At 37.3% G+C, this 121,896-nt stretch overlaps 1 protein-coding gene across 2 annotated transcripts; it reads left to right on the top strand.

Annotated features, from left to right (window-relative positions):
• Positions 1–44,458: 44,458 nt before the first annotated feature.
• Positions 44,459–115,535, top strand: LRP12 (LDL receptor related protein 12). Of its 2 annotated transcripts, XM_036072597.2 has the most exons (7): positions 44,459–44,875; positions 75,810–75,866; positions 94,543–94,678; positions 103,446–103,648; positions 105,446–106,550; positions 108,087–108,219; positions 113,255–115,535. In XM_036072597.2, the coding sequence occupies exons 1-7, from the start codon at positions 44,797–44,799 to the stop codon at positions 114,119–114,121; spliced, it is 2,580 nt and encodes an 859-aa protein (XP_035928490.2). In that variant the 5' UTR covers positions 44,459–44,796; the 3' UTR covers positions 114,122–115,535. The 2 variants fall into 2 exon arrangements, with proteins under 2 accessions (XP_035928490.2, XP_077928224.1); XM_078072098.1 differs by lacking the exon at positions 75,810–75,866.
• Positions 115,536–121,896: the final 6,361 nt, after the last annotated feature.

The raw sequence follows: 121,896 nt of genomic DNA on the forward strand, positions 1-121,896 counted from the left end.
CACCCTCCCCCGCACAGACTTTTTTTAAAAGACAAAGAAAACATTGTTTTGGTGACCATAGTGACAAAAGTTCCAGTTCAGAAAAACATAGCTATTTCTCCTTTTCAGTCATCTCAGTAGAAAGTGCCCGTCCCAATTGATAACATAGAGAGAATATGTGTGTGACACAAAACCAGGGTGATATTTCTATTATACTTGAAAGTTTCGAGTTTTGGCCATATCCTAAGGAAACCGTCTTGTTCTTTCAGGCACCTGCCTACATATGTGGCAGATTCCATTAGGTCATCTTTCATTTCTCATGAGGTTATGAAGGACATAATAGTTTGTACAGTCTTTGAGCATAAAAATACTACTGAGTAAAACAGAACTGCATCCACTGATGAACTAGTAAATGTTTAACAAGCAACTGGATGTAGGGGGAGGAGCGGTGTGATCTGTAGCACTTGCGTGGTGTAAATACCCCCACCCTGGCCAATTTGAAACTGTGTCTAATAACTGACTTGCAAAACTCCTGAAAAATTAACAGTTGGCTCTTATGAGCCCAGACGAGCATCTCTAGCCCACCACTGGCTATATCATTTCACAAAATTACCCACACACAAGTGTATGGGATACAGACTAAATTAGTTAAATTCACATTCAAAAGATATGCTCTGTGCAACATAACATGGAAGAGGAGAAAAGAAAAATAACTTCTCGCTTTGAGGTATATACATATGTATGGCAAGGAGTTGTCACTGTAGACTATGGGTTAAATAATTCTCAGAATAATCCTTTTGTCACCTCACAAAGGTGATAACTAATGCCTCCGGCTACCATGTGTGTAGTTATCTGGGACCCAGAGTGGACAAAACTAAGTAAGTAGCTTCCCTAACAGAATTTTCTCTTAACAAGATCTGTTTCTGTCCAGGTGTGATATACTTTACACGTCTACCTTATAAGATGAGGACTATTTTAATTCACAGAGGTGTAATTTACATTACCTAAACACCCAACAGTTGTTTGGGTTTTTTTTTTTTTTTTAATTCTCAATAGAAGAGCAAAAAAGTGAACATACTAGTTATAAATGCTAAGAAAAAGCTGAAAGGAGCTGTTACTTCTACTTGGTTTTGACAGGACTATCGGGAGATAAGAAAACACTTCTTACCCTTTTGCAGGTTGCCCAGTTTCTCAGTCTGTTCTTCAAATAAGGTGATCTGGGTTCAAAGAATAGAAACAGAAACTATTCCCTAAATTCAGCAATACTTGGTAACCCTATATTTATTGATCTGGTAGTGATCATTTTGACAAATGGTTCTCAAAATTTAAAGCTCATAAGAATCACCTATGGTGGTTTATTAAAAATTTTCCATTGTATCATCACAGAAATTCTGATTCAGTAGTAAGTTTGAGATGAGAATGGAATTTTACACAAGTACCTGTTGCGTGCCAATTCCAGGTGCCAATTCTGTGTGCTCGTCTAGACACAAGGGATAGAACCATGGGTGAAACAAAATCTTTACCCTTACAGAGCTGACATTCTAGACAGGGAGACAGAAAATAAACAAATAAATATATGATATAATGTCAGGCAATGAAGTGATACTAAAGAAAAATAAACTTTCTAAGTAGGTATGGAGTACTGAATGATATTTATTTTAAATGGAAGTGTCTTCATTGTTTATTATAAATGTAACACATGTAAAGAAAAAACAGTAAAACACCATATGTGTAAAACAGAAAGTGAAAGTCCGTTGAGAGATAAAAATGACTAAATTGTGCCCTTTTTTTTGTGCTGCTTTTTAAGAAGAAAATGACAGGAAATATTTGAACACAATCATACAGAGATCCTAAGATTCATTTGTTCATTTAACAAATATTTATTGAACATCTATTAAATGCCAGGCTCAGTTCTAGGAGCAAGGGACAAAGCAGTGAGGGAGACAAAGAGGCTGCTGTCTCACGGTTTAGTCTTTTTAGTGGTATAGAAATGCAAGTATGAAATAAATAATATAATTTCAGATTGCAATAAATGCTATCAGGAAAGATTAAGCAGGGATGAAATAATGTGCAAGTTTTGGTCTAAGGGGTGGTGAGGTAACAATGGAACCAAGAGTGAAAAGATTTTCAAAATGAAGACTTACCTACCTTATAAGATGAGGAATATTTGAAATTCTTGCAGCTTTGCAAGAAGATTGGATAATGGAACTTACAAACCTAAACACCCAACAGTGTCAGCTGCCCTTGGTTTTCTCACTTCAGTAGAAGGTCTTGTCCTTGGGAGTTGATGAAAAACGGTAAAGACACCTGGGGGACCTGGGTTGAAAGGAAAGTTTTGAAGGGCTACAGTGGAAAAGTTGACTGAGAATCAAGACAGGAATAAAGAGATCGCTGAAAAGCACAAAAGTTCTGGAAAACATCTCCAACCCAGACTTTGGTCCAAGCTCCGCCCCCTCTCTCTGAATTATTCCTATCTGATCTCATAGCCACTCCATCCCATCCTCCACCCGACAGCTGGATGATGTGTCTTAGTGTGGGTCTTTTTTCACCCATCTGGCTGATATCTCCCTGGGCTCCTCCAATTTGGAAACCCATGGCCATCAGCTCTAGGGAAATTTTTTAAAATAATTCTCTGATAGTTGCCTCCCTTCCATTTAATAACCTATTTTCACTATGAAATATAACATCAATTAAAAACGATAAGTTTATGATGTAACATATATTTTATAAGTAACTATCTCTGTGTCCACTACTTAGGTGAAGAACTAGAACACCAGCAACATGTTAGAAGCCTGGGAAGACTAATCAGATAGGTCGGTCAGGGAAGGCTTCTCTGAGAGATGACATTGGATGAGAGATCTGATTTAAACTTGAAGATCTGGGAGGGATGGCATTCCAGACAAAAAGAATAGTATGGGTAAGGTCTCTTAAATAGGAAAAAACCTTGACGTGTTCCAAGAACCACAAGAAAGCGCGTAAGACTAGAGCAGAGTGAATGAGAAGTGTGGGTGAAGATAAAGTCAGACATGGGCACAGGGAGATCATGGGGCATCATGAACCATGACAGGGAATTTAGATTTTACTTTAAAAATAATGGAAACTATTAGAAGATTCTGAGTAGGAGATTATCTGATCTGATACACCTTTTAAAATTATCATTCAAGTCATTATGTGGGAAATTGACAGAAGATACAATGGGGGAGCAAGGAGACCAGTCAGGAAGCTATTTCAATAATCTAGACTACTGGTGGCTAGGAGTGAGTGTTATGGACGAAAAGTGATTCGATCCTAGATATCTTATAAGATAAACCAGTAGGATTTGCTGGTGGTTTGGCTATGGGTTTGTGAAAAAAAGAGAAAGGTCAAGATGACTCTAAGATTTTGAGCCGGTGTAATTAAATGCTTAGTGGTGCCATTGACTTGAATCGGGGCACCCTGGGGAAGGAGCATATTTAAGAGAAGACATAGATAGAAAAGTTAAGGTTGAAGTGTGTATTAGATATTCAACTGGAGATGTTGAAGAGGCAATCAAATATTAAAGATTGGCATTCAGGGGCAAGATCAAAGGGACTCAATAGTGAAAACATTCACCTAGGAAGTGAGAATAGATTGAGACAGCAGGGAAACAAGCCCTTTGGTTCTCCACAGTTTATAAATAAGGAAAAGAGGGGGAAACAAAGAAAAATAAACCAGTGCAGTAGGAGAAAAACCAAGTCAGCACATTGTCTCTGAAAACAGTGAGGGAAGATTTGCAAGACTGAGAAAGTGATCAACCAGGGTGAAAGGCTGCTGGGAGGATAAGAATTGACCATTGGCTTTGACGAGACTGAGGTTGTTAGTAACGTTAGTAATCCTAAAAAGATCGGTTTCTTAGAGTAGTGACTGATTAAAGTTGTCTAGGGAAAGAGTGAGAAGAGAAAGCATACAGAGTTTTTCAAGGGGTTCCACTAAAAAGGGGAGCAGAGAGGGATACAGATCAGTAGCTACTTGGGAATAAGGGGTCTAGAGATTATTGTAAGTCTTGAGATAAAACAACATGCTTGTATAGTGAAAGGCATGGTCCAATAGAGCTTATTGATGCAGGAGATTGCAGGGATAATTGTGAGGCACAGTCCTGTGGGGGGGGGGGATTGGTTAGAAGGGACAAGACCCAGTATACAAGTGGAAGAACTGCCTTACATGGAAACAAGGATAGTTCATCCATCGGTAGCAGGAGGAAAGGCCCAGGGATATAGATTTTTCATGACCCTATGTAATTCTGATGTGCGTGGGCCCCAACCACATTTGGAAAAATACTAATTTAGATAAGCACTTCTCATACAAGGAAGGAAAGAAAATAGATTCATTCATGTATCAACATGAGATGAGGAGGGGGAAGGAAATGTGAAGAGAGCAAAAGGACTCCACAAAGGCCTGCTCCACTTTAGGGCAACCTGGACTCTTGGCATCACCCCTAAAATGGAGACGTAACTCAGAAGCAGGAAGGGGTACAATGAAGTTTTACTCTCACCACTCAAATTCAGTAGCACACTCCAGTCCTCTACCCGTCATCACCTGCTCCTAAAACAGTGCCAGATCCCTTCCCATTTGCTCCAGACCAGCAATGCTTAACATTTTTGTGGTCACTGGCTGAACTGAAGATCTAATAAAAGTTTTGAACCTTCTCCCCAGAAAAAAGTTACACAGTCACTAGAGCTTTTTGTTTGCAAGCCACAGACCATTTTGATTAAGCAAAAATAATTTATGAAAGCATAGGAGGGAGTTACAGATACAAAGGAGAAGCTGATAAATTGACTTAAAAAATAGGAATCAGGCAATTCTAAAGGGTCCCCGTTGTAAGAATTGCTTGGGACACCTCTGCTAGAATGGATAAACTCAAGATGATTTCAGTCTTGTATTACCTGGTTCGTGATTTAAATTCCAAAAGTGACTATTTAATTAGCTTAACATGGATCATATGCCTAAACCTGGGCTGGAGATGTATGGGCACCTTTATTAATAGCCTACCAGAGTATATCCAATGAGGAAGAATTTATATTCCAAAAACCAATCAGGGTGATGCTATTATTAAAAATATGTGGAATGCAGCATACTAGAGTACAAAAAAAAAATCTAATGTTTCAACCACACATAAATACAAAATTTTACATATAATTTTAAAAGATTCACAGACCCTCTCAAATCCATATATGTATCTTCTGGGATTCTTGCATCCACCGAGTAAAGAACCCTTAGTATATTGGGGCACCTGGGTGGCTCAGTCGTTAAGGGTCTGCCTTCAGCTCAGGTCATGGTCCCAGGGTCCTGGGATCGAGCCCTGCATGGGGCTCCCTGCTTAGCAGGGAGTCTGCTTCTCCCTCTCCCACTCTCCCTGCTTGTGTTTTTTTTTGCTCTTGCTAACTCTCTCTCTCTGTAAAATAAATAAATAAAATCTTAAAAAAAAAAAAAGAACCCTTGGTATAAACATAGCTACTGTATATTTTTTGTTATCACCTCACGGAATGCTTAGGTTATTCTGGAAGAAGGAAAGAAAGTAGTGACTTCCCTTTCCCATCTCCTCCCACTCCTCCCAGTTTTAAGAGGTTGCATTGTTTATACCGTCTTGAAGGAGAAAGATCACATTTAACCAGTGGCAAAATGTTATCATAGCCCCATGTGATACAGGAAAAGAGCTCAAGCTCACAAACAAGAGGATCTGGGTTTGAATCTTGTTTGTACGAAGCACAGACCAAGAGAAACTCAACTTGAAACCCTCTTTGAGCTTTAGGTCTTTGTCCTTAAATTTCCCCACTTGCCTCAAAAGGTTTTGTGAGGCTCATTAAATACAGAATACATTTGGTAATCTATAAAGTTATGAACAAGTTTTAGATATAATCTACATATATACATATATATATCAATAGATAGATGATAGATAGATAGATAGATAGATAGATAGATAGATAGATAGATAGATAGATAGATAGAGTACTTCATTGGTGGTCAAGTCTGATCAATAATAGAAATATCTGGAAATATTTTTTTAATCCAAATTCTCAGTTTCCTTCATAGGCCTATAAAATGAACATCTCCAGGGGTGGGGATACATATCCACGCATATATGAAAAGCTTTTCATTTATTCCGAAGTTAGCTAGATTTGGGATCCCACCACATTTCAGATCAGAATTATTCATAGTGCTCTCCTGCGTGCTGATGATTCTGAAAAAAGTCAATATTACTTACTATTTGTGAGACCATCTAGACTTTGGATAAAGAAAGATACTATTAACTTCTTTCACACCATAACATATAGCCAATCATACATAGAGAATCCAACAACCTCGCTGAAGAAGTGCCAGGGTAGCAATAACTTACTTAGAACAAATTCTGCTCTCATTTATATGCTAAGCCATTAAAATACGATTTTACAGCTCGTGATCATTTTACGCACCATCGATTTATGAGTATGGCTGTTTCCACAGTTTCAAAACTTTGCAGAGAATCTATAGCTTCCTGCCGTCTTTTAATATTGGAGATGATGTAATGTATTCCTCAGTTGGGGGGAAATGAGAGAAATTAATAAGAATGTAAAATATAAAATAATGGTGCTGGGCTTAGCCATAACAACATTCTTTAACATCAGATGTGGCTTTATAATGAAGGTACGAGAATTCACTTTTTTCTTCAATCTTCTTTAAGGATAAAGAAATTGCAAAGTATTTAAAAACCAAAGCAGAGGAGACCTTCCATAAATACCTTTAGTTTTCTCAATCTTCTCCAGTCTCAACTGTGCACTGTTTAATGCTAAATCTTAATAATGTCCTCACACTATTTTGCATTTTTTAAAATGTTAACTCTTATAACATAAGCCATAGATAAGCATGACCTGTCATCTTTCTTGTAATGAGCACTAAGTTTTCTTCCTGAGGGTGATGTTCACTTTAGTTCTTTTTTCCTGAGAGAATAAAGGCAGCAAATCTCCACTGAGTACTTTGTCATAAGCTTCCAAACGGTTGCTTCCAGAAAGGAGCACCGATTTCTTCCTTGCTACCATCTACTAAACAGAAGGCCATCTTAGAGATGCCAACATGGAGTCAGGAATACCCTAAGTCAAGATGCTGATCCTTGAATTAATCAATAAAAATATTTCAAGTTTTAACATCTTAAAACTGACTGAAAGCATAAATTAATAAATAAAAATACCTCTTTGCATAACTAGGATACTCCCCCTTATAGATGGAGGTGAAAAAGAAAGCCCACAGTACTGCACCATACAACAATGAAACCTCCTCACCAGAGATTAGAAAGAGTTCATAGATCCCCCCTTCCCTAAATGTTCAAAAATCCCCTGAGACTGCTTTCTGGAATCCAAAGTTGCAACTGATCTACTCTCAAATCACACAGAAGCCAGAACTCCCTTCAGGCTGATAGAAACCCAGCAGTAATGAAGGTTGGGATTCTTCAGAAGTTGGCACAATGCTGCTTTGCCTACATCATAGAAACAGCACATTGGCCCCGGTCTCACTAATTGCTGATGCTGTCTGTCACTGGTACCAGAATTCATAGTCACCACCCGTAGAGACGTAAAGGGCCACTCCTGGTGGTTCTCCCCCTGTTGTTAGACCCTGGCCAGGGTTACCTGGAGGACTTGTTGAAACACAAAATGCTTTCTCAGAGACTTTGATTCAATAGGTCTAGAGTGGGACCTAACAACATGCGTTTCTAACCAGTTTCCAGGTGACCCTAATGCGGCTCTTTCGTGGAAGTCTGTACTTGGAGAAGCCTCGTCCCAAGATAGTCTGAAGAAATTTTCCATTTGTTTCTGCTGTTGCTTCTCTAGGGACATAAACCCTTGCTGGTCCATCCCAAAGCAAGAGAGCTGGGCTGAGCCACCACCATAGTGGAGACTCCTGGCCGAACTGCACTAGTTCTTCTTGGAGTGAGGGAGGAAATCCCTTCTCTGGCCTGACTTCCCTGCAAGGCAGTTCTCAGAATCAGCCACTCAGACACCTTCCCAGGACCCAAGTCTGTTACCTGGATGTAGGTATAGAGAGGTTCTGTTGTCTACTGTCTCACAGACCCTAGAAAACTCATGGTTCTTTAACCATCAGTCTTGTCACCCAAGCCAATCCTCTGTGGTTAAGTCTTTCTACCTTGTATAGTAATTATTCTCATGTTCTCATTTACATTTTTATGCCTACTCTGCCACTGGCCTTCCTCAGGACCAGTGAGGCTGCCTCAATAAGTTTTTGTAACAATGACTTTTGTGGCTTCTCAGTCCCTTCTCTCCTAGAAGATCCCTGGGCTCCTAATGCAGGTTAGCTCACTCTTGTCATAGCAACCTTCAGGCTCCCTGTTTGAGATGCCAAAAAGAGACACATATGACTAAGGGCTCTTAATAGATTTTATCAATTTGGGTGATAAACTCTATTTAATAATACAGCACATTTTTTTGTGAAGACACGTGTGCACCTGCACACACACAGGAAAAAAGAAATTATAGATTTTATAGTAGAACAAAGAAAAAACATGCACAGTTTTCCTTTGTAATGAGATTGCTGTATACCTAGAAGCATTCCATGCAGAATAGTGGATTAAGCATTAAGTTATTCAGCAATCGATAGTTGTTGGTAACATTGTATAATACATCCCAACTCCTAACACTTAGTAGTAAGCATTGTGATGTTGGCACAAATGTGAGCCTCATTACCAAGTAGATAAGTAGACAGGTAAATCTTTTTATGATTGTTGACCTTTATTATTTCAGCATGGTGTTTTATTATATATAGACCCCAAGTGGGCTTGGAAATAAATATTAATAATAACAAAACCCTTCCATTCCGGCCAGCATTTTCTTATTTGATATGTATAGAGTTTTAAATGCATAACAGTGGCAAAATTTGCTCAAGGTTATTCACTACCAGTGTTTACTCTGTTAAGTGCCTTAAGGCATTCTCAGCATAAAGGGTATCATACAAAATAATAGTTTCTATTTCTGTTGTTAATCTAATAGCTAGAACACCTTCTGATATGGTTTAAGGTAAGAATAAATCAATCTTCAGTATTTTTCACAGGTAAAAAGCAATGAAGGGGCAAAAAAAAATTAATAAAATATAAGACTTTTCTATTGCGGATAAAAATCATGCAAGTATTTAATAGTTTAAACATATAAATACAACATAAAAATATCATTAATCATTTTTTTAAATTGCACCTTCATAATTCTTTTCATTTTTTATATATTGAATAGTAAGCTTTGGTTTGTTTTCATTCTTTTGTACAAGTAGTACTCATTTATACATGGGTTTTGCTTTTATGAATTTTTTTCTTCTGTGAAATATAACAAATAGTTATATGCATGAAATAACAACATGGAGTTCAAAGAAGTACTGCAGAGGGAAGATCTATCTAACTATAATTCAGGCCAATGCTGACTATCAGGATAGGGCATTATTCTGCAAGTCAACAGACCCCAAAAGCTTCCCACCTCTCCATTTCTGAGCATTAACCCCCTCTCCTCCAGAGGTAATTACTATCCTGACCTAGAACGTAATCACCTCCCTGCCACCTAAGCTTGCATCCTCTAAACCCTGGAGTTTAGTTTTGCCTCCTTTTTGAGCTTTACAGAGATGGAACTATATGCCACATATTCCTTTGTGTCTGGCTTCTTTCACTTAACATTGTGTTTGCGAGATTCATCCATGATGAGTATGTAGATGTAACTCGTTCTTTTTCATTGGTTTCCATTGCTGTAAAGTATTCCATTGTATAAAGTGACACAATTTATTTATGCATCCTATTGTGGGTGGACATTTGGGTTGTTTAGAGTTTGCAGCCATGAAAGTGTTAAACACTGTAGGTGTTTGGAGCAATATATTTTTCAGGAAATCAACAGCAGAATGCACAACACATCCCAACGCCATGCCCTGAGCGTTGAGAACTGTGAAGCTAGCACAAATGTGAGCATCACTAATAAGGATGTAAATAGACAGATCGTCTTCGTACATAATTCTTGGCACAAACGCGATAGAATTTCTACTGAGTATATACCTGGGTGAGGAATTTCTGAGTCACAGAGCATGTGTCCTAACTTTGCCTAGATTATAACAAAGTGTTGTATTAATAGACATTTTCACCAGCATTAAACAAGTGTTCCTCTTGCTCTTCCTCAAGGTCTCAACTCAAATTTTATCTCTTTGTGCATCTTTTCCTGGCCATTCTAGTTAAAGTAGCTGTCCTATTTAAAGTACTCGACCCTCTTACTCTTTAGACCACTACTCTACTTTCTTCAAGTCTCTTTGCACCATCTGAAATCATCTTACTTGTTTCTATTCTCCTCCACTGGGAAGTAAACTCCATGAGAGAAGGACTTTTATCTTGCCCATGTCTGGCACATAATGTCTGGAACATAATAGACTCTTGATAAATATTTGTTGAGTGAATAGTTGGGAACTTCCTGTATGTCATAAATATTCACTATAATGCCAGTAGAAAAGACTTTACAGAGTATTAACTCTGAATCTCCTCTTTGCAAGGAGCAATGCTTTTTGAATAAGAGTTTCATGCTCCATGTAATATATTTAACAGTCAGTGTTTGGGAAAATAATTATCCATTTAGATTTTTCTGTAGTATGGCCATCATGATGTGTTAAATAATTTTTCCAGTCTCATGAACACAAGTGGACACCAGCATTTCATATCCACTGTGAGAAAACAGGTATCTATAAATCAAGGCTTCTTATTTTTTTTTAAGTACAGTCTATAATAATCAATTGACATGTCTGCTATAAATAATAATGCATGGTTTCTCAAGGAACCTAGCATGTAATTGATTCTCTGATCTGAAGAAGCTATAGGTCTGTGATTTTTTGATATCTATGGAATCCCTCAACCAACTTTATTGTTTTGTTTTTAGCTAGCACTTGGAATAAAGGTTCATGAATCTTTATTGTGCATCTGGCCTCTTTTGAATAGAGAAGTAGTAGTGTGTGACTCTTGAAATATGCTCAGCCCTTATCTTTGCATTTCTACTGTAAGGTCACAGTGACAAAAATCCAGTGAGGTAGCCAACCATGAGCTCCTTTTGTATCCCGAGCCATCCCCAAGTGAATCCAAATACTTGAGGAAGGCAAGGATGTATTAGGCTGTATTATCACAGTAGGCAAAAGAAAAAAAAAAAAAAGCACAATAGCCTATCACAAAAGTCCCAAATTACCAAATTCTAATGTTGCCACATAATAGAAAGGTATATTTATGCTCCAAGTTCTTGACTGGTTCATAGTTTCTTCTTTTTAAGGAGAGCTGACCATATGACCTTACTACCTGGCCACAGTTAATTGGAAAAAGGCTGGGTGCCTGATTGAAGGAAGGCCAGAGCATGAGAAATAGCATGAGACCTCTGCCTGCCCAGCTATTCTACTTGGGAAAGTGACTAACTAAATAAGTCAGATTATTTCTCTTGGAGACTTTAAAGACAGGGCATATGTAGCATTAGATGAAGATGGGGGAAACATCCTGGAATATGAGATTTTAATTACATAACTTGGAAAATATAAATCACAGTTTTATTTCTTCCATAATCCTGCAAATATTAAAATTATTCATGAAGATCGAAAATAAGAACAAATGAAAACTATGAGCATTATCTTGTGCAGAGATCTACTAACCTCTGTTTCAAGACCTTGTGCACCAACTTTTGTCTGGACAATGACACAATTGTCTGTTGAGGGAATAGGTAGAGCAGACAGAAATCCAGAGAAAAGGTAGGGAGCATAAGCCATGAGGCAGTAGAAACTGTAAGGTAGTAGAAACCATGATTAAGCAAAAATGAGGAAGTAGCAAGTAGGAGAGTAGAGAATGCTAGTTGTAAGAGCTAAAGAGATTGTTACTGAGAATAAAAAAGCAGTCATAATGCTGAGCTATTAAGATAAGCAACAATACTGCTAAAGAGACAAAAACTATCACCAGAATCACACTGAATCACAAAAGTTCTTAGTTTTCTGTGAAGCCCGATTGCGTGGCTGTGGTGTTTATTGGTCTTCCTTTCATTAAAAATTCAGTGTGCACAATAATCATTTGAGATGTGAAACAAAAATCTACTACCTCCAATTCCAAGAAGTTTCTGATCTAGTAGATCAAGGGCATGACCTTGGAATCTTCATTTTATATATCTGAGCCTGATATTCCAATGACTCACCCCTTAAGAAACATTAAAATAACCTAAGGTTGTAAACATTCCTTGAAATTGGAAAGAAAAATCTACCTAATATAGATCCCATGTGTGACTTTAATTTTGCAAACATAGCCCAGAGTTGGAGCATCTAAAACACATTGCTGTATTGGTTTTATAATTATCTTCTCATTAAATCTTACTGCTAGAAATGCTACATTTCAAGTATTTCAAGATAAAAGGCCCTTCCCATCTTGATCTCAACGGACTATGCCAAGCTTGTCTTCCTCTGTTCCCTCAAAGAACTCTTGCTCCAGCTGAACTCACTGATTCCCAAATACAGAGCACATTTTTTTCACATCTGAACCCACCCATATCCCCACACACTGTATCCCCCTCTTTGGGAAATAGTGGGGAGGGAGCCCTAGGGTTGGCCTATGTGGAATATTGAGTGAGGACAGTGTTGGGTCTCACAAGACTGAGTTTGGGGTTGGAATGGAAACTAGAACTTCCTGCTGGAGACAGTCCAACAGGTCAAGAGTCAAGACAATAGTCAAGACAATAGTCAAGTCAAAGTCTACTGGTAAATACATTTTAACACCGGAGAGAGCAAGTCCAAAGACCAATGCAGAAGCTGGAGGCAGCAGGCAGAGTCAGAGATAGAAAGGTAGAATAGGCAGAAATAGAGTCCAAGTAAGAAAGTCCTGGGCAGGGGCACCTGGGTGGCTCAGATGGTTAAGCGTCTGCCTTCGACTCAGGTCATGATCCCAGGGTCCTGGGATCGAGCCCCACGTCGGGCTCCTGACTCAGCGGGGAGTCTGCTTCTTCCTCTCCCTCTGCCTCTCCCACTGCTCATGCTCTCTCTCTCTCTCTCTATCTCTGTTTCTCAAATGAATAAATAAAATCTTTAAAAAAAAAAAAAAGAAAGAAAGTCCTGGGCATTCAATAGATGAATGGATAAAGAAGATGTGGTCCATATATACAATGGAATATTACTCAGCCATCAGAAAGGATGAATACCCAACTTTTTCATCAACATGAATGGGACTGGAGGAGATTATGCTAAGTGAAATAAGTCAAGCAGAGAAAGTCAATTATCATATGGTTTCACTTATTTGTGGAACATAAGGAATAGCATGGAGGACATTAGGAGAAGGAAGGGAAAAATGAAGGGGAGGGAATCCGAGGGGGAGATGAACCATGAGAGACTGCGGACTCTGAGAAACAAACTGAGGGTTTTAGAGGGGAGGGGGGTGGGCAGATGGGTTAGTCCAGTGATGGGTATTAAGGAGGGCACGTACTGCATGGAGCACTGGGTGTTATATGCAAACAATGAATCATGAAACACTACATCGAAAACTAACGATGTACTGTATGGTGACTAACAACATAATAAAAAAAAAAGTGAAAAGCGATCTGAACTGTGGAAAAAAAACAACAAAAAAAGAAAGTCCTGGGCAATTTCATGCCAAATGGCACAAACACCACTGGGTAGTTGTGACTTAAATCCATGGATTCATAGGTACACATAAATGGGTGATTCAAGCCAGAATATTTTTTTTACTTTTTTATTGTTATGTTAATCACCATACATTATATCATTAGTTTTTGATGCAGTGTTCCATGATTCATTGTTTGTGTATAACACCCAGTGCTCCATGCAGAACGTGCCCTCTTTAATACCCATCACCAGGCTAACCCATCCTCCCACCCCCTCCCCTCTAGAACCCTCAGTTTGTTTTTCAGAGTCCATCGTCTCTCATGGTTCATCTCCCCTTCCGATGCCCCCCTTCATTCTTCCCCTCCTGCTATCTTCTTTTTTTTTTTCTTAACGTATATTGCATTATTTGTTTCAGAGGTACAGATCTGTGATTCAACAGTCTTGCACAATTCACAGCGCTCACCATAGCACATACTCTCCCCAATGTCTATCACCCAGCCACTCATCCCTCCCACCCCACCCCCCACTCCAGCAACCCTCAGTTTGTTTCCTGAGATTAAGAATTCCTCATATCAGTGAGGTCATATGATACATGTCTTTCTCTGATTGACTTATTTCACTCAGCATAACACCCTCCAGTTCCATCCACGTCGTTGCAAATGGCAAGATCTCATTCCTTTTGATGGCTGCATAATATTAAAAGTCCTTGTGGGCTAACCCATCTCCTAACAGCCTATCTTAATTCTCAGATCCTCGTGGGGCTGGGAGTCTGCCAAGAAGGGCTTTGGCCAGATAGCAGTGCTATTTGTGGACAGAATTTCCTTATGCCATTTGACTGGTAAGTACCACCTACTTGTGAATCGATGTCTCAATACCCTCATCTGCAAAATGAGAATTATAATGTAACTAATCTACAAAGTAGTGAGGATTAAAGAATTAAGAGACAATGGATATGTGCCTGGCACTTAGCAAGCACCCAAAAATTGTTAATTATTATTGACTCCATTGTTGTTGTTGTTGTCTGTCATTATTGCTGTAATTAACTAGTATCTATGTACCATGGATTATCTTTGCATCTTTCTCCTTTATGCTGGATCTCTTTTTTTTTTTTTTTAATTTTTTATTGTTATGTTAATCCCCATACATTACATCATTAGTTTTAGATATAGTGTTCCATGATTCATTGTTTGTGCATAACACCCAGTGCTCCATGCAGAATGTGCCCTCCTCAATACCCATCACCAGGCTAACCCATCCTCCCAACCCCCTCCCCTCTAGAACCCTCAGTTTGTTTTTCAGAGTCCATCGTCTCTCATGGTTCTTCTCCCCCTCCAATTTCCCCCCCTTCATTCTTCCCCTCCTGCTACATTCTTCTTCTTCTTTTTTTCTTTCTTAACATATATTGCATTATTTGTTTCAGAGGTACAGATCTGAGATTCAACAGTCCTGCACAATTCACAGTGCTTACCAGAACACATACCCTCCCCAGTGTCCATCACCCAGTCACCCCATCCCTCCCACCCCACCCCCCACTCCAGCAACCCTCAGTTTGTTTCCTGAGATTAAGAATTCCTCATATCAGTGAGGTCATATGATACATGTCTTTCTCTGTTTGACTTATTTCGCTCAGCATAATACCCTCCAGTTCCATCCACGTCGTTGCAAATGGCAAGATCTTATTCCTTTTGATGGCTGCATAATATTCCATTGTATATATATACCACATCTTCTTTATCCATTCATCTGTTGATGGACATCTTGGCTCTTTCCACAGTTTGGCTATTGTGAACATTGCTGCTATAAACATCGGGGTGCACGTAGCCTTTCGGGTCCCTACTTTTGTATCTTTGGGGTAAATACCCAGTAGTGCAATTGCTGGATCATATGGTAGCTCTATTTTCAACTTTTTGAGGAACCTCCATACTGTTTTCCAGAGTGGCTGCACCAGCTTGCATTCCCACCAACAGTGTAGGAGGGTTCCCCTTTCTCCGCATCCCCGCCAACATCTGTCATTTCCTGACTTGTTAATTTTAGCCATTCTGACTGGTGTGAGGTGGTATCTCATTGAGGTTTTGATTTGGATTTCCCTGATGCCGAGCGATATTGAACACTTTTTCATGTGTCTGTTGGCCGTTTGGATGTCTTCTTTGGAAAAATGTCTGTTCATGTCTTCTGCCCATTTCTTGATTGGATTCTTTGTTCTTTTGGTGTTGAGTTTGATGAGTTCTTTATAGATTTTGGATACTAGCCCTTTATCTGATAGGTCATTTGCAAATATCTTCTCCCATTCTGTCAGTTGTCTTTTGGTTTTGTTGACTGTTTCCTTTGCTTTGCAAAAGCTTTTTATCTTGATGAAGTCCCAATAGTTCATTTTTGCCCTTGCTTCCCTTGCCTTTGGCGATGTTTCTAGGAAGAAGTTGCTGCGGCTGAGGTCGAAGAGGTTGCTGCCTGTGTTCTCCTTTAGGATTTTGATGGACTCCTGTCTCACATTGAGGTCTTTCAACCATTTGGAGTCTATTTTTGTGTGTGGTGTAAGGAAATGGTCCAGTTTCATTCTTCTGCATGTGGCTGTCCAATTTTCCCAACACCATTTGTTGAAGAGACTGTCTTTTTTCCATTCGACATTCTTTCCTGCTTTGTCAAAGATTAGTTGACCATAGAGTTGAGGGTCCATTTCTGGGCTCTCTATTCTGTTCCATTGATCGAGGTGTCTGTTTTTGTGCCAGTACCATACTGTCTTGATGATGACAGCTTTGTAGTAGAGCTGGAAGTCTGGAATTGTGATGCCGCCAGCTTTGCTTTTCTTTTTCAACATTCCTCTGGCTATGCGGGTATGCTGGATCTCTTAATACTGACTTTTTGCCAAGACCATGTCATATGTTGTCTGTTTCCCTCTAGATGCTATATCACAAACTGAACCAGCAATTTCCCTGTCTGATCTTGGTGTTCAATCCACAGTATGGTCTGAATATTTGTGTTCCCCAAAATTTATATGTTGAAATCTTGGTGCCCAATGTGATGGTATTAGAAGGTGGGGCTTTGGGAGGTGAACCCTCATGAATGAAATTAAATCCTTATAAAAGGGAGATGCCCAAGAGAGCTCCCTCACCCCTATCTACCATTTGAGGATGATATAACCCATGTATCTCACAACTATGTGAGAAGTCCACAACCCGGAAGAAGACCCTCACCCAACTCTTGGCATCCCAGTCTCAGAGTATCCAGCCTCCAGAAATGTGAGAAGTAAATTTCTGTTTTCTATAACCTACTAGTGTGCTGTATTTTGTTATAGCAGCCCAAATGGACTAAGACAACCCACTACCCCCTACTTCCTGATAGCATTACCTGTCCCACCAGGTAACAGGTCATTCACACTTATGTCCCCTTCTCCCTTCCCAGACATTTTGAAAGCTTAACTAAAATACTTTCTTTTTCCTAAAACCTTACATTACCCAAAGGGATCTCCCCACTTTCTGGAATGCCTACTGTATGTAGTCTGAAAAATTAAAATCTGCCAATTAATGACTTACCACCCCATGAAATCTTTTTAAAGAGTTTCTTGAATTGTATTTAAATCATGTATTATTATTTAATTAATCACACATCTGCCTTGTGTTCCCAATAAGATAGTACTCTCCTTAATGACAACAACTATATCTTATTCATCTTTGTACACCCCACAGCTAAGCACCATGCTTTGCATAGAGCTTGATAAATATATGTGATTTGATTTGAAATGCTTAAGTTAGAATACCATAAAAGACTATACCATTCCACACTCTGAGGAAGTCATTAAGATTTAAAGAGGCCATTAAGGACTAATCCTATAACTGAGAGAAGAGTAAATTGCTTACTTTTAGGCAAATGTGCTAACTTTCTAGGCCACTAAAGTTCTATTTAAGCAATTTACTATAAGTAAATTACTAAATGGATCCAGGTAGCTCAAAAAGGTTAGTACCTGTCGCTTCCTCTTATGAGGTAAGCTATGTCTTTTCCTTGCTCTCAGCAACTCAGCCAAGTTCATCTACTGCTTATAAGATATTGAAAATTATATTTACACAGAATAACCGATTGGACTGAACTTGCTGGTACCCAGTTGCCACTGACTTGCGGGGATATTAACTTCACTCTTCCCTTCCTCTTACCTTATATTCTAAAATGCTCATATGTAACATGGGAGAACAGAAAAAAGAATTAATTCAATTGCATTCCCTGTTAGGTGATGCTGGAACTGCACTCAGGAATAGGGAGATAGATTTAAAACATTTCTATGGAAACATCATACCTGCTTCATGGAACTGCCATCCTAGTTGAGGGTGAAGGGGTGGGGAGGGGAGTGAGATAGAAAACACATGAGCAATTGCATACAGTGTGGTACATCCTATAACAGTGATGCTTGCAAAGAAAAGTGAGGAGTCCTGCCAGCTTCAGGGGAGAAGTGGGAGCAGCAGATATTTGAGCCCTGCCTTAAGGGGTTACTAGGAGTTCTCCAGGGGAAACAAGAAGACAAAAGGCATCCCAAAAAGAGAAAGGTGCATGAACAAAGAAATGATTTGACCGGGAGATGGCAAGAAACATGGGAATTCAGGGCAGAAAGAGACCTTAGATGTACTTTTTTTTTTTTTTTAAAGATTCTATTTATTTACTTATTTGAGGGACAGCACATGCGCAGCTGCCTGTGCGCAAGGGGGGAGGGTCAGAAGGGGACGGAGAGGGGAGAAGAAGAGGGAAAGAATCCCAGGCACACTCCCTGCTGAGCTTGGAGCCTGTGCAGGGTGGCGGGGGCGGGAGGGATCCCCATCCTGAGATCATGACCTGAGCGGAAACCAAGAGTCTGACACTCAACTGACTGAGTCACCCAGGCATCCCCCTTAGATGTACTTTAAGCTAAGCTCTGAATTTCATAGACAAAAAAACAAAAACAAAAATGAGGCCAAGGGATGCTAGGTGACACATAGTCACACACAATTAAGAATAAAAGCAGATCTTGAACATGCATCTACCCGATGTATGTCAAATATAGTGCTTAGCCTACCTTGATAGATGCATACTTAATAGACGTCCAATGAAAGAAGGAGGATTGGTAAGTGAAGCTTGCCCAACTGGAAGTTTTCCACTCACTCACTCACACACTCACTCACTCAGTCACTCACTCAACAGATGTTTATCAGCATCAACTGTGTGCCGGGTACTCTACTAAGAGGTAGGAAGCTAGGACTGCAACAGTGACCAAGATGGACATAACCAGGATCTCTCCGAAGTAGCAAATGAGGGGAGGTTAATGCACAAGTAAATAGGCAGTTGGAATCAGGTGTCAGGGTTGTGGCAGGAGAAACAGAAGGTGCTATGGAAACACAAAGCGCTTGGGAGAAACCTAGAGGTTGAGAAGAGTTAGCAAGTGTTCCATGATGTGATAATAGCACATGTAAAGGCCCAAAGACAGACAAACAGCTAAAAATTAAGACAGCACAGGATGCATAAGGAAATCTAAAATATTTTGTATTTTAAGGTACATAGAAAGTATGGAAGTATGGTTAACTGCCTTCCTCCCACACCACCCCTTTGCCAATTTCCACTCATCTTGCAAGCTGCAAATGGCATGCTGTTGCCTCCTTTCCCTGACACCCTCCAAACCAGGTCCCCTTAGTGCCATCAGCTTCTCCTCACGGCAGACGGCCATTGCTGATTTACTATCTGGCTTTCCCACCAAACTGTACACTCCCTGAGAGCAGGTACAATCACCTGGCCCACTGCTGCCTCTCCCGTACCTTGTACAGTGTCTTGCACAAATATTTGTCGGGGCGGATGCATGTACATTGTGGTAAACTAAAAAATGTCCTCCAAAGATAACCGAGTCTTAATCCCTGGAACCTGTCAATATTACCTTAGGGGGAAAAGGGGTGTTCACAAATGCAAATCAATGGAAGATCTTGAGGTGGGGAGATTATCCTGGATGATCCACGTGAGCCCTAAATGCAATCACAGACGCCCTTATAAGAGAGGTGCAGAGGGAGATTTGACTACAGACAGAGGAGAAAAAACCATGTGACCATAGAGGTCGAGCTTTGAGTGATGCAGCTACAAGCCAAGGAATACGAACCACCACCAGAATTGGAAGAGGTGAGGAACGGATCTTCCCCTAGAGACTTCAGAGGGAACACAGCCTTGCTGACACCTTGATTTCGGCCCAGTAATAATGACTTTGAACTTCCAGCCTGCAAAACTATGAGAGAATAATTTCTGTTGTTTTAAGCCACCAAGTTTGTGGTAATCTGTTACAGTAGCCAAATACATTAATACAAATATTAATATGTATCTTTTCCCATAAGGATTGTTTTAAGTTTGCCTTTAGCAATTGACCTCTTTGTTTTTTTATATATCACAAAACTTGGACTCTTTCTTTTTTTTTAAGATTTTACTTATTTATTTGAGATAAAGTGAGAGTGAGAGAGAGAGAGCATGAGGGAGAGGGAGAACAGGCTCTCCACTGAGCAGGGAGCCCGACACGGGGCTGCATCCCAGGACCTGGGATCATAACCTGAGCGGAAGGCAGACGCTTAACCGACTGAGCCACCCAGGCGCCCTGTACTCTTTTTTTTAATTAGACCATTTTTTAAATTGAAGCGTTGTTGACACATAATGTTACTTTCATTTCAGGTGTACAACATAGTGATTCAACAACTGTATTTGTTATGCTGTGCTCACCACAAGTGTAGCTACCATCTGTCACCATACAAACGCTCTTACAATATCATTGACTATATTCCCTATGCTGTGTCTTTTATCCCCATGATTTATTCATTCCATAACAGCAATTAATTCCTTTGGATAGATTCCTAGAAGCAGAATTATGGGTCAAAATATATGACCATCTTTTTAGGCTCGACGAAGATTACTAAATTGATCTCTAAAAACAATTTATATAAACACCAATAATGTAAGGGAATGTCTATTCACCATACCCTCTTCATCACTAAATATTTTCATTAATTCTAATGTATGCTTTTTTGATATGCAAAAAAATAGTATTTCAATCTTGTGTTAATTTACATTTCTTTGGTTGCTGATGAAGACAAATATTTTGCCATATTTATCAGCTTTATTTCTTTGGTATGTGTGTGAAGTTAATTTTTTAAGAGAGTTTTGTAGATATTCTTCCTATAGTAAAGGTATTTTGTTTCTTAAGTTTGCTAAAAATACTTTTCTTACTCTATTGTTTGCCAGTTTATTTAGGTTGGATTTACGTTTTTTTTTTTTTTAAAGGAATTTGCAAAACTTTTATCTGAAGGAATAAGACAAAGTCTTTTATTTTTTCCTTGGTGCTTTCTTTTGCTTCTAAACCTAGAAAATTCTCCCTTTCTAGGACCCAGATAAGAAGCTAATTCTACTTTCTTTTAGATTATCTATGGGTTGACTCTAACTCTTCTATCTGCCTGAAGTTCACTTTTGTATATGTTGTGCAGTGAATAATTAAATTGATTGTTTTCACAATCCAACAATGCCAGTTGTTGTACCATTTCCTGAATAACTGCCTTGTTCCTCCACTGCTTTGTAATGCCTCTTTCATTGTTTATTACATTCTTACATATAATGGTATCTGTTTCTGATCTCTACATTGTGTTTCTCTGATCCTACCATCTATTATAATGTCGGTACCATACAGTTTTAAATTCTGCATTTTGAAATTTTTCAAAATGGTAGGTCTCATCCCCATCCATATTACTTTTTTTTTTTGAGGTGTCTCTTTACTTTTTTAATCTTTCAATAACTTTTCAAAAAGTGTTTTAAAATAATTTCATATTCTTTTAACACAAATTTACTCCAGAGCTCTCTCCATGGCAGAAGGTGTAGTCACAGATCCATAAGTGTTTATAAATAGAGCTATTATTAATAATTCTAAAGAATAACTAAAAATAAGGGCCACTTTTCGTCTATTTAGTGTCTGTGTTATTGTAAAGTAGTTTTTTATTCTTCCAGTTAAAAAACAACTATGTCCAGGAATTGTAGCCAATCTTCTTTTAGTGAACAAAATTATTGCTAGCACCCACCCCCCACTCCCCGCCCCCCCACCCCCTGCGTGTACACACACACACACACACACACACACACACACTTGCTAAGCAGCATATTTTAAAAGATTTTAAGATATATGATTCAAAGAGTGGTTCTTCTCAGAGTAAGCTGAACCGACCCACAGTTTTTTTTTTAACTACAATGATTTTTTTTAAAGATTTTATTCTTTGTCAGAGAGAGAGAGAGAGAGAGCACAAGCAGGGGGAGCTGCAGGCAGAGGGAGAGGGAGAAGCAGGCTCCGCCTTGAGCAGGGAGCTTGATGTGGGACTCGATCCCAGGACCCTGGGATCATGACCTGAGCCAAAGGCAGACGCTTAACTGACTGAGCCACCCAGGCATCCCCAGACCCACAGTCTTTTACAGGACTCCAAGTTCCCCAAACTACTGAGGTATACTTGACTTGTGAGCCCTGAAACCACAGGCACTTCAATAAAAATTAGGTCAGTAGTGAGCTTTGACTAGTGTGAGAAACTACTCACTTCCACATATTACTAAACATCTCACTATAACTTTCAAAATATCACTATACAACCTTACTTATTAGAATGAGCTAATCTACTTGGCTCTTCCTTTTCATCTTTTGCCGTACATGAACCAAGCTCATCCTTAGGGATCACCTATTTATGTAGTTAAATGTTATTAATTCTACATCCATTTGTATCTTCTATGAGCAAAGTCCTGGGAATATAAAAATTAGGAAGGCACAGATACAGCCATTAAGAAGCTCAGGCACAGCAAGAGAAGTAGACAAGTGTCAAGTGCATATTTAGATTAGGTTCTTGAATTGTAATGGTGATCTGCTGCTTTTTTTTTTTAATAAAATTTGACTGAAAAAAAAAAAAAGGAGAGAGAGAAGTAGACAAGTAAACAACCACAATGGAAACGCGAGGTAACCCCTCTCTTCCTTCAAATGGAGTCAGCAAAAGTTTTTATCATGAGCATAAGGCAGGGTAGAAACCACAAGAATCCCTTCTCCTAACCCTATTTCACATTCTTTGAAATGACAACTGGCAATTCCTATAACAACATAATAGGATGAAAATTACAACAGTAGACTATGGGAACACAGAGGAGATATTTAAACTGTGCCCTAAAGAATAAGTAGGAGGGCTTTTTTATTTAAAATTTTAAAAATGTTTAAAATAAATAAAAAATAGACACAAAAATTATTTTTAAAAAAGAACGAATAGGAGGGTTTTTTTTAATGTGGAAAAAAGAAGGGAGGCATTTCAGGAAAATGGGACATGAGGATGAGAGAACATGGAATGTTCTGGGAAAAGAAACTGCTTTCCCACAGCAAGTATAGAATTTCAGTCATAGACCTATGTGGACAAGATAAGATACAGTGTAGGGGGTCAAGTCCTAAAAAGTAAGTTGGAGACAGACTGTAAAAAAATCTTCAAATGCATTTGGTCTCCATAAAATAAGGGAGTAAGACAACTTAGTAACCCAGTCTTTTTCCAACAGTGAAAAGTGCCACCACTCCACTGAAACTATTATTGTCAAGGCCACACAGTTACCATGTGGCAGACAAGGATTTTTTTTTTTTTAAGTGTTAAAAGAAATGGGGCTCCTGGATGGCTCAGTTGGAAGAGCATGTCACTCTTGATCTCTAGGTTGTGAGCTCGAGCCCCACTTTGGGTGTAGAGATCACTTAAAAAAAATAACATCTTAAAATAAATAAATAAATAAATAAGTGTTAAAAGAAATAATGTTGGTGGAGCATATGGAAGGTTAATCAAAGAGGATCAAGACTTGTGGCAGCTGTACCAATGGGATTGTTGCCTCAGTCAAAGCAAGAAATGCTGAGGGTCTAAAAGAAGGAATTAGCATTGGTATATTCATTATAGGATTACTTACAACATATAAAGGAGAGAAATCTCTGACTTGGGAAGGAAGAAAAGGAAAGGGGGAGGTGAGGAGAGAGAGAAAGGGAGAGAGGGAGGAAAGAAAGGAGAGAGAGACTATACGTGACTAGAAACTAAGGGTTTGATTTTCAAGAAAATGTCAGAGCAAATTATATAAGGAGAGTAGGTTCAGTTTTTGTAGTTCTTGAATACTATAGCATAAGAACGTCTGGAAGCAGACATTTGGGAATTGCCTTATGACACCAACACTCACACAACTGAGACAATTAAAGCTGATAATTAAGGCTGGCAATCAGGGTTTCTCAGCTCTTGTGGATTTAATAACCCTTAATTTGCAAATGCTTGTGCCAGAAAGACTGCATCTTCAAAAAAATAAAAAAACATGAAAACATAACTAATAAACAAACACCATCGTTAGATTAAATATCAGAGGAAGAATAAAAACCTGAAGAAAACACTCTAATGATTCCGCATATGCTAATAAAGCAATAAGGAAAATGTGCACCAGAATGTTTTGCAGGATGCTTTGGAGGATGATGGGAAGGACTGGGGTTGTGCCAAATCTCACTCCTTCCCCAAACTCTCTAAAGAAGATATGTTGTTCTAGACTAACTCTCTACCCGGATTCCTGAATCCATTTCTTCCCATCTCCTCTGGTAACTTGCTATAAAAGTTATTTCTTCTTCTTCTGGGATTTCAACATCTTACTCTCTTCCTCCATTAAGAGGCCTAGAAAAGCTCAAGTTCCTCTGTTTAAAAATATACACTCTTTGGCTTTTAATTCCCCACTAGCAACTCCTGTCCCCTCTCAGCAAGCTATTCCAAAGAATAGTCTTTCTTCCCTTATTGACTCTTCAGTGAACTGTAGTCAAAATTCTGCTCTTTCTACTCCCCTGACACACTGCTCTGACAAAGGTCACTGTTGACATCCTAACCCACTGCTCTCTTTTTATTCAACGTCTTGAACTCTCTGAATTGCCTGACCATGCTGACATCGCCCTGCTTGGAACAACTCTTCCTTGGTTAACAGAAAATACCTCTCTTGAGTCCCATGCTGCTAATCTTTTCACTCTATCTTGGTGTTTTTTTTTTCCAGATCCCTTTCCTTCCCAGCCCTCTAATGTTGGTAATTGCCAAGGATGACCTCTCTACAGCTTTCCAATATTAACATTCACCTTTGTGATCTTATTAATTCCTGTAGCTTCAACAGATAGATGCCTAGTAACACATATTAGTAACACCCAATCCATACCTCTACATCAGACCTGCCTCCTGCGGTTCAGAGTATTTCCTGCATTGCCTAAGTTACTCACAGACATCTCAAATTCCTCTCCAGTCTGTATGTGTTCCTCTTCTGAACTTTCCCCATCTCAGTGAATGGCCCGGCATCTATCCAGTCATCCAAACCAGGAACCTGGGAATCATCTTAGACTCCTCTCTGTTCTTTATTCTAATCCAGGTCCTGGTGACTCTACCTTTGCAAAATTATTTCTCCAATCTGTCTCCTTCTTTCCATCCTTGTGGCTACTGCCTTGTTCATTTCCATAGAAATAGTATTCTCAGGCTCTCTCTGACTCCCATCTAACACCCCTTTTATCCATCCACCATGTTATTATCAGACTTTTTTTCTCAAGCCAAAGTTTCTGCTCCACACCCCACTTTTGTATACTTTTGTGTCTGCTCACCGACATTCTTTGGCCTGGAGCGTCTTAATCCCTCTTTACTGACAGAGCATTTGCTCACTTTACAGGGACATTTTAAGGAGAACCTTCTCCATGGAGATTTCTTCACATTCCCAACGCCATAAAATTGATGACTTATCTTTCTACTCCCCTTGCATTCTATGCTGACATATGTCATGCCACCCCAAACACTTCACCTGCATCTAAAACTCATCCTATTATATTCTAAGTTCCTCTAACCCTATTTAGCTTCCTTAATGTCAGAACTGGAACTTATTCACCTTTCTACTCTCAGCACAGTCACCATGTGCAGCATATAGTTGACAAGCAAATAAGCTTGCTGAATGAGTGAGTAGCTCTTACACTGTCAGGAGAATAAAAACACTATCATAAAAGGCAGTCAGTCCCTCTTGTCTAAAAATGGTAGTAATATAGCACATTAAAAATTGACTACGTCAACACTCATCCCTACGTCAAAATTTAATTCTGCTTCAAACTACAATCCTAACTATAATAATAATAATAATGAAATATTAAATACCCACTGAATAATATGTTCCAAGGCAGATGGACAGCATGGGTTTTCACGATGGCCTGGAGATTTGCTGTAAAATCCACTAAGACTGTTCCATTAACTGCAATCCCTCTGCTCCTGCTCTCTGCAGAAACTGTGTGCCCCCGCTAACCTTTGAGAGCCCCTCAGGCTGCAGTCGCACACCTGTGTCCTGAACCATCTAGATGCTGCTGGTGAGCACAAAACAAAGCGTAGGAGCAGCACTGTTTTACATCCATGCCCTGTGCTTTCAAAGGCAGCCTTGGTCTGGAGCCAAACTCACATTGGGGTCCTACTGAAGACGTTATCCCGTGCTCACATCCTTGCCTTGTTTCTTTTAACGTTCTCTTCCTTCCTGAATCTAGTCTGACTACCTGAATCTGACCCATCTCTTCCTCTGAACTTTAGCTCTTTCTCGGAGTTAATACCAGGAGGATGTGCACCGCATCCTACAAGCAAAGGAAGACAGCAGGCCAAGTAAGGGGGAATTCACTGAAACTTGGCAGGTATAACAAAACAGAGCCAGCAATGGGGTCGCCAGTGGCAGAGGTCAGAGATGAGGATGACAAAGAGCTACTTGCAGATGCAGTTCAGTCTCAGATCTGGTTCCTTGGGATCAAAGATTACCTGACTCAAGGGGGGAGTTCGCTGGGTAGAGCTTCAGAAGTAGAGATGGGGAGAGTAGCCATGTTAGAATTAGAGGCAAGATATTTCAGGAAGTGGCCTAGCTCCCAGGAACAGGCAGGTGTGGAGTCCTACAGGAAGCCCACTGTCAGACCCCCAAGACTGTGCTTACGGGACACGTACCCTGAACCGTCAAAGGTATTGGTGAAGATCAGCACCTGGAATGTGGGATGTGGTGACTGTTCACACTACTATTAGTATCTCACACTTGACCCCAAAAAGTCATCAGCCACTTTTTCCCCTGATACTTATCTTAATTGGTTCAAAGTTTCACCATCTGAAGAAGCTTTTCATACTCTTCAAACCCTGCAACTTCATTGTGCTCACCTTCCTTATGAAGTTTTAAAAGATGTTGATGGATTACTGTAATTTTTCCTAAGGAATTCCACTGTGAATCTTTGTGCAGAGAATTTTCTGGTACACTCAGCATTTATCCAGTATATTTAAATAATAACTGTTTGATTTTAAAATGTCCTTATTCAAGGGTGACTCTGTTTTGCTTTGTTTTGATGATAAGCTCTGGCACTCTCTCTGGATACACCTTCTCAGTGTCCTCAATGGACCTCTCTTCTTCCACTTGACCTTGAACTCTTAGAATGCCAACGCTGATCCTCCTCACAATCTGAAGAGTTGGGATATGATGTTTTGTCAGAGGCTTAATGAAGTTCTTAAATACTGTTTCTTAAACTGCTAAATATCCAGAATGGATCAATTCCAACCTCTTTCTTACTAACATGCTGATGCAGTAGTAGCTATGCTTTCTTTCCTATAAATATGAATATAAATATACACCAATATAAATATACACCAAAATCACACATAAAATCTATTTTATTAGCATATTTGATAAAACAAAGAGAAACATTTACAGGATGAATAATCTTACTGAAAATAAATGTCCTATCATAAGAACCACGTAAGAAAACAAAATAGCATTTAGAATTTTGTCATACTTACACAAAATACGCGTACATGCATTCTGAAGGAACTTAGAAGAGATCAACAAGAAGAATTTTGTTCACTTTTGTCATATTTGTATTTAGAATTTCAAATAATTGATTCTACACAGACTGCAGGATCAGAGATTTTAAAATACAGTCCATGTTATATACATCGTCACTCAAGAATACTCGATATAAATGTAGCAACACAGAATCCTTCAACTGCATTAATATTTTACCAGACTGATCAATTCCTTTTTTAAAAATTGCTTATAATATTTGGAGAGTTTTAAAACTGAAATCTGAACTCCCATGAGAGTATAAATTTGTTATTTTTCCTTTGTCTCATTTTGTTGTGATTGTTCCATATGACATATGCATGAATGGGTGCAAATGTCTATGGCTGCTGGAAATTGTACATACTGATAATGAGGACTGAGATCAAGTCCTGCCTGAATGATAACTTTTTTTATTGCTGAAGCTTATTGTTGTTAGTAAATAGTACCTATCTCTAAAAAGAAAAATGCTAAGGAGAATTTAATGTTCAGAAATGGATTCTCTTAGGTTCTTAAATTTGGGGTTACAAACTTCATAGCATTGTCTTGATGAAGTCATGATTGCTTGCATTTCAAATGTTGAAAATCACTGACCAAAGTGATTTGCGTGTTAAACACAGAGAAAAGAGAACAAGAAAGATGTGGACTTAAAGGGTTATACTTATTTCACAGATTAAAAAATATCTTTGCAATTACTAGTGGCATTTGTTTCCAAAGAATAATCCAATTTCTGATTTCTGCATGCTTGGTTGGATTCTCTTTTATTACCGTTTCTCAATGGTCCACAGTTACCCTTCATGGTGTGAAATGGTTCTTCCATGTTCTTAGTGTTTCCTCTGCACTCCTTACTTGCATTTGCTTTGCTGAGGTTTTACATATGGTAAATGGTTAGGGTTCTCATCACATAGCTCTCACATCTCCCAAGAGCCCTCAAGAACTCTACTTTTTTAAAAGTAATTTTTATATTACTCCTGTTAAAGCCATGAAATGTGGGCAGAATTTGGTAAATTTTGTAAATTTACCACCTCTGTAAACAGAAACATCATCAATATCTCCAAATCTCACTTTCTTCATCTGTAAGGTGGGAATCATATCAACATCTCCTTTACTTATCTGATGTCCACCAGTACCTAGTTGTTTGAATGGGCACATTACTTAACCTCTCCGTGCCTCTACTTCCTCTTTTACAAAATAAGGGTAGTCATACTACCTACCTCTTAAGGCTGGTTTAAAATTAAATGAGATAATGCACGCCAAATGTATAAAAGAGGTACATGGTAATTGTTCAAAAAATATCAACTCTTGTGATTCCTTGAAAACATCAAATGAATAGAATATAATATGACAGAGTAGAAAGAGGAAGGGCTCCATGGTTCAACAAACTTAAGTTCGAATCATGCCCTTCCATTTATTGGCTGTGATATCTTACATAAGGCACTCCACCTCTCTAAGCATCGGTTACCTCTACTGTAAAATCCAAAATTATGAATATTAACAATAGCATGCATAAAGAGTAGCGTGAGTATTCAAGATGCAGTGGTTATTATGAATTTAAATGAAAGTAATTTGCAAAATATATCATTACTCAAAGAGCATTTATAAGATATTAGTAATATCAGAGATATGTGAAATCCCTGTCTCAATCTTTACCAGAAAGAATGAGAAGGAAGCATGTTCTAAACAAACAGGGGGGTGCCTGGGTGACTCAGTTGGTTAAGTGTCTGACTCTTGATTTCGGTTCAGGTGGTGATCTCAGGGTTCTGAAATTGAGCCCCGGGTCGGGCCCTGTGTTGGGTGTGGAGCCCTCTTAAGATTCTCTCTCTCCCTTCTCCTCCTTCTCTAAATAAATAAATAAATAAATAAAATTTAAAAATAAAGAAACATAAAAAACAACAACAACAACAACAGTGAAACGGAACAAATCTGTGACCATAACAAAATAATGAATGTGTCAGCAAAAGTCACAAAATGAAGAGAAAGGTCATTGAACTCACAGCTATAGTCGTCTGCTTAGTAGGTTTGCCAAATAGCAACTCGTAAGTTATACATAGATTTCTTTCTAAGAAAATCAGACTTAGTCAATGGGTGGCCTTCACCATAATTATAACAAACCTATTCACTACCCAGAGCTAAAAAGGAAAATATATATGTAGCATAACATAATCCCAAAAGTCAGGATGCTAACTTCTGGTTGGCCTAGTCTGACACACTAGGTTAAGATGGAGATTATATAGTGAGATACCCAGTCCTCTTTGCTTATAGAATAGGACCTCACTTTAGAAATGGCACATCAATCAGTGCATGATAGAATTCATGGTGATGTAGGAAAACTGCTCATAATCATTACCATTGTTGCTATTATTAAAATCAAATGCCCAGTATTCATTATCACATGACACTTTCCTAAACAAATTTTATATTTTAAAAACAGGAAGTAGGGAAAGTACAAAAATACATATTGAATAAAAATAAGCATAGAGGATTATTTTGTTCTATTCCATGGGATATATATCTCATTTAATGTTTTATAATATGAAAAGAAATGAGATAAAGTGCTCTATTAGGTAAGTATATCTAGCATATTGGCTAGAATGTCAATGACCACAGCAATTGTGCCCTAACTGGCTCTAACAATTGAAGACCATGTGATGCCTACCTGCTGGGTTACCTTGGTTCCTGATTCTAGAACCAGTCCCATTCCTATGGGACAGTAAAACTCTCTAGTTAAGTAGCTAATTGATCCAGTACTGAGTCAAACTGAATGTGGTATGGGTGTCCTCCTTGCTCCCCATTGCTGCCTCCATACCATTCGCCCTCTCTCCTCCATTCCCTGTCCTTGTCACACTGATTCTCATTTCTTCAGACTATACCACTGTGATGGCTAATTTGGTAAATATGGTTTACCGAGGATGGTTAATTTGGTTAATTCAGACTATACTACTGTGATGCGTCAACTTGGCTAGGCATGGTGTCCAGATATTTGGTCAAACACCAGTCTAGACATTGCTGTGAAGGTTTTTTTTTTTTAAGATAAAATTAACATTTCAAACAGCAAACTTTGAATAAAGTAGATTACTCTTCATAATGTAGGTGGGCCTCATCCAATCAGTTGAAGGCCTTAAGAGCAATGATGAAGTTCCTCCAGAATGAAGGAATTCTGCCTCTGGACTGTCTTTGGACTCAAGCTGCATTATCAGCTCTCCTTGGATCTCCAGCCTGCTAGCCTGCCCTGTAGATAGACTTTCAGACATGCCAGCTCCCATTATCACATGAGCCATGCTTAAAATCTCTCTCTCTCTCCCTCTGTGTGAGAGTGGTGACATAATTATATATATATATATATATATATATATATATATAGAGAGAGAGAGAGAGAGAGAGAGAGTCTGTTATTCTGGAGAACCATGACTAATATGCCTAGCCAGGGGCCCATGACTAGGTCACATGTAATTTTGTTTAAAACCAACCAATTCAGATCCCTATCTTCACTTATCTCAATAATGCACTTCCTTCCTCAATAGAAGGCCTCTTCCTCACTCCCTGCCACAAGATAAGTCAAGAACTCCAATAGGCTGGAAAATGTGTCCTCCCTTAGTTGAGGATCTTGCTTCCTATTTCACTGAGAAAATAGAAGCAACCAGAAGAGAAGTTGCTCAAGCTCCTACTCCCACAACCTACCCACGTATCGGCTATTGGCCCATATGCCCTGCCTTCCTTCCAGTGTACTCCTGTCTGAGAGCAACCCTTCCACTTACCCATTGACCCCATCTCCTCTCACCTACTCCAGAAATTCTCCCCCTCTCTCTTGTCTCATCAAGCTCCCCCCATCCCTTTGGGCTCAGTGGCATACAAGTATGCTGTCACTTTTCCCATCTTAAAAAATAAGTTTAAAAAACGTCTCTAATTCCACATCCCCTTTCACCTCGCATCTCGATTCTCTGTTCCCCTTTACAACAAAGTCCCTCAAGAGAGCTGTCTGCACTCACTGTCTCCCATTCCTCTCTTTCTACTCTTTTTAGATCCACTCCCTTCTGCTTTTCATCCCTACCATTCCTTTGAATCTAATCCTGTCAAGGTCAGCAAAGACCTCCCTGCTCTAATTCTAATGGTCAATGCTCAGTCCTCATTTTACTTGACTTACTAGCAGCTTTTTGTCAGTTCATTGTTTCTCTAACCTGAAACTCTTGGTTTTCAGGATACTGACATCCTCCTGGCCTTCTTCCATTGGCTGCTCCTACTCAATTTCCTGTGGTTGATTCCTCCTCCTTTCCAAAATGAGAAGGACCCCAAGGCCAAGGAGCCCTCTCTTCCTTATTTTTCCTCACTTCCTTGGTAATTTCATTAAGCCTTGGGACCCAGCCCTCTTCACTCTTCCCTCAGATATCCATGTGGCTCATTCTCATCTCTTTTCAGTCTTGGCTCAAATATCACCTTCTCAGTAGGACTTTCACTGTATAAAGTTGAACCTTCCTCTCCCTCACTCCCAGCTCTGAAAATCTGTTGCTTTGCAACCTCAAGAGCTTCCTGGGTGAAATGAGGCCCCTGTACATGGAGGCCAAGGAGAGATCAAAGGGAGAAACAGACTACTCTTGATGGTAGGTGACAAGGGAACTTATATATGAAGTTTATCTTGGGCAGCAGCAAGACAAACAGCTCTCCTCATTCACCCATTAGAATCTTAGAAGTTTATATAGAGGCCTTAACTGGGTTCAGGCATATATTCAATCCAGATGGTCTCAATACACCTTACTCTCTCAAGGCTGTGTTCTTGAAAGGGCTGCTAGTGTGGGAATAGTAGATAGAATGTATATTCCAAGGATGGGGAAGGAGAGGGGGTGAGGAGCCTCTGACTGCCCAGATCCAGCTCTCAGGGCAACCATCATGTCCTCTTGATGACCTCCTCCAACACAATCCTTATATCACCCTTCTTTCCTATTTATTATTCATAACATTTATCATGATGTCAAAGTGCTTGGCAACAGTTAATTCATGATGAACTAGGCTGCTCATCAAAGTGCCCTTCAAATTCTCAGATTCTCCTATTTGCCATGACCTCACAGAGATTTTCACATGTCCCCACTAAAACTTGGCTTGGAGAGCCTCTAAAAGGAAAAATGGCAGAGATTCATCAGATGCAAGATTTATGGTGAGTCAAATTTGGACAAAACTAATCAAGTCTTGGTGTGGGAATGTGAAGTACAATGTATTGAGATGTGTTGTTTTCCTGACAACACTTTTTTAAAAAGCAAATGCTGCTTGCCTAATCAGACCAAGCTACCTGAGATATTCAAGATTTTTCTGCATTTGATTGATTCTCAGTGTTTAAGAATGGGCCATGTGTATTAGTCAAGGTTCTCCAGAGAAAGTGAATTAATAGGATAGCTGGCTAGCTAGCTCACTATTTATTTTAAGCAATTGTCTCATGTGATTGTGGGGGCTGGCAAAATCCAAAATCTGTAAAGCAGGCCAATAGGCTACAAATTCAGGCAAGAACTGTTATCCAAATTCCATAGGGCAGCAGGATGAAAACTCAGGCAGAGTTTCTAATGTTGCAGTCTTGGGGAAAATTCCTTTCTCAAGGAATCTCAGTCTTTCATCTTAAAGCCTTCAACTGATCGGACAAGTCTCTCCAACATTACAGAGGAGAATCTGCTTTATTCCACGTTTACTGATTTAAATATTAATTACATACAAAAAAATACCCTCATGGCAACATCTAGGCTTGTGTTTGACTAAACATTTTGGCACCATAACCTAGCCAAGTTGACATATAACATTAACTATTACACCATGTTAACCTTCAGTTCAAAGCTCCTTCACATGGTAAGATCTCAGTAATGCTGAACTAAGTAATATTAATTCTTAACCAACACAGATTATCCCACTCACTTGAAATTTTGCATGCTATTCCAATTATATTGCTCTTCACTTTTCTCTTTTTGCTGGAAACAAAAGCAAGAGCCATAATTCAAAGTTCTATTATTAAATTCATACATGAGAACAATCAGTATTATTAATGAGGAAGGAAAGGGCAAATTTTCCTCTGTTTCTCCATCCCTATGTGGCTAATAATATCAGTTACATTTGAGAATTGTGAAGGTAAAATCCCTAGACTGGGTTCATCAATTAAATGCGAAAAGTAACCTAATAATGCACAAAAGTGTTCTAAATGAAGTTGAGTCTGCAATGTTAGAAGTGACTAAATGTGTTTTCATGGGACTTGAAGCCCTCTTCTCCTCACAACTGGATCCATGGATCTCCACATACCAGAGTTTCTTAGAAAAAATCTTTTCCTTAAGAGGAACTTAGGGTGTTGGAATACACCATTTGGAACACAACAATTTCATCTTGGAACACACCATTTGTCTACATTGCTTCTATCAGCTCTCACCCTACGCCCTGGTACTAGGAATCTCTGTAAAATACCCCTCTTGAACATCCAGTTTCATTCAATGCTGAGTATATATTTTTAGCCTAACTGGCACCTTAGTTAGGTATCTTTCTGATATTGGAGCCCTGTTTTGCTCTTGTTAGACTTCCCTTCTATTCAGGGCAGGGATGAGACACCTGCCTCTGAACTGAAGATGGATAACCAAGGCCCAAGTTGCCTGCTCAGGATCCACTGCTGGCCTCCTTGTACCAGTTGTGTTCTCTGCACCTGCCGGAATACTCCCACTGCCCCAGCCCTTCCAGCTGAGGCTACTTGTCCAGGATAAGCCCTTCTCTCAGTTGCTGCACCCTTCATATATTATGCTTTTTCCATGAGATTGGGCTTCCCTTTTGGAAGCCAGTCCCTCTTTCCTCCCCCACCTCCACCCAAGTGTGAGGTCTAGTTCTAGGTCCCCATTGCTCCCAGAATACCTGTCCTCTAGCAGAATTCACAGAATATTAATACCCTATACAAATGGGTCTGAGTTTTCCCACCTGTAAAATTAGGAGATTGGCCTAGAAACAACCCTTTCAGCTCTGACAGTCTTATGATTCTATAAATGCCTCTCCTATTTAATGGTCCTTGACAGAACCTCAGAGAAAATAAAATCACACCAGGTCCTGAGTAGATTATTTTTATTCTGACATTTCTATGCCTAGCTCTCTTTTCTGATGATAAGTTTCTCATCTTTGAGTAATGCTTCTATTTCTTAGAGAGTACTTTTCCTTAAATACTATGGTTATTATTCGTTCACCCAATTTATTCTGGTCAGACCATGAAGGGATGTGCTAAAGATTTTCCTTCTGTGATTCTTACACAACACAAATTGAATCTAAATGGAAGACATTGCTAATCTACTGCTTCCGGCCCCTGGGAGCTTGCCACTGAGCTTTCTGGCCAGGACCCACACATGCCTCTGGCACTGGGCCTTTGCTGGTGAGAATATGTATGGGCTGGTCTACTTCCGCCTCTCTTTTGCTAAAGGAATATTTTAACACAATGTGTTTATTAGGAACCTTGTTCCCTGAGGCTCAAGTGTAAATAGAGGATTAAGAGCATAACTAATTTACATGAGATACAAACATATCCATGAAAGCATAACACATTTTAAATGATACACTGAGAAAAAGTTAATCTGGTTTTCCACTGCATATCAGAATAGGCAAATCCTCTTGTCATTCACCTTTGCTTTTAGAAACGAAGTTCAGAACAATAAAATTTCTCACTCACTGAGCTACTCCTTATTTCCAATCAAAGAACTTGAGCAGAGGCTGTTGCAGGAAAAGCAGTATCTGTGCCACACGCATAAACTGAACCTTAAAGAATGATTAATGAGATTGTTTCCCTTTCCCTAGCAACTGAATTAAATTAAAAGCATGATCAAGCTACTTGGCTGTACAAAAGTCAGTCATTAATATTGCTTTTAAAAATTCAACAGGAAACAGCTGATTCAGTGGACATGGATACATGGCCTCTGTAGAGTTGAACTTGTCTGTCCCAAACCACATTTGAAGTTACTCCAATAGCTCTGAGCAACATAGTGACAGGGTAATTGGCATTAAACAAGATAAAGGATATGTGTTCTTTGGCTATTATGTTAGCAACTAAGTACATTGAAATTCTATCAGCCAAAAATATAATTTCCAAAAAGAACATTACTGATATAATAAATGTGTGTGACCTTTAAGTCTTCTAAAGGTTTAGTATGGTTCCAGGAGGAAAAATTAGGCATTCGTGCACAGCCGTATCTTCTACCTCAGGCAAGGACTGCCTTGTGGTAAGAGGTCACCCGAGAGGGGCGTTGGGAAAACTTCCCTGGCCCCAAATCTCTCCCCCATCCACCTACATTCTACCCTGAAATGTCTGCTACAGATGTTTAGTGTTTTCTCCCTTGTACTCCTGGCAGAGAAACCATATTTGGCTTCAAGAAGGATTCGCTTATGAAGGTCTTTCCTGAGAATCATTTCTGACGCAGCAAAAGTGAGGGTCAGAAAGCATGAACATGTCAGGAGCCTGAGGTCAGAGGAAGAAAATGTGAGCAAGGCTGGGAAGGAAGAGGGGAAATAACGAAATAAGGAAATATTGGATGAGGAAGACAACTATGTCCTTCAACATTGTGTCCGAGGCCCATGCTGAACTTGGAAACTCTTAAGTTTAAATTCGAAATGGATAATACCGTGACATAATGGTCTGAGGCAGGGAAAGGCTAAAATGCTTGATGAAGTAAGAAAAGAATATATGGGTCACCAAGACTTCATCTTTGATCTAAATTCAAGGCCTGTGGAAGCCTTCAGATATGTACATTAGACTTTCTTGCAGCCAATTCTATTCATTCCTCTTTACATCTTGACCTTTTATTACTTGCTGTCTTTGGCATTGACACTCTTTGCCTCTCCTTTATTCTTAACACTCTCTGTGCTTGCCTTCTGTGACATGGGGCTTTTCTGCATCTCCTCCTACCCTCTGGCCATTTGTTTTCCCTCTACTACCTCTATTCCCTGAAATACTGATGCTTTTCATATTCTTTACAGGAAAACTTATCCTTTCCAAAAGCAATCCTATCGATGCTAGTAGTTTTCAATCTTGAGCCCATTTTTCTCCTCTGGGATAGATATACAGTATATCCAATTGTGTATTGGGCTTCTCTACCTGAATGTGCTGGCCCAAAGCTATACTCACTTTTTCTTTGTCCTCTTCTCCCCACCTCACACCCTCTCCTGTATTCCCTGTCATGGGAAAAGATGCTACCATCCAGGTACTCAAACTACAAATCTGAGGATCGTAGCTTCTCACCTTCCAAACAACTATTGATTGTGTTAACTACTCTCCATTCCTACTACCAGTGAGCACTCACCAGTCCATCTTATTCCTCACTGCTGTAATATCCTCCTGACTTGTCTCCATATTCCCTCTGCATCCCATTCCAGGCTTCATCCAAAGTGGAACATGACCCCTCTGCTCACAATTCTTTCAAGACTCCCCATCTCCTGCATTTTACAGAATAAAATCTATACATATAGACATGTCATTTAAGACCCTTTATGATATAATTTATGATTATAAGTTTATTTCTTGCCTACCCCCAACACACACACGCACACACACACACACACACACACACACAGAGTTTTATGTCAGCAATACCAAACTACTTACATTCCCATATCACACCCTACTGTCCTCTTCCATTTCTACTTGATATTTTTCAGCCTGCAATGTTTTTCTGTCATCCCTGGCCTAGCTCCTTTTTTATTGTCAATCTCCTACTAATGTTCCCTTCCTCAAGTCAAGTCTTTTCCCTCTGTGAGGACTTCTCTAACTCTCCCCGGTGGTACATCTTCTGTGTGTGTACCTCTCTGTGGCAGGTACCAGGTTTGTGCACTGAGCAGTCCCAGCATCTGAAAAAATGACTGGCACATATTAGGTGCTCAGTAAATATCTGCTTAATGAATGAGTGTTGCTTATATTTATTGGTATATGTTTCCCTACTAGATTATAAGCTCCTTTGTATCTGCAATGACTAGCCTGACAGAATAGAACCTCTCCCATTAGGTGATTGAGTTAGGTAGTGTGAACTTCCACATTTCACAATCCTTAGAATATTTCAAGTATTCAAAAATATGGGGAGTGAATTATTATGAAGATCCCAACAATATTCTAGTTAATTCTTAGAGAATTGATTTTATTTTGCTGAACAATCTACTTCAGCAAATTCATATTCAAATTTGCATATTTGGAGAGAATATTGAAAATAGCAAATGATAAATAATAAAGATAACTTACCTTGGAATTTGGAAGTTGGAAAGTGCTCTTTATACTTACATTTTAAAGATTTTATTTTATCTTATTTTTCTAAGTAATCGCAACACCCAATGTGGGGCTTGAACTCACAACCCTGAGACCAAGAGTCGCAGCTCTATCCACTGAGCGAGCCAGGCACCCCTGTACTTACATTTTAATATGGGAGTGACTGAGGACCCAGAAATTCATGATCTCTTGGACAAATCTTGAATTCATACTGCGAAGGTCTGGCCATCTGGGTTCCCTTCTCTGGCCTCTGATCCTAATTTCACATGGGACACAGATTTCATCACTTAGACTGATGAACTCAGCTTAACTTCACAGATAATAGAATTGGAATCTGCACTCCTGAAGCAAGGTGTTAGCTTACAGCTTTCTGAAGAAGAAGGTTTTGAAAAGCCTTCTTTTCTGAGGGTTTCTGCTGAGCTGGAGAACAAACGTCCTGTTTAATAATTAATAAAATAAGTAGTGCCCAACTTACAGATATTATAAAGCCAGTTGAGGCCATTAACAACCCATTTAACCTGTGGTATACCAGAAATATTAAACATTGGCAATAAGATTGTACAAAACAGGGCTTCGATACCAGAATAATTTTTCAAAACCTCATTGAGTAGTATCTTGGACATGGGCACACAAGGTGATATGGGCTTCATCCTGCAGTGAGGGTTATTGGCTCTTCCTAGGAGACCAAGAATTAATGGTTCACTCCATTTGTGTGTGGGCTCCAACACAAGCAGCTTTCTCTGCAGGCCACCACCTGGGTACTAATGTCACAGAAAGTATTGGTTCTCTCTGTATTACCCTAACAGCTTTGCTTCTCCTTTCCCCCAGGGATCGGTTTCATTCTTCAACTCCCTCATTCATTCACTCAACACACGTTTATTGAGCATCTCCAGAGATGGGCCTTCTTCTAGGAGCTAAGGATACAGTAGGGAACAAAACAGACAAAAGTCCCTGTCTCACTGGACCTTTCTCTTCCCTCCTTTATCCACCTCCCTCAGTGAAGATGGGAGAATCTGAATACGCTAGTTCTACCCTTCAGATTAGCAAATGCACAGCAGTCCATGGGCCATAGATGGCATTAGTGAATTCAAAATACTTCTCCCATCTTCAGAGATTGGTCCATGTCTCAATTCTTAACGTGCTTTTTCTGAGTTAAGGCAGAGTGCCCATGAGGTGGCTTGCCAGAACAGGTTCAAAGTGTGGATTAGACGGAGTCTCCTGAGGGAAGAGGTTAACCACTCTGATGAGGGTCAACAACACTGAGAACAGACTTCCTGGAAGACATCATCCACTGAATAGAGAGAGAGAGGAAGAGAGCGGGAAAGAATAAATGTACGTGGTAGGCAGTCTGGCTCTCTCTGCTTTGCCTGTGTGAGGCCACAGGAAAAAAAAGGGCAAAATGTCCTAAGGAGCCTGATGCCTACATATCCTAGTCCCTGGAGCACTGCAGGTTAGCACTGCTGGGGATCTAATCCAGAGACAGCAAAGTCAGCACAGCCTACTCTGGGACTGTGTCCTCTTTCTCATTCACGGGCCAGCGGAAGCAGCTTCCAGGGAGCTAGTTCTCTAGTTGCTAACTGCCAGGAACTACCCTTAAGTCCCACACTGAAAGGGCTAAAAGTATTTTACGAAATTTTGCACAGATGACAATTTAGAAATTGGGGTCTCCATCTCAGGAGCGTCTGTACTTAAGCAGAGCTAATAATAACCCAGAAAAGAGTTTTGGTGACTGGAGTTAAGTGACCTGGTGACTAGAACCAACTGATGTAATGTTCTGAGGTGCTTAACTTTTTTCATTTCATCGAGTACGAGAATACAATTTTTATATTGAAATGCTTTCGGGCGCTATTTCTTGCATGTCCCCTGCTGTGCAAGGGAGGCAGCGGACTACAGGAAACAAAAGGATTAGACTGTTCTTTTCCATCACAGCTGGTATATATTCAAAATGCAAACCCGCCTGGGTATTTCCAAGGAGAATATTCTTTTCATGATGAAGTTGGAGTAATCTATTCTTTAGTAGAAATGACCTCTGTTTTCATGGCCTGATAACTGAGCAGTTTCATATGATTTGATGTATTCTTTGGGATCAGAAAAATCTGTCATAGATCTTTACTAAAGATTAAGGCAATAAGCAACCTTAGGTTCTCTGATCTTCAAAGGAAACTATAAATAATAACTACAAGGTCACTGAAAAAAATTAGTACCAGCATCAAAAAGCCAGACTTATGCTTCATCTGATACTCACTTGATGTTTTCTAAAATTCAAGGAAATAAAACTTTTAAAAATGACTTTTCTTTTTAAAAAGAAATGCAGAAGAAGTTATGTCTAACTTAAACAAAGTAAAGATAGTATCAGCTACTTCCAGGAAATAAAAGGAAGGCAGAGACTAACTCAAGAGATTTTATTTTAAATTGTATGATAGTAGAGAATAAGCATTTTTTTTGCCATGTCACTTATATGTTTAATAACAGTAGCTGCCATTTATTGAGTACTGACTAAATGCCTGGCATTGTATTAAGTGCTTTACATACAACATGGTAGAATGATTAAGAGTGTGTGCTCTGGAGTTAGACTACCTGAGTTTACATACTGATCATTTACTATCTGGCGATCTCTGAGAACATTACTGAACTTCTCTGTGCTTGTTTACTCATTTGAAAAACAGGGATAATAATAATATCAACATCACAGGATTCTTTGAGGACCAAATGTGTAGCCTTACACTCAATATATAAGCACTCAATATATATTAGCAATTATTATTATTCCATTTAAGGCATGTACATAATTTAATGACACCCCATTTTCCCCCTGATTTTGTAGGTGGAAATAAGAGATATAAAAGGCTAGGTTACTTGACCAAAGTTAACTCAGCGCTGTTAAACTCTTAAGACATATACTTTTAACAACTATAGTCTACTACAAATACACTGGGGGATCGAAAATCCTTTTTGGACTTGCGCAAAGTATAAACAAATAAGTACATACGTCTGAAATTAGGCAATAAAGAGCCATCGGGTTGCCATCACAATTGCCAAATTCACTTCCGGTGGGCTCCTAGGGGATAAGATTCCATTCCATGGGCATTTCCAGTTCACAACCTCAGTTAATCATAGGAAGAACTTAAAAAACACAGGGAAGTACATTTGGAAACCTAGCAGTTAAACAACAACAAAAATGCTCTGAGTATCTCTAAGTACCAACGTCTGTAGTTAATTTCCCCTTCCTTCCCTTTTTCTTGGTGGGGCAACTGTTATATATGTCTACAAGAGGTAGATGTTAGCACTAGAAATTCATGCATGCTCTACGGTTGGGTTTTGCAATTAAAAAGTTGGGTTTATGAGGGCAAAACTAAATCTGTGCAGAATGGGGCTCTTTAATTTAGAGCCAGGATTATGTCTTTGACTACTTGGTACAATGCTGGGTATGCTGTCAGAGCACAGAACATAATAAATAATAACCACAATAAATGTGCTTGGGAACTGGTAGAGAAGTTGCCTAGATTGATGGATCTCATTTGCTATCCTATATTACACAACTCCAATGGAAATTACAATTTGCTTGTAAAGATATCTCATTTATTTAACTTCAAGTTGAAAAATTTTTTCTTTCCCTTTTAATTATATGTGTTTATCAAGTTTGTTTTTCTTTTTTAAACATAATAGTCCTTTGAGGAGTTAAAAGATTTAGCTTTGCTGGCAGCTTGCCAAGCAGAAAAACCACTATCATCAATTTCTTTTCCAATAAAAGATGATGCTCAGAGTGGTAGACTTAAATTCCCAGTCTAACCTCACAGTGTTGATGAGATTTTCAAATGCTACTAAATGGAGCAGGGTCTACACCAGGAAGGAAGGAATTTTTATTGGTGACAAGAGTGAAAATTAAACCATTATATATAGTGATAACCGAACAAGGAGGAAAAGGAAGTTTAAAATCAAAACAAAAGGATTATTTAAGGGCATGTCTCCATAAAATGAAGGATTGTGGCCCTTTTCAGAATATGTCAAGAGAAAAAGAAACGGTCCATGTACTTCTCCACTCCTGAATGCATGTCTTTGAGGAGTTTGAGAACCATTGGGAAAGCAATTAAGAGGCAACTCAAATAGTTGTTTCATTCAATTTGTCTTAAACTTTTTTTAATGGTTGACACAGCCCTTTAAGAATCTCCTGAATCTAAGGAAAGTCCTGCCTATAAAAAAACATGAGCACAAAATTTTAGTACAGTTTCAGGAAGGTTAAGAGACTCCTTGAAGCCTGTCTGTGGATCCAGGGACCCAGATTAAGAACCATATGAGTCTCAGGAGCACGCTTTATGCTCTATGGGGTGCAGGTCAGAACCCTGGCCAAGCCAAGCCAGCAGTCCAACTGCAATAGAACTGTTACCAATACTTACTACTTTATACAATTTTTATAGATTTCTAAGTGCTTTTTTGTATATGAGTTATTTGACATATTAGCCCAGTAGACATTTAGATGCCCGGTTAGATAGATTAGGTAAGAAAAGGGGTAATATTGAATAACTATTGTGCCCCGTGTTGCTTACCAAATGTCGATATTCTATCAGAATTAGATTCTGTACAAATAAAAATATTCCTTCATGAAACATAAATACCTCTGGCTGGTGAACATTGAAGCACTGAGCCTCTAATACCTCAGAATGGGTATTTATTAATTCTTTGCAATGAGAAAGAAAATACTTAGGTTTTGAAGGTATTAAGATAGACACCTAGATCAACATTCTCAAAGTTGTATCTGAGAACCCTGGGGAGGTACATGAGATCCTCCCTTTGCCAATTATGTATCTGTGTAAGTCTGAATTTTCCTCATATACTTCAACCAAAACAACATATTGCAACAGATTGGATGCAGAAGCAGATATGAAAATCCAGCTGTCCTCTATTAAGCCAGACATCAAGGAGATTTACAAAGATGGAAACAATGCCACACTTTTCACCAATTTTTTGTTTTGGAAAACAGAGTTAACTTGTAATGAATATTTTATTTTAAATCAATTTACAAATATTTTAAACTTTTGTTTTAATTTGTAAATGGTAAATACGCCTAGATACGATCTACATAAACCAAAGCTCTTTGGAGTTCTCGCCAAGTAGTGTTTTCAAATGGACCCTAAGACCAGTTTGAGAACTTGATAAGTCCCAGAAGACAGGTCTGGGTGGATAACCAAGTATAAGGGTGGGACGGGTGTGAATGCATCTGTCAAGGGACTGATGACACTGTGTGTCATGTCTTGGGGATAGTGTTCCTTGAATGGTACTAAAGTGGAGAGGGGAAGATGCAGTCTAGGCTCTCTTCATATTGTTTGTGGCCTGTCCTAAACACAGTCATTATGGCAGCACAATTTCTAGAAAGAGATCTGAAGAAACAAGAAAATAGAGTCTAGAACCGTAAAACTAGGTTAAGACAACTGCAGGTTGTTTAATGAAAAACAATAAAGCTGCTCCTTTTTCTCCAGCGAGAACGGAAAACATTTTTTGGAATTTGGTTGTTTTTTGTTTTTTCTTTATGTCAGCTGGTACAAAATTTATTAACTATTGGATTTTCTATTGTTAATAAACTTTTTATCTTTTGAAATATCATTTCCTGGAAAAAAAAAATCTCAAAGGGGACAAATCGGTAGGGGATAGAGGCAAAGCCTAAATGTACCTCCCAAAAGGTATATCTTAAAATTTAACATTTACCCATTATACACTAAGCACTGTACTACAGAGTTAAATGTGATATAGGGGAAACAGTCTTGAATTTGGAATGAGAAAAATGGTTTCAAACCATTTATTTGCTATATCGTTATGGGTAATTTGACCAGAGTCTCATTTTCTTATTTATAAAATGTGGATAATAATGTTTATCTCACAACGTTGTTAGGGATTAAAAAGAGACAACCTATGTCAATGGGACAGCATAGCGCATTGTAGGTCTTCAATGAATAGCCAGGAGAGTGCATGGAAAGGCCAATGATAGATCAGGAAGGGAGATAAGACGTGTAGACAAACACTTTAAAAAACACACGGCGGAAGGTCAGGTGTGCCGGTGTCACTACAAAAGTATTTAGAAAGTGCTACGGAGTGCTAAAGGAAGGAGGAGTCGCACTTGCCGAGATCGGGGGAAGGTGCTTAGGGAAATTAGGAAGTGCAGAAAGACGTCCCCCCGCCTCCTCCAGCCGCGCACGCAGGCCGATTTCCCACAGCCCCTCCGCTCCCCGCCCGCCCCCGGGATGTCAAACTCTCCCGCGGCTTCCACGCCAGAATGGAAGAGCACCGCACTCTAGTCTTTCTGGACTCATGCCTGCCAGGCACCTTGAGCGTGGGTGCCCAGCACCAGAATCTCGGCACGCGTGCACACTGGCCCGGCCGACTACGGCAGCACTAACTGGCACCCACCCACCCCCAGCTCCGTGCCGATTTTAGGCGGAGGCACGCAGGGGTAAGGGAGAGGATCTCCCAAGTTCCTAGCCTCCGTTCACCCACTCTCCCCGCAAGCACAGCCACCCTCAGCCTCCCAACTTGTCCTCACACCACCCGCAGGGGTAACAAGGAGGCCTCGGACTGCAGCGGAGCTCCGCTGCGGGGCCCCGCGCCCCAGCTCTCGGGAACCTCGCTGCCGGCGTTCGCGTGCTCGCTCATCGATTGGCACTGCCTTACTCTTAGGGCTCCAGTCGCGGGGAAACCGGCCCCAAGACTGGGAAAGTCCGGCGGAGCGCGGGGCGGGAACCAAGGCAGGCGGGCCAGGTGATTGCCGAGCGCACGGATGAGCGCGGGTCCCGGCTCGCGCTCCGTCTGGCGGGTGGCGGCGCCGGCTAGCCTGTGCGGTGCGAGGCCGGAGTCGCGCTTCCGCCGCCCCCTCGCCTCGCGCCCGCGTGCGCTCAACCTGCCCCTGCCGCCGGGAAAGCCGTCCCGCGTAGGGCTCTCGCGCCGCCCGGGGTGGGAGCTGGCACGCTGCTGAGGGTGGGCCAGAGGGAGGGAGCGCGGGCGGGCGGGCGGCGGCGGCGGCGGCCCCTCCCCTCCCGCCGCCGCGGAGCGCGCAGGGAGCAGCCGGGGGCTCGGTGGCGGCGGCGTCTGGCCCCAGCTCCTCCTCCTCCTCCATCTCCTCCTCGCTCACTCCATCTGCCGTGGTTATGGCCAGTCGTTGGAGCACAAAAGAGTCTCCGCGGTGGAGGTCTGCGTTGGTCTTGCTTTTCCTCGCCGGAGTGTACGGTGAGTGTCCGCGTCCCTGCGCCCCGCTGACCGAACAAAGCTGGGGCGACCCTGGGCCCCGAGGCCTCCAGGACAGGGGTTCCCCGCGAGAACCGGGGAGAGACCCCCGCCGCCGGCGGGACAAAGACCCGGCGAGGGGTGGATGCCCCGAGAGGTGTCCACACACGAAGATGCTTTCGTCCACTCACCACCTCCAGACCCTTGGGGTTGTCTGAGAGGGGTTTGGGCGTCCCGGCCGGAGGGAGTCCCGGTGGAGCGAGCGGGTGGCGGGCGGACTTACCGACCTGGGCTGGAGGGCCCCTTGCACAATCCACACACACAAAGATGTATGACTGTGTGAGAAGGAAGAGGAGGTCGCCCTCGCCGCTGTCGGGACGGTCCTGCCACCCCCGACCCTTCCGGGGTCAGGAAGTTCTCTCCCCAGTGAAATTCCCACCGTTCCAATCCCCCATCTTCCCCATCCCTGAAAAGGCAGCCCGCTGCTCTCTTCCCACTCCTGCACCTCGGAGGCCGAGGCTCTGTCGATCCCGGGCGTGCTGGATCCTGTCCCTTCCCCAGAAGCAGCACGCGGGAGAAGGCCAGAAAATAGTTTCCAGCCCCACCTCAGTCTCTCCCTTAGGGCGTAGATGTCTGCCCTGACTCCTAGTTCATTTGTCATTTCATCCATCACTGGCCGCTAGTGTTGTCACTGTTGCTTCATTCCAGCCTGTGGATTGCGTTGCATATACTCCTTTGAGGTTAAGAGACGGCTGAAGCCTGTGTGTGAGGACTGAGCTTTATATTATTACATCAGGGTCTGAACTAGAGCTAAATGGAATTAATTAGAGCATTCATTGCTTGAGACTTGAGTTCCACTTCTGACTTAACCGTTCTTAGTTTATCAGTGAAACGCATTGAAAAGGTGTTTCAATGAACACAGTTAAGCTTTACTTTTTAGAATGGTGTTTTGATATCTTCAGAAGGAAATAATTTGAAGTTTACCGTTCTTTGGAGATTTCACTTAGAAAACGTCTAAGTCATTTGCCACAAACACTCATTCCACTAATGGTGTGGTGATGGAGTTAGTCAACACGTCATTCACCAGCAAGTATTACCTCTTTTGAAAGCATTTATCTGTGGAATTGAATGATGATAACTTTAAAAACCTGAGAAATTACAGTAAATGAATTTAATGAACATAAATTAATATTTACTGACAACCAAAAAATAGTTTTTCAGTATGATTCAAAATGTATTACTTGCTGCCTGACCTGATTAACCTATTATTATTTTTGTTTGTTTGGGCTGGAGAAAGGTTTGGTCCACATTCGATGTGATCATTGCCAATGGTATGCTTGTGTGTGATCAGGAAACCTTGTTCATGACTTTTGAGTGTTAGTTGCATCAAGTCCCTGTGATCCCTACTTGCCTGATGACTTGTGGACTTGGGTCTACACCAGAGATCAATAAGCTATTATGTTGTTTATTCTAGCCTGAAGGTGGGTATAGTTCTGCTCTAGGTTTGGTGTAACGGCCCAGAAGAGAGAAGAAAGCAAGAAGGCATCTTTAATCTAGGGTGATTAGAAGTGTCCTGCTTTGTCCTCTGCTCTAGTCAAAATTGAATCTTAGTGATGTCTGATCAGAATGGATAAATAAATGAGCTCTTTAAGCTCTTTCATTAAAACCCGTGTCATTATTGTTTGAACTAAAAGTCTTTTTGCCTCCAGGGATAAGAGGCTGTGAACCCCGTAATTTGTCTTTGTACATTTTTTTGTACTTGCACAAAACGACTTTCTGATAGGTGCTTATCAAAGATTTATCTTTTTGGAATTTGTGTTCAGTGAGGAATTGTTAGTAGGCAAAGAATGAAACTTCTTTTCCAACAATGGGGGACCATGTTATAAAACTAGCAAGTAATTGTGCCAGGGTTGATGTCTCAAGCACAGCAAGTTTCAAAGTATAAGAAAAAAGGAGGTAGTGAGCCAGGCAGAACATTAAACTATGTGAGCAGAGATTAAAGGTACCCTTCACCCTGCAACTGGAGAAATTCTCTTTATAGCTGCACTTTTGTCCTCTTCTGTCTCTGCAGCCAAATGTGGGTTTATATGAGAGAGAAAAGAAAAAGCTATAACAATAATATGGGGGATGTGCTTCTATAACAGCAGTGGGGTTTGTTTTACTTGAATATGCCCTAGTTGTGAGGAGTAATGGATGCATCCTGAGAAATATCCACCACCTTGGACCTTTAGGACAGATATTAACTGTAATTTATGAAACTGTCCCTTATGCACCAAAAAGTGTTTTGGTTTTTTTAAGTGGCTTCCCAAAAATAATTAGAAATCATTGTTAAAACAACTGAGTACTCAGGGGCACCTGGGTGGGTCAGTCATTAAGCTTCAGACTCTTGATTTCAGCTCAGGTTATGATCTCAGGGTCAGGGGATCAAGCCCCACATTGGGCTCTGTGCTTAGGGCAGTCTGCTTGTTCCTCTTCCTCTGCTGCCCCCCCCCCCCCACATTTGGGCATGTGTGTGCATGCGCGCGCTCTCTCTCTCTCTCTCTCTCTCTTTCTCAAATAAATAAAACTAAGAAACAATAACTGAGTGTTCATAGTAACACTTAACATAGACTCAGTGAAAAAACGCAGGTTGGCCAATATTTAGGCAGTTCCGATACTAACTCTTCACAGAATGACTCTTAATCCATTAATGGCAATATTAAATGGCTCCAAGTGTGTCTTGAATCTTTGAAACATTTCAAAGATTCTGTTTATTTTAGTGTGTATTCTCTTCACATGGCGATTTTAGAGGTCTTTGTACGTGACTGTTAAATGTGACCATTTTAGTGGAATAGTGTGACTGTTACACTTCCACATTACTTTTCTGAATGTCAGAGCTTTATTTGAAACACTAAATTGTGATATGAAATATCATTAATATTTTCTAGAAGGGGTTGTTCGAGAACCAATAATTATCTTTCAAGAGCTGCTGTATCTTAGCTGCTGTAACTTAACTATTGAATGTGCCTAAGAGTTAGTAGAAAGTAAAAGTTGACCTCTGCCTTTGGAAGTTTGAAGAGATAAAAACATTAGTGGGAGCAACTGTGAGCTTTGCTGGGCATTGTTGTAGGCCTACTGTAAGAGAAGGTGCTTCTTCAGATCTCACATAGGGATGTCTGGCTTTTGCAAGGGCATGGAGATTTCCAAAACTGTCTCCTAGTCAACGAAGGTGTTGGTTGGCTCATCTCCCAACCCATAATTTGGTAATCATTAACAGTTCCATTGCTTTATCCTTTTCCACTTCTGTTTGTCTCCCAGATCGTTGCTTTCTAACTTTTTTTTTTTTTTTTTACTGAAACCCACCCTTAAAATACATTTTATGTTACTCCCAGTATACAGAACAAAACAAAGATTATGAAATAATACTCTTACTACCTGTGATGCACTCCAACATTTTATATTCTATTTATCCCTCCTTCTCTCACCCTTCCTTTCTTCATTTGCTGGTTGGACTCATTAATTTTGGACCCACTAATAGATTGCAGTTCTTAGTTTGAAAAACACAGCCCCAGATGAGACCTTAAAATGTAATTTGAAATGTTTGTGGTATTTGTATATCATTTTACAATAGCCTTGGAGAATTGCAGATGGTTAGTTTCTGGCCACTTGCTGCCAGAGCATTTGATAGCAGTAAGAACTCTTCCTGGCATAACTGACTGGCCTGTGATAAAATTCTTCTTTAAGCTGGTATTCAGCTAATTATAGTCAAAAGTCTGTGCTATGCACAGTACTGTTCCAGAGGTTGTGGTAACATAAAATACTCCTTTTATTCTTGCATTTTATATCTAATGGGTAAGTCTTTTCCCATGAATTTTTATGGAACATTCAGCAGCATTTTATAAATTTCCAGTTTAAGGAGAGACTAGAAGTTCCAATTTTAGAAAGGTTGTAGAAGTAACTGGAACATGAGAAAAAAATCTAAACCAGATTCCAATTACTTCTAAAAAAGTCAAGCTTGATTACATAAAATATGTTGAATAAAACTGAATTAATTGCTTAACATAAACCCTTCCTTGGGTTTAGAATCTAAATTATATCCATATCCTGGGGACAATATGAAGGTCCATAGCACATTCTATAAAATTCTAAGCAGTTATCAGGCAGAAAGTATTAAATGACCACTTTCAGAGGGCTAGCTATGTTCTAGGAAGAATATGGAGGAGATTTGAATGATGTATGGTAAATGATTTAGAAGGTTCCTAGAAAGCAAAATCTCTGACAAAAACATAAAAGTGATGTCAGGCTGAAAAGTGAGCAGCAGCAGTTAAAGAGAATGGAAAGAAAAGACTGACTTTTGTGGTTAGACAATTTAAAGCTTATCAAGAAATTAAGGGAACAGTGAAACCTTTTTGTGTTTCTGATCTGAGGTGTTTTTGTAGTTGAGGTTTTTTCTTGGTTTTTTTCCCCTTATCTTTTATAAATGTTGTTACAGTTTAAAGAATGAAAGGTAAAAGGGGGGTAAATAAATATAGATGAGATTTATATAGATTTAAGCAAACAGAAAATGTTTTTATTTTAGAATGAGTTTTAGTCTTGTTCTTGCTGCAAGTCTTTATAGGGAAATGAAGGTTGTTCTAAATTTGGGAATTGAAGTTGAGTTAATGGCCTCTAATTTCTAAGGTTACCTTTCCTTCCAGTTTCTTCTCTTTTTCTCCTCCCCCACCCCCACCGTTTTTTGGGGAGGAGTGAGTGATAGATGTACACTACTTATTCTCATTTTCTAAAGCATATTATTAGATCCTATAAATACAAGTTACAATCTATCCGTTCAGATGCACATCATCAGTCTTTTTAACTATATGCAACAGTAGGTGTATATATAGACCTATCTCTATATATTTTAGTTTCAATACTGAATTACCCTAAGGAATTCTCACTGTCTAAGCTATAGAAGTAAGGGAAAGAAACTAACATTTATTAAATTAAGTTTGTACCATTTATTAAATAAAGTTCAGATACTGTGCTTGGTCTTTATTCATTGCCAGTTCATCTTTAGTAGGTCTCATTTGGCAATCCTATAAGGTATTTGTCCCTTTTCTATAGAAGAAAAAAATTGAAGCTCAGAAGGGTTGTGACTTATCTAAGATCAAACCACTAGGAAATAGTAGAGCCAGGATTGCAACATAATCCTCTCTTTGCTCATTCATTCAGTTGGCAAATGTTCATTGAGCACTTGCTTTTATCTGGCACTGTGTGAGTTTCTGCCCTCATAAGGTTGACAGTCTAGTGAGTAAGTTATAATAGGAAACTGATAAGAGGCAGAGATCGTGAATAACAGACGCAGGGTAATGAGAAGACTTCTTTGTAGAGTCATTTGTAAGACCTAAAGGATGGCTAACCATATTATGATTGGGAAAAGAGAGCCTTGCCCTTGGGCACCACATGTGAAAGACCCAGAATCAGGAAAGTGTTGGTAAATTAATAAAACCAGTGTAGCTGGAGCACAACGGTCATGCGGGAGAGTGGTGAGGTGAGCTTAGAACCTTAGGCAGGAACTCAGGGCTTTGGAAACCATGGTAAAGAGTTTGAATTTATTTGAGTGTAGTTATAAAAGAAGCCTAAGTGCACATAATGTGATTTATGGTTTGAAAACAGTAACTTTTGTCTACTGTGTGGAGAATTGTTGTGAAGTAGACAAGAGTAGACATGGGATGATCAGGTTTTGGCTGTGATCCAGGTGAGAGACACAGGACCTTGGACCAAGGTAGTAATAGTGCAGATAGAAGAGTATGGATTGCCTTTTTGATCAGAAAGAAAGGGATGCTTCCTCTCTTGTCACAACAGGGAAGGAAGAAAATATTGGTGCCAGTGTACTTGGGTCTGTTAAAAGTTTCAGGGTGGGAAGATGGAGATTTCCTGAAGTAATATGACATGGGATCAGGTGAGAGTGATGAGGAGGGAGGAGAGGTTTAGGGTGATTTGCTTCTATAATTCAGTAGAGGAGTTTAGACCCTAGGAATTTAAGTTTCTGTTATTTAAGCTAGAAAAGGGAAGGCTAAGAACACTCAATGCAAGAAGGGATACTGTGGTGAACAGCTGTACAACACAGGACAAGGAAGAATGAGGATTTCAGTTATAAGGGGAGAGGCTTAACACGTGTCCTGTGGAGAACTCAGTTCTAAGGTCTGTCATTTTTGTCCATGAAATAAGTATAGAACATAACTTTCTACAGTGTTTTAAGAGTATTTCAGGCAAGAAGCAAAGGGTAGAAGAGAAGATTTAAGGACCTTTTTGCCGAAGTTAGATGCTTTATATTAAGTGGTCAATTAAAGTGCTTTATATCTTAGAAGAGGCAAGGATATATTGGTAGATTAGAAAGTTTCAGAACATTTTGGAAAAAGTAAGTGACCTTTTTACCTTTATTCCCCTGGATTGCATAGTTTATTTACAGAAGATACAACTTTAGAAGATCCCGAAACCTCAAAATAAATGAAGCTGACAGAATAGTTTTCTAGTTGACTCTTAAATATTTGATAACTCACTGCCCTACTAGGATCAGTTTAGTGAAGAAGCGAAATTGTTTTACACTCACATGCATACCACTGAATGAGAGTAACTTGATATCTACCTTTAATTCACTTATTTTCCATTTTTAGAGAAATGGGGAATGGTACTGATCTTTTAATATTGAATTGACTAAATGGAGCACGGTACCATATTTAGTAGTTGGGATTTACTTCTTAAACATGAGTAAGAAAGTAAGTCTTTTCTTATCTGACTTAATTTCATTGATTATTAAAGCGTTATTTAGGTTTTAGGTTAGTAAGTTGGAGAAGAGATGAATCTTTGTATCCGGTATATTCTGAAATAGAATTCAGTTTCTTGAATTAATGCCTGTTCTAGTGACACTAGAACCTTTTACCAAGACTTAGAATACAGAACACCTTTACCAAGAGGTGCCTTGCTTAAATCCTCAGAGTATTAGGGAGGTAAGTATAGCAGAAGCTGAATCTGAGAGCAGTGATTTTGCCTAAGGCTCACATCCCTCTACTGCTGTTCTCTTTGTATAGAGACCCGTCGTTGTTTTTGTCTACATTATTGTAACAGCTCCCAACTAATTTTCACTCTAGTCTTGTCCAGATTCAGTTATATACATAGCAGCAGCCAGAGTGGCTTTTCTAAAGTACAAATATAATTATGTAATTTCCTTGCTTAAAACCCAACACTAGTTCCCTGTTCCTAAAATATAGGCATAACTCACCAGGCCCCTTATGATCTGGCTAGTTTTTCCTTTCTTGTCTCTTGTTATTTCCCTTCACCACCCCCCTACCCTCCACCATTTCTGCTATACTAAACGCATTTCTCTTGTCTCCTGGCCTTTGCACGCTCTGCCTGGCTTTACCTTCCTTTTGTATCACTTTCTTCACTAGGCTAACTCCTGCCTGTCCTTCGGCCTTCCTTTAGATGTTATCTCCTTTGGGCAGTCTTCCTTAAAAGGTGCCCTTCTCAGGAGCATCTCAGACTTCTTATATACAATATTGATATTGGCCTGTTTTACTTCTATTTCCCCATGTAGCAGCACTGTCTAAGATACATAATGTGAGCCTCAAATGTAAGTCATGTACATAGTTTTAAATTTTCTAGTAGCCATATTAAAAAAAGAGAGAGGCAGGTGTCATTAATGTAAATAATTATTTAACTCAATATTGTATATCTAAAATACTATCATTTTGATATGTAATCAATAGAAAATAATTACTGAGATACTCTGCAATGTTTTTCATATTAAGTCTCCAAAATCCAGTGTAAATTTTATACCTATAGCCCATCTTAATTAGACTAACCACATTTCAAATGCTTAATAGCCACTGTGGAAAACAGTATCTATTAAAGTTGAATGTGAACATACCCTGTGATCTGGCAGTTCTACTCCAAGGTGTAAACTCAACAGAAGTGGGAACGTAATGTGTGCCAAAAGATATGTACAAGATTATTCGTAGCATCCTTATTCTTTATAGTCCCAGGTGAAAAACAGCCCCTCTGTCCATCCCCAGTAGAATGAATGGATGAATTGATTATGGTGTATTAGCATAAGGGAAAACCACAGCAGCATTCTTCAAACTTTTAGGTCTCAGGACGCCACAATTAAATTTAAAATGACAGTAAGAAAGCCATTATGTGTGACCATAAATCGCATACATTAAATAAAAATATGTAAAATCACAACCATATTTTCCCAAACAGGCAAAAATTAGTGAGAAGAGTGGCACTGCTATACATTTTTGCAAATTAATGTCTGGCTTAATAGAAGACAACTGATTTCTCATGTCTGTATCTGCAGTCAGTCTGTTGTGACATGTTTTGGTTGAAATATAGGAAGAAATCTTGCCTCACACAGATGTGTTATTGCAAAGGGAGAAGTATTTTAATAGCCTTTTCAGATAAATGTGAATATTCTTTGATGCTTCACCCGAACTTGACACGTAGTCATTTTTTTAAGTTTAGTTGCAACATGGAATCTGAAACCATATCCCAATGAACTTTATTCTGTTAAACTCTGAAAGGGTCTTGGTAATTCCCAGGAATCCACTGACCACATTTTGAGAATAACTTGCATATAAAGTAATGAAAAAGAACCAATTACTGGTACCTGTAGCATAGGTGGATTTCACATGTTGAACAAAAGAAGTCAGACACAAAATTACAAGATACTATATGGTTACAATCTAAGAAGTTAGAATGCAAGGTGAGTTGTTCCCTACTGGTGGGAAGCAGGAGAGGTTGTGATTGAGAGGATTGTTTACCAGGGTAGTTTTTGGGCTGCTGCTCCTATGCTATTTCTTGACCTAAGTGGTAGTTTACACAGATAATGGAGTTTTCTGGTGATTGCTCATTGAACTGTAAACTTTCAATTAGTGCAATTATGTATATATCTCAAAAGTTAAGTAATAAAATTTTTTAAAAATAGAACAGTGTTTGATAATAGTATCTATAGAAGGTTTTCTGATAATTTATATTCTCTCTAGTGTTTGGCTTTTTGTTTCGTTCTTTGATTTTTTTTTCCTTTGGGTTTGATAATTAAAAACAGTTTTAAAACTTTGTACTTCGGAAAATTCCAAACATACTCAAAAGTAGAAAAACTAGTGTAACTAACCTGATATGCCCAATATCCAGATTCAACAAATTATCATTAAATGGCCAGCCTTGTTTTATCTAGACTTGTACTCACTCCCTAAACACAAATGATTTTGAAGCAAATCCCAGACATCTAATTTATTCATATTTTACTATGTATCTTTAAGATGTGGGGACTTAAAAAAAAAAAACAGGTGTGCCTGGGTGGCTCAGATGGTTAAGCGTCTGCCTTCGGCTCAGGTCATGATCCCAGGGTCCTGGGATCGAGCCCCGCATCGGGCTCCCTGCTCTGCAGGAAGCCTGCTTCTCCCTCTCCCACTCCCCCTGCTTGTGTTCCCTCTCTCGCTGTGTCTCTCTCTGTTAAATAAATAAATAAAATCTTTAAAAAAAAAAAAAAACAACTCAATACCATTATCACACTTAAAACATTAACAATTCCTAGTTACCATCAAATATCCAGCTGTGTACATATGGCCCTAGTTGTCATATAAACATGAATTTTTAGACACTTGTTTGGATCAGAAGCCAGATAAGGTCTGTACTCTGCAGTTGTTGATATCTATTAAGTCTTTAATTTAATGGTTCCTTACCCCATCTTTCTTTTTATTTTTTTTAAGTGTGATATTTGCTATAGGTTTCTGTTATTTTTAATCAAATTAGAGATTTTCAATTCCTATATTAATAAGTTTTTGAAAATAGGTATTTAATTTTATCACATAAGTTTTTTCATTTCCAAGATGATCATAAGGCGTTTATGAGGGCCAGAGGTATGCAAGTGAAACATACCTAGCATAATGCCACATAATACCTGAATTCCTTTCTCCATGAATGGAGTAAGTTATATTCATGTGATTCCTAATGTTGAACTATCTTTACATTTACGTAATAGGCCATAACAAGTTGGTAATGATGTATTTTCTTTTAATCTGCTGGAATACGTTTAGTAATTTTTTTTTAGACTTTGTGTTCATAGTTATGAGATCAATACATAGTCCGTCCTAAATTTCTTCCTCCCTCCACTCCTTTTCTTTCTCCTGTAAACTAGCCTCCCCTCTCTTCCTGCCTGATTATCAGATCTAATCCCTAATCTGTTAATATTTTTAGATGTATTTGTAAACTTTTTTGTTTTTGTTGATTTCATTGGTTAGTGTAAAAGATTTTATTATGTTCTGATTATTTCACTTGGCAACCACTGATAAGCTTTATGTCACTAAAGACATTTCATATATGTGGAATCATACAATATGTGATCTTATATGCCTGGCTTCTTTCATCTAGTTTGTTTTCATGATTCATCCATGTTCTACCATGAATCAATACTTCATTCCTTTTTATAGTCAAATAGTATTTCATTGTATGGATAAACCACATTTTGTTTATCTACTCATCAGCTGACAAACATTTGGGTTGTTTCCACTTTTTATGAATAATGCAGCTATGACTGTGTACATGTTTTTGCATGGACATTTTTCAGTTCTCTTGAGTATATGCATAGAGTGGAATTGCTGGGTCTTTTGGTAATTCTACATTTACCTTTCTGAGGAAATGCTATACTGTTTTCCAAATGGCTGTACAATTTTACAGTCCTACCAACAATATGTAAGAGTTCCAGTTTCTCTGCATCTTCACCGATGCTTGTTATTGGCCATCTTTTTATTAGAGGCATCCCTGTAGGTATGAAGTGGTATCTTACTGTGGTTTCTTTGCATTTTTCTAATGAGTAGTGATGTTGAGATTTTTTTTCTCATTATTGACCATTTGTGAATGTCTGTTCAAATCCTTTGCCATTTCTTAATTGGTTGAATTATCTTTTTGTTGTTGAGTTGTAAGAGTTCTTTATATTTGTGGATATTAACCCCTTATCAGACATATGGGAGGATGATACATGAGAACGCACTATTCTGTTCTATTTTGTGCATGTTTGAAATTTTACAGAATAAAGTAAAAAAAAAGGAGGTGTTAAAATACTTCCCCAAATTAATTACATTAAAATTTGCATAGCCATTCTTAACAATTATTTTGATTTCTTAAGTTTTCTTCCCCCTTTCCCTTATCATTTTCTTTGTCCCATATTATTTTTCTTGAAGTCTTTAATTAGTTTGATTTTTTAAATTTTGCTAAAATACATTCTTGAATTGTATTCTCTCTCTCCCTAAGAAATATGTACTGGTTGTAAATATATATTTAGGTATACACAGCTGAAAATGTTTCTTTATTTTGTCTTCACACTTAAATAATGGTTTGGCGAGGGTGGGGGGAGGGCATTCCAGGTTTCAGTATTTTCTGTGCAGAATTCTATCCAGAATTACTTTATTATCTTGTAACTTTAAGTTGCCATTTTGATTCTCATTCCTTTGTTCCTTTGGAAGCTTGTAATAATTTCCTTTTGGAGTTTACAGTTTTCACCAATGTGTTTATATATGTATTTTCAGTCATTATTACTGTTTGGTATTTGGTAGTGATTTTATCTGAACATATCTAGATGTGTGTTGGGAAGATAGTTTTATGCGTATGTTGTATATGTTATGTATATGTATACATACGTATGTACGTGTATTTTAACTCCATTATCCTGTAAGTTCTCTACTTTTAGAACTCCTCTTAAGTGAATATGACATATCTTGGCCTTTTTTATTTCTTAGAGTTTTATATCCCTGTGTTTTTATTCTTGAATTTAAAGATTCTTCGGCTTAATCTTCTAAGTTATAATTGTCTACAATGTAATTGTCTATAATTTAGAATGGTTTGTGATTCTTCATATAGTTTTCTAAGTGGTAATTGTTGTACAAAATATAAAATATTTGTCTTTACAGATAATTTTCCTTTTTTGTAATGACAATTTTGGGGTTTTTTTCAGTTAGCTCTGGAACTGACGTGTCTTTCTCACCTCTCCTGCGAATTCTCTTACTCTCTACCTGCCCTTTCCCCTACTCACACCCCCACCTCTGAGATTATAATAAGAATTGTGGGTCCTTTCCTCAGAAAATAATCCACATAAGCACATTCACAGAGAATTTCGTATATGATATCGTGTTATTCCAGATCTCCTTAAAGTTCATTCATGACCCCTGATAGTGCCATTCTTGAACCAGCTGCATTGGTACTACCTGGAAACTTGTTAGAAATGCAGAATCTCAGGCCCTGCCCCCAGATACTGAATTAGAATCTCCATTTTAACAAGATTCACAGATGATTTCTTTCATATTCAAGTTTGAGAAGCACTGCTGTAAAAGATAAGAAACCTCTGTGAAGTTGTGGTATATGTGATCTATATTGACTGTTTCCCTTTTTAAAAAAATACTATATCTGACACAGCATCAGGGTCACTTTTTAAGAAGTCATATCTCGATCACCCAGATTGTGCATGGGTTATTAAAGTAGAAATATTTTTAAATATTTAAATATATACAATATAGTATCTGAATAGTAAGCTATGCTATATGGAATAGCAAGAGACAAAGTGAGACTGATTTATAGACTCATTTTTCTATCAGTAGCAAACATGTAGCAATTGCTATGTGCTGGGAAGTGTTCTAATCACTGTGTATCTGTGTATATATATGTGTATTCATGTATGCATATACACACACAGTCACTTTCTTCTCATAACAGCCTTATCAGCCTGGATACTATTATACTATCATTTGATAGATAAGGAACCTGAGACACAGAGAAGCTGTGTATTTTAGCCAAGTTCACATATCAGTAAGTGGAAGAGCTAGGATTTGAACCCAGATAGTTTGGCTCTATAATCCATGCTCTTAACCATCATGCTCTACTGCTTCTTTGTAGTTTTATTTAACAGACCTCCCTAAACTCAATGTTGCTTATAGGCAAACTGATTAACTTATGATACATTTGCTCTTTTAAATTCATTACTGGAACTCATCTGCTTGCGGTGCTGATAGATGAGCCACAGATACCAGATCGTTAGTGTTTTCTGAATTAATTTTGGTTTGCTATTAATTGAGATTTCTAAATGGCAAGATGCTGGATTATTAGATTTTATGCCACCTACCCTCAAAGTTTGTTATGAGCCTATTAAATAACTTAAGCAAATACTTTCTACATAAAATGTTCATTTTCTTCCTTCCTCAGTAGATGGACCAAAGAGAGCTTATAGAAATGGTAATTGGATGGCTAATAAAATTAGAAACAAAAATTAATTTTACAAAGAAATCTCAAGTAAATATCACATACTAATTTAGTAAATATGTAAAAATCAACTTTTGTTAAGTGTTCAAAATGTTCAATAGAGACAGAAAAATCAACATGTAGTTAGGGTGCAATGAAACGAGCATTCGTACCTGACTAGTAGAAATGGTAGTCCTTGGCTGATGGATTTATTGGTATTACTTGACATAGATTTTGGGCATTTTTCCATATCACTTTTCCTCATAAACTGTTTCCATAATGTTGAACATTAGATCATCTGCAGTTTTGTTCACATTTATAAATACTGTAATAGACATGCTTTTATAATATTTATCTTAATTTTTTATTATTTTCCTTGTGGTTAAGTCATAAAAGTAGAATACTGGGTCAAAGGTTGGAGTATTTTCAAATCTGTCAAAAATAAAAATAATACCCAGTTTTATTGAGTGCTTACCAATATGCCAGTTATTGCTTTAAATGCTACATATATATTATATGCTATATATATATTATTGAATATATATATATATATCTTATTTTTCTGTGTGAATTATGTTTCAAAGTAAGCAAATAACATTTGTTGAGAAAAATCATTGCAGAATTTCAGGTAATGAATGTATAAAGAATATTCAGGCTATAATCATTAGTAAATGAAACTATTAGACAAACGGTTATATGGGAACTTTACAGTGGAGGAATCAGGTTGCCCTATCTATACCTATTGATTAATCTCAGTCTCATGAAAACTAGGGCAAGCAGTTAGTGTGTGCGTCCTAATGTGATACCTATAAAGCATACAGCACAAGCTCTGAAGTATTCCAGCCAAAAATGTTGAACCTGCGTCAAATCAGCCTTCTACAGCAGAAGTCGGGAACCATGGCCTTCGAGCTAAAACCAGCCTGCCTGTTTTTTGTTTTGTCTTGTTTTGTATTTTCATAATGTTCAAATACAACCAGTCTGGTGCATTTAGTTATTGTGTATGGCTGCTTTCATGCCACAGTGTCAGAGTTGAGTAGTTGCAACAGAGACTGTGTGACCCACAAAGCCTAAAATATTTACTATCTGGCCCTTTTACAGAAAAAGTTTGCCAATCCTTGAGCTAGATGAGCAAAGTTAAGTGACACCAAAAGGAAGTGACACCACAGAACAGCAGCCTCTTAAAGGACAACTGATCTAGTTTCTGAAACCAGTCTGCTGCGGAAAATAAGAGAGTATCACTCTAGATTAAGAGAGACTTAAACACACCAAATGAAACAGTGAGGCTTTGGGTCCTGCTTCAACTGTAAAAAGACATTTGTGAAACAATCAGGAAAATCTGATTACGGCCTGGCTAGATGAAATGATACCAAGAATTATTAATTTTGTTAAAGTAATAGCATTGAAGTTGGGTGAGCGAATATCTGTCTATATTTTTAGAGATGCATACTGAAGATGCATATAGAGGTGAAATGATATGTGGCATGTATTTTAACATACTCCACACAAACATACAAAAGAAAATAAGTAGCAAAGGTAGAAAAGTCAAACTCAGGATTCTGATATCAAAGCTGATATACTTAGCATTGTATGCTAGCTATAGTAGAATTTAGTATTGCCTTCTCTGTTGCTTTTAACTATTACTGACTTATCTTTTTAGAATTCCCTCATCTCTTAGAGTCCTTGTCAATGTATGCACGTCCTTGGTCTTTTCCTGTTCCACTGTATTTAAACATCATTAACAGAGGAATATCTATCAAGGATGAATCTACATCTTCTGGTCTTAGTGGGAGAAGAGACTGGCATTCCATACATCATTCTGCTCCTTAGTAGCTATGAGATTTTAGTCCTGTCACTTAAACACTGAGGCTCAACTTCCTGGGCCATAAAATGGGAATATCAATTACCCCTGGGATTGTTTTAAAATTAAAACAAATTATTATCCAAAATATGACCCATTTATATTTTGGAAAATATAGTGGGGGAGTTAAATGCATAATCTTTATAATAAGACAGGCCTTGGTTTGGGTACAACTTCATAACTGTATCACCTTAAGCGAGTTATTTATTCTTTCTAAAATTTATTGTCTTCCTTTGTAAACTAGAGGTAATACCTCAAATATTTGTTCTGATGAATAAGTAAGTTAAAATTTGTGAAAGTCCATAGTATGGCCACTAATACATATAGGTAGATAAATATTTTTTCTCTTTGTTCACTTGGAGAAACATACCAATATATTAGAGATAGGTATGTGTATGCTGCATAATTTTTTATAGTTATGTGAAAAGGATAATCCTCAACTTCATGTATGATACTTCTATAGGGAAGTGCCACGTTGACAGAATAAACGGCAAGGCACTATATTAAGATTCTGTGAAAGAATAAGTTATGAGATGAGCTTTTGTAGAGTTAAGTAAAGAGCTAGCCATTTGCTCAAAGTAAAAAGAATTCTTTAAACATATTCATTAGATTGTTGAGCTATAAGCTTTTAAGAACCCGGGAGTCACTGATGATCAAAAACGTAAAAGCATCAAGCCTTTGGTTTGGTGTCTCCCCCAACCCCCCCCCTCCGCCCACCAACAAGTTACTAAAGCTAATGCAGAGTAGAGTCCCTTTCAATCTGAAGACTGAAGCTGCTCATGAGCTTTGAACAGTCATTTACCAAATATTTTACATATTGAAGGGCAGTGATAAGGAATAGCTGTCTAAAGAGTGAAAATGAGAAAAAGAAGGAGAGAAGAAAGAGAGATGGGAAGATTTTCTTTGCTCTTAAGACATTCAAAATTTGATGTGGAAGATGCACAGTTAACCCAAAACAAGATGATAAGGACACTGGTGGTAATGTGCTCATAACTCAGTACTGACATGACATACTGTGGGAACATCAGGAAGGATTTTTAACTCATCCTGCGATTGATAGAGATCTGTTTCCTGAGTTGAAGGAGTTAGGCGAGTAACTGGTATTGGTGCACTGTCCTGTTTCAGGGAGAGAGAACATCATGTTCAAAAATATCACAGTTTCAGAAACTGTACTTTGGCAGTATGTCAAAACCAGAATATATATGTATGAGGTAAAAGCAGACAAGGAGTAGTAAAAGTTAAGGGTCAAGAGATAGAGAAGAGCCAGATTACAGTGGGCCCTAGAGGCTCTTACTACATATAAGAAGGTGAACCAGGTACAGTTTTATAAGTTGAAGATTAATATCAGATATTCCTTTAAAAAAGGTCTCTAGTAGCATTGTGAAGAATGGATCAGAGAGCTGTGAGCCCAAAAGTAGGAAGCTGCAAGCTAAGTCATTTATTTATACATTCAGCAAATACAGTTGACCCTTGAATAATAAAGAGGTTAGGGATGCCGGCCCTCCCCCATGCACAGCCAAAAATTCATATATAACCTTTGACTCCCCAAAATATTAACCACTAATAGCCTATTGTTGACTGGAAGCCTTATTGATAACATAATTGATTAACATATTTTACATGTTATATGTATCATGTACTATATTCTTACAATCCAGTAAGCTGGAGAAAAGAAAATGTTATTAAGAAAATCATAAGGAAGAGAAAATACAGATAAAGTACTGTACTGTATTTATCACCCCCCCCCCCCCCCATCCATGTATAGGTGCACCTGGTGCAGTTCAGGAACCTTGAACTGCAACCTGTGTTGTTCAAGAGTCAATTGTATTTATCAAATATCTGCTGTGGATTAAGCACTCTTCTATGTTTCTGTCCTTGTGGAGCTTATTATTTAATGCAGTAAAACAGGAAAGAAATATCAGTAACATGAAGGAAGGAAATAGCAAGATTGGGAAGAATCAAGAAACTTAATATATAGTGCATGAGCAGAAGAAGGGGATGGTAAAGAAGAGATATGGAATGACTTCCAGGTTTTTATGTGGACAACTGGAAGATGCTGGTGTCATTCACCAAGGTAAAGAGTATAGGAAGAGGAGCAGACTGAGGGTAGATAAAAGGAATTCAGTTTCGGACATGAGTCTGAAATACCTAGGTAATATTAAGGTAATACTGAATTCCTCCTATTCAATAGGAAGTTAAAAGACAATTTTTAGCATGGAAATAATAATAGCAGCTCCTTTATAGGGTGATTATGAAGATTAAATGTACTGAAGCATGAAAATGGCTTAGACCATCATCTGACAAATAGTACTTCTCATATTAGTTGTTGCTGCTGTCATTATTTCAGGAGTATGGGCTTTGAGCTAGACAAATCTGCCTACATCCTGGCAATGCCATTTACTAGTTGTGTAGCCTTGTGCAATTCTCTTAGCCTCTTTAATTCTCAGTTTCTCTGCATGTGAAATGGGGATAGTATCTATTTTACGAGGATACTGCAAGGATTAGTAATAGTGTATAAAAAACACCAACCACAGTGACTGGCATAAAGTGAGTGCTCAGTGAATGTTGGGGAGGTGGTGAGTATCAGGTAGAAATTTGAGATTTATCAACATGAAGGACTTAAACCTTTAAACACATATGCTGAAAACAAGGAGTCTCTAGAAAGAGAGAGGATAATATGCCAAAAGACCTGAATGGTTGGCAAGGGAGGTGATTTACTGAGAGTACTGTTTGAGGAAGTTGTTTGGAGGCTTAAAAAGGAATAATGACAGACTCATGTAGTTTTTGAGGGAATTGAAGGTAGAGATAAGGCATTATTAAAAGATTATGCTCCCAACTTTGAGTATCCAGATGAGTTGAAACCATGAGTTTATAGTGACACAGTTCCTCATAGGTATGTGACTTTCTCCAACTACCAGAAAACTGGATTCAGAGTTCACATTTCTGAGGATAAAGTGTGTGATAGGTGGGTCATTGGTAATCCTTGCTTGAGTTTCAGAAGTGTGCTGGGGTAAAAACTAGATTGAGGAAGGGCTTGAGCAAACGATAGGTAAGGAAGCTCCATTAGTGAGTGTAAATTCTTCTTTCAAAAGTTTTGGCTGAGAAAGGAAAGACTAAGATAAGAAATGGGGATGTGCACAACAAGAAAAAGGTTTTCTTTTATGAATAAGGGAGACCTGAATACATATGTCATCAAGAGGAGACAAAGGAACCAGAAGAGAGGAAAGATCTGAAGGGAAGGGAAAGAGGGGGGCTAATGAATGACTCCAGGATCCAGAGTGATTTTAGACACTGTGTCCTCGACTCCTATGATGGAGCCTCTGATAAACTTGAGAATTATCTTCCTGCTCAATGAAGAACCATTCATAATGTCATGTTCTCTGGTCTTCGATATTACCAGAAGTAGAAGTGAAGTACTTACTGTCTCATCTTGCATAAATAATAAAGGTAAGAAAAAGACAAAAATGATGCAAAAAAAAAAAGAAAAAGAAAACATGGAGTTAATATCAAGAAAAACTTAAATTTATAAAAGATACTATGATTTTAACAATTTAGTAATTTCTTTTAAGCGTTGTCAAAAATACACTTTAAAGATCTTAAGTGGTTACTAATTTTTAAATTCTCCTTTTTTATATTTCTACCTCTAAAGGGCTATTTTCCTACAGTCTGACACATTAAAAATCATTTATCTTTGTTGTTATTATCATTGCCAACACTGTTTCTATTTGTTTGCTTTGGTCTGTGGGTAAATAACATAGTGTTATCTGTGAGTCAGCAAGAATAGGAAAGCTGCGGCCATACATTACTCTTCTCACTATTGAATCTCATGTATAAGAACGTTTTTGAAAGTGACCTGTTGCTATAGGAGAGGGTAATATATATGCTTTAGTATTTATATTAAATGATAGTTCTTATACCATTTTGTCAATAATATTAAGAAAAAAGGTATTATTTTATCATTTCTTAATTATAACGTTATAAAGAAAAACTTGAAACTGAGTAGCTATGTAGTTTTATGTTGTGTTAATTTTTGTTAGAAGGTAGTATTCCAGTACTTAATACTCAATCCACGTGAATTAACTTGCAAGAGTAATATATACTGTAATAAGTCAAACAAAGTAATGTATCAGGAACAAAAGCTAATCATCATTTCTGTCCTCCTTTCTGTCTTGGAGATGGGGGTAAGGGGGCAGGGTAACAGTGGTAACAGTTAATTTTGTATCCTTCCATACATTTTTCTACCTGTAACTTGGACTCACAAAATACACCAGAGGTCACAAATTCAAATTCTAACAAAGACCAAGAAAGTAACACAAATGAACTAAGAGGGTGGGATATCAGTGTCAAAATGACAATAGAAAGTCATGGGGCACTTGGTCACCTAAGAAAAAAATGTGTCTTTCTCCTAAAAGAGATGAGCTCAGGGGGGTTGCATGCATGAATACATGTTTTCAAGGGAAGCCAAGATACTTATTGTTCTTAAGTGAAAACTCAATTTTCAATGTTGTACTTAGGTAGATCTTGATTTGAGCGTATCCCTCCCACTTAACTAGCTAAAGAATCTTGCACATTTTACTTAATCTGAGTCAGTTTCCTCATCTATAATGTGGGGATAACAGTATCTATTCTTAGAAAGAAGATTAAAATAATACCTCACAAAAAAAATAATAATACCTCACAAGTTTAGTACAGTGCATGAGGCTTTATAAATGTTGACTGTCTATGATCAGTAGTTGTCTGACTTTAGGAGTGTGGAAAGGGAGTTGACTGCAAAGGGGCCCAGAGAGCTTGTTTGGGTGATGGAAATGTGTGTCTTGATTGTAGTGGTGGCTGCAGAACTGTGCATTTGTTAGAACTCATCAAACCGTATACTTGGAATTAATGAACTTTTTGCATGTAAATTAAACCTCAACAAAGCCAATTTTTAAAAAAAAAATAACTGCCTTTCCTTTCTCTCTGTACTTCAGTTCCATCAGCTATTAAAATAGAGTTGACATCAGAGGTTTCCAGCATGTTTCTCTCTTAGTATCCCTTTGCAACCCCAGTCACAGGTTCCTGCACTGCAGAAGATTTTGCCTGTTGAGAAACAAGAAAGAAAGAACTACCTTTATTTGTCTGTTTCACTTTTCTGTTGTACTAAGCTTACCATGTGGATTTATCTGTTTGGGTACTGTGCCTGGTACACTGAGTAAAGCAGGCCACTAGTCACTTTTCAGAAATGTTATAATGTAATCAACAAGCTAATTACCGACTGTTGAGTAATAAGCTATGAAATTTAATAAACCAAGAAAAAGTTAGAGGCAAAAACAATATATTGGTGTTTCCTTAAATGAGAATGAAATACATAGTAGCACCCAGTGTGTGTGCACATGTGTATAGATTCATCCCAACTCATTCTATGAGGCCAGTATTACCCAAATATGAGAGAAAGAAAACTACTAATTTCCCTTATTTATATAGATGCAGAAGTCCTCTACCAAATACTAGCAAACCAAATCCAGCAATATGTAAGTAGGATTATAAACTATGACCAGATGGGAATCCTTCCCAGGAATGTGAGGTTCAACACAGGAAAATCAATCAGTGTAATACACCATATTGATGGAATAAGGGACAAAAACCACAGGGAAATCTCAATAGACAAAGGAAGACATTTGACAATAGCCAACACCATTTCATAATAAAAGCACTCAATAAGCTAGGAATAGAAGGAAACTTCCTCAGCTTAATAAAGGGCATCTATGAAAAATACACAGCTAACATACTTAATGGTGAAAGACTGAGAGCTTTCTCTCTATGACCAAGAGCAAGACAAGGGTGTCCACTCTCACTTCTTTAATCAGCATTGTAGTAGAGGTTCTAGGCAGGGCAGTTAGGCAAGGAAAAAAGGCATCTTAATTGGAAGAAGAGAATTAAAACTATCTTAGTTTATAGATTTGACATACTTGTACATAAAAAAGTTCTAAGGATTTCACAAAAAGCCTATTAGAGCTAATAAACAAGTTCAGCAAGGTTGCAGGATACAAGGAAAAAAATGTATTACTATATACTAACAATGAACAACTGAAAATCAAGTTAAGAAAATAATTCCGGGGGCGCCTGGGTGGCTCAGTCATTAAGCGTCTGCCTTCAGCTCAGGTCATGGTCCCAGGCTCCTGGGATCGAGCCCTGCATCGGGCTCCCTGCTCCGCGGGAAGCCTGCTTCTCCCTCTCCCCACTCCCCCTGCTTGTGTTCCTTCTCTCGCTGTGTCTCTCTCTGTCAAATAAATAAAATCTTTAAAAAAAAAATAATTCCATTAACAATAGAATGAGAGGCACCTGGCTATCTCAGTTGGTAGAGCATGCAACTCTTGATCTCAGGATTTGAGTTCGAGCCCCATGTTAGGTGTAGAGATTACTTAAAAATAAAATCTTAAAAAAATAGCATGAAAAATAATAAAATATTTAATAAATTTAACAGTGCAAATCTTAAACTCTGAAACTACAAAATATTGTGGCTAGAAATTAAAGATTAAAATGGAAAGACATCCCATATTTATGTATTTGACATAATATTTGTTAAGAATTAGCATTAATACTCCCCAAGTTCATCTATAGATTTAACACAATCCCTATCAAAATCTCAATTCTCTTTGAAGGAATTGACGCTGATCCTAAAATTCATATAGAAATTCAAGGAATCCAGAATAACAAAAACAATCTTAATGAAGAACAAATTTGGAGGAATCATGTTTCCTGATTTCAAAACTTACTGCAAAGTTTCCTGATGAAGACAGCATGATACTTGGTATAGGAATAGACATCGGTGAAATAGAATTGAGAGTCCAGATATAAAAGCTTACATTTATAGTCAGTTGATTTTCAGCAAGAGTGCCAGGGTAATTCAGTAGGGGAAAAGAGTAGTCTTTTCATCAAATTGTGATGAGACAACTGGTTAACCATATGCAAAAGAGTGGAATTTGACCCCTTCCTCAACTGCATACAACACTTAACTCCAAATGGACCAAAGATCAAATATAAGTGCTTAAACTATAAAACTCTTAGAACAAAACATAGGAGTAAATCTTTGTGACCTTGGATTAGAAAATGGATGCTTAGCTATGACAGCAAGGCACAAGCAACAAAATTAGAAATAGGTGAATTGGACTGGTTCAAATAAAAAAAAACAAAACACTGTACTTCAAAGGACACTATCAAGAAAGGGAAAAGTCTACAGAATGGGAGAAAATATTTGCAAATCATATATCTGATAGGAAGTTAATATGCACAATATATAAAGAATTCTTACAACTCAACAAAAACAAAAGACAAATCCAGTCAATTATGAAATAGACATTTCTCCAAAGAATATACAAAAACAGTAAACACACGAAAAGAACTTCAGCATCATTACTCTAAATTAAGGAAATGCAAATCAAAACCACAGTGATACCATGTCATTCCCATAAGGATACCTAAGATAAAAAGACTATAACAAGTGCTGGTGAATATATAAAGATACTGGAACTCTTACACATTGCTGGTGGGAATGTACAGCCATTTGGAAAACAATTTGGCATTTCCTCATAAAGGTAAATGTAGGGTTACCAAAAGACCAAGCAATTCCATTCTGTGTATATACTTGAGAACTGAAAACATATGTCCCCACAAAAACTTGTACACAAATATTTATAGCTGCATTATTCACAAAAAGTGGAAACAACCCAAATGTTTGTCAGCTGATGAGTAGATAAGCAAAATATGGTTTATCCCTACAGTGGAATACTACTTGACCATAAAATGGAGTGCAGTATTGATACATGGTACAATATGGATGAACCATGAAAACGTTAAGTGAAAGAAGCCAGACACATAAGATCACATATTGTATGACCCCATTTATATTAAGTGTCCATAATAAGCAAACCCATAGAGATAGAGCCAGAAACTAGTTGTTGTTAGGGGCTAGAGGAGGACAGAAAGAGGAGTAACTGCTAATAGATACAAGCTTCTTTTTTGGGGTAAGGAGAACAGTCAGGCGTGTGATAATGGTAATGGTTGCACAACTTTTGAACATACTAAAAACCACTTTAAAACAGTGAATTTTATAGTATATGAAGTATAGGTGTATAATCTTTTTTCCTGGAGTTCTGAATCCCTTCAAATTTTCATATTGACTCTTATGAACCACAGGAGTCACAGGTAGGAGCCTTTGAACTCAATATAGTCTTTAGGGTTCCTTTCTAGTATATTTTGTGAGGTCCTACATCAGTGGTTCAAGCTATTTTAGAATAAAGAAAATTATTTCCATTTGTTATGAACAGTGTCACTGAGATTCTCCACAGTAGGATTCATAACTATCTTGCATGTTCTTTAAGGGATTGATTCATTCTCTGAATACTGAGAACTTGTGTTTGTTTGGTATTTGTACTTTGTCTAATAGTTCATTGTTATTATACCCTTATTTGAAGATGCTTCAAACATAAAACCTTACTAACATACTACAGGAAGTCTAAACATACAGAAACATCAAAGTCCCAAATGTCTGTTAAGAATGTGGTTTGAAAATTAGAAAATACATTTTTCTAAAAAGTAATGCTATAAATGATTATTACTCTTATTTTAAGGGGCAGGTAGGTTCGGGCCAGTTCGTATAAGACTATTAAATCCATAAAGAATGGCTGCAATTAAAAAGATTGAAATAATACTTTCAAAATACAAGTAATTAAAGAAAGCAGGAAAATATCCCAGTCTCCCAGGAGTTTCTTAACCTTTTTTTCCACGAAACATCTCATTATAGGTATTTGTTAAGACACTACAGAGCCTCTCTGGAGAAGAATGTACTGAATTTTTCATACACTTTGAAGGTATCTTGGTCTAGCAAACATTTGGGAAAAGTATGTGTATTAGTCTGCTTGGGCTACCATAACAAAACAGCCCAGACTGGGGGGCTTAAACAACACGAATTTATTTTCTCACAGTTCTAGAGGCTAGAAGTCTAAGATCAAGGTGCCATCAGTGTTGGTTTCCGATGAGATTTCTCTTCCTGGCTTTCAGTGTCTTTTTCATCATGTCCTCACATGACCTCTTATCTGCACAGATGGAGAGAGAGATTCCTTATATCTCTTAAGGAAATTAGTCTTATTAGATTAGGTCCCCACTTTATGACTTCTTTTAACTATAATTATTCCCCTTGTCACATTGAGGTTGGGGTTAACATACGAATTCACATAGTTCAGTTTAAAATAGTGTACTATTTTACTTTGACCAGACCAAAAGAAGTAACTATGTTGTAATGGCCTTTTTTTTTTTTTTTAATTAAAAAAAGAAAGAGGGGTGCCTGGCTGGCTCAGTTGGTAGAACATGTGACTCTTGATCTTGGAGTCATGAATTTGAGTCCCACATTAGCAGTAGAGTTTACTTTAAAAAAAAAAAAGATTGGGAACAATCAGAGCTTTAACACCTAAAGATTCAAAAGTAATTTAGAAAAATATTAATATGACTTCACAACATGAAAATCTGGAAAGAAAGATAGTCTAGGGAGGGTATTAAGATCTCAAAAATAATTTCTGGTTATTAAAATTCCAAACAATCCCAAAAGGAATGAATGGTGAAGAAATCTAAAGAAATTAAGTGGTTGCTCAATGACTTCAGACTAATGAACATATTCCCAAGACAGAAAGGATATTTAACCAACAATAGATTATAAATATTACTAATATAGAGAAAACTCAGGATTGAGCAAAAATACCAAGAAAAATAAAATGGTCTTTGAAACATTTATTTGTAGGATAAAGAATTAACAGAAAGGTATATAGAGCTATTGCTTGGGCAGATATTAATACTGGTAATGTTTACGTCTCCTCTATCAACATAAGAAGCCCTTCAAACCAAAAGGATGAGAGTAGCCATTTTTGAAAATCTTCTTGAAGGACACAGGTGCAAAGATTATGGGAGTTCACTGAGGCATTCTAAACAACTTGAAGAGTTCTGATTTAGATACTAAAATAATTCCAAGGAATGAGAGAAGGAAAGAAAGGTCAGAAGAGTGGAAACAAGAGTGGAAACAGGAAACAGGAGTGATTTTCCAAACCAGGGAGTGAGAAGGATGAGAATTTCATAAACCAGCAACTACTGATAGTGCCCTAGGAAGATTATAAATAGAGAATACAATATAGGAGAATATAGAAGAACATATAGGAGAAGAAATAAATCTGTAAGTTATATGGATTTGGTAAGAACAAGGTTAGAGAAACTATTTCCTTTTCTGATTGATAATCAAGCTAGTAGAAATGTTGGAGACAAATGCTTATTAACTTCTATAAGGGTCCAACAAGTTGTCTTATACCCTTTGCACAATTTAGAAAAATTTGGTCTGGATACGAGAACAATGAACTTAGATTCTCCTGAAATGTACCAGCGTTCAGAAAATCTCCAGGAGAAAGCTAGTGCAATAGTAGGGCTCATCTTAATTTGCTTCCCTTTTCTCAGAAACCATAGTCTTATACTGCCTGTTGTCCAGTGTCTGAATTTTTTTCACATGTTTTTTTCCAACTTTTTAAGTTGTTCATAGCAGAATTACTGATCCATTACCAATTACTCTGTCAGGAACAACAGCAGGAGTTCTGTGTGAGAGTTTTTAAATATCACTTTTTGCTACTAAAATGAGTATCTTCTGACTGACTCTTGTTTGTATTTACAAAGGCTTTTGACTTCTGTATGCCATATTTTATATCCTGCGACTTTACTAATTTTTCGTATTGCTTAAAGTATTCTGTTGACTGTTTTCGGTTTTCCAAATAGATATACAATTATATCATCTGCAGATAGATGTGGTTTTACCTCCTTTTTTCCAATTCTTATGTTTATAATTGGTCTAATTGCATTAGCTAATAGTAATAACTATAGTGGGTACCCCTGTCTTCCATTCCTATTTTTAGTAGAAAAGTCTCTAAGGCTCCCCATCTGAATAATAAGCTTGCTAATTTTACTTTGTTTTTGTATGTTTGTTTCTATTTCATGTATTTTTCATTATTTTCTCAATAGATTGTAAACTCTTTGGTTGGACTATGCCTATTACTTATGTACCGAACTACCATTCACTTATTTGAGCAGATATGGACTAAGTATCTCCTATTATGTGTTATGTTCTGTGCTAGTCACTTGTCAGCAAAACAAACCCAAGCTATGTCCCATGACCACATCACACCACCCCGCCAAACCCTGCTGCCAACATTAAGATCTGGTGGGAAATACAGACATTACACAGATAACACAAGTGTGATAAATTTTCAAAAAGCTACAGTATTGGATACTATAGGAGCCTATAACAGAACAATCTAACCTAGTATGGGGAAATCAGGAGATACCTCTCTAAAGAAATAATATTAAAGGAAAGTCTAAAGACAAGAAAGACAGCTGACACACTTGTAAGAGAAATCCAGTGTTTCTGGAAAGAAGAAATAGAGTAGAAAGGTGGATCACGAGAGATGAAGCTTTTGAAGTCGTTAGGAAGAACTGGTGTATGGAGAGTCTGGTAAGCCCTATTAGGATTTTGGACTTTTCCCTTTAGTATAATAGCAAAATAAGAATGATGTTTGCTTTTGTGTGTAGATATGTATTTATGTTTGATAACTGTTCTCACAGCACATAGAAAATGAGATTGTAGGATGCTGAGTACATAAGTTACTTGTAAATGCTGCTCGTTAACTTTTAAACCAATGACTTTCCCACTTACAAACTGTAATCGCTGTGGCAGGTGGGCTTTAATTCTGAAAAGTAAGTACTATTTCTTTTGTAAACAAGAAATATATTAATTCTGAATTCTTTTTAAAAAACAAGGAGCACAGACTTCTTAATGTCTGTGGATTTGAATTTTCAATTCATCCAATTACTAACTTTTTGAAAAAAATTATTAAATTGCTAGAAGTTTTGGTTTTCTTGTCTCTAAAATGAACTGTTGTTATAAGGATGAGCTGAGGGAAGCCTTGTAAACCACTTAGGTTTTGGCTGGCACATATTTATCAAATATTAGTTGTATTTATTAACTATTTAAGAACTTCAGTTCTTAAAGAAAAAGAATAAATACAGAGAATGTTACAAAGTAATAGGGATGCAGACCATAAATTTAGGCATTCTCTTAATGATGACATCCTGATTATTCAGGTGAGTAAACCATATCTTAGGAGAAATAGTTTAATTAAGGTTCATGAGTAAATAAATAGTAGAGTAAGAGATGATTCCAGGGAGTCTGGTCCCAGTGCTCAAACTCACCATCCTATGTGGCTCTTTTCTAAAACAGTATCTCTTTTAGAAGATTCTTTCTCTCTCATTTGATTGCAGTCAAAAACTGAAAACCATCTTGCATTTTGGAAAGAAAAATATTAAATGGGGGAGATCACCTTTGTATTTGGTTAGTGGGACTAAAAAAATTTAAGTCATAATACATTATTTCCTGATTTAGGTGATAATAAAACTGTTTCTTACTTGAAAACTGTTTTTTTAGAAGTTCTAATTAATTTGCTGATCCATTAATTAATTAGCTACTAATGTATAGTTATAGAAGTAATGTTTTATCAGACTGTGTTTTTCCAGTACATGTTACTCCAAAGGGGACTGCTGCGAGAATATCTAGCATGGCTGCATTTGAACACTATAGTTGTAGTAAGGAGATGGTATGTGTACATCCTCATATGTGTGGGGTTTTCTTCTCTTGGGGGCTGGAAAAGGGGCGTTAGGGAGAATGTAATTTGATCTGGGGGAGCAGTCTTCTTATAATATTGAATAATTGTGTTATATAACTGTCATCTTTGTAAAAATACTTTTTAGAATGGTAGTATACATAAATTAAAGTAATTCACTTAACTTCATGTGGTGCTTATTATAAGAAAGGGGATAGTTGTTTGATGTTAACAGAAATTATTGATTTTTTAACTTCTAAATGGGATTTTTTTAAGGTGGAGTAAATGTATGGGGAACTAGCAGTATCATGTTTTATGTTTTTAGGTATTGTTTATCAGTTTTTAAAATACTTAACATTACATTTATGAAATTACAATATTTTATACTGTTTCACACTATATCAGACTACTGTTTATTTAGAATGATGGGGGGGAAAGAATGGTGGGAAATGAACTATCTTCTCAACTATTTTTTTTTTTTTTTTTTTGGTAATGTTAATAAAATTTTTGAAGAAGTCCACACCTGTTGTAACAAATTCAGTCAATGCTGAAGTGTAGAAACCAGGTCTTCCTCTCAAATTCCAGTTCCATAGGTTTTCTTCCACAATTTGCATATACCCTTAGGCTCTTATATATATATATGCAAGTTATATATATATGTCATGTGCTTATATAAAAATATGCATTTAACTATGCATACAGCATTTTAAAGTTAAAATTAGATCTTATTCCTAATCAGATCATATTTTAATGTTACTCTGAAACATGTAACTTAATGTGCAAATCTTTCCAAGTTAGTACATATAGAATTAATTCAGTTTATTGAATATTTTATTATAAGACTATATTAGTTTATTCATTTGCATGCTGATGGAGATTTAGATTAAATTCTTTTTTTTTTATTTTAGAGAATTTTACTAAGCACTATAAGATAGATAGTCTCCATTTTAGAGATGAAATTAAGCCACAAAGAGGTTAGGGAACTTGACCTAAATTGCATAACAAGTTAAGTGGGGGAGCTGGTATTAGAATCCTGGCAATCCAGTCCAGAGTTTAGTCTTAAATACTACATTATGTTACTCTTTTTCTTCTGCCTATCCTTAGTCTATCTACTGAATTTTTTAAAAAAATCAATATATGAAATGTATTTAATATTAAAACATTCATGAAGATAATTTAATATGCTACCTTAAGGATGTTGGAAATCTTAGGGTCACAGATTACACAGCCGTAATTTGTGGTTGTATCTAATATACAAGTAGAAGGTGTAAGCCAATGTTACTCAAATGTTAATGTGCATACAAATCTCTGGGAGTAGGGGAAGCATCTCATTAAAATGTACATTCTGATTCAATAATCTGGCATGGCGTCCTGATGATACCAGTACTGCTGATCTGCTTGTTGAGTAGCAAAACTTTTGGCAGTTTATACTGCCCTGTGGCAAATCTTGTTAGTTGTTTTATTGAATCAGTTTTTACATCATTTTATTTATGCTACCAGTTTTTATAAGTTGTATGTGTTAAGCAAATAGGTGGGGGTTTCTAGTTTCAATTCTTTGTCTGTAGCATTTAACATTGTTGGGAAAAATAAATCGTGGCTTCTGTAGTATTAATGCACAATACTTAAATAACAATAATCAGGTTTATTTATGGACTAAATACAGCTTACACACCTATGTCACCATTTCCACTATCATTTTTAATGGAGGGAAACATTTATTTTCATTTTGAAGGCTATCGCTGTGGTTGAACTAAAAGGTTGTTTTATGGCTATTATTTTCTTCTTTGGTAATAACATATTTTACACAGTTAAAAAAGTGAATACCTGTTCAGTGCTATGTGCCACGCACTGTGTCAGGTGCTTAATTGGCATGATGACGTCATCATCATGACCTCCCTCATTTATTCATTCATTAGCTCTTCGAGCACCTGCTCTGTTCTAGGAATTGTGCATGCAAGGCTGAGCCAAATAAACACAGATTCTGCCTTCCTAGAGCCTAGTGCATTGGGGAGAAGGGTGCTGTACAGTAATCAAGCAATCATGGAAGTGTGATGGCTGTAGAAGACAGTTACTTACTATGCTTGCTATTGTCTCTACTCTTTCAACCATCAAAGAGAATCCTGCCATAGCCCTCTAAGCTTCTCCCACCTAGCTTCCCCCCCCCGCCCCCCCCCCGCCCGCCCCACTGCAAGAATTCTTTCTCTGCCAGCTGGATTCCTGAGCTGTTGTAATGCCAAACCTACCTCATGATTGGAGGGAGACAACTTTACAAGTAAAGATGAGCGGTTTGTACAAAAAAAGAAAGAATACCTGAAGGGACATTGTTCACATTAATTGAAGGAGTAAATATCCTCAGCACTTCAAATGGAAGTTTGAGGTGACCCTTAGTAACTTATTTCAGTTATTTTCATGCTTCCATGTGCCCAACTTTGTGGTAAGAGGTATAGGAAATTGGCGGATACAAAAACAGAGTATAATTCTGTCCCTACTCTTAAGACTATTAGAGTTGTTGATGAGAAGAGGTTGAAAGACTTAGAAGACATGCAAGACATTATTATTTGTTTTAAGTACCAACATGTACAACCCTTAAGCAGTAGCCACATTGTGGAATGATTGAGCACGCTCTTAGTGGAATGCTGTTTTTAAGAAGTATGTGATTCTCAGGGCGCCTTCGTGGCTCAGTTGGTTAAGCATCTGACTCTTGATTTCTGCTCAGGTCATGATCTCAGGGTTGTGAGATCAAACCCCGCCCCGGGCTCTGTGCTAAGTGAGGAGCCTACTTGACACTCTCCCTCCCTCTCCCTCTGCCCCACCCCCTGCTCACACACGCACTCTTTCTCCCTCTAAAAAAAAAAAGTATGAGATTCCCTCTTTTCTAATAATCGTTCCGAATTCTCATTTGAAACAAATTTTTTTCTGATATTAATCAGGTCTATGTATTTGATCTTCATATATATTTCACTGCATTGTTGTGATTTTCAAAATGTTTTATTATCCCTGCTACTACTATAATTTAGGGCTTCATTTTATTGTTTTGAAGGTTATTACAAGACTTTAGTTTCTGAATATTATAAAGTAGCTCTATGTAGTTGTTTTTCTTTTAAAGGTGGAATCTGAAAAACTTTTATAAATTTTATCTTAGAAATTAGTTTATTATTATGTTTAATTTTAGGAAATGGTGCTCTTGCAGAACATTCTGAAAATGTGCATATTTCAGGAGTGTCAACTGGTAAGTCATTTTTTTGTAATGTTTAAATTTCATGCATGACTTATATGGTAAATATTGAAAGCCACCTGGTATCTTACAAAGTGATATTTGGCTATAAAAACTATTACTGCTTTTTGCAGCATGTAATAAGGAATGAGGTAACTGGAACATGGAGAAATTCTCATAAGATAAAATTGATACTTGCGTGCCCATGGATTGATTATACTCTTCCAAACAGACGGCATAATAATTTTTTCAGACAAACATTGAACCAAAAAAAAAGTTAACTCAAGTTGAATTAGTATTTTATTTCCTTACAAAGTTATATGAAATGAAATTTATTAAAATGTAATTTTGAATGCTATTTGTAGTAGTAGAGCCTTAGAAATTAAGCATTTTGCTTGATTTTTTTATTTGAGTACTACTATATATAAAATTGTTGTTCTTGAGTGCACAATTTACATGTTATTAAAAAAACAACCCAACAACATATTTGTATCCATGAAATTCAGAAACTTGTTGAGGTAAATGTATTTTTTCCACTCATCTAAGCCTTTATAAATTAATAATTATGTAAAGGCCTGTAATTATAATTTTCATTCTTAACATGCCTTCCACCGCTTTGTTTCCATTTTTGCTCTATCAACTATAACTACTTAGGGGAGCAAAATCTTTTATTTTTGCATATACTGAAATAGAGTTTCTTACCATTATGTTATTATTTCCCTTTAGTCTTGGTAAGTTTTATGTGGTTAAAAAAAATTACACTTTGTGTATTTATCAATCTACTGATTGATTGATTTCTTCATGCCATCTTGTACTTTGGTTATTTTTTCCTCACATGAAGCAAAACTGAGAGGTTCTTCTATTGTTTTATGCCTGATTTTATATTCAGAAAGTTAATAGACTTAACAAAACTTTTAAGAGTTAGTTTGCACAGCCAAACACATTGACAAGTGTGGTTTTCTGAAAATGGAAGCAAGTGCCTTTGTAGCCCACCTAGACCCTTTCACAGTTTGTCTCACTGTTCTCTTGTCTTCTAGTTGTGTGATTCTACACATCAAGCTAAAATAAGCTTATTTGAAAGAAAACCTTAATTTTCTCCCTTTTTCTATTTTGAATAGCAAATGAGAATTACGATTATTTTTCCACGTTGTCACTATGAAGTAAGATTGTGTACAAACATTTTAACTTACACAATCAAATGATATTGTCTAATTCAGGGATTTCCAAAAATTTCGGTCTAAGGACCGCTTTCAAGCTTTTAAAATACTGAGGACCATGTTAATCTATTTGGGCTTCCATAACAAAATACCATAGGCTGAGTGGCATATATAACAAATATATTTGTTTTCTCATAGTTCAGGAGGCCAGAAGTTCAAGACCAAGGTGCTAGCGGGGTTGGTTTCTGGTGAGATCTCTCTTCCTACCTTGCAAATGGCCACCTTATTGCTGTGTCCTTACGTGGCTTTCATCTGTGTGCAGAGAGGTTCCTGGTGTCTCTTACTCTTCTTGTAAAGTCCTTATGTCCGGGGCGCCTGGGTGGCTCAGTCGTTAAGCGTCTGCCTTCGGCTCAGGTCGTGATCCCGGGGTACTGGGTTCGAGCCCCGCATCGGGCTCCCTGCTCCGCGGGAAGCCTGCTTCTCCCTCTCCCACTTCCCCTGATTGTGTTCCCTCTCTCACTGTGTCTCTCTCTGTCAAATACATACATACATACATACATACAGACAGACCCTATGTCCTATAGGATTCGATCTTACCCTTATGACCTCATTTTAACTTCATTTACATCCTTAGAGGCTCTATTTCCAAATACAGTAACATTGGGCTTCAACAAATTAGTTTGAAGGAAGACCCAATTCAGTCCATAACATGGACTTCAAAGAATTTTTTTTATGTAGGTTATAGCTACTGATATTTACTGTATTTGGAATTAAAACTGAGACATTGTTTTAAAATGTGTTATTTGCAAATTATAGTAATGAATCTATTGCCTGTTTACATCAATAAAATAATTTTATAAAAATGAATTTTCCAAAACCAAAACATCAATTAGAAGAATGCCATTGTTTTATAATTTTGCAGTCTTTAAAGAATGGCTTAAAAGAATATAGCTGGATTCTCACATGTTTCTGCATTCAGTCTTTTGTAATATGTTACTTTGTTTGACATATATGAAGACAATTCAGTCTCACACTGATGCGTAATTGAAAAAAGGAGGAGTATTTTAATAGCCTTTTCAGATAATTGTGAGTATTCTTCTTTGCTACTATACCAAAATTCAATAATTTATAGTTCAAACTTAGTTTGAGTAGAATCTGAAACCATTTTAGTAAACTTTTTGTTCTCTGTTATGTAAAAACCCAGTTGGCCTTTCTTGCCCTTGGGATGGATTTTTTTTTTTACCATGCATCATTTTTTATTTATGCCTCAATAATTTACAAAATAATGGTGCTCTGAGTTATGCAGATTTATATGGAGTATGAGAGTTATGGCAATTTGGGCAGATCTAGTATTAAGTTCGGAATTTTGCTTCAACTCATCAAGATTAGATTCTGCTTCTTAATTTTATATTTGCTTGACAAAAAAAAGAAATTAGACTACAAAACTGCTAAGCTTTGATGTTTGTTGAACATCAAAATTACCATTAAATAGATTCCTATTTGAAAAAAAATTCAGTTTAAAAATTTAGCCTTTACACAAACAATGAATCATGGAACACTACATCAAAAACTAATGATGTAATGTATGGGGATTAACATAACAATAAAAAATTTTTAAAAATTTAGCGTTTAGAATATGTAGAACCCGTTTTTCATATACTAATTCTGTTTATTTTCTTTAATCTTGACTTTCTACTTCTGCACTTCAGACATATATTTAGAAATGTGTATTCACTTAAAGGGTTGCCATAACAAAGCACCATAAATGAGGTGACTTAATAGAGGTTTATTTTCTCACAAGTCTGGAGGCAAAATCTGAGATCAGTGTGTTGATAGAGCTAGTTTCTTCCGAGGTCTCTCTTTGGCTCACAGGTAGCAGTCTTCTCCCTGTTATCTTCACATGGTCTTCCTTGTGTGTCTCTGTGTGCTAATCTCTTCTTATAAGGACACCAGTCATATTGGACCAGTCAGTACTGCCCACCCATATGACCTCATCTTAATTTAATTACCTCTTTCAAGACTTCAGCCCCAAATCCAGTTATATCCTGAGTTACAAGAGGTTAGGACTTTAACATAGGAGTTTTGGGAGTGACACAGTTCAGCCTATAACAAAATGTATATTTTAATTAAATGTTTATGCATCAATAAAATGCTTAATTTCAGAGGTCAGTGATACCTTATTATGGCTTATTGTTTTTCCTGAAGGTTATTCTTATAAAATCTTTCTTCTGTGGAAGGAGAAAAATAATATGAAATCTATTCCAATTATACCATTAAAAAAGTAAACAGTCTCAAAAGGTGCTTTCAGATATACAGACTCATTGTGGTTTTGCTGTAGGATGCAGCTATAGAACATGTCATGCTTGATACAGCATAAGCCCTCTGAATTCTGTGCATCCCCAGTTGAAATGAGACCCCCCTGCGGGCTGGTCTAAATGGAGAACTAGCCTTTGGAAGAATCTCTAAATGTAGGACTCTCTTTCTCTTGAGACCAGCAAGCAACAGAAGTGGCTTCTGCTCCTCACCTGCTCTCTTTTTCCTCTGCTGCTCTCTCTGACGATGCTGTGCTCTTGTCCAGTCATTCTGTGCATTTTGGAAATTGTACTGACAATTTTAGAAATAATTCTAACTTGTCTCCAGTTAGTGTTTCCAGGTAGTTTCCTGTCCAGATCAGGACCGTTTCAGAGTGAAAGGGGACACTATTTGTAATTACTCTGGCACTACAGATAAAACCAGGACTGTCCTGGACCGTGCAGGATAGATAGTCCCCCTCTCTGTAATGAATTAAATTCACTTAGCATGTGTTAAGCACCTGATGTGGGCCTTATGCCAAGAAGGGTGGAAGTAAGCAATGAGTAAAATATTCTTGTCTCAAGGAACTTATTTAATGGAGAAAAGAGACATACGCAAACTGTACCTCTAATGTTGTCTTAATGTGGTAAATCCTATGATGAATAATATGCATATTAAGTAAGATGATGAATTTATAAAAGGCCTATTTACAATAGTGAGTAGTGAATGACAGTATTAATTTTTCTTATTTTATTATGAATAGCACCAATTGAGAATTCATGTAAATTATGGGAATTATTTTTTCTTTTTTTTTTTTTGGACAAATAAATACTATTTTCTTAGCTTGATGTAATATGGGAATTATTTCTGATTGATAATATATTTTTGGTTCTTATGCTTGGGATAATTTATTTCTATTTCTAATCTATTCATTTTTGTCTTCCTCCTCCTCAATCTTTACCAAAAGAGTTAAGTCTTAATCCTTTTGCTGGTTCTTACACTACAGGTTTTGGCATAAGAAAACATAAATTATCAAAAAGTATATATTGGGTGATTTTAAAACAGGGAAAAATTATTGGATAAAATTTTATTTTCTATATGTTTTTTATTTAGAACTTTCCATTGTCCAGAATTTAAAATTTTAAATCTGCTTTCATATCTATGATAAAGGAGAAAAGACAGATGGTATTTTTGTAATTTTGTAAATCTGTGTGTTCTATATGTTTTTTATTTAGAACTTGCCATTGTCCAGAATTTTAAATCTGCTTTCATATATACAATAAAGGAGAAAAGACAAATGGTATTTTTGTAATTTTGTAAATCTGTGTGAATTTTCATGTGAAAATCATGAAATTATATCCTAGAAACTGCCAAGTAATTTAATTGTATATGTTGAGAGAGTAGGAAGGCTATTTTAACATTCTTTTTAAAAAATGTCTAAATCAAATGTCTCATGTTCTTTAAATGTCTAAACTTTTAAAATACCTAAGTTACTGCTCATCTGCTGCATAGAAGGAGACATTTTTTAGGTTAGATTGATTTATAACAAGACGTTTGCATAAATTAAACTAATCTATTTGACTTTTTAAATTTATCTACTTTAAACTGAATTTTACTCTATGATCTGTGATATTTATTTGAATCGACAATTCTAGAAATAATTTGATTATGCCCTCCCTATTACTTCCAAATCAAGATTTTTATTTGTTTCACAAATTTTACTTATTTATTATACAAGGTTCACTAAACATTTAGAAAACTTGGAAAAAGAGCAAAAAGATTAAGAAAGTTACCCATTGGGACGCCTGGGTGGCTCAGATGGTTAACCATCTGCCTTCGGCTCAGGTCATGATCCCAGGGTCCTGGGATCGAGCCCCACATCGGGCTCTGTGCTCAGCAGGGAGCCTGCTTCTCCCCCTCCCTCTGCCTGCCTGTCTGCCTACTTGTGATCTCTCTCTCTCTCTCTGTGTCAGATAAATAAATAAAATCTTTAAAAAAAAAAGAAAGTTACCCATTAACCCTGCATTATTAGTATAATTCATAATAATATTTTAATTTATTTGTCCTTAAAAATAACGGTATATGCATTTAAATTATAACTAATTTTGTCTTCTGCACTTTCTATTTAACATTTTATAGACTACATTTTTTTCATAACCATTATTTTAATGCCTGTATAAAGTTTCCATTCAGTGTCTATGTTCTAGTGTTTTTAAACATATCAATGGGTTGTTTCCAATGGGTTCTGCCTAGTCTCGGTCATGTTACAAGGGACATATTAATATATATCTATCCTTTTTTTATTTCTAAGACTGTTTTTTCACATAGATTTCTAGAAGTGGGAATTACTCTATCAAAAGTCATAAATAATTTAATTTAGAAACCTTTTGACAGATTGCTTTCAAAATGGATTGTACCCATTTACACAGCTATCTGCAGTGAGTGAGAACACTTACCTTGGGTATAATCATGTTTTTCTCATTTAACTTTATCTTACTATGTTTCTATTAAAGTCCCAACCTTTTATTTTCCCCAGATTGTTCAGAAATGTAATTGTTTACTTCTACTTTTGATTCATGGCCTAGAGTTGTGACATTGCAAAGAATAAGAGAATGAGATTGGCTTTCTTTTATAGTTAGGCAGAACTACCCTGAAATTTAAAGATTTTCTGGTTGCTAATAGGAACAGATGTTGGAGCTTGCTGCTTTCTCAAATAGAAAGTTTTTACATATGAGGATTAATATGTTATTCCCAATTCATCAGTGATGCAGCTTCTAGATATTCCTACCTTATAACATCTGTAGCCGAGGTTAGCTTGATCTTGAGTCTACTTTATATTTAACATGGAATTTTTTGTAAGGCAAAGCCACATTTCTGGGAGCAGAGAAAGAGAATATCAAGTTAGGAAGTTTCTTTCTTGATCCTTGTTTATATTAACTGAATTAGCAGAGTATATAAAATAGATTTGAAATAGTTTTTAAGTATTGTTCTCCTTTTGTTTTGTCAGAATTTTTATTCTATTAAAGTCATCATCCGGGCACCTGTGTGGCTCAGTGAGTTAAAGCTTCTGACTCTTGGTTTCAGCTCAGGTTGTGATCTCAGGGTCATGATCTCATGGGTCCTGGGATCATGTCCCAAGTCGGGCTCCCTGCTCAGCTGGAAGTCTGCATGAGATTCTCTCCCTCTGCCCGTCCCTCCACTTGCCCATGCACGCACTCTCTCTCTCTCTAAAATTAATTAAAAAAAAAAAGAAGTCATCAGAGCACCTGGATGGCTCAGTCAGTTAAGCATCTGCCTTCCGCTCAGGCCATGATCCCAGGGTCTTGGGATCGAATTCTGCATCGGGCTTCCTGCTCAGCAGAGAGCCTGCTTCTCCCTCTCCCTCTGCTGCTCCCCCTGGTTGTGTGTGTGCTCCCTCTTTCTCTCTCTGTCAAATAAATTAGTTAATTAATTAATTAATCTTTTTAAAAAGTCATCACCTTTATGTTTGTGTATTTGCATTTTACAGTTTACATTTTAGTACTCAAAGGCCTAGCACACTGCTGATCCTATAAGCCTTTAAAACAAATAATTATTAGTTGTGCCTTTTTAATTAGGATATATTATTTTCTAAATTGCAATTATTTTGCTTACAAATTAATTAGTAATATTTTGCATTAGTGTAGAGCACTGTAGTAAAGTGGCTTTTGTTTTTAGCCACTGTTTTAGGCTTAAATACTATAATGTGTTATTTTGAAGTTTCCCTGGAAGATCATCCAGTCTGATAACACTTCTATTATCCTAGAATTTTCAGATCTTATGAAAGGAAATAAAGCCTAAACTATAATTATTTGATAGCAATTTACAATTATTTTTTAAATATAGAGAAGTTGCATGAATAAAGCAGCAGGTATAAGTGGTCCTTTGTACCTTTCCTGTGTGATTTTAATATTATTTTCAATTATTCAGTCAAATACTGGACCTCCTACTAAGCTTACTAAAAGAATTTCACCAGTTCTTTTGACCAGTATTATATGGTGTGTCTTTTACCCATGTTTTAAATGAAGAAAGGGAGGAAAGTTTATTATATTTTAGGTGATACTGAACCCATTAGGGTTTTTAGGATTTCAGAATATAAAAAAATAGAACTTAATGTGAAGCCAAGAAACTGTCCTTCAAATGAATAAAGTGAGTATAGAATACAAGACAGAGTACATTTTTTAAAAAATAATACACATAATTTAGGATACTATTAATTTTTAAAGGCATTGCCTGGGGGCGCCTGGGTGGCTCAGTCATTAAGCGTCTGCCTTCGGCTCAGGTCGTGATCCCAGGGTCTTGAGATGGAGCCCCGCATCAGGCTCCCTGCTTGGCAGGAGGCCTGTTTCTCCCTCTCCCACTCCCTCTGCTTGTGTTCCCTCTCTCGCTGTTTCTGTCTTTGTCAAATAAATAAAATATTTTTTAAAAATAAATAAATAAAGGCATTGCCTGTGTTCAGAGAGTTTATTTATGAGACACTTAAGTTTCTGGAGTAGAGCACTCCCTGAAACTTTTAGAAAAGTAAGTAATGGTAGTATTATAATTTTATGTATTACACTTTTATATGTAGCATTACATAGTATATAATTAAATATTACTTACAATGTTTTATTATACCATAATTATTTTATATGAAGCATAGTTTATATTATATAATCATAATATTTCGTTTATTATCAAGTCTTTATTGAACAGTTGCATATTTATAGCAAGATTATTATATAGTATAATTTTATATTACATTATTATAAGAAGCAGTAAATAAATTCAGCATTAGAACAGTAAGTGTGAGCACCCAAGACCTTCGACAGAACAGGTTGTAACCTGACAGCAGTGTGTGACGCTTAGATGGTGGAAGTAAAACTCACCCACTCGAGTGAGTGGGCCAGATCCAGTGAAGGTATAATATGTTGCATTCAAACATTTGACATTTTCTTTTCTATTCTGTAACTTTGAGAATAATTCTTTTTCTACTTTGAGAATAATTCTTCAAAGTGTGATAGCATGTTAATTATTTGTGATTTTGCTAAGGCCTGAATTTGAATTGGATGTACTGTGCAGCTTTTGTGCAAAAGCCAGTCACTTGGCGGATGAGTAGGGTAGACTTTGGATTTCAGTTGACTAATAGCTCCATGTCAGTTAGAGCTGATTTGATCTTAAACTACAGTACTGGAAATACAATATCCAGAACAAAGTAGATAGAAGTTGTTGTTGTTGTTCTTCTTCTTCTTCTCCTTCTTCTTTTTAAGATTTTACTTACTTGAGAGAGAGAGAAAGAGAGAGCACAAGGGGGGGGGTGCAAAGGGAGAGAGAGGAGCAGGGAGCCTGACAGGGCCTCCATCCCAGGACCCTGGGATCATGACTTGAGCCAAAGGCAGACACTTAACTGACTGAGCCACTCAGGCGCCCCTGAAGTTCTTCTTTACTCCTCTTTTAAACACACTCTGGATAGTATGTTTATTTATGGGTATCACTCTTGACAAGACACTAAGACTAGAACAGTCCTGGAGAAAGATGTGCTTATACTAAAAAAAACTATGTCAAAGCTGATAAAAATGGCTTAGAAAAATCATGAACGTCAAGGCAAATTTATGTTTGCTCAGGTGCTGATTTCTGCTTTGCCTCTTCTATTTTTCTAGCAAGAATCACAGTAAACTTCAAAATTAATATTTTTTCCCATTCAGGAAATAGAAGTAGTAGCTTGCTTAGCATTTTAATCTTCTGTAGTACTTAAAATTGGGAAATATAGGTACCATATCAATAGTTTCTATGCCCTTAACAGGAAAAAAATTGCCCTTTTATGCCCTTAGAAACAGGTATAAAAGGTTGAATCTTCCACCATTTACCTTATCTTATGCTTTGCTGGCAACACTCAGAATTACTCTTACTACTTAGAAATTTTAGGATAAAGCTGCTTGGATAGTTTTATTAAGGGTACTCTCCTTATCTTATTCATATTGTGCCATGACCCTATTGGAACTGGAAAAACTGTATGGGGTTTTTTTTTCTGTTTTTCCTCCTTTTTCTATATTTTGTGCCTCTTTTGACTTTTTAAAAAATGTATTTTATTTTACTGCCATGTAGCTCTTGATCATTATTTGTTTGTTTGTTCTGGACTTTAGTGACCCTCAAGAAACTAAGGAGTTACCTGCCTTGATTAGAGCTAAAGACCGCATGAAATATTTTGATCCTCAAAAAAAAACAGTATTTAAAATAATAGGAATAAATACATTGCTGCGTTCATTCTTAAGTATCTGTGCTAATGCAAAGGAATATTCATTTAATTATAAGCAGCTAGATGTAGGATTTCCTGCTCAAAGTAGAAATGTGTGATTTTTAGTAATAGGTTTGAAAATACTGAGAGTCCTGAGCGTGAGTGATAGATTTAATATAAATTTTTCTGCTTGTACTGATCTTACCTTTTAAATAACAATTAAAAATCTTCCCATCTTAGACTAGTAAATATTGCTGTTAGAGTGTTAGTAAATATTTCCATAAAAGCGGAAGTTCAGTTTTCTGAGTTTCTGAAAAAATTGGAATAAAATGTAGAGTAAATCTAAGGGAATACTACCCATGTCCAGTCTTTGTCTCCTTCCAGTTCTGTCCACCCTCAGTGTGCTGACTGTTCTGACATTTATACTATGTGAGAGCTCAGCTCAGATACCAGGTATTCACGGAGTCTGGGCAACAAAAGGTCAAAGAAATCAAGACATTGGGATGGGCAACAAACTCAGTCAAGTTGCAAGAAGAGAACTTTCAAACTGAAGTTGTTTCTTCCTAACGATGGGCTTCTTTTGTTTCCTATGGAGGTTGCCAAGGCTTAGCTGTGTCATAGAGGACAGCCTGATAGAGGGCCACTCTTGCACCTCATTCATCTTTGGATTCTGATGCTCACTTGAGACTCGCCCGGTGTTCTCAGTGACCCATAGACTTCATACTCAACATGCTTGCTTTCTAAACTGACTGTCTAACATTAAGAATACTACCATCTTCTGTTAGTCCTCCAGCCTTCCCTGCCTTTCCCCTTCTCTGTTCCTCTTTCCTTTAAAATACCTCCTTCAGCCTTCACTACATCCCCTTATTGCTGCTATTCTACCCCGTGCCCTCAACATCTTACCTATAATTAACTCCTGTGTGTACATTTTCCTTATTAAAGGTAGGTCCTAAAATACTCTTCCAAAGAAACCAAGAAGCAGATTAGTCCTGCCTTCAGTCACTACATAGATTTGTAGCAAATAAGAATCAGTGTTTAGAAGTTTTAAAACCTTTTCTCTCTGTGTTAATACAGGACCGAGAGAACTTTTTTCCAAAATAAACTACTTTTATCTTTACTGAAATTCTGTTGAGGCAGCTCCCTCTGTCTTCCTGATAATTATTCCAGGTGTCATAGGGAGTTCTCTAGGGCAGTAGTGTGTTTCAGTGGCTAGGACTGCAGCCTCTGAAGCCTACTGCCTGGGTTCAAATCCCAGTTGTGCCACTTACTAGCTTTTTTGTGATCTTACGAAAATCGATTTCTCTGTGCCTCTGTTTCGTTCTTGTCTGTTAAATAGGAATAAGAAGAGAATTAAATAGTACTAAGAATTAAAAAGAAGTACCTGAGAGGCGCCAGGGTGGCTCAGTCGGGTAAGCATCCAACTCTTGATTTCAGCTCAGATCATGACCTCAGGGTCATGAGATGGAGCCCCACATTGGGCTCTGTGCTCAGTGAGGAGTCTGCTTGAGATTCTCTCTCCCTCTGCCCCTCCCCCACCTAAATAAATAAATCTTTAAAAAAAAAAAGAAAGGAAGAAAGTACCTGTGAGGCAGCAACATTATCATTAGTCATGGAATCCACAGGCCTGACCACACACTCCTCCCTTTGATTGTATGCACCGTCCTTCAACTCATGAACCATAAACCTCAGACTTGCAACAAGAATCTCATCTTCAGCCTTATGCACCACACTTAACCTTTAAGTTTCAAAGTGCTGCCCTTCTCCTACATTAACTGGACCAGTAGGTGTCTGGTTTTCATGCTAATCATCTGTCTGCATATCCTAATTTTCCATGTCTCAATGCCTGGTATTGCTTGTGCAGGCACAGTCTTTTCCCTATATCATGTGATTTCGTCAGCCTTCAGAATCTTCTTTCTCACACCCTGTGTGGCCATTCAGTAGTCACCCTTTGCTGCTTCTTTATCTAAGAGATGGCGTTGTTTTTTTTTTAAGTACATCTATTTCCATTGGAATCAATTTCTTCTTGCTAGTGTTTTCAACATTTAGAATTGCTTTTGTATTATCAGCTGTAATGGAGTTAATATTTATAAAACACCATACTCTGAAAAATGAGACAGCCAAATCATAGTGACCGCCACTGACTGTAAATGCCGTCCTGTGCTTATAAACAGACTGAACATGCTCTTGCTCGTGTTAGATAGTGACACTTCCGTGAAGTAAAATTTTACAGGTTAGAGGAACTTCTTAGTTGTCCTCTATACCTCACCAGTTTCTTTCTTCGCATCACATCACTTCTCTTCATAGTAGCTTACATTGGCTTGACTGGTATCTACAGAATTGGGTCATTAAATTTTTCTGATTTGGAATGTGCTCTTTCTTTACTTTGGCTCTGCCTACTTCTGTTTTGTGAAAAAAAAAATGCTGTGTTAATAGTCTGGTAAGCCCTTTCTGTTCTATACCAATATAATGCAGGTTTTTTGTATGTGTGGCTCTTTGTGTCTGTTTAATAATACCATATGCCCATATGATGCATTATTTATAATTACTTTAAAGTGTATTATATCATTCAGGACTATATTGTTTTGTATGTTCTCATAACTGTTTATATGTTTCTCAGATTAAATGAATAAGCATATCTCATTATTACAAAACTGCAATTTCCATGAGAGCATTAATTCTCTACATGCTTTTTTCGTGTGCTTTACATACGTATTTTAGGTACTTAAGTGGTCAGTAAAGCATAGTTGATTTTTCTTTGCATCTCAGTTTTGTGGTTTATTAAAACCAAAGGCACAAAGATTCCATGTCACTTCTGGTCTAAACTACTTGTAGTCATAAAGTGTCAACTCTTGTCAGTTTTGAAAAGAAACCCAATTCTTCATCTGTAGAACAGGAAATTGTCATTTTTGTTTCCTTTTACAGGTAGTTCAGTTGTTTTTGTTTTTGTTTTTTAAGATTTTATTTATTTTTGACAGAGAGTGTACAAGTAGGGGAAGCAGCAGGTAGAGGGAGAGGGAGAAACAGGCTTCCCGCTGAGCAGGGAGCCCGATGCAGGGCTCGATCCCAGGACCCTGGGATCATGACCTGAGCTGAAGGCAGACGCTTAACTGTCTGAGCCACCCAGGCGCCCCACAGCTGTCCAAGTGGAAAGTTGCTGTCTTTTGAATGAACATTTGGAACCTCCTTAACTTGGGAGTTTCTGTTTCTGGAGTTATGGGAAATTTATCAAAAGTAGAGATAATGAATTATCATCATCTAAAATACTTGAATGCTTGTTTATATCTAAAGATACTGACCAGAGTAAATTAGGTAGGTATGTTTTTTGTAGATGTTTGTATTCCAAGAACCAGAAGTGATACCGGTTGTTAAGAGGTCTATTAAGGAATCAAAATGAACAAAGACTAAAATATAATCATTTCTGGAAAATCTCACAATCTGCTAAATTAAACACTAAACTATCAGGGCTTATGAGAAAAGTAGTGTTGGTACACATCACTTACAACTATGTAGCTTTGTAAGGATAGCCCTGACAAAATAGCAATCCAAATGCTAACAACAGTCAAGTATCCCTGACATGTATACCTAGAATCAGTCCAGACTTTGCATCTGTATCTTCTGGGCTTCCTACTTACTCCTTGAAGACATTTGCTTCTAATGGAGAACAATTTAATCAAAAATAAAAATATAATTCAGGACACCTGACTGACCCAGTTGGTAGAGCATGCCACTTTCGATCTCGGGATTGTAAATTCAAGCCCCACATTAGATGTAGAGATTACTTAAAAATAAAAAAATTTTTTTAAGATTTTATTTTTAAAGATTTATTTATGTATTTTAGAGAGAGAGCATGTGCATGTGAACTGGGGGGCGGGGGGAGGTAAAGGGAGAGAATCTTAAACCAACTCCCCGCTGAGCATGGAGCCCAGTGCGTGGGCTCGATCCCACAACCCTGAGATCATGACCTGAGCTGAAACCAAGAGTTGGACACCTAACCAACTGAGCCAACCCAGATGGCCTTAAAAAGAAAATCTTTAAAAAAAAAATTATATATGTATATAATATAAATTATATATAATTATATATTATATATATATATAATTCAGAGATAACCTTTATTAAAATGTTTTGTTTTGTTTTTATAGCAGAGAAATGTCTTCACATCCCCATCTGTACTTGCAACCTCCCAAGATAAACTAATATAGAGCAAAGTCAAGCAGTTCTTTAAGCTAGTAAAGTAACCACTTGGCAATAAAGGAAGGCCATTCTATAGGGTTTTTGTATTTTTTCTTAAACTGTGAAAGCACCGTCTTCTGGATATTTCAAATCATTTACATGCTAAAAATAAAATTGATCACAACTTTGCATTATACTGACAAGATTTGTCTATTTGCCTGTTACGTATTAACTAATTCTCATTGGAGAATTAATCAGACTATAGCTAAACTAATTACGTATAAGCAGTAGAGAAGGGATGGGTAGAATAAATGTAGATAAAAGAATGTCAGCTTTGGTATATCCCAAATTGGGGGTATAGTCAAAGCCTGGATGGATGACGTTCAAACTAGCAGAATTATATAAATACTTTAGTTCAAAACAAAAAGAGATTCATTTCCTAAAGCATTGTTTTGTGGGTATGTATCCCAACCTTATCCTTACCCTGGCTTCTGCCCATGTCAGATAACCAGTTAATTGATGGCATAATTTCTCATTCTTTCCAGAGCATAATGGTGCCCAGTACATATTAAACGAATAGTCACTGGCTCTTTCCCACTTAGTCTGAACACATCTCACTACAGCCATTCCAGGCATTACTACCAACCAGTCTGACTTGGTATATCATGTGCTGTTATTTCTTGACAGTTCATTGTAATCCAAGCAGTGTGCTGAGTCCTTTACCATAACAGTTGTATTTAACCTTTGTAAAACTAGGTGGTGGGCAGTGTTTTAATCCCTATTTACAAGTGAGGGGATGGAGGCTTAAGTATTATCAAATTGATTGTAACAATAACACCACAAATCTTTCGTATAAAAAGATATAAAATGAATAACATTAATAAAATAAACTAAGAAAAATTGGAATTACAGTTGATGATAGGTACTTGAGCTGAAGGGTTACAATGAGTTAGAAATGGGCAATCATTAGAAGACACTGAAATAAGGAAAAAAATAGAGGACTCAGAAAAAGTCAATTGGAAGATTGGGGTAGATGTTGGGAGATAAGCAGGCCTAAGAGGTGATAAAGGCGGTCTCAATGTTTGATTTGGAAATTTCTAGTTTTAGTCGCTGTTAAGGCCTGATTTATTTCTTATGCTTGGAAGTCCTTGAAATCGCCTGTAATATTAAAGTAAATTTCCTTTTTATTTGAATTAGGTAAAGTGACTGTTCCTTTAACCAGCTGATGCCTAAGACAATAAAGATTCAGAATATAGGATAAAAAGAAAGATTTGGGAAATACACACCGTTCTGATCGTGTTGAATTTGAGGTTGGGATGTCCAGTGGGCGTTTGACTATGCAAAATCTCTGGGTTAGAGATCTTAAACCCATGAACTGTAGAGCATAGTTGAAATGGTAGGAGGGAATGAGACCTTCCACAGAGAGTGAGGAGAGCAGAAGGCTTAGGAATGAACTGCAAACACCAGCCTAGGCAGAAGCTGGCTGAAGAGGATGATCTAGGACTGGAGAACTGACACAGACCAGTCTGAGGTAGGAGGTGAACCAGGAGAAGTGATGTCAGCAAAGTCAAAGTACTAGAGTATCAGGAAAAAACAAATCCCTCTTAGATACTCCAGAGAGATCAAGTAGGATGGGGATTGAGCATCCCTTCGATTCAGCAGTGAGGTCAATGATGGTTTTGCCTGCTAGCAAGGTTTTTATGGCATTAAGAATTGGAAGTTGGCCAAAGAGAAAAAGAAAAGTGAAAAAATAAGGAAAAATTTATGAGTACATTCTGATGAGCCATCAGAAATGTAGTAGAGGGCACCTGGGTGGCTCAGTCGTTAAGTGTCTGCCTTCGGCTCAGGTCATGATCCCAGGATCCTGGGATCGAGCCCCGCATCGGCTCCCTGCTCTGCGGGAAGCCTGCTTCTCCCTCTCGCACTCCCCCTGCTTGTGTTCCCTCTCTCGCTGTGTCTCTCTCCATCAAATAAATAAATAAAAATGTTAAAAAAAAAAAAAAAGAAATGTAGTAGAAATAGATCTTGATGATGGGAGATGGGGTGGGCATGATTTAGGGCTAAAATAGACCTTAAAGGTATTCAAATAGCAACCTCTTATTTGAACACATAAGGAAGCCAAGACCCAAAGAGGTTTAGTAGTTCACAATATGACAAAGCCAGTAAATGGCAGGTAGAACAGATAGCATCTAGATCTTATGATTCCAAATCTACCCAGATATATATATCTTAACCCAAATTCTTAACCAAAAAGGGACAGAAAACTTTCTTAATGGTTTCTAATGTTAATCTTACTCTTGGCATTTGAATTTATTCTTTCTTAAATAGAGAAAGGAAGAAGTTATGGTTGTTCTAGAGTATATTTATCTACATGCCCAATGTATTGCACATGAAAAAATGTGTTGATAAAAAGTCACCGGCTGGTTTTGAAACTAAATGCCAAACTCAGTCATGTTGCAAATGTGCAAAATTAAATCAAAATATGTGTTCATAACCAATTAAGGGAGAAACATGATACTATCGTTTTGTTTTTAAAGTACTTATTGAATTAGAAATATACTAAATCTTAAAATATCCATTCTTATTTATGAGTGGTGTATCTTCTCCTGGGGCAGTTGTATGAAAAAAAATAATCACAATAGTATTTTTGAGCATCCATATCAGAACATAACTTAGTTTTTGGTATAAGAGCACCACCTATGGGTTTCTCAGGTATTCAGGGGGGAGAAATTTAAAACAAAGCCTAATAAAACCTAATGAAATTCTTCCTAGCTTTTCCCCTATAAGTACTCTATCCATTTATTTAAAGGCTAACAAATTGTCTGCTTTGCCATAAGTTATTCCTACCTGGTTTTTACTTTAGTATACTACTCCCAAATGCTTTGGCAAGCGATAACGAAGAAAGAAAAAGTTCTGATAAATTACTTAGGGTATCTTTTCTTTAATTATTATGATGATAATTCATTAGAGCAAAGTTAAAAGCAAACCTCTGGCACTTCATTGTCAGTAAGCTCACATTTAGGTAAATTTAGTCTTTTTCTAAAGTATCATTCATCAAAATGTAAAAAAAATTATAAGGGAAATTTTACTCTTAATGAAATTTAACCAAAAAAAAATTGGAAGCTTCAACTCTGAATGGGCAATAAGATGTATAGTAGGCTCTTGATATATTATATCCTTGTATTCTGTGTTGTGAGTCTGTTTTCTAACAGTGATTGAAAACAAGATCCCTTTGGTGCAATGTACCTAATTCCAGGGTAGACCCATTTTAGGCATGAACATTTTTTCTTCAGTAAAGTATACTTTTAAAACCTAGATTCCATTTTTTCTTTAGGGAATGGGTTATTCTATAGAAATAAGGATCGACTCTTTCAGCAATATAGCTTGCTTTATTTTGATCATTATAGATAAAAACTTTTTTAAATTGTATAGTATACTTCTTAGCATTTTAACCTTAATTGAATGGACTGTAACCTCTGTTATTAATGAAAAAAGGCCATTTTTAAAAATTATAATTGTAATAGGGATACTTGCCTATCTATAAATTGGGTTAACTAATTTTTAAACTAACAGCAGAACTCAAAAAGCATGGAAGTTTAGGCCACATATTACCCCAGGCACTTTGCTTGCAAGGATTCATGTATTCATTCAATAACTCTTTTAGCTAGGTATGACTACTAAGTATTATAAAAGGAGAGTCTTCTCTTACTTTTGGAAGATAGGCAGTATTATACATGTTCTGAGTTGTCATGGTTTTTGAGTTAAGCACATATTTTTTTTTATTCTGAAAATTGCCCCCATTGCTTCTGATAACTGTCTCTGGACCCCTGGCAACTATTCTCCTCACTTTTAATTTGCTGCTTCTAATCTGCTGCTATTTTAAAAATCAAATAATCTAATATGTTGAAATTACATCAAATAAGAGGTTCTAAGGTTTTAAATTTTTTGTAGCCCAATGACTATTTTTTAAATTGAGGGAGAATAAATTGTCACATTATCTGCTGACCTCTGGATAGGTAAGATGTGAACTGTATCACTCTGAAAGTTCAAGATAATGCAAGGAGAATAAACCAGGAAAGTGTTGGCAGTAGTTTAAGCTTGTTCTATATTTCTTCATAATATTCAAATATCTAATCACATAATGGTATTTTAGTCACCTTTTCAAGCCTTTATTTTAAAATAATTTAGGATTCATTTATCTCCCTGTAATAAAATTTAGAAATATTAACAGAATAAAGAACTACTTTGCAGTAATTTTGAAGTATAGTGCTTTGCTGTCTTTATCCAATCATCCACTAACTTCATAACAATCCAGCATCTTACTATTGTGTTTATATGTGCTTTCCTTTCATAATTTTGTTCAGAAGACAATTTATATAATAGTCTTTTAATTTAAAGTCGAAAAACCAAAATTGTACTCTTAAGGATCTAAACACAGTAATTCAGTAAACATTGAACTTTATAGTTAGTTTATAATAAAGAAAAGGAATTTAAAAGGTGAGTTTTGAAAAAAGATAAATGGAACAAGTTGATTAGCCAATAGCCATGGCTAAAGCTAGTTATCCTGACTCTTAAACTGTTATTCAAAGGTCCAATATGAAAACTTCCGTGCCTCCCCAAAATATGTACTTAATTAGAATGAAATACTTTGACTAAAAGGGAAGAAAATAAAATATCTTCCTGGAAAAATAAAAGATCTTTAAGGTTGATGTTAGCATATTTTATTGTGTATGATTTGATGCCTGAAGTGTGGGGTTTTTTTTAAATAAACACTGATTTACTTCCTGCTTTGTTTTAAAGGATAATAATTAGCTAAGATTGCTTTGGCTTCTTCCAGCTTGTGGAGAGACTCCAGAACAAATTCGAGCACCAAGTGGTATAATCACAAGCCCAGGCTGGCCTTCTGAATATCCTGCCAAAATCAACTGCAGCTGGTTCATACGGGCAAACCCAGGGGAAATCATTACTATAAGGTAATTCTGATACCTTTCTGAATTACTATATAATATTACAAAATATAAATTCAGTTTCCAATTATCATCACTCAGCATGCAGTTATATAAAAAGACAATTTTCTAAAAATGTGATAAAATATAGTTACCAATGCCATATTAAGGTCCTTCCCCTACTATAAGGGTATGTGTTTTGAGTATTTTTCTGATGGTGGTAATGGATTTCCACTGAGCCACCCATGTTCTTCTAAATCCCCTTTTAACAAAAGGTGCACATTTGCAAAATAGCTTATTAGGAACAAGAGTGTAATCTTTGGCTGTGGGACAAATAAACAAAACTCACTAATCCACCTGGAGATCCAGCCCATAACCTTAGTCTCATTAGTAGAGTCCTCTCTCTTAACAAGCTAAAACATGATTGTAGTGTTTACCTGTGTGTGTGTGTATGTGTAAGACTTGAAATGAGCTGACAAGGTGTCTAGAAAAATCTCTTTTTTTATAACTTTGAAACACAAGAACTTTTGTTAAGAATACAAAATGAAAGAGGCTCCTAGGAGCAATAAACAAAAGTTTAAGATTATAATAAATATAAATTAAAAAGCTTAAGATTCATTTAAAAAATATTTAAAATTGCAGAAAAGCACTATGGGGATAAGATACTAAGGAGAAAAGATTCGGCGGAACTAGATAACGCTTGCTTAAGGAAATTATATCAGGGCTATTAGAAAAAAATTTTGCCTGAAGGGGAGAAGAAGAAAACAGTCCTGTGCCTTAAGGAAGAACTGCGGCCGGAGCGGAAGCCGCAGCCAGAAATCACGCCTGTGGCAGAGGTGGTGCCTGCGCAGCACGAGGGCGTCCTCGCCGTTCTCTCGTCGGTAGCGTTTTTGTGGGAAGAAGTGTGGGATTTCAGATTTCGAAGAGACCTGGCATATCACAGACTCAAATCCCTTCTTACATTTTTAAAAAATAAGATTGTGAGTTTAGCCTACTTTTGCGGGGGTTTTGAAATATAATGAATTAGCGTAGTGTTCTGTTAGTTCAGGCGTACAGCATAGTGATCAACAGTTCTCTACACTATTCGGTGCCCACCGTGATAAGGTAGTCACCGTCTGTCACCAATGTTACCGTAATATATTGACCACATTCCCTGTGTTGTACTTTTCATCTCTGTGACTTACTTATTTTACAACTGGAAGTTTGTACCTCTTAATCCCCTTTGTCTGTTTCATCTGTCTTCCTTATTTATGTCCCTTAACTAATGAGACAACCAGTGTCTCTTGAGAAACACAACTGTGTTCAGTCCCCCTTTTTTGAGGAAACCATAAAACAGGCGCCATCTGGTTCGTTTTGCTCTGGCCTGTTCTGCCCCAGGCCACACCTTCTGGAACTGAAGCTGAGCTCGTGTAGAAACTGTTCTCTGTGAGAAGTGTGATTCTCTTGCCTGACGGATTGCTAGCGTGTGCTGTTGAGATGATCCTTCTGCAGTGCCAGTGTTGGGACCCGGACAATATGCCTATTTTCTGTTACTTATGATATGACTAAGTATAAACATGTTTACAAAATAGCATTTTTACCGTAGGGATTCCTCGTATTGGATTTCTTGCAACATAAAACTAGAGTTTTTAGAGATTTTTATCTTTTAACCTAAAAATCCAACCCCAAAATTAAATTTGCCACCTACCAGCTCAGTTCCATAAAACTTGGAAATTCTCGCCAGCACGGAGGAGGCTACATGGAATACTGCCATTTGGTTCTGATCATGTGTTGGGCCCTTGAGATTTTACAAAGAAACACTAAAACCAAGCACAATACTAAAATGCAGAACAAAATTAGAGATAAGCCATACATCTAAAAGAAAATTTCCTAAATTCCAGAAAAAGTTGATGAATTTGGATTTACACAGCCTAATGAGATCAGAAAGTGATTTTAGTAATTGTCTTAGTTCTTACTGAAATCATTATCATTTAATACCAAACTTTAAAAAGATCTACACACACACACATACACACAAAGACAGTCAAGTTTCACTTGTGAATATTGGTGTAATCTTAAATTGTTCAAAAGAAATTTAATTTATACCATGATCAGATGCAGCTCATTTAGACATAAAAGTGAGTCAATATTAGAAAATTCTAAATTAATTTACCATATTAACAAGTCAAAGAAAAAGTATATGATTATCTAGAATAGAGAGATGTTTTAAAGCATTTTGATAGGGGCACCTGGGTGGCTGAGTCAGTTAAGCATCTGCCTTCAGCTCAGGTCACGATTCCAGGGTTCTGGGATCAAGCCCTGTATCAGGCTCTCTGCTCAGTGGGGAGCCTGCTTCTCTCTCTCCCTCTGCCTGCCTCTGCCTACGTGTGCTCTCTCGCTCGCTCGCTCTCTCTTAAATAAATAAAAATCTTATAAAAAAAAATAAAACATTTTGATAAAAAGAAAACATTCATTCCTGAGTTTAAAATAAAACTAAAATCTAGATAAAAGAGGGAGACTAAAATTTTATGAACGATGTATAAGCAATGACTTAGAGCTCTCCTTATAAAACTGGTTAAAGGTTGTAACATGAAGGCATTTTTACCTTACTCCTCTCCCTTGAAACTTACCAAAATCAACAAAGGCCATCTTAACAAGAGGAGACAGAGAATTGGATTTTAATTCCATGCTTGAAGCCAAGGACTGGAGTCAGGGTGTTTTGCTCAAGAAAGAAGGCTTAAAAGGCGGGGGGGGGGGGGGGGGGGGGAGTAACTGGGTGATAGACATTAAGGAGGGCACGTGATGTAATGAGCACTGGGTATTTTATAAGACTGATGAATCACTGAGCTCTGTCTCTGAAACTAATAATATACTATATGTTAATTAGTTAAATTTAAATAAAAATTTTAAAAAATTTTTTTAATTAAAAAAAAAATAGAAGGCTGAAAAAAACTTGCATTAACCACTAACCACTGCCTGAACTTATATGGGGCTGAAAACTTAAAGAGGTGGGAGGACATACCATTACAAATAGGAATTTAACCAGGCTACCTACAGACTCCATGACAGGATCTGTAATGCTCTGAACCACCATGTAAAGACTGTTCTGGAATGGAGACCCAGGTGGATGTAGCTACAGAACAGAGACGGGGGAACACAGAAAGAGGGTAGATTAAAAGGAGAGAGAGAGAACCAGAAAAGCTTCTACAGAATGAGCATTATTTCCAGAATGTATGGAAAATATTAATACTAACAAAAACAGCCAACAGAGTCCAAACACAAATTTACTCCAGACATGATAAACTTTATTATTTTATTTTTGTTATTTTAATTCCAGTATAGCTAACATACAGTGTTATATTAGTTTCAGGTGTACAATATAGTGATTCAACAATTCTTCACATCACCCAGTACTCATCACAAGTACATCAGGACTTTTTCCTTAACATTTTTTATCCTGTGAACACTTTGGTAGTGAAACCTATAGATCCTTTCCTAGAATGTTTTTAAATTCACAAATCATAATACATATTTATTACAAAGGGAACCAATTATATTGAAGTATAGCTATCAGATATTTTTACCAGTTTGTAATATAGTAATATATGCTTATTAACATATTAGTAAGTGATCGTCCTAACAGCTACTGTAATTTCAAGGTGATTTTCAGTGTAAATAGTTATTCTAGATATCTATTAAAACTGAAATGTAATGTGTAATTATCTGTGATTTCTGCTGGTGACAGACTGACAGGTACTGTAAATACTATCATGATTTGTTGTTTATATTCATAAGTGAAATGCCAAATTTCAGTTAGAGATTAGTGAAAATAAGGTTGTAAATTTTTCCACCAAATCTGAGAATTTGAGAGGAGAATAGAAACACCAAATACTCTTACTTGGACTTTATTAGGACAAATGTATGTTTTAGTATTTGAATTACAACATCTAAAGGTAACTACTGAAAAAACAGATAGCAATCTTGAGTATATGGTAAAGTAAAAGAAACGTAAAAAAAAAACAAACCTATGAATACAAAAGAACACAGGAAAGGAGGAAAATGAAAAATCTCCCCTAATAGAAGGGGTGTTCAATAAAAAACTCATTTAAATTTAAAAGACCGTCTGATCAGGTTTATTGGTTTGTTGATTGGTATGATTCTCCTATAAAGGGCTTCTAAGAACATACCCAAAACAAAACAAACACAGTTTAGAAAGGGGTGATAGAAAAAGATAAGCTTTGGAAATACTGATACAAAAAGAAAGCTAGTGTAGGAAGATTAACATTAGATGTAATTGAGCTTATAATATTAGTAACAAATGAAATAATGCACTAGGAAGATGGAATCATGGTAAACTTTGTATACCTCATAACATAGCCTAAAATACATGCAAAGCAACAAAATACGGAGAATTACCAAGTTTGACTGATCCAGTTAGTGGAAGTTAATAAACATACCTTTAATCAGAATTCAATAGATTAAACAAAAATAGTAAAGATAGAAGATTTGATAAACAAAAATTAACAAGCTTGATCCAGTAGGAACATGTATTATATATGTATATGTTTATATTATTTCAATGAATAGAGAAAATACATTGTTTTCAAAAACATACGAAACATTTACAAAAAAATTCATTATAAAACCACAAAGGAATTCTGAATTCCATTTCTAAGACTTTGCATTATTCAGATTGTGTTCTCTGACCACAATGCAGTTAAATAAGAAACCACAATAAAAAACTGGGAGGAAATAACAACAAAACCTATGTGTTTGAAAGCATATTCCTAAATAACTCCTGTAATAATGCTGAAAATCACAGTGGAACTCATAAAATATTTTTAAAATAACCATAATGAAAATATTACATATTAAATCTGTTGGAACACATTGATAGAGTACTTAGCGAAAAATTCACAGCTTGAATGCATTGACTTAAAAATAAGCAGAATGGGAAATAAATGAACTCAGCATTTACTTAAGAGTATAGAAGGAAAACTACAGGGTAAATCTTTTTTTTTTTTTCCCAAGATTTTATTTATTTATTTGAGAGAGAGAATTAGCAATCGGGAGGGGCAGAGGGGGAGAGAGAGAGAGAAGCAGATTCCCTACAAGCAGGAAGCCTGACACGGGACTTGATCCCAGGACCCAGAGATTATGACCTGAGCTGAAGGCAGATACTTAACTGACTGAGCCACCCAGGCGCCCCACTACGTGGTAAATCTTAAGTAGAAAAAGTAGTAAGGTAAGACCAGAAAATATGAAATAGAAAGAATAAACAATAAGATTCAATAAAACAAAAACTGGCTGTCTGGAAACCTTGGGAAAATAAACAAACCTCAAGGCAAGACTGAAGAAAAAAGAGAAAAGGTACTAGTAAGAATGAACAAAAATGTCTATAATTATAAATACAATAATAGAGACTTTCAAAGTCGTAAGGGAATATTAGGAATAGTTTATGGTAACACTGTTATATAGTTAGATGAATTGGACCATTTTCTAGAAAATGTATATTACCAAAATTGATTCTTCACTAAAGAAATTGAATCAACATTCAGAAAAAGATTCTAAACCCAAGTAGTTTTACAGGCAGGTGTTAGTAAATGAATAGATAAGGAATTCCTTAACCTGATAAAAGGTACCTGTTAAAAAAATTTTTAAACTTAATATTGAAGTTAATTTTAGTACCAAGGGCCAGGATGAGAATGCATGCTTTCACCCTGAGTCAATGCAACAAGACAATAAATAGAAATGAGTAATATGACAAATGGGAAGGAAGAGATGAAACTCTCCTTGTTTGCCAATACTGTGCTTATCTCCATAGAAGATCCAAGCAAATATAAAGCCCACAGATATGAAAAAAATTTTTTAATGTAAGAAAGTACTATTTGCAGCTTTGTAACAAATTTTACTATCAAGATAAAATGATAATTTCTACAAAAATTTAAATTACCAAATGTGACTCAAAAGTTTAGGGAGAGCTGATTACTAAAAAAACATGAAGAAATTGAAAATTTCTACCCTAGATCTATACTTTAAACAGGGACAGGGCACAGGTTTGTGATCATTGTCTTTGTTATATAAACTACTGTGAAACATAAAAAAAGAAAACCTGAAAACTAATTTTACTTTTAAATGTATTTTAACAATCCTAAATGAAATACTAGCAAACCAAATCCAAGAGTGTATACATGAATAGATATTGATTGATCATTTCTTTTGTTCTGGGAAGGATCCTGCTTTCCTCAATCTTAAACATTTTAGTGGATAAAAGTGTATTAAGGGAGTCCTTAGCTTGAATCTGACTAGCCCACCCATAAACAATTATCAACTTTGGATAAAAGTTTTTTAAAAAACTACTCAAAGGTCCTGGAAAGTAATCAGAAACTGGCAGAAACTGGAAGGGATTAAACCCTTAAAAGAAGGGATCCACCCTGGTGAGATACGTTTGCTTCCTGTTAGCTGCCCATGCAGAGTAGAGTAACTAGAACTCAAACAGACCACCAAGTCTTGTGGGCTTGAGGTGGTATCACAGGGTGGAGTTGAGGCTGTCAGAGTAGATGGAAATTGAAAAGGCAAATCCTGGAAAGGAGAGAGCCCCAATGTAGGAAGCCCTTATATCTGCATATAAATTCTTCTCAAGTTCTTTGCTCTTTTCTGAACTGTGCATGCTTAAGAGACGCTAAGGAAGCTGGTAGAAAGAGCTGCTCCAGGATTTCAGTGGCTATGCACTGCAGCTGAGGCAGAGTTTGAAGTCTGAAACCTGCTGAGTTTGAGGAGCTTGGTAAATACCTTGGGATTTTATTGAAACCACAGAAATGTCATATATTATAAGTAAAGACAGTGTCCTAAAATTAAGAATTCACCGAAGACTAAGGGCAAAGCTGAACAAAACCTCCACAAGTACAGGATGACCAGACCAGGATGTTCCATGCATGATAAAACCAAGTAAGTGTAAAAATCTTGACCTATCCCTGAGAACACAAAAAAATGAATTCAAGATAAGTCCTAGATATGAACGTAAAAGCTAAAACTCTAAAATACTGGAAGAAAACATTGTTGAATATCTTGGTGTAAGCAAAGGTATTTTAGAGAGGACACTAAAAACACTAAACATAAAGGGAAAAATAAATTAGGCTCATCAAAACTAAAATTAAAAACCTCTGCTCATTAGAAGATACCATTAAGAAAATGAAAAGACAATCCATATAAACTAGAAGAAAACATTAGCAATACATATATCTAACAAAGGACTTGAGTCCAGAATATAAAATTAATTTTTATAACTTGAGAAAACAACCCAGTTTTTTAAAATGGACAAAAGGCTTGAACAGACACTTCACAGAAAATGTAAGAATGGCCAATAAGCACATGAAAAGATGTTCAACATCATTAGTCTTCAGGGAAGTGCACATAGAACCACAGTGAGAGATGTCAGTTCACGCCAACTAATGACAGGTTAAAAGGACTGACATCACCAGCTATTGGAGAGAATGTGGGTGCGGATATCTGTACATTTATCTTGCATTATAGACATGCCCCCAAATAGGTACATGTTTATACTACATAGAGAATTTTTAAGTAAATAAGAAAAATTTCTGATGGATGAAGGATGATATAACAAAGCAATTCATAGGAAAAGAAATAGTAAACAGATTGGAAAAAGTGTTTCAATCTCAGTAAATAAGGAAATGGAAAATAATTGGCAACAGTTTTTTAAAAAACAGAACATCCCAATTTTCCAGAGTCATGGAGTATAAGGTTCCTTCATAAGACTTAATGGAAATTAATTGGTATAAATATTTTTGTCAGTGTCTGTCAAATTTAAAGTGGAATTTTGTCTTTTGACCTAGCAATTCTACTTAGAAAAATACGTTCTAGAGAATTATTTGCTCACGTAGAGATACCTGCATAAGGATTCTTTGAAGCATAATAGTGGAAAACTGGAAACAATCAGATTATCTAGCAGTTTTTGCTATAGTTACTCACACTATTTAAAGAGGAAATATCCTGATGTAAAAATTTTTGAATAATTAATTTCATTATCACAGTTTAAGGCAAAGGCAAGGAGATAAAGTCAGAGATTCCCTTCTTGGTGGAGACATGTTATTGGAAAATAGTATCTTGGTTTCTCTTTTTTCATAGCAGTAGTTAATTTTGTATGTGCTCTTGACTTTTTTTGCATGCCCATATTTTGTGAACTATAAGATAATCTTTGACTGTAACATAACTTCTGTAAAAAAAAAAAAAAAATTCCCAAACTTAGAGATTTTTCACTATTGATAAAGATTTTTTGTTTGTTCATTTTTACTTTTTTTACTTTCCTCGGGTTTGTGCTATTTGCTCCCTGAAAATGTAACCTGTAAACTTTTCACTAAGCAAGCAAATGAACCAGTCTAATCTAAGAGGAGGCTGACTTTCTGTGTGTACTTCAGTTTATCAGGTTATGGAGTAGTGTCTCTAGTTCAAATACAGGACAGTTAGGATATTCTGAATTAGAAGTGGTCCTTCCTAAACACACACAGAAGAAAAAGAAACAAGGTGCCAACTAGTACCCATTTTTTTTTAGCATTATTTTGGAGTCTGGTATTACATATGAAGAAGTACTGTTTGAGAATCTGGGAAAAAGATATAAACATTAGGAACATAGAAACAGTGTTATTGTTTGCTGATGATAATGGTTGTATGCCTGGAAAACCCAGGACAATCAATGAATATGGAGGCTTATAATAAAGTCCTCAGTTATATTGTATTATTATGAAATTTTTTCCAAAATTGCTCTTATTAATAGCCTTTTCTGACTTTTTATTTCTAGTTTTCAGGATTTTGATATTCAGGGGTCCAGAAGATGCAGTTTGGACTGGTTGACGATAGAAACGTACAAGAATATTGAGAGTTACAGAGCTTGTGGTTCGACAGTTCCACCACCATATATTTCTTCCCAAGACCACGTCTGGATCAGGTTCCATTCCGATGACAGTATCTCTAGGAAGGGTTTCAGACTGGCATATTTTTCAGGTGTGTTTTTAAAAAAGAAAAAAGATAATGAACAGAATTCTGTGGTGTTAAGTACCAAGTCACTTTGGGGCTAGTCTTCTAAAACAATTTCCATTTAGCCTCAAGGCTATTGAGATTGAAGAAGGTTCAGGTGCTTTAGAGCACAGTCTCAAAAAGGTGTTTTGTATATTCTCATAAAATGATCAATTTTATAAACTAAGGTCAACTTTCTTTTTTAAATATTTAAATACATTTATTTTAAAAGTAACTTTTTTTCCCTTGAGTGTTTACTGATATCCTGAAAGTTACTTCAGAAAGTATTTTTGTGTGTCTGAATTAACCATTGTCTTTACAGCTTCACAGAAAAGACATTGCATTTCACCTCCATGGTTTGTAGTATCAGAAGTCTTCTTATACTACTCTGAATCTTTTCTTTCAAAAAGTGTGACCAGATCATACATATGTGAATGACTCAGAGTATTAGAATTATATATACTTTTTGCTGAAAATCATTTTACATCTTATAAAATTTGTAATTGTCTTTCAGCAAATATGCAGCTTTTTCTCTTTTTTCTTACAAACACAGTCTTTGTAATACTTACTTAGCTTCTGAAGCACGTTTTCTGTCTCCTCTTTACCAATAAGTAAGTTGTTAATGAAGAAGTAAGTATTGGGGCGCCTGGGTGACTCGGTCGTTGAGCGTCTGCCTTCGGCTCAGGTCATGATCCCAGGGTCCTGGGATCGAGCCCCACATCGGGCTCCCTGCTCTGTAAGAAGCCTGCTTCTCCCTCTCCCACTCTCCCTGCTTGTGTTCCCTCTCTAGCTGTGTCTCTCTCTGTCAAATAAATAAATAAAATCTTAAAAAATAAATAAATAAATAAAAATTTTTTAAAAGGTAAGTATTGTCATAAACATTGTTAGTTTTGGGGACCATAAGGCTCTAATGTTTGATTTTCTTCCCCTACCCCCTTATTGGTGTATATTTAGGATGGTACACTACAATAATTGGAATTTTATAGGTATTTCAAGTTTTTTTTCTCTCTCTCTCCCCTTACTATTTTGCTAAATAAATTTATACCTTTAGCTGAGATTCATGCAGTGTTTTGCTTTTGTGCAAAATATATATATATAAACAAGAACTAGAAAAGAATATGAAAAATATGAAAAAATTGATTTGGAAAGGTGATTATTATGGATGAATTTTTCTTTATTTCAATATGTCTGTCATTCTAATGATGTTTATACAATAAATTATTTAAAAATTTTAGGCAGTATAGTCTATTGGCTCATGTATCTTAGATTACTAAATGTTCTGCAGTAAAATAGCTCTCTATAAAAGCAGAATTGTTCTCCCTTTCTTTTTTTTCCAAGTTTTTATTTTAATTCCGGTTAACACACAACGTAATGTTGGTTTCAGGAGTGGTGAGAATTTAGTGATTCATCACTTACATACAACACGCAGTGCTCCTCACAGCAAGTACCCATCACCCATTTAAAGCCATCCCTTTACCCACCTCCCCTCCAGCAACCCCCGGTTTGTGTTCTCTTCACTTTGGGTCAAAATACAAACGTCTTCGTGGAACAAACAATAGGTGTTTAAAATAAATTGAATTGTTGAGCCAATATTAATTTGTTGAGTCAATATTAATTTGCTTTTAGAACCTAATCTATTTTTTAAAATAAGATTTTTTAAACCCCTATCGCTTAGCCTTAGTTAATGTTTATTATAAAAATACCACTTGCTGTTCTGTATCTTTTAAAAAAACATGGTTTTTCCCTCCTTTCCTCTCCATCTCCGTCCTCCCCACGCCCTCGCAGGGAAATCTGAAGAACCCAGCTGTGCGTGCGATCAGTTCCGCTGTGGCAACGGCAAGTGCATCCCCGAAGCCTGGAGGTGCAATGGCATGGACGAGTGCGGGGACGGGTCTGACGAGGGGGTCTGCGCCCGAGGAGCCCATCCCCCGACGGCCGCTTCCTTCCAGCCCTGTGCCTACAACCAGTTCCAGTGTCTGTCTCGGTTCACCAAGGTTTACACTTGCCTCCCCGAATCTTTAAAATGCGACGGCAACATTGACTGCCTGGACCTCGGAGACGAGATCGACTGTGACATGCCGACCTGCGGGCAGTGGCTAAAATATTTCTACGGTACTTTCAATTCTCCCAATTATCCAGATTTCTATCCTCCCGGAAGCAACTGCACCTGGTTAATAGACACCGGCGATCATCGTAAAGTCATTTTACGCTTCACCGACTTTAAACTCGATGGTACTGGTTATGGCGACTACGTCAAAATCTACGATGGATTAGAGGAGAATCCACACAAGCTTTTGCGGGTCTTAACGGCTTTTGATTCTCATGCACCTCTTACAGTTGTTTCTTCTTCCGGACAGATCAGGGTCCATTTTTGTGCCGACAAAGTGAACGCTGCAAGGGGGTTTAATGCCACTTACCAAGTAGATGGCTTCTGTTTGCCTTGGGAAATACCCTGTGGGGGTAACTGGGGGTGTTACACGGAACAGCAGCGCTGTGATGGGTACTGGCATTGCCCCAACGGAAGGGATGAAATAAACTGCACCATGTGCCAAAAGGAAGAATTCCCGTGTTCCCGAAACGGAGTCTGTTATCCTCGTTCTGATCGCTGCAACTACCAGAATCATTGCCCAAATGGCTCAGATGAAAAAAACTGCTTTTTTTGCCAGCCAGGAAATTTTCACTGTAAAAACAATCGTTGTGTGTTTGAAAGCTGGGTGTGTGATTCTCAGGATGACTGCGGCGATGGCAGTGATGAGGAGAATTGCCCGGTCATTGTGCCTACCAGAGTCATCACTGCGGCCGTCATAGGGAGCCTTATCTGTGGCCTGTTACTGGTCATCGCATTGGGATGTACCTGTAAGCTCTACTCTCTGAGAATGTTTGAACGAAGGTCAGTATCAGGACAAAACTATGGAGGCTGTGCCTTCTACAATAACCATGGTCCCGGTATTTGCAATAGAACTGTAGCGCGATCAGCAATAGACTTTGGTTTTATACTATTTTTGGAAATAAATATCTTTCATGATTTATGAAATGAGTGTGAAAAGATTAAGACCCAAGAGGCTAAACACGTTTTAAAAACTAATAGAGTTATGAGGTGAGAAAAGCCAACCTGTATCTACCAGTTTCTGTTTTCAGATTAATCTGTTTTATAGGAACTTTGCAAGCTGCAGTTCTCACTTGTAATGTTTAAACCTGTGTTTTTATAAATATGAATTCAACAGTTGCAAATATTTGAGACCCTACTGTGTTCACAGCACTATACAGATGAGTAGAAAAATGAGTAAGGCATAATCTGGCAGGCACTTTACAGTTAGGAGGAAGCCATTGGTGGGTGGAATAAGATGACAAAAATATAAATGCTGTAAGTGCTACAAAACAAAGTGGTATAAAAGTCAAAAGATACCTGATTTGATGAGGGGATATGGAAAGGCTTTTATTGAAGAAGTGCCATTTGAAATCTCTAAGTAGAATGTAGATAGGGAAAAGGTATTGTAGTTGAAAGAAGTAGCCTGGGAAAATGGCACAGAAGTAGGAATCCCCAGCATTGCTTGGAAAAGTAGCACCTTGCTCAGTGTGTCTGGAGCCTAAGATACATATGAAGGGCTAAAAGGTAAAACGTAGAACACAGGACCAGTGTCATGTTGTGGAGGACCCTGAGGGCCATGTGTCAAGAGTTCTCAGTAAGAAATGGTTAGGTATTAAAGGGTGACCTTCAGGGAAGGTTTTCTTCCATGTGGTGCAGGATAGACTGGACCTGGGAGAAGCTGTTGGCAGAGAGAGAGAGGTCCCTTAGGAGGCTATTGTGGAGACAATGACCCTGCATTCCGGGAGAATTACAGATAATAGATTCAGTGAAGACCTTCATGTCCCAGACAGCCAAGCTAATAGATGCACAGAATCAAAGTAATCATGCTGCATCTTTTCTTTGAGCAAGTATAAATGGCCGGAAGACTTTTTACTACACTGCGGCATAAGAGCTCAACGAAGAAGAGTCCGAGGTCTTGAGTGTAAGAACAGGCTATGCCAGAAAGTGTATTGGCGACTCATTTCACTCTTTTTCCTCATCTGTAAACTAAATGTGTTGAACTTGATGATTACTTTCACCTAAAACCCAAAGCCCCTTATGTTCTTAGGGGTTAAAAGATCTAATACCTTTACCTTTTATGGGGATTTCTAATTCATTAAAACTTAGTGATCCAAGCTCTTAGTATAAAGCCCCATGAGGATAGACCGTCTTCTTCTTCTTTGTATTCTCAGTGTAGGAATGGTATAGATATTAAATAAATGCAGGTTGACTAAGCTTTAAATGTGGTCAGATATATTAAGGTTCAGATTGTTTTCATTGCTGATTAAAAAATTATTAGTTTGGCTTGCCCTTTTTTTTTTTTTTTAACTCTTTTTATCCCCCTGTTTTCTCTCAAAGGTCATTTGAAACACAGTTGTCAAGAGTGGAAGCAGAATTGCTAAGAAGAGAAGCTCCTCCCTCTTATGGACAATTGATTGCTCAGGGTTTAATTCCACCAGTTGAAGATTTTCCTGTTTGTTCACCTAATCAGGTATGTTGCATTTTATGATTTGTTTCATAAAATGAATTATATATTTGTATATATGATAAAGGAACTTTGTCATAATTTTTGCAGTCAAGTCAAGGATTAAATATATGGAGGATTTGAAATTTTAATTGTTTCATTGTATTTTAACAAATGCTACAAAATCAGTTTTTCATTCTTCTGATTTAGTTATGTGATTCTTAAGCATTTTACTGTTTAGGATGATTTGGTGCATTAAAATTCAGAAGTAAAGTTTGGTAAGTTATTTTCTATTTGAACTAAACATCTGGAAGATTGTTAAAATTAGTATGCTGGGGCGCCTGGGTGGCTCAGTTGTTAAGCAACTGCCTTCGGCTCAGGTCATGGTCCCAGGGTCCTGAGATTGAGTCCCATATCGGGCTCTCTGCTCCGCGGGAAGCCTGCTTCTCCCTCTCCCACTCCCCCTTGCTTGTGTTCCCTCTCTCGCTGTGTCTCTCTTTGTCAAATAAATAAATAAAATCTTTAAAAAATAAAATAAATAAAATAAATAAAATAAAAAATAAAATTAGTATGCTGTATTAGTATCATGCTAGATTAACTAGTTAATAAGTAAAAGTAATTGTAATTAAATAACATTTCCACCTGACTTGAGGGAAAACTTCTTCATAGCTAGATTTTACAGTGTTTAAGAATTCATACTATTTTCTTTAAATAGTGACTAGTAACATATTAGTAACATGCTGGTTAACTAGTTAATAATAAAAGTAATTGCAATGAAGTTAACATTTCCACCTGACTCAAGGGAAAACTTCTTCACAACTAGATTTTATAGTGTTTAAGAATTCATATCATTTTCTTTAAATAGTAACTCATTCTTGATTAATGTTTCTGAATTCTTTAAATTTCTATCAGCATTTAAAAAATTTCTTTTTCAGGAACGACTGGGTAGGTGGCTCAGTCAGTCAAGTGTTGGACTCTTGATCTCAGCTCAGGTCTTGATCTCAGGGTCGTGAGTTTAACCCCCATAATGTTCTCTACCCTGAGGCTGCCTTCAAGAGTTTAGCCAATTGTGGAGTTAGAGGAAGTTAGATGTAATTTGCTAAGTAATGTAATTTGTAATTTGCTAAGTAAACAATTCAGAAGTTCCACTGGTTGGAATTTTGTGTGCAAAATAGGAAAAGGGCTGCCTTCAAGAGTTTAGCCAATTGTGGAGTTAGAGGAAGCACAGTCTACACAAGGCAGCTCTCAGCTCAGGCCTCGATCTCAGGGTCGTGAGTTTAAGCCCCATAATGTTCTCCATTCTGGGCTTGGAGCCTACTAAAAATAAATAAATAATATATTACATTATATAATACATATTATATAATATACATATATTATATATAATTTATTTTCAAAGCTTAAATTATACCAGGGTTCATAAAGGTATAAGGACCTTACCCTTATGACTCCTGGGTGGCTCAGTTGGTCAAGTGTCTGACTCTTAATTTCGGCTCAGGTCATGATCTCAGGGTCATGGGATCAATCCCCACATCCGGCTCCTTGCTCAGTGGAGAGTCTGCTGGAGATTCTCTCTCTCCCTCGCCCTCTGTGCTCCCCCACCCCCATGCACATGCGCACTCTCTCTCTCTCTCTCAAATAAATAAATAGATCTTTAAAAAATTAAGGCATAAGGATGTATACATTTAAAAATGTAAATTCATCCAGAAATATTCATAAAAATTGATAAACATTGTTTTCCCAGTGATCTAATTCTGTGCAAAAATCCCAGTGATCTAATTTCTGGTAAATAAGATTTCTGATTACAATCTGTCACCTTTATTTGGGTCTTTTAGGAAATATTTGGTGAGAATTTATAGTTTTAAAAACATTTCTCTGGATGTAATTTGCTAAGTAAACAATTCAGAAGTTCCACTGGTTGGAATTTTGTGTGCAAAATAGGAAAAAGCTATATTCTTTTGACCATGTGGAAGGTTTCTTTTTAGGTAGGAACTCAAACAGTGGTTAATTCCACCCACCCACCCACCCACTCCACCATCTGCCACCCACCACCCCTCCACCCTGAGGCTGCCTTCAAGAGTTTAGCTAATTGTGGAGTTAGAGGAAGCACAGTCTACACAAGGCAGCTCTCATCTTTATAGAAATTACAAGTTCAGGGGTTCCCAAAATGATTTTTAGTTTTGACAGTTCACTACATGGACTCAGAACCCACTGAAAGCTGTTATACTCATGGTTATGGTTAATTACAGGGAAGGACCTAGATTAAATCAGCCAAAGGAAAAGACACATAGAACAGGGTTCAGGAGGGTACCAAACACAGATCTTCCAGTTCTCCTCTCCCCATAAAGTCAAGACAGTGTTACTCTCTCAACACAGGTGTATGACAGTGTGCACAGAATACTGCCAAGTAGGGAAGCTCACCCAAGACTCGGCCTCCAGAGTTTTTACTGGGGCTCCAACCCAGAGATGTGATTAACTGCACATATGGCTGATCTGTCTCCAGCCCCTGCAGAGTTTGACTGATACTGCTGACCCAGAGCACCCACCCTGCATCACATTGCTGGTGTGGCTTCGAGCCTCCCCCTCAGACACAGCGGTCTCCGTATCTGTCTGGCCCAAGGCCCCAGGCAAGGACACCCCTGTCAGAGATGACATTGTAAGGGCTTAGAGATCACATCCCAGAAGCAGAGGGCAAAAGTCAGACCTCATCTGGGTAAGGTTTAATTCTTTACTACATACTACACCATTCTTTAGATTTATAATTTACCCTTATGAGGAAATTCTACTTCAACAAAGTTTTAAAATAAAGTACATTTATGAATTGTAAGCTAGATTTTATTCAGCTTATGAGATAAACCTTCAAGTTTAAAACGTTTGGTAATTCTTAAATTTTCATAAGAGTTTTTAAAAAGAAAAATAATATTCTAAATTACTGTCTCATTCAAAAATAGAAATGCTTTCTAAAGAATGCTTTCTTCTGCATCATAAACTGAAGAAGTATATAAAATTATTCCTAAAACATTCATGAGATCCCCTTATAGAATCTAATGTTAAATTAATTTTAATTAAACAGACTTTTAACTAAGTAGAGGGCTTCACCTCACTGTGACAGACTGTAATGTGGAAGTCAGCATTGTTGATCTTGATGAGAGCTGCATAAAAGAGAAGCTTATCTGCAGAGCCTTCTGTTCGTTGCTGGGCGTAACATAGGGCTCACAAAAGCCTTAGAACTTGAGTGCTAATGGTGAGGACCACATTTATAGAGAAGTTCCTTAAGGATGTGAACCTTTTTTTTTTTCTTTTTTTAATTTATAATTAGGTACTTTTTTTAACATTTTTTTTAATTTATTATATTATGTTAATCACCATACATTACATCATTAGTTTTTGATGTAGTGTTCCATGATTTATTGTTTGCGTATGACACCCAGTGCTCCATTAGGTACTTCTTAATTGGTGAAAAATCTCAACTCATTTGTATAGCAAATCTATGTATGCTGATACTCAGATTTCTTATTGACAATCTGTGCTTTACTAAGGCTAGATTATTCAATATTCCTGTGAAAGTAGTTTCTTTGCTTTCTCTGAATTAAATTCCTGAGTTTATGTTTTACAAGTAAATTTAATACCCATCTTGAAGAGAGATGAAGAGCCATGCTATCACATCTTTCTTTTCCCTCTTTTCTTCTATGAGGGTAAAGGCAGGAGCTATTCATTTTGGCAGAGGGAAATTATATCATCATTGAAAAGGGAGTACATCAACTCACCATCCTTTCCTGGAAATACTGTGTTTTAAATACCAGATGCCACAAATGAAAACTCTGTCTGTTCCAAGTTTGAATACTCCTTTTTATAACCACTAGATGGAGCTTGAAGACTGTTTTAAATAAATGTTGTATGTCTTAAAAATAATCCATAAATGTATTCATCTAGGAAAAAGTAAATTTTCAAAGGATATGATAATTTATGCTTAACGCTAAGCTGTAGAAAATAAAACTTAATCTTTGAAGACCGAGAAGAGTCCAGATGTCTCAAATACCATTGTGTAGTGCTATAAGCAAATTTTTTTTAGCTTGTTTCCTGTGCTGTATTACAAATTAATTAATTCTCTTATTTATGACAATAAAAATCGATCTTCAGTGTCCAACAAATCCTTGAGAACCAACTGTGCAATATAACTTTCACATGTTTTAGAAAGCTTCAGTCTTGTAAATCAAATCTGACTTGTTCTATGTTTAAAAAAAAAAAATGTAGGGGCGCCTGGGTGGCTCAGTCGTTAAGCGTCTGCCTTCGGCTCAGGTCATGATCCCAGGGTCCTGGGATCGAGCCCCACATCGGGCTCCCTGCTCCACGGGGGGCCTGCTTCTCCCTCTCCCACTCCCCCTGCTGTGTTCCCTCTCTCGCTGTGTCTCTCTCTCAAACAAATAAATAAAATCTTTAAAAAAAAAAAAAAAAATGTAAAACAGATAAAGGGCCTAGTTTACCTTCCTAGCTAGAGAAGTATCAAATAATTTTGTTTTTCAGCTTTGGTACACTTTTAGAATTGGATTACAGGGGGCGCCTGGGTGGCTCAGTCATTAAGCGTCTGCCTTCAGCTCAGGTCATGATCCCAGGGTCCTGGGATCGAGCCCCACATCGGGCTCCCTGTTCCACGGGAAGCCTGCTTCTCCCTCTCCCACTCCCCCTGCTTGTGTTCCCTCTCTCGCTGTCTTTCTCTCTATCAAATAAATAAATAAAATCTTTAAAAAAAAAAAAGAATTGGATTACAATGTGCAGTTTTAAAATAAAATAGTTGTAACTGATATTAAACATCACTTTAAAGTCACATATATAAATAGTGAAGTGTCAAGAAAATCTAAAGCAAGTGAACAATGGTATAAGTTATAGATTAGATTCTGTAGTAGGGTGAACCTATATAGATGAGAGAATTTAATTCATCCTTCATAGACCCTAACAATCAATAATAGCATCTTTAACCACAACACATTCTTATTCAAAGGGTGCTTTCTATTTTCACACTTCATTGTTAGCTATCTTAAGATCTCTTTTTTTTTTTTTGTAGGCTTCTGTTTTGGAAAACCTGAGGCTAGCGGTACGATCTCAGCTTGGATTTACTTCAATCAGGCTTCCGATGGCAGGCAGATCCAGCAACATTTGGAATCGTATTTTTAATTTTGCAAGATCACGTCATTCAGGGTCATTGGCTTTGGTCTCAGCAGATGGAGATGAGGTCATCCCTAGTCAGAGTACCAGCAGAGAACCTGAAAGAAATCATACTCACAGAAGTCTGTTTTCCGTGGAGTCCGACGACACAGACACAGAAAATGAGAGAAGAGATATGGCAGGAGCATCTGGTGGGGTTGCAGCTCCTTTGCCCCAAAAAGTCCCTCCCACAACAGCCGTCGAAGCAGCAGTGGGAGCAAGTGGAAGTTCCTCAACTCAGAGTACCCGAGGTGGTCACACAGAGAATGGAAGGGATGCAACAAGTGTGGAGCCCCCGGGTGTGAGTCCAGCCCGTCACCAGCTCACAAGTGCACTCAGTCGTATGACTCAGGGGCTGCGCTGGGTACGTTTTACACTAGGGCGATCCAGCTCTATAAATCAGAACCAGAGTCCTTTGAGACAGCTTGATAATGGGGCACATGGAAGAGAAGAAGATGATGATGTCGAAATGCTGATTCCAGTTTCTGATGGAGCTTCAGACTTTGATGTGAACGACTGCTCCAGACCTCTTCTCGATCTTGCCTCAGATCAAGGACAAGGGTTTAGACAGCCATACAGCGCAACAAACCCTGGAGTGAGGCCAAGTAATCGAGACGGCCCCTGTGAGCGCTGTGGGATTGTCCACACTGCCCAGATACCGGACACTTGCTTGGAAGTAACACTGAAACAGGAGACGAGTGATGATGAGGCTTTGTTACTTTGTTAGGTACGGATCGCAGCGAGGGGGATTGTGTACAAGTTGGAGCAATATCCATTCGTTGTTTTGTAACTTTACAATTAAACTAGTTTTAATTTAAAAACAAAAAAGATGCAGGGTGATTTCCTATTATCATATGTTAGCCTGCATGGTTAAATTAAACAACTTGTAACTCTATGAACTTTAGAGTTTACTATTTTAGCAGCTAAAATTGCATTATGTATTCATATTGTTCAATAATGTTCTTCCATTTGTCTCTAATTGTTTTTATCCTGGTACTGTAGTTCACAGTAGAAGTATGGCTGCTGAAACTCATTTGACTGTCAGTTTCTCTCTCCTATGTTAAAACATTTGTTTGTACAAAACAGTACCTTCATTTCATTGAACCCTTTATGCTGTTTGCCAATACATCTTGCAACTTAATATACCAGATGTTAAGGCTGTTAATGTACAAAAAAAGGCCCCTTATATTCACCTGTGTTTTTATTTGTATAACATTTGTCTAAATATTATTGGATTTCATCATAATATGAGCTTGTCAAAGGGAAAAACCTTGTCTAAAAATTTTTCTCTTACGTTTAACATTCAGTGATGTGAAATTTAGATAGAGTTAGATAAATTAATGGCAAAAACAAAACTTTTATAGATTTTCTAATGTTGACTTTAATACTCTAATATGGTACAAACCAAATGGTAAAATCCCAAGTCATTTCTTTTTTCATCTCTATTTAGGGACAGAATTAAACAGATGAAGATACTCTACTATGCATTAAATCTTGAACTTTATAAAATATGTACAAAAATTGTACAAGATAAGTTCCAACTGGTAATGTCCTTCCCTGGTACAGGGTTATGCTTGTATTGGACCCTAGGGATTTGCACTAAAATCATATCAAGGTCACAGATGAGTTTAGTGCACAAGCACTATCACTTTAAATACTGTCATTTGCTATCACAATGACTATATATTTCCATAGCTTTGGGGGGGGCATTTTTATTACAACTTGAAATTGCTTTGCTGGTTTCATATTTATTTGTTGTATTTAAAGACTGCATTATTGTAAGAGTGATTTTCAATATATTTTATTCATGGGGGGATCGTGCTACATGTCAAAAAGCAAATTAAGAAATCATTCAGATCCACCCCCCCTTTTTAAGTAGAATGAATTGCAAACCCCGCATATTTTTTTATTGTCAATTCTTGTTTATTTATTCTTTAGCTGTCTGTTTTAGTAGCTTAATGATTGAGTATGAAAAAACGTATTTGTGTGTGATTATTGCTATTTATTAAATTTTCAGTACTTTGCTGAATGTCATTTTAAAGCATGTTTGAGGTCTTGTGTATTTGTCGTGTTATGCTGTCAGGAAGAACTGACTGAAATGTTTTAATATGTATCAAAAATTAAAATCACTTTTTTTTGTATTGCCTTGAGGTACTTTTTAAATCAGAGTTGCTGTTTATTTTTGTTGCATTTTTGTGCATACACAGATTCAGGCCATAAGATATGCAGTGTGTCTAGAAGAAAAAAATGAAGGGTGGATAGTCTTCCTTAACCACTTTATAGTAAAGTAGTAGGTTACACCAGCACTCGAGGGTCGAAATTCCTAAGGAACTGAATAAATTTGCCTTTGAGAACACTGCTTCTTAATTAATGTTTCTTAGAAGATGCAATAACTCAATCAGTTCTCTTTTTATATGATTTTCAGATGCATTTCAGACCCCTATAGAATATTTTCCTGGCAGAATTTGCATTACCTAATTAATCTTATTTAGGTCCTACTAATAATATACTGTATTATATAGGTTTCTTGGTTTTGTTTTTGGCATGTCTTAAAATCTTTTTTTAATTCACACACACATCTTCCTGGTTCAAACAGTACAAAGTAAGACTCTCCCCTGTCCCTGACACCCATCCTTTAGTTCCTTTCCAAAGAGTTAAGTACCACACCAGATTCTGTATACGCCTCCAGAGACAGATACCATGTAGGTACATAAATGTATCCGTATGTATAAAGGCCATATATGACAATACAAATTGTAACATACTATACATATTTTTTCTGCACCTTTTTTTAAGGGAAAAATGTATCTATTTGAGTTTGAATATTAAAACTAAAGTTGGGTATTTCTGTTACTTGATTTTTTCCATTTAAATCACAATCTATCCTGAATTCAAGGCTCCATTATTCCCCCAGTTAATTTTATCCTGAAGCTCTTTATTAAATAATGCATTCTTTCCTTACTATTTGAAATGATGCTTTTATCATATAATTTACATATTACTTGGATATATTTCTAGACTCTTATTCTCTTCAATTGATCTACCCTTCTTTTTCTATACTAGTCCTACACTGTCTTAATAACTAATGTTTAAATATTTCAAATATTCTTATTTTTCTATTTGAACTTTAGAATCGACCTACTGAGTTTCACAAGCCATTAGTACTTTTGCCGGGGGGCGGGGGGGGGACACTTAGTTTTATAGATTAACCTAGGAAAATTTGACATCTATCATGTTAAAGCTTCTGTCTTAATTATGGTATCTATCTAAAAATGGTGCCCATTCATTCAAGCCTTTTTTTTTATTGTTGTTTCCTTCAGACATGTTTCACATTTTACTTTATAGAGCTCTTACATGTTCTTAAGAGTTTAATCTTCGGAATCTCATTGGTTTTGATACCAATATTAAGGAAGTCCTTTCTGTTTATTAATTTTCTACCCACCTACCAGCCTGCCATTTTCTTATAGTTAGTAATATTATTTATATTGTGTTTTCCAGTTACACAATTGTATCTTCCAGTTTGCATACCTCTTTACATTTTAATTGCATTGTCTAGTACTTCTAGAACATGTTAAATATATAGTTAACCATGTTAAGGAGTATCCATTGATCCCTATGTTATAAAAAGCCAAGAATGCATGTTGAATTTTATCACATGCCTTATCACTATGGAGATGATCATATGATTTTTTCTCCTTTCATCTTTTAATATGAATTTTATTAATATATTTTGTAATTTTGAACCATTCTTTCATTACTGAAATAAACTACTTGGCCGTGTGTATTATTTTAATATATTGCTAGAATTATATTTTATTTCGGGTATTTGCAACTGTATTCATCAATGAGATTAGTCTATAGTTTGTGTGTGCTGTCTTTAGGAGGTCTGGTTATTAATTTTATGCTGGAGAATTTACAGACTTCCTTTGCTCTGGAACAGTTTAAATTGCATTGGAATGAATGTTCCTTAAAATTTCAGTGAAATTATCTGGGCCTGATGGATGTTTGGCAAATAGCTCTTTGACAATTTTGTTGGTATCTTCTGTGGTAATTGGTCTGTGTAGTTTTTGTATCTTAACTGAGATCATAAGTCATCCATTTCACCCAGGTTTTCAAATTTAGTTGCCTAGAGTTGAGCAGAGTTATCTCTTTCTCATTTGTGCATGTGGCTCTCCCTTGTTTATTATGTTTGCTCCTTTATTTTCTTAATTAAGATAGCTAAAAGTTGACCTTTTAAAACATTTTTTGTTTGGGGCGCCTGGGTGGCTCAGGCATTAAGTGTCTGCCTTCAGCTTGGGTCATGATCCCAGGGTCCTGGGATCGAGCCCTGCATCAGGCTCCCTGGTCGGCGGGAAGCCTGCTTCTCCCTCTCCCGCTGCCCCTGCTTGTGTTCCCTCTCTCACTGTGTCTCTCTCTGTCAAATAAATAAAATCTTTAGAAAAACAAAACAAAAACATTTTTTGTTTGTTTCTCCCAGAGTCTTATGTTTTGAATGTCTCTATTCTATGATTTTTCTGTTTTCCAATTAACTGACTTTCACTTTAGTAAATTTCCCACTTTTTGCTTTTCTTAGTTCATTTTTTCCCTAACTCCTTGAGTTAGAACTTCATTCATTCATTTTTATTTCCTAATTATTAATATGAGATTTAAGGTGTAGACTTAATTCTGAGCACTGCTTAAGCTGAGCACTTAGATGTATTGGTGTTGCCATTACTTTTATATTCTATGTGTTTCGAAGTTTCGGTATTCATTTCCTCTTTAATCCAAAAGTTGTTTTACAGAAGAAAGTTTTTTCCTTTTTTCTTTGCTCTTTTTTTCTCAGATAATGGGATTTTTGGTGTAATAGTTTTGTTTTCTGATTCTTGTATTAATTTTCATTTTTATGGCATCAAGATCAGAAAATGTTATGTGTATTATTTGCAGAGATTTGAGGAGTTTATTGTTCTTTCTCAATTTTTAAAATGTTCCAGGAACACTTTTAAAAAATGTATTCTCTGTTTAAAGGATACAGATCTTAGTAGATATTACTCAGATTTATCATGTTGTTTAGATCTTCTCCACAGTACTTTGTCTTGTCTCAATCTATCACAGTTCCAGGATTAATTTGGAAGAGACTAGAAACCAAAGAGACTGTGTTAGGGTTCTATGGGCCCCAGCCCTGCCTTAGGCCCCAGCCCTTATGTTAATCAGCCAGGACTGAGAACATAAGCATAGGATGAAGGGGGGTCTTTCTACAAGCTGTTGAGGTTTTAGTCTCTACTGCTGCTTACCACCATCATCCACTGTTAAGCTGGAAGTAAATGGGCAAGACAGGTTAAAAAGAGTACTGTACATTCAATATGCTAGGTATTCATTGAGTGATGTTTACAAGAGTTTACCTTACTGCTGCTCCCTTCTAGCTGCTTGCTCTTTCCTTCACACCCTTGCTCCTGAACTTCAAGAGAGAAGATGACAGCAACTTCATAGGACCTGTTTTACTCACCCTGTTTAAAAATTAATAGAAGCAGGCAGTAGAGAGAAAGGCTGGTTCTCAGAATAACTGCACCCTTGTTCAGAAATAGCTTCCTTATGTGAAAAAAATAAATAGCATACAAATTACAAATTGCTTGTGGATATTGGCATGGGTTGGATGTTGGTTGATTACACTTTTTTCTAAGGTCCTCAACATTCAAGGTAGAATGAGGCAAAGTAAAATTCACAGAATTTTAGAACTGGAAGGAATCTTTAAAAAGGAAGTAACTAAAATAAAAAAAATAAATAATAAAAATAAAAGGGAAGTAACAGACATAGCTGACTAATCAAGAATGTTTTCAACTTCAATGAAATATGTATTTATATCTTACAAACCATCTATGCATACATGGTTTAACCATTATGTGATATTAAGGATTTTTTTTTAAAGGTCATTCTTTTGACATATTTTGACACATACCTGACCTAAATGAGTGTATCCCATGTTCACACTATCAAAGACCATTTTTTTTAACATTTTTAAATTTAAACTCAATTAATTAACACATAATGTATTACTAGTTTCAGAGGTAGAGGTCAGTGATTCATCAGTCTAATATAATGTCCAGTGTTCATTACATCACGTGCCCTCCTTAATGTCCATCGCCCAGTTACCCCATCCCCCCCGACTCCCCTCCAGCAACCCTGTTTGTTTCCTATGATTAAGTCTCTTACAGTTTGTCTGTCTCTGATTTCATCTTGTTTTATTTTTTCCTCTCTTCCCCTATGATCCTCTGTTTTGTTTTTGAAGGCCATTTCTAAGTCCTCTACCACCAACTGCTCTCTCATCATAGGAAAGAATCCTCAAAGCACTTATTTACCCATTGTTGAGTGCCTACCGTTTGCCAAGTCTTTTGTATGTATCTTTGGATCTTCACAGTCCTCTGTAATATAAACTACATACTACTTTCATCTACCCAAGGACACAATAATAAGCACAAAACAAAGAATTGACCTTACTTAGTCTTGTCTGACTCAACAGTCATCTTGTGAATGAGATGAATCATAAAATGAAGTAATATCAGTAAAGAAAAATACCCATCTTCAAATTGGAGCTAACAGACCTGGATTACTTACAAACTCACTGAGCCTCAGCTTCCTTGTTTTAAAATAAGGACAATAATAGCTACCTCATAAGATTGTGAGGAATAAATTAAGATAACGTTTGTAAAGGCCTTTGCACATGTTTTGGTCATCTATTGCTGTGTAACAAACTTTATGCTTAAAGCAACCACAAGTTATTCAGTTTGCTCACAAATCAATAACTTGGGCAGCGCTCAGTGGAATTGGTCCATCCTGCTCTTGGCATCCATGGGGGCTGCAGGACATACTCCCAAAAGAGCTCACCTATGATTGACAAGTCTGTGCTGGCTGTTGGCTGGGAGCTCAGCCAGGGCCACCAGCCAGGAGGCTTGGAGCCTCTCCATGTGGGCCTCTCCAAGGGCTGCTTGTGTTTCCTTACAATATGGAAATTGGGATCCAAGAATGAGTGTTCCAAGCACCTGCCGAAGCTGCAAGTCTTCTTATGACCTAGTCTCAGAAGGTTCAGGATGTCACCTCCTGTATGTAGTCAAACAAGTCACTGAGACCAGCCCAACAGAAAGTGATAGACTCCACTCTCAATAGTGGACATAGCAAAGAATTTGTGGCATCTGTAATTACCACAGCACAGTATCTGATACATAAGAAACACTAACTTGCCAGTGAATAGTTTCAGAAAAACAGTGTTACAGTCCCAGTAAGAAGCTCATTTGCCAAAAGGATATCAAATCAACTCGGCTCTTCATGCCAAGTACGTCAATTGTGCTTATATTGATTACAAATACAAAGGTAAAACAATCAGTGCATATTTAAATAAGTATTTAGGCAGTGATAAATGGTAACAATGAGTTCTTTTTCAGCTATATTTAAAATAACTTCTATTCCAACATATGTTATCATAACCTATAAAATCTTTATTTTTAAATTTAGTAGAGGCAACATGGTAGGTAACAGAGCGTCTGGATTTTAATCCTGCCCTGCCTATTACATGTGATCTCTAGCAAGCCCCTTGATCACTCCGCACTTCAGTTCTTCGTCTGTAAATGGAGATAATAGGGCTGTTGGTGGATTCAATAAATTAAAATATGGAAAGCTCTTGCAGCAGTACCTGGCTCGTGTTTGCTGTTATTGTCTATTCAACAGAGAACATCTCTGAAGGTTGAATTAAATGAGAAATGGTGTGTGAAACATCCCGAAAGAGTTGTGGTTTCTAAAGATCATGAAAGTGTACTTACCCCGAATGCTTCTGAGCACAGCCACTTCCCCTGGAATCATGGACGTGAACTGCAACCCAGGATAAAAATCAAAATGAGAGCAAGAAAAAGGAGAAGAAACTATAGCACCTCTCTTGGGATGAGTTGAAGGGAATTCCCAGATGGAGGAGGCAGAGGATCCTGCTGAGGAAATTACCTTCGTGACTGAATCAGGAGTTACGGTTTTTTTTTTTTTAAGATTTCATTTATTTGAGAGAGAGACAGCATGAGACTGGGGGGAGGGTCAGAGGGAGAAGCAGACTCCCCACTGAGCAGGGAGCCCCATGCGGGACTCGATCCTGGGACTCCAGGATCATGACCTGAGCTGAAGGTAGTCGCTTAACTGACTGAGCCACTCAGGCGCCTCTGGAGTTATGGGTTATGAGACTCATAGAACCTAGTGATTTTCAGATCACTTTGTTCCTTCATTGTAGCAAACACTGCTGGCTGTGTACCCAACATGCAGCAGCGAAGGAGCCTCATTCTAAAGGTGTGGGGAAAGGACGAGAAATAGCCTCAGGTCTCTGAGCAATGGTACAAGCCTTCGCTTGGCTCCCTTGATTGCCAGTTCCATGAAAATCACCTGTAGTAAGCTTCTCAGTTACCCACAGAGTAATCCACTCCTAACTTGTCAACCAGTGCTTAAATTGGGAATAATAGCTGTGGGCTGGAGGATTAAATGAGATAATATATGCAG

Source organism: Halichoerus grypus, chromosome 5, assembly GCF_964656455.1.
Source record: "Halichoerus grypus chromosome 5, mHalGry1.hap1.1, whole genome shotgun sequence".
NCBI lineage: Eukaryota > Metazoa > Chordata > Mammalia > Carnivora > Phocidae > Halichoerus > Halichoerus grypus.

What these genes read in the sequence shown, in the direction of transcription:
- LRP12 (XM_036072597.2), top strand. Translation starts at nt 44,797, where the DNA reads ATGGCCAGTCGTTGGAGCACAAAAGAGTCTCCGCGGTGGAGGTCTGCG. An exon ending in CAGACTGGCATATTTTTCAG is followed by an intron (nt 103,649 to 105,445) that starts GTGTGTTTTTAA and finishes ACGCCCTCGCAG; the next exon opens with GGAAATCTGAAGAACCCAGC. An exon ending in CTGAGAATGTTTGAACGAAG is followed by an intron (nt 106,551 to 108,086) that starts GTCAGTATCAGG and finishes TTTCTCTCAAAG; the next exon opens with GTCATTTGAAACACAGTTGT.